At 60.1% G+C, this 127,673-nt stretch overlaps 6 protein-coding genes across 36 annotated transcripts; 1 reads left to right on the plus strand and 5 right to left on the minus strand.

Moving 5' to 3' along the window:
* Positions 1-31,829: 31,829 nt before the first annotated feature.
* EFNA3 (ephrin A3) lies at positions 31,830-40,392 on the minus strand. 4 transcript variants are annotated; one of them, XM_051858615.3, is made up of 5 exons: positions 40,151-40,390; positions 34,126-34,439; positions 33,400-33,465; positions 33,135-33,212; positions 31,830-32,929 (listed from the first exon to the last, which is right to left on the minus strand). In XM_051858615.3, the coding sequence occupies exons 1-5, from the start codon at positions 40,276-40,278 to the stop codon at positions 32,799-32,801; spliced, it is 717 nt and encodes a 238-aa protein (XP_051714575.1). In that variant the 5' UTR covers positions 40,279-40,390; the 3' UTR covers positions 31,830-32,798. The 4 variants fall into 4 exon arrangements, with proteins under 4 accessions (XP_051714575.1, XP_051714573.2, XP_051714576.1 ...); XM_051858613.3 differs by lacking the exon at positions 40,151-40,390 and adding an exon at positions 34,516-34,669; XM_051858616.3 differs by lacking the exon at positions 33,135-33,212 and having other exon boundaries at positions 40,151-40,392.
* Positions 40,393-50,542: 10,150 nt separating this feature from the next.
* On the minus strand, positions 50,543-54,273 carry EFNA4 (ephrin A4). The gene is made up of 4 exons (XM_008264361.5): positions 54,037-54,273; positions 51,911-52,206; positions 51,527-51,595; positions 50,543-51,212 (listed from the first exon to the last, which is right to left on the minus strand). Exons 1-4 carry the CDS (start codon positions 54,147-54,149, stop codon positions 51,076-51,078), a joined length of 615 nt encoding a protein of 204 aa, XP_008262583.1. The 5' UTR covers positions 54,150-54,273; the 3' UTR covers positions 50,543-51,075.
* Positions 54,274-55,264: 991 nt separating this feature from the next.
* On the minus strand, positions 55,265-66,782 carry ADAM15 (ADAM metallopeptidase domain 15). Of its 18 annotated transcripts, none has more exons than XM_070077600.2 (23): positions 66,575-66,782; positions 65,309-65,406; positions 64,618-64,694; positions 64,148-64,226; positions 63,905-63,990; positions 63,628-63,823; positions 61,168-61,233; positions 61,013-61,081; positions 60,737-60,906; positions 60,515-60,596; positions 60,006-60,154; positions 59,737-59,911; positions 59,419-59,511; positions 59,025-59,329; positions 58,745-58,940; positions 58,511-58,588; positions 57,817-57,889; positions 57,540-57,678; positions 57,123-57,192; positions 56,511-56,603; positions 56,066-56,137; positions 55,677-55,801; positions 55,265-55,584 (listed from the first exon to the last, which is right to left on the minus strand). In XM_070077600.2, the coding sequence occupies exons 1-23, from the start codon at positions 66,651-66,653 to the stop codon at positions 55,542-55,544; spliced, it is 2,613 nt and encodes an 870-aa protein (XP_069933701.2). In that variant the 5' UTR covers positions 66,654-66,782; the 3' UTR covers positions 55,265-55,541. The 18 variants fall into 18 exon arrangements, 16 of the variants coding, with proteins under 16 accessions (XP_069933701.2, XP_017201324.4, XP_017201322.4 ...); XM_017345835.4 differs by having other exon boundaries at positions 56,511-56,582; positions 65,246-65,406; XM_017345833.4 differs by having other exon boundaries at positions 65,246-65,406.
* Positions 66,783-67,021: 239 nt separating this feature from the next.
* On the minus strand, positions 67,022-82,695 carry DCST1 (DC-STAMP domain containing 1). Its single transcript, XM_002715335.5, has 16 exons — positions 82,635-82,695; positions 82,264-82,389; positions 82,101-82,175; positions 76,010-76,138; positions 75,578-75,717; positions 74,945-75,161; positions 74,714-74,857; positions 74,098-74,219; positions 73,273-73,430; positions 70,434-70,533; positions 70,240-70,335; positions 70,020-70,146; positions 69,591-69,707; positions 68,979-69,121; positions 68,778-68,891; positions 67,022-67,403 (listed from the first exon to the last, which is right to left on the minus strand). Exons 1-16 carry the CDS (start codon positions 82,693-82,695, stop codon positions 67,152-67,154), a joined length of 2,121 nt encoding a protein of 706 aa, XP_002715381.4. The 3' UTR covers positions 67,022-67,151.
* Positions 82,696-82,954: 259 nt separating this feature from the next.
* On the plus strand, positions 82,955-96,099 carry DCST2 (DC-STAMP domain containing 2). Its single transcript, XM_051858609.3, is given in 16 exon segments — positions 82,955-83,222; positions 83,360-83,530; positions 83,857-83,958; positions 84,161-84,358; positions 84,623-84,688; positions 86,243-86,456; positions 86,529-86,686; positions 87,150-87,314; positions 88,218-88,385; positions 88,472-88,572; positions 89,253-89,383; positions 89,656-89,783; positions 90,043-90,136; positions 90,251-90,379; positions 95,867-96,041; positions 96,043-96,099. Coding segments are annotated over 16 exon segments (2,304 nt in total). The 3' UTR covers positions 96,079-96,099.
* Positions 96,100-96,107: 8 nt separating this feature from the next.
* ZBTB7B (zinc finger and BTB domain containing 7B) lies at positions 96,108-114,406 on the minus strand. 11 transcript variants are annotated; one of them, XM_089299879.1, is made up of 5 exons: positions 113,663-113,823; positions 112,232-112,531; positions 111,711-111,812; positions 98,715-99,913; positions 96,108-98,405 (listed from the first exon to the last, which is right to left on the minus strand). In XM_089299879.1, exons 4-5 carry the CDS (start codon positions 99,905-99,907, stop codon positions 97,940-97,942), a joined length of 1,659 nt encoding a protein of 552 aa, XP_089156005.1. In that variant the 5' UTR covers positions 99,908-99,913; positions 111,711-111,812; positions 112,232-112,531; positions 113,663-113,823; the 3' UTR covers positions 96,108-97,939. The 11 variants fall into 11 exon arrangements, with proteins under 11 accessions (XP_089156005.1, XP_089156006.1, XP_069933708.2 ...); XM_089299880.1 differs by lacking the exon at positions 113,663-113,823 and adding an exon at positions 103,686-103,786 and having other exon boundaries at positions 112,232-112,364; XM_070077607.2 differs by lacking the exons at positions 112,232-112,531; positions 113,663-113,823 and adding exons at positions 103,686-103,786; positions 111,969-112,024.
* Between the last annotated feature and the right edge of the window lie 13,267 nt (positions 114,407-127,673).

A 127,673-nucleotide genomic window follows, 5' to 3' on the forward strand; every position in this document is an offset into this window, starting at 1 on the left:
ACTTTTATATAACTTTCCCCCCTAATTACAGAAACAAATACATGACCGTTACAGAAAATGGAAACACAAGAAAAGAGAAAGGCCCCCGAAGTTCCGCCTCTGGAGCGAGCACCCGCCTTGCCTCTTTCCCATGGCTCTGTAATTTTTTATGGCGAATGTTTTCGAGAGGTTACAGCCCAGCTCGGAATCCTGTACGTTTGTGTAACCTTTTACGATGTTGCCGTGTTTTCAGTGGCGTGTTTTATCACCGGCCCTTTCGTCCTTACAGACCCCCATGTGTTGTGAGGTGGGCAGAGGCGGGTGCTGTGGCACCCACCGAGCAGCTGAGGAGGCCCAGGCTCAGACGGCCCCCAAAGGCGCCCCTTCTGCAGCTCCCTGCCTGGTGGCCCCGCCCCGGGAGAGAGGAAACTTCCCCTCCAGGCAGGGGGCTGTGTGTGCTGTGAGCAAATGGATCCAGCGCCCTGGAGAAGGGAGAGGAAGGGATTGGGAAAGCGGCAGCTCCTTCCAGAACCAGAGCCCCCTGGCAGGGGAGCGGGGGAGGTGGAAGGTCCTGGAGGGGACTGGAGGGAGTCTGTGGTACAAGCTTCGCAATGCAGCCCCCCAGGGCTTGAGCCTGCCCTGGCGTGTCCCTGCAGGAGGTAGCTGTCCAGATACCAGCTCCTTCTGGTTACTACAGGGGATCCCAGATAAGGCAGCTTGTGAAGAGGAGCACTGTGCAGAGAGCTGGGTTTGGGTCCCACCTGTGGAAACTTGGGGATGTGCTTTAACCTTTATGAGCCTTAGTTTTTTCATCTGTAAAATGGGGGCAAGGCTCTCTTTCTTCATGAGATTATTAGAGGAAGCAAATGAAATAACAGATTCAAGGCACCCGGGGTTGAGCCTGGGGAAGTAGCTTGTGTTTCTTATCACATGGTTCCAATGGAGAGGGGTGTCTTCAGGATACAGAGCTGGTGGGGAGGAGGCCCAGGAATGTAAGAACTGGCTGAACCGGGTGGTATGCTGTGCAAGCCATAAGGCATGGCAGCTGAGAGCTCTGAGGTTCAGGGGGAGGGGGCAGAGACATAGGTGGGACATGGCTTTTGGGGGCTCCCTGGTGGGAATGGTAGGCCAAGGGCATCCCACACCCAGAGGAGCCCTGCACCTGCAGGGGTGAGGGGAAGATGTGATAGTGGCTCGGTCCCCCGGGGGCTGTTCTTCCCTCCTGCTGTTCCTCATTCTGCCCCCTGACTCCACTCCACTCTCCCACCCTCTCCTGCACTTGTTCCTCATGGCCTTGGCATCATGGAGTCCGCCAGCCCTGGGCCAGGCTGGGTCCCGGGCCCCTGAGCTGGGTCTTAAGCAGGAATGTGAATTGCTAAATAGCAGTGGTAGGAGGGCACAGAAAACACTGACAGGAGACCAACTTGCAGGTCTGGGTGGGACCGGGAGCCACCCAGAGAGGTGGAGCAGCTGCGAATGCCAGGCGGAGCGTGGCTGGTGCCTCGGAGGGAAGCAAACACACTGACCGCGGCACTTGGACAAGAGACTCCTCTGGACCACAAAGTGTCCGGGGAAGTGTCCGGAGAGACAGACAGACACCCTGCGGGGCATCCTCAGGATGCATTCCAGATAGGGCTGGAGAAAGGCCTCAGGCCAAGCAGGGCTGGCCTCTGATACAAACTGAGGGGTTGCACTTAGCTGGGGAACCCAGGCCGAGGGAAGGGAGAGAGAGAGCAGCAGCTGGAAGAGCGGATAATGGGCGAGGTGTCCCCGGGGACCAGGGGCGCAGCAGCGGCTGGTGTGCCAGCAGCACGCCCTCCCTCCCGAGCATATTCGGAACACTTTGCATGCATTAGTGCACTCAGACTTCACAGGCAGCCTAATGTGCGTCTCCTCACTTCACCCATAAGCGCACTGGCTCGCAGAGACACCGATGCCTTCCCCGAGGTCACACAGCTGGGGGAAGGTGAAGCCAGACAGCACACCTCAGAGAGGCCTCTTTGAACCCCTGAAATGCCCACAGCTGCTCCTAGAGCAGTGCCGCTCTGCTGGCCTCAGGTACAGGCCACTGGGGACACAGGGATGATGCAAGAACGTTCCAGAACATTCTCTCCAGGGAGCTGCAGCTGCAGGGATGTTGAGGGGAGGATGGGGGTGTTGGTTCAATTGGTTCAGCACCAGGAGCCCGGCTGGGTTACAAAATCCTAAACACAAAACACTTCCTCCCCAGGTCCTTTGTGCCATAGCTCAGCCAATCAGATGTGGCCACCCGGGGCTCCTCCTGCGGGGGAGCTGAAAATCCTTTTCCCTCCAGGGCTCCCGAGGTCCTGGTGGCCCCTGCACCTGCCCCTCTCCCAAGGCCGGTTCCCAGCCCTCCCACCCGTTGTCTGAATGACTGAACGTCCTTCCAATAAATTCTTTTTTCTGCTTTAAGTGACCTAGAATCATTTTCTGTGACTGGCAAGAGGGAGTCAGTGATGGTGCCGAAATGTGCCCCCTGGGAGACGGGAGACAGGAAGGGTGGAAAAGTCTGAAGACAGGGCCAGGGCAATCAGGGGCGGGCGCTGGGGGGTGGCGTGGGAGGCAGGAGTCCGATCTCAGCAGTTTAGATTTGAAAGCTTGGGAATTCCCGACGAATGGGTTAAGAAGAAGCTGCGGATTTGGGCTTGGACCTGGAGCGGTGCTTTGATTTAGGTGTTTTGATAATGTTGGGAGCAGAGGCCCTGGAAGGGCCGTACTGGGGGTGGAGAGCCGCGACAGAGAGCTGGCTTGCAAATGCGGTGTCTGCCCGAGCCAGGCAGGCGTCCAAAGGGAGCAAGGGGCCCAGGTGGGCTTCTCACAGAGGCTGGCAGCCCTTCACCTCAGTGAGCCCAGAAGGCAGAAGACACCGCTGTGGGTGCAGCAAAAGCCCACATCTGTCAGGGGCCACACTCGGAGTCTCCACTGGTCCCAGCAGCCGGCTCCGAGCACCTGTGAGACTGGGTGACCCCACCCACACGACATGGCTCCAGATGGAGGGGCTCCCCAAAGGAAACTGGGCAGCCATCCCCAGGAGGGGGAGTGGCACCTGGGCAAGCCAACAAGCAGGTGCTGGGGGCGGGGTGGGGGGAGAGCCGGGGGAGGGCCACAGCAGCTTGAGGAGGCAGCAGAATGCAGGGAAGGATTTTTTTTTAATGAGGAAACGTGGGCCCTGTTGTAGATGAAAAGGAGGAGCGAACCAATGGAGGCAGCCTGGAGATGCAGGGGGAAACTGAGGAAGTCGGCCTCAGGAGGGGCTAAGGCGAGGGCCAAGGGAGCAGGGCTGAGCTGTGGCGCAGCGGGTTAAGCCGTGGCCTGCGGCACCATCATCCCATGTGAGCTGCAGTGAGAGTCCCGGCTGCTGCACTTCCATTTTTTTTTCTAAGACTTTTAAAAATTATTTGAGACCAGCACCGTGGCTCACTAGGCTAATCCTCCACCTAGCGGCGCTGGCACACTGGGTTCTAGTCCCAGTCGGGGCGCCAGATTCTGTCCCGGTTGCTCCTCTTCCAGTCCAGCTCTCTGCTGTGGCCCGGGAAGGCAATGGAGGATGGCCCAGGTGCTTGGGCCCTGCACCCCATGGGAGACCAGGAGAAGCACCTGGCTCCTGCCTTCGGATCAGCGCGATGCGCCGGCCGCAGCGTGCCAGCCGTGGCGGCCATTGGAGGGTGAACCAACGGCAAAAGGAAGACCTTTCTCTCTGACTCTCTCTCTCTCACTATCTACTCTGCCTGTCAAAAAAAAAATTATTTGAAAGACAGTTACAGGGAGAGGGAGAGGGAGAGGGGGAGGAGGAGGGGGAGGGGTCTTCCATCTGCTTGTTCATTCTCCAAATGACTGCAATGGCCAGGGCCAAGCCAGACCAGGCACATTAGCTGGGAGCTGGACCGGAAGTGGAGCAGCCAGGACCTGAACGGCACCCATAGGGGATGCCAGTACTGCAGGTGGAGGCTTTACGCTGCCAATGACCCTGGGAGAAAAGCAGAAGATGGCCCAGGTATTTGGGCCCCTGTACTTACTCAGGAGATCTGGAAGAAGCTCCTGCCTCCTGGTTTCGGCCTGGGCCGGCCCCAGGTACTGTGGCCATTTGGGGAGTGAACAAGCAGATGGAAGACCTCTCTCTCTGTCTCTGTCTCTGTCTCTCTAACTCTGCCTTTCAGTAAATAGAAGCGGATCTTAAAATAAATCAATGAATCCCTTGTGGCAAAGAGGGGAGAGCAGCTGGTTCTCAGGGTGGAGTGGGTTGGGGTGGGGACGGGAGGAGTTGGAAAGAAGCCGAGAGCCAATTCCCAGGTCACCTGCTGTCCCAGGCCTCCCACAGGCAAAGAACCTGGCCTTGGGAGACCGGCTTGTGCCTCACTGGCGAAGCCGAGCCCCTACACAGGGCCCTGGACGTGGGTGCTCGGCGCCACGGGCCCCGAATCCCTCAGCGATGTTCCCTTGCCCTGCTCCACTGACGCAAACTCAGACCCAGCTCGGGCTGAAGCTGACTCGGTGAACGGAGCGGGTGGTGCAAGCCTGCTCACGGGCTCCCAGATCACAAGGCTCCTGGGGTCATTATCTCTTCCTTTATAGATAATATCTTCATGCTTGCCTTTATCTTGAGAGTTTTTCCAGGAAATGAGTAAAAAGTAACTGCCCTTACGTGTACAGCCCCCAGACTGACTAAAGCACGCTCTACCATCCCCAGAATTCCCGGAACACTGGTATCACTGATCCATCAAAGGAAGGCCACAGCACGGCCGACCAGCCAGGGCCAGAGCAGAGCACGTCCTTCTCAATCCCAGTGTCCATCCATGACATTCCTTACCGCGGGGCAGGCATTTGGCGAAGCCATGAAGATGTGGTGCCGCCACTTGCTGCACAGGTATCCCATATGAGATCCTGGGTTGAGCCCCAGCTGCCTTGCTTCCGATCCAGCTTCCTGTTAATACACCTGGGAGGCAACAGGTGATGGCTCAAGTTCCTGAGTCCCAGCCACCCACATGGGAGACCCGGGTGGAGTTCCAGGCTCCTAGCTTTGGCCTGACCCAAACCTGAATTCGACTTGGCTATTGCAGTCATTTGGAAAGTGAACTAGCAGATAGAATAATTCTCTCTCTCTCTCTCTCTCTTGCTTGCTCTGATTTTCAAATAAATAAATAACCCTTAAAAAAAAAGGACACGGCTTGGGATGCCTGTATCCCATATCTCAGTGCCTGGTTGAGTGCTGACTCCCAGAATTCCTTTTTGCTGATGCTCACTCTGGGAGGCAGCAGGTGACGGCTCGAGTCCTTGTGTCCCTGCCACCCATATGGGAGACCCAGATGGAGTTCCTGGATCCTGGCTTTGGCCTGGCTTTGGCAATGGAAGAGAGAGAGAGAGAGATCTTCCGTCTGTTGGTTTACTCCCTAAACAAACACAACAGCCAGGGTTGAGCCAAGGTGAAGCCAGGAGCCAAGAGCTTCTTCCAGATCTCCCATGTGGATATAGGAGCCCAAGGAGTTGGACCATCCTCCGCTGCTTTCCCCGGTGCATTAGCAGAGAGCTGGATTGCAAGTGGAGCAGCAGGGACTCTAACCTGTACCCCTATGGGATACTCAGGCTACAGGCGGTGGCTGTACCCACTACGCCACAGCGCCAGCCCCTAAATAAATAAAAATTTTAAAAAATTTAAATCCCTTGCCCATAACTCCTCAGGGAGCCCAGGAATTAAGCCATGACTGCCTGGACCCTTGCTCTGCACTTTGCAAATCAGCACCTACTTCCTCGCGCTGCCCTGATGTCGATGAGTGGCTTGCGGCTTGAACAGATCCAGGTTTGGCACCTCCACAACACTGGATGCGACCCCGGGCAAATCCCACTGGAGCTTCAGTTTTCTCATTTGTAAAATGAGGAGAGCAGGTGTAGGACCATAGTGAGGATGGCATGAGGTGGCACAGAGAGGGGCTGGCACATTTGTCACCGAGGAGGCCTGGGACCAGCCACTATTAGGGTAACTATTAGGATTTCACAGCACGGGGCACCCGATCCCACCGGCTCCTGCCCTTGCCTGCCGGTGGCCGCCCTCCAGCACCCAGTGAATTTCTTCTCAAGCATGGCTGCTGGTCCCCAGGGGGCATTCCACGGGCTCAGGAATGCACCTGTGCTTGCCAGGGTGCAGCTGCTCTGCTGGGCGCAGCGGCTTCCTGCTGGTGGCGGTGTGACAGTGGGCGTCCATCTGCTATGCTGGGGGTGCCCAGGAAAGGCCACTCTGTGTCCCTGTGTGACGGTTCCGGGCCTCTGCTCCTTGGTTTTCACCCACAGCAGCCTGTGCCCATGGAGCCCGGCCTGCTGCCTGCCGCCCTGCCGTGCTCTGGGAGGGTTTCTCGTTCCCTCCAAGGACGGGGGCCTTTGCCACTGAGCCATTTAGGAGAATCCTTAGTCCCTCTGCAATGCTCAGTCCTGTGCAAGTGGTCCCTGCTGACCCCAGAACACGCACAAGGCATCAAGCTCTGGTGCGTGTCTTGTTATAGTCCCCCCAGCGATGGCAGCCCAGCTCGGGCCTTCTGCAGAAAGCTGGGCAAAGCGAGGGACCTGCCCGGCCGGAGGTGAGGGCAGCCGAAGGGTAGGGGATTGGGGCTGAGAACACAGCTGCGGATCCACCAGCAGCAGGTGTAGTGGGGTCCTGGAGAATCCCGCTCTAACTCTGGGCTACGCTGTCACCAGAGGCCTGGGGCCAGGCCCTGACATCCCAAGGCCCTCATCAGAGCCTGTCACTGCCCTCTTCCAGCCGGAGGACACGCCCAAGACCCTCCTCCTTCTCTGCTTTACCCCTGCCCCCTGCACGCACATGTCAGCTGAACTCACCCCTCCCTCCTTCTTCTGACAAGTGAATGTCCCCATGTGTCCCCTGTACAGTGGCAGGAGGGCAGGACAGGTGCCAGACCCCAGCCAACCACAATGCCCTGCCAGCACAGATGCACTGATTCCAGAACAGGTACAGCTAATCTGCAGTGACAGAAAGCATCTCAGTGGTCAACGGGATGGGAGGTGGGCGGGGGCACCAGCCAGGGGCATCAAGGAGTTTCCCTGGAGGAAGGAGGTGCTCTTTATCCTGATTGGGATGGTGGTTACGGGGGGTAGGCAGTTGTCAAAAGTCATCATCAGGGTGGGTGCAGTGGTCGGGTAGCTTGGGACTCCTGTATCCCGTATGAGAGTGCCCGGTCAGAGTCCAGGCTGCTCCAATTCTGATCCTGCTTCCTGCTAACGCACGTCGAGGAAGGCAGCAGGTGTTGACTCAAGTACTTGAGTTCCTACCACCCATATGGGAGACCCAGGTCTCCTGGCTTTGGCCTGGCTCAGCCTGGGCTGTTGTGAGCATTTGGGGAGTAAACCAATGAATGGAAGATCTTGGTCTGTCTGTCTCTGTCTCTCAAAAAATTTTTGGGTAAAAACTCATCCTCAACCTCTACACAGCCATCCTCCAGCATCTGTGGGATTAGCTCCTTGGACACCAAAATCCTCGGGGACTCAGGTCCCTCTTGCAAAACAGCATTGTATTTGCATATCATTCACGCCCAGTGTTCCGTGCACGTGAAATCCTCTCCAGACACCTGTCACACCTAACATCAGGGAGCTGCTACAGAAGTAACAGCCATACTGTGTCGTCTAGGGAACACTAACAAGGAGAACGTCCGCGCTGCGGGGGAGCAGATGCACCTGTTTCCCCCGCACATTCTGGGTCCTTAGCTGAATTCACGGAGGGGAACCTGCGGGTGCAGAGAGCTGACCGCACTTCAGAGTGGCAGTATCAGCGTATCACTGTCAGAAAATTTCACGTCGAAGAGCTGACCTGGAAACAAACTGGAGACCTGGGTTTTTCCTGGTGAGGGGGCAGGATTGAGGGAGCCAGAGTGAGTCCCAAAGACCTGCTGAGGACCAAGGCTGGGGGCCCTACCCCATCCCGTCCCGGCAGGTGGAGAGGGCCTCTCCTCTGCTCTGAAGCCGGAGTCCTGGGAAGTCTGATTCTCACCCAGGAACCCCTCCCTCAAGACGCTTCCCCTCGGGTCCACCCAGAGCCTGGCCCGCTGGCTGCGTGCCTGCCCCACTGAGGAACCAGGAAGATGGCTCCTCGCCCCCGGCTACCGGGCCGGCCTGTAAAATAAACATGGCCAGAAACACCAGTGGCCGCAGAAGACACAGATGAAGCAAAAAAGAAATTCAAAACACACAAAACCCTGCAACCGCCCCCGCTGCACCCCCACCCCCGAGCCTCGGGCGGCAAGCCAGGCTCCCTGGCTGGGTGGGGGGTGGTGAGCAGGCCTGTTGGGTGATGTTTATAGAAGGGGCCTCCCTCGGGCGAGTGCAGCAAGTTGTAAAATTTGAAGGCACGTTTTAAAATTGTTTAAAATCCTCCCAATGTGTTTCCTGTCTGGCGCTGCGTATGGGGAGCTGGGGATCCGTGCGCCTGTGTGGCCTGGCTCGCGTGTTAATGAGGGAGCCTTGGGGGGGGGGGGGGTCGCGGGGCGAGAAAAGAGCTCTGTTGTGGGTCGGGTGTGTGTTCCAGGGGCAGGAATGTGTGTGAAGGGCCCAGGGATGTGGGAGGCCGCCGAGGCCTGGGAAATTAGCATCTTTTTAAAAACCACTCTATTATAAATCATTCATTAAAGGCCTCAAGGGCTAATAACGCAGGGTGTGATTCTCCCCTCTGGAGCAGGTAGTGTGATGGTGCCTGCCAGAGCTTCGCACAGGCTGACGAGTCGGAGGGCGCATCTCGGCCCCCGTCTTTGCCCCGTGCCAGGGCCGCCGCCGACAGCTGCCGGGCTTTGAGCACCCTCACGCCGCCCGGCTCCGCTCCAACTCCGCTCTACCTCCGCTCTGTGCCAATTAATCACTCCCTGTTCTGGGCCCCTGGCACTGTCTTTGACAACGTTCGCTCATGGCGCTCATTCTCTCTGAAATTCAGCAGAACACATGTCCGTTCCCTGTCATAAGTCCTGCGGGGACCAACACTTGGGCCTGGGGTGGGGGGTGCCGTCTCCTGTCTTCCCTACCTGTGTCTGTGTTTGCTGAACACAGCTGTTTTTTTGCTGTTGTCATAAAAAAAAAAGATTTATTTATTTAGTCAGTTGAAAGGTAGAGTTACAGAGATAGAGAGAGAGAGAGAGAGAGAGAGAATCTTCCATTTGTTGGTTCACCCCCGACATGGACACAACGCTTGGGGCTGGACCAGGCTGAAGCCGAGAGCCTGGAGCTTCTTCCAGGTCTCCCAGGTGGGTGGCAGGGACTCAGGCACTTGGGCCATCTTCTGCTGCTTTTCCAGGCGCAGTAGCAGGGTGGATTGGGAGTGGAGCAGCCCCTGGAACTGGAACTGGCATCTGTATGGGATGCCAGCATTGCAGGTGGCAACTTAACTTGCTACGCCATGACACTGGTCCCATCTTTTTTTTTTTTTAAATATAATCATTTTACTGAATATAAAGACCCAGTCTTGACATGAACAGAACCTGGTAAAAACCATCACACTTGGAGATTTTTTAAAAAAAATTTCCTACTCTGAACTTTGTGTCACTTATAGGACAGATGCAATCACTCTGCATTTAGATTTGGTGGAGTTCAAAACACAATTTGAAGAAAATGCGGTTTTCCTTTAATGTCATGATGTCTGGGTCTCTCATGATAGGACACCGTTGGTTTGGGGAGAGCATCTGGGGGAGGGGGGAGATCCATGAGATTTCTCTGCACGTGGTTGACGAAGGATGGCACCACAGCAATGGCTGGGCACTCCTGCCCGGGGTGGCTTCTCGGATGGGTAGCATGGAACGCAGAGCCGCACTGGATTCATATGGATAATACAAAGGTGCCCCCAGCGCAACCTCATCGAATGGAAATGGGACAGGAAGTGGCCCAGCACGTATGTGCAGCTTGCAAAGTGGAGTAACAACAGCGGAGAGGAGGGCGGAGTCTGGGTGCTGAGCCCTGAGGCTGTGTCAGAACTGGACTGGGTGGCGGGGGGGCCCTCCCGGGAGGTATCTTTGTCCTGTTCCTTTACCTCCCACTGTCCACCGCATGCTGGGCCCGGGAAGCAGCAGGGGCTGAGGGGCCCAGCAGACCTGTGCTCCCTGGCAGTGGGCAGGCCTCAGTTCCCTTCCCTCATCTGTGCAGTATAAGTAGCTCTCGGGATTTGGATGCCCCTGGAAGGTGCCTGGCTCAGCACTGACAGGTGGAGACACACAGCATGCTGGTCTCCCACTTCGCCAGCAGGTGCACCTCCAGCCTCTCCGCACAGCCCACCCCTGCTGCCCTTTCTCTAAGTTTAGGCTGATGGAGGGGCAGGCATGGTGGTGCAGCGGTTTAAGCTGCCACATGGGATGCCCACATCCTCTGTCTGAGTGCTGCTTGGAGTCCTTGGCTGCTCTGCTTCCTGGGCCCCCTGCTAACGTGCCTGGGAGGCAGCAGGCAATGACTCGAGTACTTGGGTGCCTGCCACCTATGTAGGAGACACAGATGGAGCTCCGGCTTTGTCCTGGCCCAGCTCCAGCTGTTGTGGCCATTTGGGGAGTGAATCAGTAGACGGAAGATCTCTCTTTCTGTGTCACTCTTCCTTTCAAATAAATAAATACTTTTTTTTAAAAAAGGGCGGGTTTAGCCAATAAAACTAGGGAAAACCCAGTAAAATGTGAATTTCAGCTGAACAATGAAGAATTTTCTAGTACAAGCATGTCTGGTGCAGTATTTGGGACATAGTTCTATTAGAACAACATTCACTGTTGACCTGAATTCAAATCCAGTGGAGTTCTGTGGTCTGTCTGGCAACAGCATATTAAGTTGCATGTCCTCCACTAAGGACAACTTGGTGACAGCTCCACCCTCTGCAGTCCTGTGCCCTTGAGGGCCTGACACCTGCTGCATGTCCAGGAAGCAGCATCACTCTTACTTATCAGTAACAGCAGCCTTGACCATTTGCCGAGCGTCTACAACGCGCCAGGCACGTAGGAGCCTTGTTCCACCTGCTGTAGCAGCCCCCAAGGCTGGGTCTCCTGTCTTCTTGGTGTCACCGAGGGTCACAGCTGGTACACCGTGGTGGCTATCCTGCCCCAGGCCCTGGCCTGCCCCCTCCTCGCCTCTGCGGGGGTCTGTGGTCACGCAGGGTGCCATTCCACAGCCTCAGAATCGCCTTGGGGACTGATTTCCCAACCCACGTTACGGCAAAAGACCCGAGCGCTCATTCAAGAATGAGAAAGTGTTTAAGCTTCTAGAAATTTCTAGAGTGCTTTAGAGTGGAGAACTCCAGCACTGCTGCCTGGAGCGTTGTGAAACCTGCCCCCCGGGCAAGGTCCTGCCGGGCACTGGCACGGCGGCTCAGGTGTGGCACGGTGTGTGGTGTGTGACGCACAGGGGGTGCGTGAGGACAGGCAGGCAGCTGGGGCCGCCGGCTACAAGGACACCGTATTCCCACGGTTGGTTGGTTTATTTATTTAGTTAGTTTTTGGTTTAAGCTTGGGAATCAACTGAACGAAGCGGCGGTCTTTCTGGAGAGGGCGTCAGGCATGATCAAGCAGCCTCGGAGGCCGGGCTCTGGGGATGTCCCCCGCTCGCTGGGTCCTCACTCCTGGGGCGGGGAGGACGGGTTTAGGGTCGCCAAATGGAAGTGTGACTCCTTTTGTTGTTCAGCCCTCAATTAACAGATGCATGCGACTTCCTTGCTTGCTGCTTCAAAGGTGGACACAGGCAGCAGGGCCAGGCACACGGGGAGCCTGGACAGCAGGAAGTGAGGTGGCCAGCAGGAGGGGGCTCGACCCTCCATCCGCGCTGGCTGGCGCCCCCTTTCCTCTCATCCGGCTCTTGTCTCTCTCTGGTTTCCCACTCTATTCGCATTCTGGGGAGCTGGTTTTACAAAGGGAGCGGCCTGCGGCTGTGACCACGGGGAGCAGCGCCCTCATGCGGGGGTGAGGCCGGGGAGCAGCGCCCTCATGCGGGGCTGAGGCCGTGGGACTCGCACACCTGGCTGGGATTTGAACTTGGGTCTGTGTGCGGTGAGGCTCAAAGCCGTGGGGAACGTGAAGGGTTAATCACACGAGTCTCTACTCGCAAAGCCACTCTGAAGCAATGATGATTCATTCCATTGAGCGCCTGGCTCCCCTGGCGATGGGCGAGGAGCGCCTTCTGGGAGATGGACAGCAGATGGGGAGTGGGAACTGATTTTTTTCGCGAGAGGAAGCAGCTCTGAGCTGGGAGCTTGTAAAGTGAAGTCCAGCCAAAAGCCAGCCTGTTGGCTCCCCCAGCACCAGGGAGGGCTCAGCCCTGGGGAGGAGCAAGTCATCCTGCAAGGCAGAGGTGGCCCAGGACTAGAAACAGCGATGGGGAGGCGGGGGGCAGGGCAGTTAGGCCCCCCCCCACTCTTTCCTGCTGCCCCAGAAGTTAAGCAACAGCACCCCTGCAAGCCCTGCCTGCTCCTTGGGGACCCCACTGAGGACGCAGAAATTCCCATTTCACCCAGACCTTGCTCATACCTGCCAATCACTGACCACACAGCACTTCCGCCAGGGTGTCCAGCTGGCACCTCACATGGATTTTATTATTTTAAAATTTTACTTGAAAAGTGGGGGGGGGCACCTACCATCTGCTGCTTCATTTTCTTCTCTCCCTCTCTTTCTTTCTTTTCTTTTTTTTTTTTTTTTAATATTTTGCTTATTTGAGAGATAGAGTTACAGACAGAGAGAGGGAGAGACAGAGAGAAAGGTCTCCCATCTACTGGTTTACTCCCCAAATGGCCGCAACAGCCAGAGCAGGGCCAATCAATCTGAAGCCAGGAGCCAGAAGCTTCTTTCGGGTCTCCCACGTGGGTGCAGGGGCCCAACCACTTGGGCCATCTTCCACTCTTTCCCAGGCCATGGCAGAGAGCTGGATCAAAGAGGAGCAGCCGGGGCGTGAACCAGCACCCATATGGGATGCCGGCACAGCAGACGGAGGCTTTTCCTTCTACGTCACAGTGTAGATCCCTGCTGCTTCATTTTCTAAATGTCCACAGCAGCCCGGGCTGGGTCAGACTGAAGCTGGGGGTGGGGAAGTCCGTTTGGGCCTCCCGCATGAGAGGCAGGGACCCAGGTACTTGGCCATCACGTGCTGCCTCCCGGGGTGCGTCAGCAGGCAGCTGGACTCGGGAGTGAACTGAGGCCCAGGCATTCCGACGGGGACTACAGTGTCCCAAGTGACGTCGGAACCTCTACACCGAATGCCTGCCCAGCATCGCTGGATTTCCACCCAGCCCAGTCCGCCCTCCCTGTGTTTCCTTCCTCTGAAAGCGGCACTAACTAATCGCCAAACAGACCAGAGCAAGACTTCCTTGCTCCGTCCTCTCTCTAGCCCATCAAGCCGCCCTCAGCACGTCCCATCAGCTCTGCCTGCAGTCCGGGCCAGCTCCGCCTCGTCCACCTGGGCCCTGCGGCCATCATTTTAACCCCAGAGCTGGGCCACAGCCCCCGCCCCCACCTCACCCCTCTGGTCCCATTCTTCACACATAGTCGAGGTCCTGTTCCGTGTCATCACCTATGCTCCCCTGGCCAAACCCTGCAGGGGCTCTAGCACCAGGGAATTCACTTAGAACGTAGGCTGGAGACGACTTCTCAGGGAGTACATTAACTCGTTCAGAGGCGCCTCCTTGATGGTTCCACCATACACCTGCGAGCAAGCTCCCACAGACACCTGACGCACAGACGGGTGTGCCCGATGCTCTCCACACACACACACACACACAGGGGTACAACCACACACACACACACAGTCACATACACAATACATGAATACAGACGGGCGTGCCTGATGCTCTCCACACACACACACACGTATAGTTATAAACATAGACACACACATTCACACACACACACACACAGACTCGGCATGCCTGATGCTCTCTACACACACACATGCACACACGCACACTGACTTGCTTGCCTGATGGTCTCTATAGCAGTCACACACATGATCATCTGCACCTGCGTGGGGGGGGCTCCCTGCTGGCCCAGGTGTGGATGCGGAAGTCGCTTCTGTAAGGTGGCACAGTGTTTGCATATCACCCGTGCTGCCCTGACCTCACTCCTTATCAGACCTAACACCCGGAAAACACTATGCAAACAGCTGGCTTATTGGGTTATTCGGGAGCAGTGCAAGGGGAGAAAGTCCGATACATATGATGCATATGTTTATATTTGATATGTGATATGAGACAGAAGCGATTTTTCCCCCGAATATTTTCAACCCATGCTGGTTGAATCCTTGGATATGGAGCCTATGGGTAGAGAGGGTTAAATGCGTGTGTGTGATGGTGTCTGTGTGTGTGATTATGTATATATCTATGTGTATGGTTGTGTATATGTCTACGTGTGTCTGAGTGTGTATATATCCCTGTGTGTATGATTGTGTCTCTATGTGTGTGTGATTATGTAATATATTCATGTGTGTGTGGCTGTGTCTATATGTGTGTGTGATTTTGTGTTTATGTGTGTGTGCTTTTATGTGTACTCTTCCTTTTAAAGATTTATTTATTTGAAAGGTAAAGTGACAGAGAGAGGGAGAGAGGGTTAGCCAGAGACAGAAAGATCTCCCATCTACTGGTTCACTCACAACAGCCAGAGCAAGGCCACACTGAAGCCAGGAGTCAGGAACCCCGTTTGGGACTCCCACATGTGTAGCAGGGACCTAACTGATCTGCTGCTGCCTCCCAGGCACATTAGCAGGAAGTTGAATTAGAGGCAGAGCAGCTGGGACTCCAAATACCAAGCACTCTGATGCGGGATGTAGGCATTGCAAGCTGCAGCTTAACTGGCTGCACCACAAGGCACACACACACACAGAGACAGAAAGAGAGAGAGAGAGAGAGAGAGAGAGAGAGAGAGAGAGAGAGAGAGAGAGATGCTCTCTGTTCTATCTGTTTCATGTTTCTCTGGGCAGAGACTTGGTTCTCTACTGTAGAGAACAGTGCCCAGGTAGAGGAGGGCACTGGGCATACAGAGGGATTTTAGAACACAGGAAGGGCGTGACTCCAGCCTCGGAACACCAGGCAAAAAGACTTCCAGGAGCACACAGATGAAAACAGCAATCCGGCCCCTTCCCCTACCACTTCCTGAAGACAGAGTCCTACTCCCAGGAGGGAGAGCGGAGGCTTCTTTCCTGGACGCCAGTCCAGAGCGAGGTCCTGACGGAACCAGGCCAGAAGACACGGGGACGCCGCCAGCCAATGTCCTGGGATCCTTTCCTTCCACCCGCACTGCCATTCTCTTCCTGCAAATGTTTTTAAACACATACTAATTGCCAGACATTATCAAGGTGCTAGGACTCTATTTGTAAACAAAACTGCCCTAGATCCTTGCCTTGAGGAGTTTACATTCCAGAGGGCGTGCGGTCACAAAGCCAGCTCACCCATCCTGCCAGCCACCAGCTTTTATGTGGTCAGCTGAGATACATACAGACGGGGCTGGTGCTGTGGCATAGCCAGGAAAGCTGCAGCCTGCGATGCGGGCATCCCTGTGGGCGCCAGTTTGAGTCCCAGCTGCTCTGGACTTGGGCCATCTACTGCTGCTTTCCCAGGCACATTAGCACGGAGTTGGATTGGAAGTGGAGCAGCCGGAACTTGAACCTGTGGCCATATGGGATGCTGGTGCCACAGGCCAGGGCTTTAACCCACTGCACCAGCCCCTCCCCCAACCAACATCTTAACTGCTAGGCTAAATGCAGTCCCAATTTTGAAATTTAAGCTCATTTTTCAATAGGTAATGCATTCACATGGTTCAAAAATCAAAATGATTGGAGCAGGAGCTGACGTTGTGGTATAGCCAGTAAAGCTGCCACCCGCAACACCTGTACTCTATGTGGATGCCAGTTCGAGTCTTGGCTGCTCCACTTCCAACTCTCTGCTAATGGCTGGGGAAAGCAGTAGAAGATGGCCCAAGTACTTGGGCCCCTGCACCCACGTGGGAGACCTGGAAAAATCTCCTGGCTTCAGCCTTGCCCAGCCCTGGCCATTTTGGCCATTGTGGCCATTTGGGGAGTGAGCCAGCAGATGGAGGATCTCTCTCTCTCTCTTGCTCTCACTCTCGCTCTGTCTCTGTAACTCCGTTTTTCAAATAAATAAATAAATAAATATTAGGGAAAAAAAGACTGGCGCAGGTGTTCTGGCTAGTGATGGAGGCGCGGAGTCAGCTTCCTGTGCAGACCTGGACGATGCTTGTGAGTGCCCCTGTGACGGGGCTCTTGGCACCCGGTGGAGGACCTCTGTGAGCCATGGTAGACATTCAGGGGCGAGCACACTCTCTCTGTCCGTGTGACTCTCCACCTTGCAAATAAAAAGAATGATTTTAAGAGCAAAATGACTCCACACACATCCTCTCCCCCTCGAATAGGCTATCATCTATCTATCTATCTATCTATCTATCTATCTATCTATCTATCATCTATCTCTACATATATATGTATTTCATTAGCTTGTCAAGTACACTGCCAGTGGGTTTTCTAAAAGTTTCCTTACAAAATGTATAACATAAAACTTATCAACATTATCATATAAAGGTTTTTATTAGCAGTCATTGTCTCCATTTGTGGGCTATGGTGTGACCTCCTGGTTCAAGTATACCAAGGACACTGATGGAGATGAATGATCAGTGTTTCCCCTTGTGGACACTGCTTCCTGGATGGTTCTTGGAGGTGCTTTCTTCTGTTTGTTCATAGAATACCTGCGGGTCATGGTGAACTCTCCTCTGCCCACTCGCCATTGGCACCAGCATCATCCCCTCGGACTCTGAATGGTCCCCATTGTCTCAACTCCCTCCATCCACTCCCTCCCACTGCTTCCTGCCTCTAGTCATCACCATTCTGTGTTCAGATTGAGTTCCTTATTTTATTTGTCTTGCTTTATTTTATTTACTTGAAAAGCAGAGTTACAGAGAGAGAGAGAGAGAGAGAGATCTTCCATCTGCTGGTTCACTCCCAAAATGGCCACAATGGTCAGGGCTGAGCCAGCCTAAAGCCAGGAGCCAGGAGCTCCATCCAGGTCTCCCACACGGGTTCAGGGGCCCAAGTACTTGGGCCATCTTCCACTGCTTTCCAAGGCCATAGCAGAGAGCTGGATTGGAAGTGGAGCAGCAGGGACTTGGACAGGCACTCATATGGGATGTCAGCTTCACAGGCAGTGACTTAACCTGCTGCGCCACAGTGGGGTGCACAGATGGAGGTTTTTATTTTTAGCTTCTGCATATGAGGGTGAACATGTGGCATTTGTCTTTCTGTGTCTGACTTATTTCACCTAACACGATATCCTTCAGTTCATCCACTTTGCTGCAAATGACAGGACTTCATTCTTTTTTAGGGCTGAATAGTGTTCCACTGCGTACACCACACTTTGTTTTATCTATTCATTTGATGATGGATGCCAGGGCTTTAGGCTAGGGCTTTAATCCATTGCACCACAGCGCCGGCTCCCTTGCATGTGTCTTTTTTTTTTTTTTTTTTTGAAAGTCAGAGTTACACAGAGAGAGGAGAGGCAGAGAGAGGGAGAGAGAGAGAGAGAGAGAGAGAGAGGTCTTCCATCCGCTGGTTCACTCCCCAGATGGCCACAATGGCCGCAGCTGTGCCGTTCCAAAGCCAGGAGCCAGGAGTTTCTTCCTGGTCTCCCACACAGGTGCAGGGACCCAAGGACTTGGGCCATCATCCACTGCATTCCCAGGCCATAGCAAGAGAGCTGGATCAGAAGTGGAGCAGCCGGGTCTCGAACCGGCACCCATATGAGATGCCAGTGCTTCAGGCCAGGACGTTAACCCACTGTGTTACAGTGCTGGCCTGGCAACTTCACCATTTTTTTTTTTTTTTTTGACAGGCAGAGTGGACAGTGAGAGAGAGAGACAGAGAGAGAAAGGGCTTCCTTTGCCGCTGGTTCACCCTCCAATGGCCGCCGCTGCAGCCGGCGCACCGCGCTGATCCTGGCAGGAGCCAGGAGCCAGGTGCTTTTCCTGGTCTCCCATGGGGTGCAGGGCCCAAGCACCTGGGCCATCCTCCACTGCACTCCCTGGCCATAGCAGAGAGCTGGACTGGAAGAGGGGCAACCGGGACAGAATCCGGCGCCCCAACCGGGACTAGAACCCGGTGTGCCGGCGCCGCAAGGTGGAGGATTAGCCTATTGAGCCACGGCGCCGGCAACTTCACCATTTTTAAGTGTGCAGTTCAGCAGTCTTAACTACATTCACGGAGTTATGCTCCGGTGGCTTTGTTGTTGTTGTTGTTGTTGTTTCCCCCGACAAGATACAAGTAAATATGAGTGCATGACCTTATCCTCCTGACCTGCTGTAGGCATTGTTCTTCACTGTGCTGTCCCACTTTATGATAACCCTGGAGGTCTTGCTGGGGAGAGCTCTGCGTGGTTTTGTCTGATGGCTCAGGGTGGCATTGTGTGCATGTGCGGTAGTTTATTTAAGCAACCTTCCATAGGAGGATGCTTGGGTCGGTTCCAGTATTTTACTATTGTGAGTGCCACAATGAATAACTCTACACGTCATTTTTAATGTGCTCAGACATAGCTGCAGGACAAATTCCCAGAAGTGGGATTGCGGGTTAAAGGGTAAACGCATTTGTAATTTTGCTGCTATCACCAACCCCCTTCCGTGTGAGTTACACTTTTTTCCCTTCCCACTGGCACCGTATGAAAACGCCTGTTCCCTGAAGCCACATCAACAGACGCTGTTGTAAACTCTTGGAGTTTTGCCAAGCTGATAAATGAGAAATGCTATCGCAGTGTAGTTTTAATTTTCATTTATCTTCTGTGTGAGATCGAGCATCTTTTTAAAAATTTAAAAGCTATTTGCATTTCCTTCCTGTGTGCTCTCCATGTTCTTTGGCCATTTCTCTCCCGGATTGTTGGTCTTCCCAGTTAATTATTAACTCCAAGGAAAATACAAGGATGGATCACAGTACATTATGTGGTTCAACGGTGAATAATTGTTGCAGTTTCACAATCACCTAATTGCTCAATACCGAACAAAGCAACATTTTGGATTTAACTCTATTGGGAGGGTGGGGTGGAGTTGATGTGTCCGAGCGTTGAGAGGTACAACAGAGAACTGAATCCTCCAGGTCCTGTGAGAAGTCAGTGGAGAAAGCCTAACACTGAACACAGGAGAAAGGGAAAAGACACGACACTCCAACGTCTCCTTCAGAAATCTGAAGGTGGGGCCAGCACTGCGGGGCAGCAAGTTAAGGCGCTGCTTGCACCTCCAGCATCCCATCCTGGAATGCAGGTTCGAGTCCTGGCTATGCCGCTTCCTAGCCAGCTTCTTGCTATTGCACAGGGGAAACCAGTGGAAGATGGACTAAGTGCTTGGCCTCCTTGTCACCCATGTGGGAGACCCGGATGTCTTTGGGGCCATCTCGGGGAGTGAACCAGTGCATGCAAGAGCTCTGTCTCTTTTTCTGATGCTTTGTTTTGCAAATAAGTAAATAATATGTAAGAGATTTTTTAAAAAAATTATTTATTTATTTGCAAATCAGAGTTACACACAGAGAGGAGAGGCAGAGAGAGAAAGAGAGAGAGAGAGAAAGAGAGAGAGAGAGATCTTCCATCCAACTGGCTGCAACAGCCGGAGCTGCACCAATCTGAAGCCAGGAGCCAGGAGCTTTCGTCAGGTCTCCCACGTGGGTGCAGGGGCCCAAGGACTCAGGCCATCTTCTACTGCTTTCCCAGGCCATAGCAGAGAGCTGGATCGGAAGTAGAGCAGCTGGACTCGAACCGTCGCCCATATGGGATGACAGCACTGCAGGTGGCGGCTTTACCCACTATGACACAGTGCCGGTCCCAGTAGATTTTTTTAAAGTAAAAGCTGGAGCCAGCATTGTGGCACAGCAGGGTACGCCACCGTCTGCAATGTCATCACACCATGTGGGCTCTCGGTCCAGTCCGGCTGCTCCACTTCCTACACGGCTTCTTGCTGGTGCACCTGGGAAAGCAGTGAAAGATGGCCCAGGTCTTTGGGCACCTGCACTCACGTGCGAGAACCAGCTGGATGTCCAGGTTCATCACTTCCCATGGCCATCGCAGCCATTTGGGGGAGTGAACCAGCCCGTGGAATCTCATTCTCTCTCTCCCTCTTCTCTCTGTAACACTGCCTTTCAAATTAATTAATTAATTAATTTTAAAAAGCAAAAGCAAAACAATGAAGGGAAGTACAGGAAGAAACCATCAGAAGTGTTTGCTGTGGGGTCGCGACTGTGATTGGCAGCCAGGGAAGGGCGGGGCAGGGGCTGTCCTCCCATCATGGCCCTTCAGTCCCGTTGGACCCTCTATGTAACGGTGCGACTGTGATACAACACCGTTAAAGGCGCACAATTAAAAGAGGTGGTGTGTGCATTACAGGATAGAGCTCCTGCTTTTAAAATAGCGGGGAGTATTACAAGGTGTGCCCGCAGGGATGTGTGCTGGCGGCTGCAGAGGGAAGGGGCCACCGCAAAAGGTCCAGCGCCGTCTTTTGGTAAAGAATGAACTTCACGTGGCGCGAAGTCTCTTCCAACATCACGGGCTGACTCGGGCCGGGCTGCAGTCCCAGGGGCCACCTTCTACCCTGCTGCCTGTTAACCACGGGCAAAGCTGACCGGCTGGGTGACATAAGGGTATGCAGCCAGAGGACAAAAGGCAGATCGGGGTGGTGGTCCCTGAGAGAGAGAGAGAGAGACTCAGAGAGAGAGAGCCTCAGAGAGCGAGCGAGCTCTGGAGATCTGCAGAGTCCCTGTCCAGCCTTGGGGTGCGAGTCTGGGAGCAAATGCCCAGCACGCTGGGGGGACAGCAGCGCAGGAAAGGAGCCGGCCACGCCCAGAGCCCACCAGAGCCCCTCTGGCCAGGGACACTCTGCGCTCGTCCCCAGCCCAGTGCGGAGAACTGACAGTTAGCGCCAAGCCTGTCAGCTCTAAATGGATTCTTTCTTGCCGGCTCTGTGGAAATGGAGCCAAGCCTCTCAGGGTGCTGGGCTGCCAGCTGGCAGGCTGAGTTAGCAGCCGCGGGGGCTGGGGAGACCCAGCAGGAGGAAGGCGCCCTCCCCATGCCTGCTTCCCGGCTGCACCCAGGGAGTGGCTCCTGGGGGACTGTGTCCCGGCCCCGGCCCCCGCAATCCTGGCTGCAGCTTCCATGGACTGTGCCTGCATCTTTTACAGCTGTTTGTTTTTCACTAACCCATCCCTCCTGACTAATGGCTTGTTACAGTTAATAATTCTTTAAACTTTGCCTGTTATACCCCGTCATCTGACTGGGGGTTGGTTGGTAGATGGGGCACAGTCCTTTTTTTTTTTTTTCAAAGATTTATTTATTTATTTGAAAGGCTGAGTTACAGAGAGAGAGAGAGAGAGAGAGAGAGGTTTTCCATCCGCTGGTTCACTCCCCAAGTGGCCACAACAGCTGGAGCTGCACTGATCCGAAGCCAGGAGCCAGGAGCTTCTTCCGGGTCTCCCACACAGGTGCAGGGGCCCAAGGACTTGGGCCATCATCTACTGCTTTCCCAGGCCATAGTAGAGAGCTGGATCGGAAGTGGAGCAGCTGGGACTCGAACCAGCACCCATATGGGATGCCAGCACTGTAGGAGGAGGCTTTACCTGCTACGCCACAGCACTGGCCCCAGTGCAGCCCTTAGAACGTACTGCCTCAAGTGGCCAGACCAAAGCAACTCAGACCAAATGCTGTTCTGGTCTTGCCAGAAGGCAAACCTTACCTCGACTTATGTTCCTCAGTGATACAGCCACGGCCCCAGCAAGGCTCAGAATACTCAAAGGAGAACAAAAAACCCAGCACCAAACACTTAAAACACTCAGTGCCTGGCATCCAATCAAGAATTACCAGGAGTCAGTGCTGTGGCCCAGCAGGTAAAAGCCCTTGCCTGAAGCGCCGGCATCCCCTATGGGCACCGGTTCTAGTCCCAGCTGCTCCTCTTCCAATCTAGCTCCCTGTTAATGGCCTGGAGGATGGCTCAAGTCCTTGGGCCCCTGCACCCATGGTGGGAGACCCAGATGAAGCTATTGGCTCCCGGCTTTGGCCTACCCAGCCCTGGCCGTTGTGGCCATCTGGAGAGTAAACCAGCAGATGGAGAATCTCTCTCTCTCTCTCTCTCCTTTTGAAATAAACAAATAAGCTTTTGGGAAAAAAAAAAAAAAAGAATTACCAGACAGGTGCTGGCACTGTGGCATATTAGGTTAAGCCAGTCCCTATGATGCCAGCATTCCCCCCCCCTTTTTTTTTGGACAGGCAGAGTGGACAGTGAGAGAGAGAGAGAGAAAGGTCTTCCTTTGCCATTGGTTCATCCCCCAATGGCCGCTGCGGCCCACGTGCTGCAGCCGGTGCACCGCGCTGATCTGAAGCCAGGAGCCAGGTGCTTCTCCTGGTCTCCCATGCAGGTGCAGGGCCCAAGTACTTGGGCCATCCTCCTCTGCACTCCCGGGCCACAGCAGAGAGCTGGCCTGGAAGAGGGGCAACCGGGACAGAATCCAGCACCCCGACCGGGACTAGAACCCGGTGTGCCGGCGCCGCAGGCAGAGGATTAGCCTAGTGAGCTGCGGCGCCGGCCACCAGCATCCCATATGGGTGCCAGTTTGAGTCCTGGCTGCTCCACTTCCAATCCAGCTCCCTGCTAATGGACTAGGGGAAGCAGCAGAGAATCTCTTTCTCTCTCTTTCTGTAACTCTGACTTTCAAATAAATAAGTAAATCCTTGAAAACAAAACAAAACCATAAACCTAAAAAATCAGCAAGTTGGGGAATAACCTCGAGCAACCTGTGTGGCTTTTGGGGACCGAGATAGATGGGAGGGGAACAATGGATTAATATGTGAGGAAATAGGGCCAGGAAGTGCCCCTGTTTGGTGAAAGCTAAAAACCCACGTACCTAAGGAGGTCAGCAAACCCTAAACATGAGAAATATGGAGATGCCACATGAAGGCACGTCACCATCTGCCTTCATCCCTGCACAATCCCAGAGAGAGAGAGAGAGAGAGAGAGAGAGAGAGAGAGGTCTTCCCTGCACCCAGTGGTCCACACCCCAAATATCGGCAATAGCTGGGGCTGGGCCAAGCTGAAGTCAGGAGCCCAGAACTGAATCTGGACCTCCCACTGCTGCCCTCACCTGCTGCCTCCCAGGGTGTGCATCAGCAGAAAGCTGAGATTCAACCTAGGCACTTCAACAAGGGATACCAATATCCCAAGCAGTCTCCCTCCCTCTCTCTCTCTCTCTCTCTCTCTCTCTCTCTCTCTCTCTCTCAGATTTGTTTATTTGAAAGTCAGAGTTACAGGGGATGGTGCCGTGGTGCAGTGGGTGAAAAGCCCTGGCCTGCAGTGCTAGCATCCCATATGGGTACCTGTTTGAATCCCAGCTGCTCCACTTCTGATCCAGCTTCCTGCTAATGCACCTGGGAAAGCAGTGGGGGATGATCCAAGTGCTTGGGTCCCTGTACCTATGTGAGAGACCTGAAAGAAGCTCCTGGCTCCTGGCTTCAGATCGGCTCAGCCTGGGCCATTGCAGCCATTTGGGGAATGAACCAGCAGATGGAAGACCTCTCTCTCTATATATATCTACCTCTCTCTGTAACTCTGTCTTTCAAATAAATAAAATATATCTTAAAAAGAAATAAAGAAAGTCAGAGTTACAGCAACAGAGAGAGACACACAGCAAGAGATTGTGCATCTGTTGGTTTACTCCCCAGATGGCTGTTGGGTTGGGCCAGGTGAAGTCAGGAGCCAGGAACTCCATCCGGGTCTCCCACCTGGGTGCAGGGGCCCAAGGGCTTGGGCCATCTTCTACTGCTTTCCCAGGCCATAGCAGAGAGCCGGATCAGAAAAGGAGAGGCCGGGATTCCAATCGGTGCCCATGTGGGATGCTGGCACTGCAGGCAGTGGCTTTACTCACTACGCTACAGCGCCGGCCCCCTCAATGCCTTTAAAGTGCAAAAAGATAAACACTGTCAATCTAGAATTCAGCAGATATAGCTTTCAAATATGATGATGGAATAAAGGTGCTTTCAGACATTTAAAAGCTGAAAGAATTAATCACTGGTAGAGCTGCACTCTCAAGAAATGCTTTTGAAGTCCATCAAACATAAGAAAAATGATACCAGATGGAAGCGGCTGTCTCTGCAGAGGAATGGAAAGCATCAGAAATGGTAAATATGTGGGAAAACATAGAAACTAAAAAAATTTAAATACATTTTAGCAGGGCCAGTCTGTGGCATAGCAGGTAAAGCCACCACCTGCAGAGCCAGCTTCCCATATAGGCACCAGTTCAAGTCCTGGCTGCTCCACTTCTGATCCAGCTCCCTGCTAATGCACCTGGGAAAGCAGCAGAAGATGGCCCAAGTGCTTGGGTCCCTGCACCCGCGTGAGAGACCTGGATGGAGCTCCTGGCTTCTGGCTTTGTTCTGGCCCAGCCCTGGCTGTTGCAGACATTTGGGGGAGTGAACCAGCAGATGGAAGATCTTACTCTATCTCTCCCTCTCTCTCTCTGTAACTCTGCCATTCAAATAAATTTTAAAATAAAAATCTTAAAAATAGAAGAATAAGGCTGGCACCGCGGCTCAATAGGCTAATCCTCCGCCTTGCGGCGCCGACACACCGGGTTCTAGTCCTGGTCGGGGTGCTGGATTCTGTCCCGGTTGCCCCTCTTCCAGTCCAGCTCTCTGCTATGGCCTGGGAGTGCAGTGGAGGATGGCCCAAGTCCTTGGGCCCTGCATCTGCATGGGAGACCAGGAGAAGCACCTGGCTCCTGGCTTCGGATCAGCATGGTGCGCCGACTGCAGCGGTCATTGGAGGGTGAACCAACGGTAAAGGAAGACCTTTCTCTCTGTCTCTCTCTCACTATCCACTCTGCCTGTCAAAAAAAAAAAAAGAAAGAAAGAAAGAAAGAAAGAAAGAAAGAAGAAAGAAAAGAAAAGAAAAAAAGAAATTTTTATCTATTCGAAAGGCAGAGGTGTGGGCGTTAGGTGTGGTGGTTAAGATGCTGCTTGGACTGGGTTCCTGGCTCCTGGCTGTCTCCCAGTCCAGCCCCAGTTGTTACAGGCATTTGGAGAGCTCTCTGCTTGCCTTTCCCTATCTCTCTGCTTCTCAGATAAATAACAATAAAAGAAAGATAGTTGAGGGTTGAAAGCAAAGTTTAGGCATTGTGTGACAACAGCACCAAGCCCACCAAGCCTCGGGGGGTGCTTCTGCTCAGAGCTGTGATGTTGCTGGAGGAAGGCAGGCTGCAGGTTAGAGACGCATTCTGCACTCCTGAAGGAACCACGGAAACAAAATGCAAACCTAGCTTTGAAAGCCACCAAAGCGGATGCAAATGAGTCATGATCACAGGGGGCCGCCAGGGGGCGCATGGGCCACCCGCTGAGCAGACCGAGCCACTGGGTGGGCTCCCCTGGAGCCCCCGCAGGTGTCTGGGATAGAGTAAGTCCTGGCAGAAAAGCACTTCCTCTCCTGCCACCTTCTGGCAGTAAATCCAGCCTATTTTTAACTCAGGTCTCTGTTTAAGTGCTGTTTAAGTGCGGTGGCTTCTGACTCTCTGGCGGCTGCAGTCTCGCTGGCTTCACTCTCTGGGAGCCTCGGAGACTGCTCAAATGCCCCCCACCCCGACCGGCTCCTCAGCCACTTGTTCCAGGACAGGAGGCACACTCACTGCTGCGGGTGCCCACAAGCCAGGACACACGTGGCTGAGAGCACCTCTAGGGGGCGCCACTCATCCGGCGCGGGCCCTGCGGGAATCCTGGGGCGGAGCGGTGCCGGGAATGGACTCTCTGGGGGAGGGGCCTGTGAGGGCCTGGACTCTCGCTTAGTGTGCTTAGGGCCCCTGTGTGAACGCGAAGGGTTCTGCTATGCCTGTGACTTGGCCAATGAGAACAGAAACCGGTCAACCTCTATCTGCCCTTCTGATGGCGCTGCCCCTTGGTCCCCCAGCCCACGGCCGCGCAGAGCCCGGCGGTTCCAGTCAGGTCCTCCTCTCCGCCACAGTCCTCCAGAACGGCCATGGGTCAGGTAGCCAGGGTTTGTTAGCGCGGGGCCTCTGTGGGATTCACCCTCCAGGAGTGAGAGAGGTGCTCACGGCCCATGTCGGGGACCTTTCTGGTGTCCGCTGAGAATAATCCCTTTTCCCAACATCAGACCAGGTCCTGTCGGGCCCCAAGAAGCAGGCCTCGCAGAAGGGTGCCAGGATCCTCCTGCACGCCTGGGGTGCACAGTGGTGTGGAGGCCAGGGCTGGCAGGCGTGGGCATGGCCACGTGTGGTGGGGGCAGCCTCTGTTAGTCCCTCTGTCCTCCTCCCACGCTTCGCCTGTGCATCCTGTGGGTGGCGTGGGCAGGGGGCCTCTCTGTCCAGGACATGGCTGGGACTCTTTGCAGCCAGCTGCCCCCCCCCCCCACGGGGCAGAGACGGGGAGGTGGCACCGTGGGTTGTCTGTGCCTACGCCAGGTGTGAGAGCCAGAAGCCCCCGCCTCTTGCTGTGTCTGTGCCTGGACACCTGGGGGGGGGGTCCTAGTGACAGGAGCTGTGGCTTCCCAGAGGGTGTGAAGTGGCAGTGCTTGCCATGTCCCCACCCACCTGCTCCCCTCCCCCCCACCCCTGGACCTCCCCAGACTTTGGTGGCCTTGGCGCTACCCTTCCCCACAGGGGCCACTGTTTGTTTAGCTGGGCCTGCCTGCAGGTCCGCTTGGGAGGACCCGGCATCTGCCGCTGGATGCCAGCCCTCGAGTGTGTCGCTGAGTGTCCTGGTGTGGGCTCACACTTGCGTGAATGTGTTAGGCGGTGCTACGCTGCTCAGAGTGCACGGGAAAGGTGTGAGTGTGATGTCTATGAAGCAGCATGTGGCCGGGGGTGGGGGGGATTGCCATCGCCGACCGCACATGCAGCAGGTGCAGGTGGCCTGTGTGCCTGCTCCCTCCAGCTGGGGTGAGGCCCCTTGCCCTTCAGCTGTGTAAACAAACCGCCCCCCTACCCCCTCCATGCTGCCGTCCCCCCACTCCCCTCCCCAAGCCGCCAGGTTGATCGACTGCAACTGCGTGGGGTGGAGAGGTTGTGAGGGTGTGAGTGCGTGGGAACCACAGTGTGAGCCCGAGTCCGAAGCCAGCGACTCTCAGGGGCAGGCTGGGGACCCCCAGCCAGTGGAGCCCCACTCTCCCAGGTTCCAGGGCTGGCCCAGCCACCCTTTCAAGGCCAGGCTTGGCAACAGCACTGTAATTACCTGAGGTCAGAGGCTGTGGTGAGCATGGTGCTGACCCCCTGGGGGAGCAGAGACCCAGGCACACGTGGGGTCAGGGGCAGCCACACCTCCAGGCTCTGCCCTGGCCCTGGCACGTCTGAGCTGTCTCTTGTGCCAGCATCACACTTCCCTGGGCTGCTGTGCAGCGGCTGCTGCTGCCCAGCTGTGTTGCCATCAATCACTTCCTCCTGTGGGTGCCTCATCGGCACCCGCGTCCTCTCAGCCCACAGCCCCGCTTCTATCCTTTGGTCCAGTCTAGGTCCTCTCCCGGCCATGTCCCCACCACATCTTCTAGTCCACATCCCAACCGGTGGGCCCTCAGCCTAGCCCATGCCCCAGGCCCCCTGCTTGGCCAGTGGGACAGAACAGAGTGTGGGTAAAACGTGGAGGCTGGGGCCAGCATCCCATGTCAGAGCACAGGTTCAAGTCCTGGCTGCTCCACTTCCTCTCCAGCTCCCTGCTGATACACCTGCGAAGGCAGTAGATGATGGCCAAATTACTCGGGCGCCCCTGCCAGCCATGTGGGAGATCTGGACGGAGTTGCTGACTCTTGGCTTTAGCCTGACCCAGAACCAGCTGTTGTAACTGTTTGGGGAGTGACCCAGCACATGGAAGACCTCTCTCTCATACTTTGCCTTTCAAATAAATAAATCTTAAAAAAAGAAAGAAGGAAAGGAAAGAAAGGAAGAAAGGGAGGGAGGGAGAGGGAGAGAAAGAGAGAGAAAAAGACTTCCCAAGCTCTGCTCACGCACTCTCGGTACTGTGCCACCTGGTGGCCATCTTGCAGACGTGCAGGCTCCCGGGGCAGCCTGGATGGCAACACTCCAACCCCATTCCCACCCAGCTCCCCCTCCTGCGCTTGGCGGGCCGGGCTCTGAGCCTCGCTCCCCACCCCCAAATCTGGGTCCAGTACTTTGTTGCTGCTGCCATTTCACACCCTGGAGAAGACAGGAAGGGGAGGATCGGTGTGAGAGCCTCTGTGGGCAACCGAGGGCTTCCGGGTCGGCTGTGACCGTCCAGTTGCCCTTGCTGGAGGCAGATGAGACCGGCCAAGGAGGAAGAGTAGCCTGCTTGGGGTGCAGGTGCCACCCGACTGGAGCTGGCCTGGCCCGCCTGCAGCCGGCACAGCTCACTAACTTGAACTTCCCTTCCCTGCCCTCTGGGGCGGGAACACCAGGATGGACAGAATGTCCAGGCCCTGGGGCACCATGTGGCAGTCACCGCAGACTAGGTGACCCTAGGTACAGGGTGTTGTGGGGGGGAAGGGAAGGGGCGGCTCGCTCACCGTCCCCTGCTCCGGCCAGGGCCCGAGCATTCTATGCTGTTCTGTCGGTCCCCTCCATCAGTCAAGGCTGAGTCTGGGCTTTGAGTCTCCCTCCTCTGCTCCCCCCAGCCCCACCGCAAGGGCCATCTCAGCAGTGTCTCAGCCAGGACACCCTGGTGTCCCACGGCAGGGGCTGGGGACCTGGCAGGTGGGGAAATCTTTTCTCTGCTAAGGGCCGTGTGGACATTTATAACATCATTGGGGGGGCACACAAATTGATCAGTTGACACCGCAAGGCCGGACCGTATGAGTCCTGCGGGCTGCGCGTGCCCACCCCGGGGTGCTGACGCTTCTCCCCAGCTTCCCACGCTTGGGAAACTAAGGCCTTGTCCCGGGTGAGATCCCAGCAAGCCCCGGCAGCTGCTGGATGCCCCGTGCTGAGCAGTGTGTCTCCCTCTCAGTCACTGCCTGACGGCTGTTAGGAAAACAGTGCACCAACCTACAGCTCCTGCCCACAGGGGCGTCTTCCCTCCTGGGATGTCCTGGGATGAAAGAAGAGACACTGGGCGCTCTGTGGACCTGAGGTCCAGTTGTGCCTCTGCCACAGATGCCTGCGTGGCTGGGGGCCAGTCACCTGCTCTCCCCAAGCCCCAGGCGCCCCATCTGTAAAATCAGGGGTCAGCCCGGACCTGAGATCCTTTGTGTCTTCCTCCAGAGCTCCAAGTGGCATAGGTGGGAGAAGGTGGCAGGTTGTGGGCATGGGGGGGCAGGACTTGTAGGGAAACGTTCCGAGTGGTACAGCAGGTTCCGGTTGTCAGGGGACAGTGACAGACCCACCATGGCTGCCAGCCTAGCACGTGCCAGGCTGCGTGACCCTCGTCGATGGACATGGCTTCCTAGACCCTCACCGGTGCTGATAGACAGTGAGCTTGGGGCAGGCGCTGGGGCACAGGAGAGGAAGCAGCTGGCTGGGACGCGCACACCCAGCATCGGAGTGCCTGGGCGGAGTCCTGCTTCCATTGCTGGAGCTCCCTGCTGAAGCCCCCGGGAGGCAGCAGATGATGGCCCAAGGGCTTGGGTTCCTGCAACTCCTGTGGGAGACCCAGATGGAGCCCCTGACTTCTGGCTTCAGCCTGGCCAGCCCCAGCTCTTGTAGGCATTTGGGAAGTGAATCAGCAGATGAAAAATTCTCTCTCTCTCTCTCTCTCTCATTCAGCCTTTCAAATAAATAAATCTTTAAAAAAAAAATTGTGAGCCCAGGGCCAGCATTGTAGCATAGTGGGTAAAGCTGCAGCTGGCAATGCTGGCATCTCATAGGGTCACTGGTTTCAAGTCCCACCTGTGCCACTTCTGATTCAACTCCCTGCTAATGGCCTGGAAAAGCAGTGGAAGATAGCCCAAGTGCTTTGGCACCCACATGGGAAACCTGGACAAAATGCCAACCCTGGCCATTTTGGTCATGTAGGGAGTGAACCAGCAGATGGAAGATTCTCTCTCTCTCTGCCTTTTTTTAATTAAAAATTTTAAAATATTTTTATTTATTTGAGAGGTAGTTACAGAGAGAGAGACAGAAAGATCTTCCATCCACAGATTCATTCCCTAAATGGCTGCAATGACCAGAGCTGGACCAATCTGAGGCCATGAGCGAGGAGCCTCTATCAGGTCTCCCACCTGGGTGCAGGAGCCCAAGTGCCAACATCCCATATGGGTACCGGTTCAAGTCCCAGCTGCTCCACTTCCAATCCAGCTCTCTGCTATGGCCTGGGAAAGCAGTTGAAGATGGCCTCTCCTCTCTGTGTAACTCTGACTTTCAAATAAATAAATAAAAAATTTTAAAAGTGAGCCTTAAGATGGCACAGTGCGTGCTCAGTGGAGTTGGCATCTCCTGGCCCCTCCCCCCAAATGCATGGCCTTTGCATAGCCTAGATTTGTGAATGCACAAGGCACAGTCCGCAGCCACACATCATGTGTTAGTGATTTGTTATGTCATTATGTGTGTCAGTGATTTCGGCTCACACATCAACACGCACGGAGTTACTAGCTTATTTGAGGCTGGAGGCTGTGTCGTCTTTGTATCCCCAGGATCTGGGTAGAGCCTGGCACTCCCCAGTTGCTCAGCGACTGACCGCATCCATGAGCCTCAGACTGGTCCACTGGCTGCCTCCCGCTCCCACCCCTCCCGCCGCCCCATCGGGAAACCCATCCCCGCTCTCCAGAGCCCGGCTGTGAGGCGCCATCTCCTCCGCTTTATGGGTACAGGAGGGAGAGAATCCAGCGCACTGCCCGGGGCTCACGCTCACAATGCAGCTGGCTGACACAGGTGCACACAGGAGAGGCGGCCCCCGGGGACCGCCTGCACTGGTGCACAGCTCTGCAATATGAGGACGGCCCCCTCCCCGGGCTGGGTCTCTCTGCTCGGCAAGTGAGGCCCCAGGAACCTCCGCGCCCGCCGCGTCGCCGTCGCCGCTCGCTCACGCGCTGCCCACCTGTACCGCCCGACCCCGCCCAGCCCGGGCGCCTGCGCGGCCGCCTCTGCCCGCTCCCCGCGTTCCTCCCGAGCCCTCTGCTCCGCTGCGGGGTGCCGGTGCTGTCCTCCGGTGGTGCAGCGCAGCCAGCTCCTAGCCCTTTGGGCATCGAGTTTTTAAATGAATAAAATTACAAAGAGTTATAAAGGAAACCAATTATATTGAAACACAATTATCAAAGCATTTACATTTTTTGGTATAGTAATATATAGATATATGCTCCTTTATTAACACATTGAGAACACGGAAGAGCTAACAGCTATGATCATTTCAAAGTGATGTGCATCAATGATATTTTGAGATATCGTCAACAATTATTATGCAGTCAGAAAACATCTGTGATTGCTGTTGATTACAAAGTCTCGGGTACCAGGAGTACCGTGGGGGGGGGGGGGCTGCTGCCCAGTTCCACACGAAAATGCTAAATTCCAGTTACAGGCGACAGAAAATTAAAGGCCGAATTGCTTTCCTATCTAGGTTCACAACCCTCCTGGAACCCGTAGACCCCCATCAAGGACTTCTGATTACAGAGCGGAGTGGGAAGGGAAGCCGTCGGGAGCGCGCCTTTGGCCAACCCCGGGAGCTGCGCGTTCTGGGTCAGTTGTTCTCATGGGATACTGGGGCTCAGAGTCGCTAAGGGTCTCGCCCAAAGTCAGCCAGGCCGGCTTGGAAGTCCCCGCGACTGCCCACCCTGAGCGGCCTCTCTCCCAGCAGGGGAGCCTCAGGTCGGAGCGGGGCAGGGAGCTTTTGGCCCCAGAATCCCCTCCCCCTCCCCCACCTGTGGGGTTTAAGCAGCGCAAGAGAAGGCTGGTGGCTCCTGGAAATCACACACACTCCGTTATTTTTATCTCCAGTTTATTTTTTTAGACTAAGAGCAGAGTATGAAAGTCACAGCCAAAGCACTTGAAAAAGGCCCAGGAGGATGGGTGGGGACCACAGAGGGTGGGCAGGGGAGCTCCCGGGAGTTGGTTCCGGCTCAGGGCTGGAAGGGAGGGGGCGTTGTTGTCTCACGGTCTCCAAAAGTGTCGGTGCGTTGCATAGGTCCCGTCTTCACGGAAGACAAAAGGGCCAGGGGGTCCCCCGGGGGCGGGGGCGGGCCTAGCCTGGTGGGGAGGGGTCTGAAGCTGGAAGGGGGAGTCGGGAAAGGTCCGGGTTCTGAGGAGGGGGAGGGACTGTCTGTACATTATATAGAGAGATATAGAGTCTGTACATGCCTGCCTGGCACCCGCTGCCCACCCCTTGCCGTGCCTGCCCGCTGCCTGCCCCCCAGGGGGGGTCTACTTGTAAACCTGGATTCAATCCAAACCACAATCCCGGAGTGCGGGTGGGGGAGGGGGACGTGCTTATTGCTGTAAACCGGGGAAGGGGCGGCGCCGCGGCTGCCCCTCGCCCCTCTAGTCCCCTCCCCGCCGTCTGCCCCTAGAGGACAGGGAACGGGGTGCCTCCCGTGCTTCCATCTGCTCTCTCTGGGGCGCGCTCCTCTCTCTGGGGGACACAGGCCGAGGGCACCAGGGGGCGGGGAAAGGTACCAGGGAGCGGGGACTCCTGAGCCGCTGCCCGCCCTTGATGGCCCCTAAGTTTGGTACCAAACATTTCCAGAGCCACAAGGCCCTGGGGACCCGTGGCTGCCCCTGTGCCAGCTCCACCACAGTGCCCTACCTGGGGGGGAGGGGGGCAGAGAGGGCGGGCACAGATGAATGGTGCAGACCCCGCCTCTAGGCAGGCTCCCCTTGGAGAGGCCCAAGGCTCCCTGCTCCTTCCCAACCCCGCCCTGCCCCATCTCTCCCCGCTGAGCGTGGGGGCAGAGCTAGGAGGCCAAGAGTGTCATGAGGAAGAAGGCGATGCCCACGGCCAAGGGCAGGTGTTCCCGCTTGGGGCTGGTCCCGCTGATGCTCTTCTCAAGCTTGGGCACCTGGGGGTTCTCTCCCTCAAAGTCTTCTGTGGACAGATGAACAGACAGACCGGTGAGCGCGGGGCTGCGCGCCTGGGCAGGGGCACGCGGCAGCGGCAGCAGCAGTGGGCGTGACCACCCAGGGGCAGGAAGGATCGGGGTGCCCAGGAGCAAGCAAGCGAGGTGAGCAAGGCACGGGGGAGGGGGCTGCGGTTCCAGCAGTGGCCACCAGAGGGCGCTGCGCAGACTCACCCAGCACGTTGATCTTCACATTGGGGCCCATGGTGAACTGGGGGAGAGTGGGGACCGGCTTCTCCCCGGAGTGCGATGCTGCGGGGTGGGGTGGGAGTGGGGAGAGAGGAGGGGAGAGTCAGGGCCAGGATCCCCCTCCCTCTGCTACAGCTGGGGAGCAAGCCCCCCTCGCCTGTGCCCTCCACCCCCATCCCCAGGAAGCCAGGGGAGCCCCAAAGCAGGGGAGCCGAGGAAGGGGGCGCGGCCGGGAGCCGACGGTACTCACTGGAGGCGCAGCAGACGAACACCTTCATCCTCAGACACTTCCAGTGCAGGTTGTGGGTGGGCGTGGCTGGGGGCGAGACAGGGTCTGAGCCGCTGCCGCCCTCTGGTGCCCGGCGCCCTCCCTCAGCGCTCGCGCTTGTGGGCCTCCACACTGCTCCCCGGGCCGACCCTCGACGTGGGTCACCGCGGCTAGAAGCCCCTGTTCCTGACCGCTGAGGTCCTGACCCCAACATGCCCCTCACAGGAACAAGTGAGTGCGTACCCACGCTGGGCACGGTCATCAAACCCCTTTCCTGGCTTCGCGACCCCGTCGGTGCGACACCCCAGGCGGCCGTTCCTCCGCCCGCCGCTGGACCCGTACTCTGGCTGTCACTCAGACACCAGCTTTCGGGTCCCGCCCCTCGGCTGTCACTCAGGCACTAGCTTTGGGGTCCTGCCCCTGAGCTGTCACTCAGGCACTAGCTTTCTGGTCCCGCCCCTCGGCTGTCCCTCAGGCTCTAGCTTTGGGGTCCCACCCCGGAGCTGTCACTAAGGCTCTAGCTTTCGGGTCCCGCCCCCGAACTGTCACTCAGGTACTAGCTTTCTGGCCCCGCCCCTCGGCTGTCACTCAGGCACTAGCTTTCTGGCCCCGCCCCTCAGCTGTCACTCAGGCACTAGCTTTCTGGCTCCGCCCCTCGGCTGTCACTCAGACACCAGCTTTCGGGCCCCGTCCCCGGCTGTCACTCACAGATATAGTAATACTCGTGGCCGGCGTGGAATTCGTAGCCCAGCGAGAAGGCGCTGTAGCGCTGGAACTTCTCCGAGAACTTGATGGGGCTGTGGGGCGCGTGCGGTCGGTTGCACTCCCAGCGCTTGAAGCCTTGGCTGGCGTTGCAGGTGCGGTAGCCGCTGCGACTCACCATGTACAGCACGTACTGCTCTGCCCCGCCTCCGGGCCCCGGCCCCGCCCCGGGGCCCACCCCCGAGCTGTTGTAGTGAGGGCAGTAGATGTCCAGGTAATCGTTCACGTTCACCTGCACGGTGTAGCCCTCTCGCCGCAGGCTGTGGGGAAACGGAAGCCGGTCAGAGAGAAGAAACCCCAAGGCCAGCCCGCTTTCCGCGTCACCGCGCCGCAGACCTTCCCCTGGGTCCCCGGAGCGCCCGACTTTTCCTCGGAGCTTCCTCTCGTCTCAGCCCCGCTCTCGCCACCCGGGCCCTAGCGCCGCCAGGCCCCGCACTGCCCTTCCGGCCCGGTCCTCCTCGCCTCCTCGGCCTGCCCTTCTCCGGGAGGCCACCAGAGGGCAGCAGAAGCGCAGGGAAGCCCTCCGGCCTCCTAGGGGAAGGAGACGCGGGGCGGGGCAGAGGCAAGGAGAAACGTGCGCCTCGGTTGCCACAGAAACGGCGCAGGCCTCGGCGACTCCCAGACCCAGGCCCGGATTTCCTCTGTCCATCCCCCATAATTCAGCAGGGATGGCAGGGATGGAAGCGAAGGGTGGAAGTGGGAGGGATCCCTTCCGTGGGGCGCATACCTCCATCTCCTCCCTGCTGCAGTCGTGCCCCCGCAAGGCCCGCGCAACAGGACCTGCCCTCGCACACACGCACGTCGGCGGCGGCTTCATGCACATGCATGCACAAGCTCCGTGGAGCACACACACACACACGCCCGCCGCCCACTCAGGGGCGGCACACAGAGCGGAGCCAGGCTGCGTGTGCGCCCAAAGCGCAGGTCAATGTTGGTTGACTCAGGCGATTGCTTGAGTCAGGCCTCTGTGCCCTGACCCCCACTGACCTGCACTCTGTCGCCATGGACGGCCAGGCCCCCCGGCACAATCAGAGAGTACAGGGCCGCTGCCCGAAGGTCCCATGTGGCATCATGCCAGCCATTCAAAAATGTCTCTTTGTGCACCTTCCTCCTCTGCCTGGGCACCACTGCCACCCATAACGCCAGGAGTAGTGGGAACGGTGCCCAGACAAGGTGGCTCTGCCTCTGACTTCCCTGATCCTCTCTGGGACACAGGGGCAGGTGCCGGGGCTTGGTGTTCCCCACCTGCCTTGACGGCCACCTTTAAAGCGTTAGTCCTGAGCTGGAGGGCGCTACCTCTTGGTGTGGGGAAGGGAGGAATCTCTGAATGAAGAAACTTGGAGTAGTGGGCAGGGGTCTTCCCTGAATTCCTTAGGGTAGGAAAGCACACAGCTTGGCAGCGAGAGGGGAGGGTATGGATGCAGGAAGGCAGGGGTACCAGTCAAACTATCCAACCATGGGGGTCCCTAGTCCCTTGGGAGCTCACCCAGAGTGAGGGGCCTGGCTCTCCGTGCACCAGGCACCACACAGTTCCACAAACAGTGATTAGATCCATTAGGGAAATGAACTGGGGGGCCCTCTACTTGGGTTGGGGCCTTGAAGGTGGGGCCTTGAGGTCCCACCCCCACCTCACCACGTCCTGGGCTTTGCCTGTTCCGCCCTCTCCCCGAGGAGCCCAATCCAAGCTTCACAGCAAAGCAGCCAGCTGAGAGCTGGTGTCCGGGCACCCCAGTAAGAATGGGAACAGCCTCGTTGAGTCATCAGGAATGCCACCAGTCCCACTCGGTTCCCAGGGAGTGATGGGTCACCCGGCCCCTCCCTGGCCCTGGCACTCAGGTGGGCCTGGGGCACTGGGAGCAGGAAAACGGGTTAGACCAGGCCTGCCTCCCAGCCGCCACCTGGGCCTGCCTGTCCATCGTGAGCCACGGGTTCCTGGGAGGGGGCTGCCAGGCCTGGGCGGCTGCACAGTCCTGGTGGGTCTTCTGGCCTCGAACCTTGACCCTATTTCCAGCCCCACTCTGAAGGAGACCCTCCCGGCTGCACCCCACCCCCAACACACCCCATTCCAGCAGTAAGTCAGCTTCTGGGGTATTCCTACAGGTCCCTCGGCAGGGGACTGATCTTACAACAAGGGTGCTGGCCACCACAAGTGAAGAGAAGCCACCTCTTATCTATGCCCACGCTAGTGGCAGGAGGGAGCCTCCGAATGACTCGAAAAGGCGAGCAAGCAGGAGAAGGACCTGCCCAGCTGGTGTCGCGGGCCCTGGGGCAGGAAGGGCTGGGTCCCAGCGATCCCCAGCCACAACACCTGGGAGACCCAACCTGGGTGCTGGGCTTGGGCGCTTTAACTGGATCTGTCAACGTCCCTGGCCTAGCAGTAAAGAGAGGCGCCGCCAGGGCCCCGGGCGCAGCCGCCGCTAACCCCGCCTCCAGGGCCGCGCCCCCGCGGGGACTGGGCTGTGCCCGGCTGCTCTAGACGGTTCTTTATCCTCCACCTCTCCCACGGGAAGGCGAGTGTCCACACGGCTCCTCCGGAGCAGGTGCCCTCTCGCGCCGTTACTTTTGTCTCTCCCGGCTTGCAGCTCCGGGGGCGCGCCGGGGCCCCTCTGCCGCACGTCTTTAGGGCACGCCTTCCGGCATCTGGCCCTCCTCAGCCCTCCGTCCGCGGAGGGCGCAGGACCGGCGGCTAGGGGTCGGGAACGGAGCAGACCTCTCCCACAGGCCAGTTAAGGGCAGGTCAACAGCGCGCCTGACAAGCCCGCGGAGCCAGGAAGGGACCCCAAGAAGCTCCGAACTCGCCGAATCCCTGCCTCTGTCGCTCTCCCGGCCGCCTCTCGGACGCCGGCACCCAGAGTTTAGGGAGTGGAGGACCAATATAAAAGGACCCGACCCGGTTCTTCCTCCCTGTAGCGCGCGCCCCCGAGGCTGCGCGCCGCGCGTTCCAGCAGGCGAGGCCGGACCACGTGTGCACGGCGTGGGGTCCGCGCGCCCAAGCTTGGCGGGGGAGGGCAGGTGGCGGGAACGCTCGCGGGCCGGCGCGTGCACGCCAACACCCCCGCACCCCCCAGGTGTCCAGATCCTGCGGTCCCGGGTCTGGGCCAGGGGGCTTCCCCCGGCCGCGACCGAAGGGGGAGGATCAGCGCGCCCGACGCCCCCGCCCCTCCTCCCTGCGACAGCGGCGGCGGCGGCGGCGGCGAAGGTTTATTGATCTGCAGCGGCGGAGAGGAGCGAGAGACCCGCCGAAAGCGAGACGCAGAGGCCCAGCGAGAGGGGCTCGCAGCCAGAGCACAGACCCGATTCACCGAGAGGGGCAGGGCAAAGGGCGCAGCTGCGCGGGGGCAGACCGGGAACGCGGTACTTAGAAAATCGGAGGGACATAGAGGCCGGAGGATAGCGGAGGCCAGGCAGAGCCCGGGGTGGGGGGAATCAGGGACGCTGAGACCGAGGGCAGAGAGTCGGGAACTGGGAGAAAGCGGAGAGAGACCATCGGGGACATAGTAGAGCCTCAATAAATATTTGTTGAATGAATGTATGAATGAAAGAGCCCAGCAACAGACGCGTTTCATAGATAAAGAGGTAGGGAGCTGGCTAGGGAAGATGTCCCTGAGGCACAACACCCTGGCTCGGCTCTTCAGGGAAATCACGCCCTGGCCAGGGGGCCATACGCCTACCAAGGGGGGAACCCCTCAGATTCAATTTCCGGCTCAGGAGACCCCTGGACCTCACACGATCGTGCGTCCCTCCGCCGGACAGTCGCCATCCTTAGTTTCTGGGCCGGGTTGGGGGCAGGTCTCGCCTCTTCCAAAGGACTAAGCAGAGAGTCTGAGCTGGGGGGCAGAGGGCTAGGTAGCGGCTGCAGTGCCCGGCACGGCCCCCAGGTCTGTCAAAAAAGGCCGCTGCACGTGTCCCACCAGCACCCCACCACGTGACCCCCGGAGGCGGGGTCGCAGGACCCTCCCCACGTGACCCCAAGGGGCAGAGACCCTCAGCACGTGACACGAGGTGGGAGCTAGGAGCCCGGCTCACGTGACGGGGGGGAGGGGGCGCGGGAGCCTGTGGCTCGGCCCGGCCCCGCCCCCAGCTCCCCGGCCCTCTCCACTCCCGGCTCCGGAGCACGTCGCTCTCACGATTTATGGGGCCGCGGCTGCCGCAGTGAGGGAGCCGGGGAGCCCGGGCGCAGCGGCAACAAAGGCCGGGAAAGCGAGGCGGGGGCGGCGGCGGCCTGCTGGCCCGGTGCGCACCCCCCTCCTGCCTCTGCCGGCCCGGGCTCGCACAGGAGTGGAGCGGGCAAAGAAGGCTCCCGGAACCCCGGCTTCCCCGCCCCCTCCCAAGCTTTCACCTGCGCCCAGGTGTATGCGGGGGAGGGGAGCCTTATCAGCACCCCCCTCTGTCAAAACCATTCCCGCACCCACTCGGCTCCGGCTTTCCCTAAGAACGCGGGAGTGCCTCTGGGGTGGCGGGGAACCCGGGCCCCTCACCTGGGAGCTCTCCACTCCCCGTCAGACTCTAGCAGGGCCGGGGGGGGGGGGGCGCCGGCGGACATTTGAGTCAGGGAGGAGAACGAGCCAGATAGGGCAGGGGAATCAGCCCCCAGCTCCCCCCACCCCCCGAGTTCCCGGAGTCCCACTCCAGGGGGGAGGGGCCGCATCCCCACCCCCGAGGTTTCCATGGGAAGCGAGAGGGGGGCGTCGTTGGCTCATCCCCACCCCCAGTCTGACACTCCGGGCGCGAGGAGGGAGAGGGGGAGGCGCGGAGCCCCAAACAACAAAGAGCGGAGCGGCGAGCGGCAGCCCCTCCCCCGGAAGGTTGGGGGTCGCGGCCGCCCAGCCCTCCCGGTCCTCTCCCCTGAGGTCTCGCCATTTGCTCCGGAGTCGCCCTCCCCGGAGTGGGGGGAGTCAGAGGCAGCGCTATCGCCACCGCCCGGGCAGGTGTGACAGTGACCCCCGTGTCCCCAGGGGTCCCCCCCGCCAACACACAGACACACTGAGGCGGCCAGGGTGATCCTCTCGGTGGCTCGGCGGGGAGGAGAGGACAAGGGCAGCCAGGACTGAGCCGAATGAGGACCGGCCCCTCAGCCGGCACCCGACCGCCGCGCCACACACCCGAGGAAACCGCACGGCCGCTCTGACACCCGCCCTGACCGCCGCCGCGCCGGCAGCCACGCCAGCCCAGACGCGTCCCCGGCCACGCGGACACCGACCGCAGCCCCCTCCCCGACCGGCCGCCTGCTCCCACCCCCGGACGGTCGCCGACGCAGACACACAAATCACACACTCTGACACACGCACACTGACAGCGCGCACGCCCGCTCACACTCGCAGCCGTCCGCCGTCTCCAGCCCCGGTGAGGGTGTGCGTGTGTGACACGCCGGCACCCCACCTCCCCAGCCCCGCCGAGCAGCGCTACCGACAGCGCTCTCCATCGCGGCGCCCCAGCCCGGCTCGCCGCGGCCGGCTCCATCCACGCAGCTCGGGCAGCCCAGGCGTCTCGGTGCCAGGGAGGTGCGCGGCCGAGCTCCCAGTCTCGGCTCCGGACCCACTTCTGAAAGCAGGGGATCCTAACTGGAACCCCCTGGAATCCCTCTTGGACGAAAACGGGTCATCTCTGAGTCCCCGAATGCGGCGGCCTATCGCCAGCACGCCGGCACCCCTAAACCCCAGCCCAGTGCAAAGGAGTGAGGATGGGGGGCTGTGGGACAGGGACACTATTCCAGCGGCGCTGTGGCGAGAGGCCAAGATAGGGTGAGGGGTCCCCCCGACAGCTTCCCCCGCGCGGCCCGAGCGCTCCTTACGATAGCCCAGCAGCCTCGCAGACACCCCCGAGTTCACCGACGCTAGCAGTGTGCGTTCCCCTCTCCCTCGCCTCCCAGCCCCCAGCTCCGGTCTCCCAGGACCCCCACCCCGGGCTCCCCCCAGGACCTCCCCCTCTCCCTGACGCGGGAAGCGCGGGCTCCCGGGGCCCCCCGACTCACTGCTGGTTGGAGCTGTTCCAGTACACCGCATGCCGGTTGCCCAGAGCCCCCCCGGGCCCCTGGGCCAGCAGCGGCAGCAGCGGCACGGGCACGAGCAGCAGCAGCAGCAGCAGCGGAGCCGCCGCCATCCCCGGAGCCGCCGCCGCCGCCGCCCCCCGACTGAGCCCCGCGCTCCCGGCTTCTCAGCCAGCTAGCTCCCTGCTGCCGCCGCCGCCGCCGCCGCGGCCCCCAGCCTCAGGCCACGCCCACAGCCCCGTCCCTCCGCCCTCCTGGGCGCGTCCCCGAGGCCCCGCCCCTGGCGCGCTCCCGCCAGGCCCCGCCCCGCTCGGCCCGGGAGCGCGCGGCGCGTGGGAGGTGGCGCCCGTTGGGGCCCCTCGGGAATGACCGGCGCGCGCCTTGCGTCTCTGTCTAGGTTGGGTTTGCTACAGCTGGCTCTGGGCCTTGTGCTCCCCAGGCTGGAGTTCCTAGGAGAAGGTTCTGGGCGTCCAAGGCGGAGATCTGGAGCTGGCGTGAGCCGACTCCTCTGGGAGAGGGAGCAGGGGCCCACCCCTGGATGAGCAGGCTTGCCCCCTGCTTTGCCAACAGTCTGGCCCTCTGTCTGCCCCCCGCCCCTCTTCCCCTTGTGCGTGAGGAGTCAGGTGGGCACAGGAGGGTGGTGGAGAGGCCCTCAGCTGGCACCGTGGACCTGACAGCTGGCGACCCCACGATCCCGGCTGAGCCTGAGGCTTGTTTTTCCTGGAGGTGGAGTAGAGCAGCCCAGCCCCAGGAATGTGGATATGGGTGCTGGAAGGGCCGAGCACCCAGGGCCCAGGGCGCGGGAGGGGGCCAGGGGATGTTTGGCCAGAGCAAGGCAGGCACAAAGGGCTCCTCACTCTCTGGGGGGGGGACCCTCCTGGGGCAGCCAGTGGTGTCACCGGGCGTTCTCACTCCTACTCGTGCAGATGCTGCCCCTCAGGGCAGAGCACCTTGTGTTCCAGCTCTCAGCACAGCCATTGTCCTCAGAGGGACACCGAGCACCCACATCGCACACGACGTTGGGCAAAAACGCAGACACCCAGAGGCGGGGAACAGACACACACACAGACACCCCTGGCAGGCACACAGGGGTCAGGGTGCTGGCAGCCAGCTGGAGCCCGGGAGGAACACAGGCACACAGAGACAGAGACACACACGCAGACACGTGCACGCTCACACAATGCCTCGCACACACTAACCCACATGCGTGCTCATCCTAGGAACTAGAAACCCAGGAGAGACCTAAGGCATGTCCACCCCGTCTCTGCTGGCTCCGGCTAAGAGGCCCAGGCTAAGTGAGAGTGACCAGACAGAACCAGGAGAGACTGGATCCTCAGAACACATGCCAAGCACCTGTGCCCGTGCCCGTGACGCCAAGAGGCGGTTTTCCGACTGTGCTTCAGGCACCCTCTGTTGGCTGATCCTTGGCAGGGCAGGGTCCTGACCACAGTGGGCCTCAGGTGCAGGGTTGGGGGTGGGGCTGTGTGCTTGCCTGGCTGCTACCAGGGAAGGGCAGGCTGAGGCCTCTCTGGGCTCTTCTCCACCCCGGGGGATTTCTTCTCCCTCTTCTGGAGCAAGAAAATAAATTGGGCCCCTTGGGGTAGGAGTCGGGGGACTTTGCAAACAGCTCTCCCTGGCCCCTGGCTCCTCATCCCCAAGCAGAGATAGCATCCCCTGAATGATGCTACCTGCCTGCTCCAGGTGCCCCCACTGCCAGCCCCTTCCCCTCCCGGCCCTCCCTGCTCCACACAGGCGGGCTTGGCTCTGTGGGCCCCGCAGTGGACAGAGCCACTGCTCACACTCCTGGTGAGTGGGAGCCTGTGGTTTTGTCTAGGGCTTGGGATTCCCTTTTAGGAAACCCAAAGTCCTGTGTCTGGAATCTGCTTCCTGCTTAAGGACTGAGGATCCAGCTATTCCTCTTTTTTTTTTTTTTTTTTGACAGGCAGAGTTAGACAGTGAGAGAGAGAGACAGAGAGAGAGAGTTATAGACAGTGAGAGAGAGACAGAGAGAAAGGTCTTCTTTCCATTGGTTCACTCCCCAAATGGCTGCTATGGTCGGCGCTGTGCCGATCTGAAGCCAGGAGCCAGGCACTTCCTCCTGGTCTCCCATGTGGGTGCAGGGCCCAAGCACTTGGGCCCTCCTCCACTGCACTCCCGGGCCACAGCAGAGAGCTGGCCTGGAAGAGGAGCAACCGGGACTAGAACCCAGAGCCCAACCGGGACTAGAACCCAGGGTGCCGGAACCACAGGCATAGGATTAGCCAAGTGAGCCACGGCGCCGGCCACCAGCTATTCCTCTTTAGACCCGGCACCACTGGGGCTGACCTTGTGGTACAGGGGGCGAGGTCACTGCTGGAAACTCCACTTGTCAACCAGCTTCCCGCTAATGAGACTGGGAAGGCAGTGGAGGATCGCTGGAATACTTGGGCTCCTGCACCCATGTGGGGTACCCAGATGGCTTCCTGCCTTGGCTATTGCTGCCATTCAGGGAGTGAACCAGCAGTTGGAAAATTAACTCTCTCTCTCCTCTCTCCTCTCTCATGCTTTGTCTTTCAAATAAATCATTAAAAAAAAAAAAAAAAAAAGAATCCAATACTTTGCCCTCCCTAGAGTCTGGAACTCTCTCTGCAGGATTTAAGCCACTCTCTCTGTGGAGTTTAAGCTGCTGTCTTTTGTTTTTTGCTGCTGCTGTTGTTTTTAAGTTTTATTTATTTTGAAAGGGAGAGTTATAGAGAGACAGGAAGAGACAGAGATCTTCCATTCTATGGTTCACTCCCCAGATGACCGCAAAGGCTCAGGCTGAGCCAGGCCAAAGCCAGGAGTCTGGAACCCCATCCTGGTCACTCACATGGGTCCCAGGGGACCAAGCACTCTGGCCGTCTTCCACTGCTTTCCTGGGCAGGGAGTTGGATCAGAAGCAGAGCAGCCAGGGCTCAAACTGGCTTTGCTCCTAGCAGATGCCAACACTGCAGGCAGCTACTTAACCCAGTGTGCCCCAATGCCGGCCCAGAGGTCTAAGCTTCTGGTTTATCTTTTCCTTTTTTTAAAGATTTGTTTATTTATTTGAAAGGGAGAGAGAGAGAGAGAGAGAGAGAAAGAGAGAGAGGTCTTCCATCTGCTGATTCACTCCCCAGTGGCCGCAATGGGGAGTCCAAAGCCAGGAGCCAGGAGTTTCTTCTGGGTCTCCTTCATGGGTGCAGGGGCCCAAGCACTTGGACCATCCTCTGCTGCTTTCCCAAGTACATTAGCAGGGAGTTGAATTAGAAGCAGAGCAGCTGGGACTTGAACCAGGGCCCAGTGCCAGCCGCTAAGCTTCAGTTTTTTGTGTTTTGTTTTGGTGGTTTTTTTTTTTTTTTTTTTCAGGCAGAGTTAGACAGTGAGAGAAGAGACAGAGAGAAAGGTCTTCTTTCTGTTGGTTCACTCCCCTAATGGCCACCACGGCCGGTGCTGCGCCGATCCGAAGCCAGGAGCCAGGCACTTCTTCCTGGTCTCCCAGGGTACAGGGCCCAAGCACTCAGGCCATCCTCGGGACAGAACCGGCGCCCCAACCGGGACTAGAACCCAGTGTGCCAGCACCGCAGGTGGAGGATTAGCCTAGTGAACCGTGGCGCCGGCCAAACTTCTTTTTTTTTTAAGTTGAGATACTCTCTGCGGGGCCTGGGCCTGTACCCCGGAGGTCCGGTCCTCTGTCCCTGGGCCTCTGTTCACAGGGCTGGTGGCTAATGCGGGCCTTTGTGTGCGTCGGAGCAAGCACCCTGTCACATCCCTAGTCCCCAGAGTGCATCTCCTGGCAGGTGCTGCCCTTGTGCTAAAGCCAGGGTGCTGCTCCCTTCAGTGGAGAGCCCTGGGTCTCTCTCCCTCGCTGGGAGAGGACAACTGGGTTGACATCAGCTTGCCCTTGGTGGCTCCTTTGTGCCATGCACAAGCTGCACGACTCTGTGGCAGCTCCGTGTGTAGTAGACACCTCTGGCCATCCTGCTCGGGCCTATCTACAGCTCTCAGCTTCCCAGAGGCTGGGTCCCTGTGTGTGAGACCTGGGCCACCCTCCCCAGGCCTGGCACCTGCTCAGCAAGCCCGGGCCGCCCTCTGTGGCATCTGGGTCATGAGAGGACCCTGGCATTTATGGATGGGGCCAGGCCTTTATTTATAGCACATGGTCCCTAACCGTGACCCACAGGAGGAGGGAGTTTTCCTTGTTATCCACCACACACACACACACACACACACACACACACGTGAATGAAACAATGTTTCATGAAACAATACCCTCACTAAAGAGGCTGCACTCTGATATTTTTCTTCTATTCTTAAAAAGAAATAAAAAGCTGGTTGAGACCCATAACATTGGTTTCTTGATTTCATGCCCCACAGTGGCCACAGTGGGACTGCGCCTGGACGCTGATCCACCTCTCCCCGGGGCCTCCAACCACCGTCCTCTCCCCAACAGCCTCGCCTTCTTCTCCCAGTGACCCTCGGGCCTGCCAGCACTCTAACTGGCTGCTGTGAGCTCTCCAGGGGCTCCAGGCTCAGGCCTCCTGGGGGCTCTCTGACACTCTGCCGCATTCTCCCCTCCTCCCCCGGGGCCCAAGGAAGCAGGGAGCTGAGCAGGTCTGGGGCCGGGATCTCTCGGGCTGTGTGGCCAATGTGGCTCCCGGGACAGCGGGTGGCAACCACAGAGCTGAGCTGTGTTCAATAAATCATGGAGGCTAGGGCCTGGGGGAGGAGGAGGCCAAGAGGGAAGGGGGAGGGGAGCCTGGATAAATAATTCATTAAACAAATAAACAAGGAGCCTGTGAAAGGGAAGAGCAGGAGAGGCAGCCGCCAGCTTTAGACATGAAATGTTCACAGGTCTTGCACCTTGCGCAGGGCCCACGTGTAGCTCGCACAGGCAGGCTATTGGAGCCGTGGTCACACGGAAACCTGGGTGCTCACAAGGAGGGCAATCCACGTGTCCCGTGACTTCCAAGTGCACGTGTCAGCATGGCTCCATGCTGTTGGAACAGCCACACACGACTGGCAGCAGGGAACACGGTACACAGTGTGTGGTCCGGGACATTGGGAATTAGCAGGCAGCACTGGGTGGGTGGGTGGGCTCAGGATGTCACAGTCTCTGATTCCAACAGTCCCTGTGCCCCCCACCGAGACCAGCAACCAAGAAGCCTGGCCTGGGGAGGTGGCTCCGGGCTGCTCTAGGTGCGCGTGTGTCCGAGATGCAGTCAAGGGGTGCTGAGTGGGAGCAGCACAACTTCGCAGCTGGCAGCGCCGGCCTGGGTTTGAATTCCAGTGCTAGCACTTGCCTGCTGCCTCTCTGTCAAGTGGGCATAATAACACCCCGCTCCGGAGCTGGCCACGGTGCACACCGAGCGCCATGATGTCTGGGAAGCGCTGAGCACCATGGTAGAGAGATGCTTGATTAATGCCGGCTTCACCAACCTTATTATTAAGAGGTTATCTGCTAGGCCGGCGCTGCAGCTCACTAGGCTAATCCTCTGCCTTGCAGCACCGGCACACCGGGTTCTAGTCCCGGTCGGGGCATCGGATTCTGTCCCAGTTGCCCCTCTTCCAGACCAGCTCTCTGCTGTGGCCCGGGAGTGCAGTGGAGGATGGCCCAAGTGCTTGGGCCCTGCACCCCATGGGAGACCAGGATAAGCACCTGGCTCCTGCCTTCGGATCAGCGCGGTGCGTCAGCCACGGTGGCCATTGGAGGGTGAACCAACAGCAAAGGGAGACCTTTCTCTCTGTCTCTCTCTCCCACTGTCCACTCTGCCTGTCAAAAAAAAAAAAAAAAAAAAAAAAAAAAAAAAAAAAAAGGTTATCTGCTGAGGTCTCCTTAACATTTGTTCGCACTCATTCCCAAGCTTCCAGAGAAGCTAGCACAGGAAGGAGGGGGATCCAGGCCTTGGAGAGCAGGGCAGGACTCCAGGGCAATGGGGAGGGGGCAGGTTCTGGCCAAGTGGAGCAAGGGGGTCTGGCCCTTCTCAGGCCCCAGAGGCACTTTTGAATCCCACAACTCTCCTCCCAGGTTTTCCCCAAAGTTTGCTTTCCAGGAATTGGCTGCAGGGAGACAGAGAGACCCCAGGCCGAGGCTCCCCAGCCCTCACTGCCACAGCCCCGGCCCCACATTTTCTACCCAGTGGCCGAGGGGCTTCCCTGGCAGAGCTGGCTACGTCTGTGCAAAAACCTGCAAAGTGGCACCCCGAGTGGGTGAGGGAGAATCCAGGCCGGAGGGAGGAGGGAGCCTTTGAGGGCCGGGGTGGAGCATCTGGCCCCTTCCCAGCAGGCCCCAGCATTCCCCAGCCCTGTGTCCCCTGGAAAGGATCGGCTCCTAGTGGGAGGGAGCCAGCAGACAGGTCTGAGCCGGCCTGCTTCGCTGCAGACACTGGAGGAGCAGGCTGGGGGAGGCGCCTGGGTGCTTGGTGGGGAGTACGGGCTGTAACCCCCAGGCCTCCTCTGAGGAGTCAGAGGCAGAAGTGTCTATGGTCTGGGCACATCCCACCATAGCCAGGCGCCCAGCCCTTGACCGCCCTTGGCCAGCCTGTTGTCACTTAGGAGTCCTGGGGTCTGGGCTCCCAGGGTGAAGATGGTACCTGCCTGCCCCTTCCCGAGGAGCCAACTTCAGCTCTGCACTTCCCTCCCCTGGGCTGGGCAGGTTCAGGCCAATCTACACTAGAGCCTCACAGCAAACATTGATCTGTAATAAAACCACAATGTGTGTTCAGGAGAAGGGGTTCCAGACACAGAGGGAGCTAGACAACACACACACACACACACACACACACACACACAGATGCCAAAGATACAACTCTTGGACAGCAGATACCAGCAGCCCTGGAAACATTTAACTCGGACCCAGGACCATGCCAGACACACCAACATTGTCAGTGCTACTCATCCATAACTCTTTGCCATAAAATTTGCCCTTCAGAAGCAAAACCTCGTCTTGCAGCCCATTTTCCCTGTGTTCCCACAGCACTTCGTACATAGCTCTATATTACATCTGCACTTGGTGTTATAATTATGCACTAGCCAGCCTGTCTCTGGGGGTAATCTGCAGATTCCTTAAGGAGAGTGATCATGTCTGATGCAAGTGTGGATCCCCAGTATCTAACGTGAAGCCTGGTATTTAAGTCAGTAGAAGTAGGTGAGGTGTTTAATAAAAAATTGTTGAATTGACAAACAAAAGAATAAAAGCATTCTGGGGATGGGACACCCGTTCCTAGGACTGTGGTTGAATACCCAGGCCGGTTATGCCTGCCTCCTGGCTTCCTGGTCTCTTGACCTCACCACTTCTCAGTGTCCTCAAAGGTCCTCCTTTCCCCCCTCTTCCTTGGTGTGTGACCATGAATTTGAATTTCACCAGAGGGCTGGCAGGCAAGGTAAGGGTTAATGACACCTCATTAGTGCTTAATTGGAGGAAGGAAGCTGCCCTGGCACCAGAAGGTGGGCAGGCCTGCCCCTTGCTGGAACCGGGCACTCTGAGTTCCAGCACCCTGCCAGGTGTGTGGGTGATCTGGCCCTGGGGACCCTCCACGCAGCGGGGGGCACCTCCCCCTGCCGTGGCTTTGCCAATTCAGTCTCCAGGCAGTAGAGACCAACACTCCCCCATCTGTCACCAAACAGCTAGAGGGACAGGCAGAATCCATATCCTTTCTCCTTTGGCTACGGTTTGCCCCCTCCCACTCCCAAGAGACACTGTCGAGTGGGGGTGGGGTGGGGCGTGGAGCTGGACAGCTGAGGGCGAGATCAGAGAGTGCGTGGAGATAAGATTCCCCGTACAGACAAGGGACAGGAATGGGGATGCGGAGATGTCTGCCCAATTTGACCTTAAATGAAGAGAATGCAAATGAGATGCAGACGATATGCAGATGAACACAAGGATTTCAGAAGTGACATTCCTGGCGGCTGCAGCTCTGCACCCAGGAACCCCACGCTGTAGCCCATAACCTCTTCCTAATCTTTCTGGGTTAAATGGCGTTGACCATTACTTTTATTGAGGGAAAAAAGAAAAAAGAGCGCAAGAGCTTGGTTAGGCTGCAATCGCAGGATTTGGGAGAATGAGCCCCACTCCAGCTGCCCAGCCCACTTCCAAACACCCACCTAAGCCGCCGCGGCAGCTCAGGTTAGGACCACTCCCCAAGTTACTAGCTCGGACGCGCCGTCGGTTGCTATGGGGACCCCCTCTTCGCCTCCAGGCTTGAACCAATGGACATCACAGCTGATGACCTCATGCCCCAGGCCCCGGGATTCTATTGGCTCTTCGGAAACCAGAGTGTACCCTTTCCAACTGCGTCACCGCCGGGGATCCCCCGACGACCCTTAGCTATCATGGAGCGCTGGGAATGCACAAATGCACTGAATGGATGAATACGGACAAAAGGCACAAAAAGGAAGAAGAAATAAAAGACCAGAACTTCAGGGTTTAGTCTCTAAGGGGAAAGGGCGATGTGCAACCCGGCAGGATCTGGGTCTCAGGGATCCGGATTCTGGCTCTCAGCACAGGGAGGCAGGGCGAGGCAGAGACAAGTGGAGTTTTCGCATCTGCTCCGGAGAGACTAGGGCAGGTCCAGCAGAATGAGGGCCCCACCTTCAGCTGTCTAGCGCCTCTGAGTTTAGGGGAGGCCGGTGACGCCCCAAAACTTGCCGGCCTACCCAGCCTCCTGGCACCGCGCCCTAGAACACGCCTCAGGGCTTGGTGCGTGGCCGTCTCAGCCTCAGGAGCGGCCCGGGTCCCAGCTCTTCACGGGGCCGCGCCCCAGACTGAATCAGCCACCTGCGCAGGGCCCAGGCTGCGAGGAGAGTGCACACGGGGAGGGTCCGCTTGGCCTGAGCGCCTGCAGCCAGGCGGGCTCGAGCTGTCGAGCTGTCGACCCCCAGAGCAGCCCCTGGCGGTCACCCAGGCACCGCCCTCGCACCTGCAGAGCGCTGGGCGGCAGGCGAGGGCGGGCGTCTGTGTCGGGCGTGCGCGTCTGGGTAAGGGCGTGTGTCTGGGAGCGGAGAAAGGCCACCGGCCCAGCGTCTCTCTCGCACATGCGTTCTTTATCAGTGGCTGATCTGCGTGCCAGTCTCAGACTCCGGAGCGAGCGCACCCGCCTCGGGCCGCAAGGGAGGGGTGTGTGGGGCCGCGGGAGATGGGGAGAGACCCCCACGGTTCTCATTCCAGGGTCGGGAGTCGCTGCTAACCAATCGCCCCTGGCCTATTCGCTCGCGGTTTCTCTGGTGAGGGGCGGGGGCAGTAGCACAACGGTTTCCATGGCAACACGTAGCCATCTTCCTGGATGATGGTAGAGACAGAATTCGAACCCAGGACCGGAAGACACAGCCCATAGCTCCCCCAGCTCAGACTCCACTCTCACGCCTCCGCACCCCAGCCAAAGACTCGGTTTTGGCGACGGCCCTATAGACTTGGCCTTCACCTGGGAAGGGACTGCCTCAGAGCTTTCTCTGCTCGCCATCCCAGACCTCCGCCAGAGCGTTAGACTCAACGCTAAGGATGACAGCCCAAGTCGGGGCACGGTGGTGGGCGAGTCTCGCCTCCCAGAGCGGGGCGGGGGAGGGGCTCGCAGCCCTGGGCATCTCGGCATCCGCCAGCCTCGGGACCCGTGGCGTCCTCCCTCCCCCCCCCCCCCACCATGTTCACACGCCGCCTCTCGCTGCCGCAGCCAGCCGGCCGAGCTAATCAGCACAACATCCACCTATCGATCGCGGGCTCGGTGCCAGGCCGGCAGGCTCCTTGCCAGGGGAGGCTGCGGGGCACCAGGGCGGACAGAGCACAGCTGCAGGAAAGGGGTGCCCCTTCCCTGGCTCCACAGGGGACACCGTTCAGAAAGCGGACCCCGGCGGGCTTGGTGCCTCGTCGGAGCCTCGCCCGCCGCCGCCGGAGCAGGAGCGTGAGTGCGGGGCAGAGAGCATGGGCCCTCCCTCCTCGGCCCCTCCCCCTCCTCCTTATAAAAGCCAAGAACAAAGAGGCCGCTGGGGAAGCAGGCTTTGATCTGACCCCACCTTCCCAGTTCTAGGCCAGGCACCGCCCAGAGTGCCCTTGGGGAGGGGGAAGGCTGCCCAGCTCAGCTCAGGGACCCGGGCACCCTGAATGGCGGGTGCTGCCTCCTAGCACCCTTTGCTTTAGCCCCAGCAGCTTGGGCAGGGCCCCACGTGGATGCGCTTCCAGGAGCATCTGCCCCTGCCCAGCACGGGAAGGCGGCGGCGAGGTGTGAGAGGGGCCAAACTCCACAGCTGCTGCTGGCACCCACCCGGCCCTGCCCAGAGGGGTGCCCACCGAGGCCTGGCAGGGATGGCCTGTGCACAGCTGGTGTGGAGGTCAGACCCTGCCAGGCTGGGGGCACGGGCAGCAGGGAAGGAGCCAGCGGGCAGTAGGCTGGGGAGGGCAACGAAAAGATGGGTGGTTTATTGAAAGTTTGGTCCGGACACTTATAAAAATACAAACTGGCATGAAATTCAACCTCATGGCAAAGTCCGTCTTCACAGAAGACAAGTGAGTGACCCCCTGGGCAGGGCAGGTGCTGCCCCCGGGCACAGATGCCAGGGCTGCTGCTTCGCGGGGGGCCAGCAGTCCACCTGTCCCCAGGCCTTCAGCCGTGGCTGGCTCAGGGGTCCTATTCCAGCAAATTCCCATCTTCCCAGGGCTGAGATGAGAGCGTGGAGCAGCCGGCGAAGCTCCTAGGTCTGTCCTGCTTCTGCTCTGGGGGCCCGGCTGTCTGCAGCTCCCTCGCGTTCCTCTTCAACCTGAGGCGAGGGGGCGGGGTCCTAGAAGGGTCATCTCAGAGCCCTTGGACCCCCAGAGATGCTCCACCTCGTCTGTCCCCCAGGACCGGTGGTGGCAGGGTTCCTCCTCCTCCTCCAGGGTTTCCGGGGGGCCTCTGGCTCCTTGGGGCGGCAGGGAAGGCCTGCTTGGCTCAGAGGACTCGCAGCAGACGTAGGATTGGGAGCAGCAGCAGCAGTAAGAGACAGAGGGGGCTGGGCGCGTGGCCCCCTCGCCACCCCGATGTGCCGCTCTCTCCGGGGCTTCCGACGGGATGGGCGGACTCAGATTCTGTGAGGGGAGAAGGAGAGCTGGTGGGGCCTCCCGCCCCCCCCTCCAGCCTGCCCAGGAATGCTTCACTCCCATTCTGCGGGGTCTCCTGAGCCAGCCCCTCCCTTCCCAGACAATCTGCAGAGGCCATCAGCTCAGAGGCTTCAGGCCTGCAAGGGGCTCACCCTTCCAAAGCCCAGCTCCACAAAGGGTGCGTGGAGGCTCCCACAAAGCTAGCTGGGGAGGGGGCACGAGTGGAAGCCCCACCTGGAGCCCTGAGCAGATGCTCCCAAGGCCCCCCCTCCCCAGGGCCCCCATGGCCGCCAGCCACTCACTGCTCTCCTTGCAGCAGACGGACACCTGCAGCCTCAGGCACCTGCCAGGAGCCTCCGGAGTGGGCACCGCTGGAGGGAAAACGGGAGGAAGAAGTCAGCACAGGCGCTGGGGCTTTGTACACTGCACCCCGGGAGTGTCTCTGTGCCCCCAGCCTTGCCCCAGCCCCCTCTCCTGTCCTGGCTCCTCTGCCTCCCCCTCCTCTCTACAGACTCCCTCTGGCTATTCCCCTGCCCTGCTCTGGGTGCCGCAGGTCCCCAGAGCTGTGGTGGCCTTGGCCTCTCCTGGCCCCCCTCCCCGCTGCTGTCTGCCTGGCCAGGTGGCCGCATTGGGAGCCTGCTGCTCTCTCCCCTGCTCCCCCCAGAGGTGCCCACCCCGCCACTCACAGATGTAGTAGTAGGTCTCTCCAGGCAAGAACTCAAAACCCAGGGAGAAGGGGGTGAAGCGCTGAATCTTTTCTGAGAAGCGCACAGGGCCAGAGGGGGCGAAGGGCAGCGAGCACACCCAGCGCTTAAAGGCGCCCGCGCCCTCGGCCCGGCAGGCCTGGTAGCCCCGCCAGTCCACCATGTACAGAGCAAAGGTCTCGGGGCCCTCGGGGGGCCCTGGGCCTTCATAGTGCGGGCAGTAGATGTCCAGGTAGTCGTTGAGACCCAGCTCCACCACGGCGTCACCTCGGAGCAGCCTGCAGACAAGGGAGGGGTGGGCTAGGGGGTTCTGGCCCAGCACTGCGGGGCGAGGGTCTCGCACCCCTTCTCAGGGGTCCCCGCCAGCCTCTCTCTCTCCCACCTGCTGGAGCCGGGGCAGCTCAGAAACCCCAGCCTGAAGTCCTGACCCATCCATTCAGAGATTCAATGCGGGGAAGGGGCTGGGACCATGGTGCCCACCGCCACGGGGCTTCGTTGTGAGCCAGCATCACCCACCCCACAGGGGCCCACACTAGCCTGGCACAGCACCTGTATGTGAGCTCATAGGCAAATGGCTGCTGGGACAGACGGGCAGACGGACTGGCCCACCATTCAGGGACAGAGATGGAGGTGGGGCCTGGGAGCACCTCCCACCCCCAGCAGACACTGAGCCCACGGTGGAAGGCAGGCCCTGGGTGCTGGGTGCAAGGTGCCTCCTCTCTTCTCTCCTGCTGGCGCGAGGAGTGCCAGGCACACGCCATCTCTACACACTGCCCAGAGCGCAGCCTCCTGGGAGCTGCAGGGACAGCCAGTACCAGAGGAAAAGCCACCCCCACCCCCACCCCACCAACACAAGGCAAAGTGTGACCTGCGAAAGCCCCCATTGGCCCTCAGTGGATGGCCGGCCAGAAGGCCACCAGCCCCTGGGGTTCAGAAATGAGGGCTCCTGGGCTCAGCCAGGCCTTAGGAAACGCAAGCTAAGCAGGACAGGGCCATCCCGCTTTGTCCCAACTCCAGTGCCTGGAAAAGTACACAGGAGGAAGTGCACGGGCGAACTGGGAACCTGAATTTTTAACAGGTCCTCGCCCAATTCAGAGGCACTGGTCTGGAACAGAGAGGAACTCAGGGTCTGAGGAAAACAATAGGCCTTATCACTTGGTATTGGTATTGTAGTGACAGGTCATTACCCAGCCCCCCCAACCGGGGTCAGTGGGCTCCCAGGGCACAGGGTCCCAGGTCCCCTCTGCTAATCCCCAGCCGCCTAGCACAGGTCTCTGCACACAGTACGTGCTTAATAAATGCTAGCCAGCGAACAAATGAACACAGATTGTATCAAGCAGAAAATCAGCAAGGAAAACAGATGGGGACAGCAGAGAAGCAGGGAGAACTGGGGAGGGGATGAGGCAGTGGAGCTGCGGATTCCAAGGCAGGCAGCAGAGAAAGCCGGATAAATAATGGTCTCTCTGCACACGGAGCCCGCATCTCCCTCACACACGCGGCCTCCGGAGCCGCCTGGCTTCTTAGGCTACCAGGTATTATTAGCCCATTTTGCAGATGACATAACTGAGGTTAGGGAGGTCAAATGACTGGCCTAAAAGGTGGTTCAGCTGGAAGAGGGCAGGGCTGAGACTGGAGGATGGGTAAAGATCGAGATGAAAGCAGAGATACCCAAAGATGTCCCGGGTCGCCGAGCGCCCAAGGGAAGGGCGCAGCGCGCAGGGGAGCCTCTCCGGCTCTACCACCCGAGTGCAGCCCCCGACCTCGCCCTCAGGTCGGCCGGCCCCAGCGCGGGCCGCAGGAGGGATGCGGACCGCCGGGCGAGAGCGAGGGGGGCGGGGCCGGAGCGCGGGCCGAGCCCCCCAAGCCCCACGCGCCGCGCCCCCGCGACCGCCCTCGGGGCTGGGGTCCTCCGCCCACCCCCAACACGTGCGGGCGGGGGGAGACCCGGGACGCGCCTCGCCCCTCCCCCTCCCCCGCCGGCTCAAACAAAGGAGCCCCGGCGCGCGGCCCGGCTCAGGCGGCGCCGCGCCGAGAGCGAGTGGCAGGCGCGCGCACGGCCCGGGAGCGCGCAGGCCCGGCAGGGCGCCCGCCCGGTTCGGCCCGGCTACCTGGGGTTGCTGGAGTTCCAGTAGATGGGGTGGCGGAGGCTGGAGCCTCCCCGCAGAGGGGAGCCGAGGAGCGCGGCCCACAGGACAGTCCACAGCAGGGGCAGCGGCCGCATCGCCCCCGGGGTCGGGTCCGGTCTGGCCCAGCGGGTCCCGGCCCGCTTCGCAGTCGGGGCGAGAAAGGTACAAAGTGGAGAGGTGGGGGTTGCGGAAAGGGGGGTGGGGTGCGGAGACTCCCGAGCCACGCCCCTGGATAACTTTCCACCAATGGGAACGCGTCTCCGCCTCTCCACTCCGAGCCAACTCTCGTTAACCCTTTGTGCGCCGCATCGCGCGCCAAGTTTAGCCTAAGCTGCAACCGAGGCCTCACCACACTGCCCGGGGGTCACCGAGGAGGAACGTACTCCACGGAGTCTTTTTTTTTTTTTTTTAAGGGAGATCATGCATTTTATGCCTGCGTTGTTAGTACAGCATAGAAAGCATTAGAAGTTCGGCACACACCTTTTGCCAAGATGGGGAAAGCGCAGCAGGGCAAGGTCTGAGAGTATCCAGCCACCTGCAGGTATTGCCTGCTTTTCTTTGCGCGTCTAGGGCTAGCACGAGGGGAAGGGACAAAGCTGTTTAGGACGCCACCCCCCACACCCAGCCCCAGAGTCTAACCACAGATGCACCTGGGGGTTGGCGCTCGTCCTTTCTGACCCACACCGCTCTGGGCCGGGGGCCCAAGTGTCCCAAAGGCGAAGCGACCAAGTGGTGACGGCTTGTACAAAGCACCTTTGTTCCCAAGCCCTCAGGTGGGGGCGGGGCGGGGGAGGGGGAAGAGGCAGGTGAGCGGCCTTGAGACCGTGGGAGCCGCCGCCCCGCCCCGCCCTGGCTCCGGGGCTCTGTGAACACGTCAGATCCACTTTTTCCCAGCCACTGGCCAGAGGGTGGGGACAACAGGTCCGACAGCTTGGCCGGCCGTCCACAGCCGCCCCTGGGGGCCACTCAGCGTCGAGGGAGAAGACCTGGAGACCCGGGGTGGCGAAGGGCGTACAATTCCCTGTGTTGCAGAATTGCACGGTGAAGCCCTCCTAGCCAGGATAGGAGGAGGCCCGGGGCCTCGCGCACCGCGGGCGCGTCCTGGGACGCCCGTCCTCGGCTGAGGCGGCAGCGTCTCCTGGCGGCCACACCTGGAACCGCAGCAGGAGCGCCGCGGTTTGCATTAGCAGACAAACACCGAGCCGCGCGCTCAGGATCCCAAGTTTATTGCACGGAGCGGTGACAGGTGGTGCGCCCCTCCCGCAGTCCCGTCCAGCCGCAGCCCCGCCCCGGCCCTCGGGCTGCAGCTCCGTGGGCAGGTCCCCTAAAGTGCTGCTCGGTGGCGTGCTGTCTGAAGACTCCTGTTCCGCCGCGTTCAGGCTCTGGGTCTTTAGGTCATCTTGGTGTGGGGGGAGGGGACTCCAAGGGGTGAGGCTCCTTCTTGGAGTCCTAAGTCCGGGTTAGAGGCAGCGGAACCTCAGGAGAGATCAGAGGTAGAGCGAGGACACTGCTGGGGGCGGCGGTGCTGGCCTGGGGCGCGGGAAGCCGAGAGGAAAAGGTCAGAAGTCCCCTCTCTCCAGACCACCCGCCTCTCCCACCCGTCTTCAGCGCCCACCCTCTACCTGGAGGGTATCACTGGAGGCGGGATCCCGGCTCCTGGGCCGGGCGGGTCACCTGATGGGCGCCGCCCCTGCGGGTCAGCAGGCAGTGGCTTCCTCGGGGGTGGCGGCTTGGCAGGCCCCTGGGACTGGGAGAGAGAGGAGGCAGGAGGGCGGCTTGGGTGGGTGGGGGTGTCACGTTGCTCGCCCCGATGCACCGGTAGGAGGAACACCAGCTTGGGGACAGCAGTACAGCACCATTGGTCACCCTTGTCTCCGAACAAACCTGTCACCAGTAAGGGCGCCACCGGGGTACGTGCCCTCGGGCACAGAGGGGACGTCTCACCACGGCCACCAGCGCCACAGCCCTACGTGGGGGGAGAGGCTGAGCCCTTCTCTCCCCCCACGGTTACCTTCGGGCGCCTCACCACCGGGTCAGCGGGCAGCGGGCGGGTAGGGGGATTGGGCCGGTCAGCCAGTGCAGCCTGAACAGAGAGAGGGGCGGTGGCTGTGAGAGCTTGCAGAGGCTCCCCGGAGCAGCTTGGGTCTGCATGCAAAGTCAGCCTGGGGAGAGTGGGGGCATGCGCAGAGGGCGTGAGTGCATGCGCGCAGTTAGCCGTCTCGGGGAAGGGGAGGGTCGGCCCTCGGAGTCCCGGGCCGGCTGCAATCCCGCCGCTGACCACCAGATGGTGGTAGAATCCAAGGCAGGAGGCTCACCCTTTCTGTTGCTGGGGCTCAGAGTGTCGGAAGGCTGAGGGGGCCCCCGGTGACCTAACTGGCAGGGAGCAGGGATGACAACTGCTGCTGGGCGCCAAGCCTCCCACCTGCCCCCGGGGAGGAGGCCTGGCCCAGGTTTACCTGCAGTCTCTTGGGCACAGGGTCAGGCGGCAGCGGCCTGGAGGGGGCCCCTGGGAGGCCGGGCGTGCTGGCCTGATGAGAGAGCAGGAGGAGCTGACAGCCCAGGGAGGCAGAGGAAGCAGAGAGATCCGCGAGGCAGTGGGGGGTTAGTGGGGGCCATGCATGCAGTGACCGGGTGGCATGCGTGGCTGACGAGCGGGGAGCCAGAGTGCTGCCCACCTCCACACGCGCTACTGGCAGACGCCGGGGGCACAGGGCACGGGCGCTCGGCAGCCCTACCACACGTGGGGGCCTGGGTCTTGTCCTGGCCTAGCACACTGGGCACCACCCCCCGCCACGTGCCCTCCACAGGTCACCCACCTCTCCAAGCCACCAGCTCGGGCAGCTGAAAGAGCCCAGCACGCCCTCCTCTTGGCCACTGCCCCTCCCCACTGAAGGCTGGACTCGGGTTCCGCGCCTGCAGCCAGGGGTTGGGCAGGGCTGGACTGACTGCCTTGGCTGACTCTGGGCAAGGCCAGCTGTTTTCTGAGTTGAAGCCTTCGGTGCCTCCCCGGGGCCCACGCCAGAGGCTGGATCGAGCAGGCCCCCTTCTTCCCTGGCCTCAGGACTCACCTTAGCGCCCGGCACCAGCAGGGCCCTCCGTGGGGGTCCCGGTCGCTCCGGGGGGGCAGATTGGGCCACCCTGCGCATGCGGAAAGGCAAAAGAGGAGGGGGCCCAGCCTCAGACCCTGCTGCCACCTGTGTGCGCCCTTGGACAGGTGAGTCCTTGGGAGCCCCTAGGAGAGGGGCCGCTGTGGGGGAGGTGGTCAGCCTGAGGGGCGCTCCCAGGAGAGGTGGCCTGGCATCTCGGGCAGCCCATGGGGGACCCGTGTGGTGAAGGTTTGGGAGCCTGGGTAGGGAAGGCAGGTGTATGGGTGAGGCAGTCAGCAAGTTCAGGCTTGGGGCTTGGAGCTGCGGGCGTGGCGGGGTGGGGGGAGGCTGCAGACTGTCCCAAGTGGAAGAACAGGGAGCAGAGAGGTGATGCCCCACCTGTATTGGCAGCTGGGTCCCTTGAGCTGGCAGAGTCGCTGGTGCAGGCGGGCCCGGTGCCAGTAGCTGGCACCAAGCAGCAGCAGGACCAGGAGCAGCAGGAGGCTGAGGAGCAGCCCAGTGGTCAGGGAGCTGCTCGCTGTGGGGGCAGGGTCAGGGTCAAAGGCGGGCCGGGCCGAGAAGTCCGCACCCAGCAAGGGGCAGGGGGTAGAGTGAGGTGAAGGGGTCCAGGGTCAGAGTCGAGGAGCGCCCCCCACCCCAGCCCCTCCTGTGCTACCTCGGACCCGGGCGGTGCAGTCGGGGGGTGCCCAGCCGTCCTCACAGTGGCAGCGCTTGTTGCTGTCGCAGACCTAGCAGGGACAGGGCGAGCAACACGGGGCTTGCCCAGCTCTCAGAGGCCCATGGCTGCAAGGTGTGCTGGGGATGACGGGCAGCGTCCCAGCCCTGGAGAGTGTCTGCCCGGGCCCACAGGAAAGCAGCCCTTCGACATGCTGGGCGCCTAGCTGGGGGCCCGGAAGTGGGCACTCTGAGCCCATTCAGCAGGTGAGGGACCGCTCAGGCTAACAACCTGCCTCAGACTCCCCAGGTCAGCGCGCCAGTCTGAGTCCCTGCAGCCCTTCTCCTGACACAGCTCCCTGCTAATGTGCCTGGGAAAGCAGCAGAAGGTGGCCCAAGTCCTGGGCCCCTGCACCCACATGGGAGACCCAGAAGCTCCTGGCTTCTGGCCCAGCCCTGGCTATCATGGCCATTTGGGGAGTGAACCTGCAGGAGGAAGATTCTCTCTTTTTCTGTGTGTGTCTGCTTTTCAGATAAATACATCTTTAAAGAGAAAAAAAAAAAAAAAAGCCACCTGCCTCCACACAGTAGGCAAATGGCAGAGCCAGGATCAGAGCCGCGTGTAGCTGTCCCTGAGACAGTGTTCTTTCCTCCCTGGAGCCCCCTCCCCTCTCCCAGCCCCCACACCTGCTCACCCCATGCCCGTGGCAACTGCTCCGACATTCCTGTGCTCCCAGGAGAGCCTCAGGCTGGCACCGGCGGTCCACGCACACCTGCCCCCCCGGGAGAGAAGAGCAAGGGTCAGGACCTCAGCCTAAGCCTCATGCCCACCGCCTGCCAGCACACAAGAGTGGGATGGCAGGGCCGCGCTCCGTCTGCCGCCGCACACGGCTCCCTTTCTTTACGGTCTGCCCACCCAGGCTGCTCACCATGCCGGGGCCGCAGGCTGTACCGGGCAGAGTCAGGAGAGGCTGGGCCACGTCACTGCCGAGGTCCAGGTGCACCCAGCTGCAGTTCAGCTGGGTCCCGTTGGCTTCCACCATCTCCCAGAGCCTTTCTCGAGCCAAGCCCAGCAGGGGTCGGGCCCCGCCCCCCTGGCACTGGAGCTGCCCACAGATGGCGTCGCTGGGGGATGCGGGAGTGGACACACAGGGTCAGCGGGGGACACACAGGGGACACCCAGGGGAGCAGGCAGGTTTGCTCACTCACCTCGGGGTGCAGGGCACGTAGCTGCCATCCGGGCTGCGCCCGCAGCTCCCAAACACATCCCCCCGCGTGTTGGCTGTGCGGAGGCAAAGCGGCTGGGCAGGCTGGGCTCCGGGCCCCCAGAGCGACTGGCACTGCTGGGCATAAGAGGCACAGCGCCCGTGCACACACACAGCCTGGCCGCCGGCACAGGGCTCGCCGTCTCCCAGGCTGGAATCAGGGGGGCACTGAGAGCTGTCTCCTGAGCACACCTCGGGCAGGTCGCAGTCACCTCTGGGAGGGCGACACTGCCAGCCAGCTGGGCGTAGCTGTGGGGGGGGGGCAGCATCAGTGTGTGCCCCCCTCCACCCTGGCCCACAGCGGGTGAGCTCTGGGGGGGGCCCCCCTCGGTGCCCACCTGGCATTTCTGACAGCAGGGGCCGTCGGATGCACACTGTGCCCCTGGCCTGAGCTGGCAGGTGAAGGCGTCACAGCAGGTGTCAGTGCAGTCCTGGGGGCACAGAGTGCTGAGCGCCAGGGCAGGGCCGAGAGCCTCCCCCACGCCCACCCCGAGACCAGACCCCGAAGGGTGCCCAGAGCTGGAGCCCACCCCAGGAGCCCTGCACCAGCCCCACACACAGAGGGTGCGGAGAGAGGTCTGGGAGGGGCCCCTCCAGAACCAGCCCGGAGCGCAGGAGGCTCAGAGAGGGCTGAAGGTGGGGGGTGGGGGGCTCACGTCTGGGAAGCCGCAGTCACACTGCTCGCCTGGGTCCACAAACATATTCCCACAGAAAGCGGCCATCACGGGCAGGCTGGGCGAGCGCTCCAGGAGGCAGCCGCCCAGCCCGGCCAGGAGGGCTTGCTCCAGGGCCCGGCGGCTGCAGTTGCTGAAGTTCAGGCCTGGAAGGAAGCTGGGGCAGGTGACAAGGATGGTGGGGGCGGCCCTGGCCCTGGCCCCGCCCCTGCTGCCCCCAGCCCCGCCCACTCCCTGCACCCTGCCCTTACTCCGTGGAGGCTTCCATGATGCAGGTCTTGGCTGGGGCTGGGCCGGGGCAGGGGCAGCGGCTCCCAGGGGAATCGTGGTCCAGGCCCAGGCTGTGGCCCAATTCGTGTGCGATGGAGGAGGCCACACCCAGGATGCTTGTGGAGTGGTCCTGTGGTTGGGGGAGGGGACACTGCAGGTGCAGCCGCAGCTTGCCTCCTCCCGTGCCTGGCTCTCCGACCTCTGGGCCCCCCTCGAATGCTTCTGCACCTGGGCTCTGCCAGCTGCGTCCCCTTCCCTCACTGCACGGCCCCTGGAGGTCACCCGTGCCCCTGGGCCTTGGCAGTCTGCACCCTCAGCCTCACGGTGAAGAAGGTGCCCTCTGATGAGCCAGCCCGCTGGCCCAGGCCGTACCCTCCCCGCCCCACCTTCCATATCCACGGCGTGGGCCTCGGGCAGCTTGGTAGGGGCCGGGGGTTCAGAGAATAAGCTGTACCCTGCCGGGGAGGAGGTGACCCGGAAGACGACTCACCATGTTGACGGCTCCTGAGAAGTCAGAGCAGATGGAGTTCTGCATGGTCATGCCCACCACAGGCCCCGAGAACGAGATGCCGCTGTGGGGTCAGAGGTCAAAGGTCAGAGCCCAAGCCATTGAGGTCAGAGCTCTAGGGTCTGAGGCAGGGAGTCGAGGTGGCAGGGGACTGGCTGGGTCAGGGTCCACCAGGGCCCCTCTGGCTGAGCCCCGGGGCCTTACGTCACCAGCTGGGCACTGTCATGGGGCAATCGAGGCAGCAGGTCCGCCTGGCGCCAGTGCAGGAAGTTGTCCAGCGTGACGGCCGCGTCCGGGCTCACGTCCACCAGGTCGTGCTGGGTCCAGGCCTCCAGGCCCACCAGTGCCACGCGGACATTCAGGGGCCGAAAGAACTGAGTGAGAGACTGGGCTCAGCGATGGCTTGCTGGGCTGGGAGCTGGGGGGGTCTGGGTGGGGCTGGAGGGGCCCTGTGGCGCTGTGGCCCAGCCCTGCACTCACCGTGTCCAGCAACAAGGCCACTTCCAGCGTGCGGTTCAGCAGCTGCTGGAAGTCCGGGTACCTCTGCACCTGTGGGGCCGGGGTGGCGGGCGTGAGCGGGGCCTGCGTGGGGGTGGGCAGGGCGGCGCGGGGCCTGCAGGAGCCCACGGGCTCACCTCCGAGTGATCGGCCACAACCACCAGCTCCACAGTCTTGGTCTCGGTGAGCACATCGCGCCTCCGCTGGGACAGGAGGAAGGAGGGGTCAGGGAGTCTACTGCTGGGGACCGACCCCACGTCTCCCGCCCGACCCTGTGTGCTCACAGAGCCCGCCCACTTCACAGATGAGCACACTGAGAGCCAGAAGAGCCGGGGACTTGTCCAAAGTGGACAGAGATTAGCTTATGTAGCTGGCAGCAGAGTCCCACTTCGCTGGCTCCAAATGCAGTGCTTTTTCCAAATTAAAAAAAAAAAATCATCATAGTGAACACGATCAAATCCCCTGTGCCAGCCATAGTTTTAAGCACTTTTCGTACATATTGATCCATTTAATCTTCCCAGCAACCCTGGTAAGTTGGTCCTATTAGCCCCATTTTACACTTCAGGAAGTTGGGTCTTTATGGCTTCGTAAGTGACAACCACGTATAAGGGGGTCTTCAAAATGTTCCTGCAGGGGAGGGCGCTTGACGCAGTGGCTAGGGTGGTGCTGGGGCACCTGCTTCCCATACTCGGGTGCCTGGGTCCAGGTCCCGGCTCCACCCCTATTTCCAGCTTCCTGCAGTCACTGATGGCTCCAGCACTTGGATCCCTGCCACCCCATGGGAGACCCACAGCTCGCTCCTGGTTCTTGGCCCAGCCCCAATTATTATGGGCATTTGGGGAGGGAGCCAGCATGTGGAAGATCTCTGTCTCTCTCTCCTCTTGTTTCTCTGCCTTTCAAATAAATAAAATGAAACAAGAAGTCCATGGAAATGTGTTTTATGAAAAAATTACATGGATTTCAAATTAAGTTTATCTTAAAAAAAAAAAAAAAAGAGTCAGGGGCTGGTGCCGTGGCGCAGTAAGTTATTCCTCTGCCTGTGGCGCGGACATCCCTTATGGACGCCGGTTCTAGTCCCGGCTGCCCCTCTTCCAGTCCAGCTCTCTGCTGTGGCCTGGGAAAGCAGTGGAGGATGGCCCAGGTGCTTGAGCCCCTGCACCCGCGTGGGAGACCAAGATAGATAGAGTTCCAGGCTCCTAGCTTCAGCCTGGCCTAACCCTGGATGTTGTGGCCTTTTGGGGAGTGAACCAGTGGATGGATGATCTCTCTCACTCTGTCTCTCTCTCTCTCTGTAACTCTACCTTTCAAATAAATCAATCATTTTTGAAAAAAGAAAATTATTTAGTTTTTTTTTTTTTTTTTTGACAGGCAGAGTGGATAGTGAGAGAGAGAGACAGAGAGAAAGGTCTTCCTTTGCCGTTGGTTCACCCTCCAATGGCCGCTGCGGCCAGTGTACCGCGCTGATCCAATGGCAGGAGCCAGGAGCCAGGTGCTTTTCCTGGTCTCCCATGGGGTGCAGGGCCCAAGCACCTGGGCCATCCTCCACTGCTTTCCCAGGCCACAGCAGAGAGCTGGCCTGGAAGAGGAGCAACTGGGACAGAATCCGGCGCCCCGACCGGGACTAGAACCCGGTGTGCCGGTGCCACAGGCGGAGGATTAACCTATTGAGCTGCAGCCTAGTTAGCTTATTTCAAAGTCAGAGAGAGAGCTTCCATCTGCTAGTTTTTCGCCTTTGAACTTTGTAACAGCCAAGACTGGACCAGGCAGAAGACAGGATCTGGGAACTCAATCCAGATCTCCCCATGGGTGGCAGGAACCCAACTACTTAGGCCATCCACCTGCTGCCCCCCAGGGTGCACATAGCAGGAGTGGAGCCAGGACTTGAACCCAGGCACTGGGACATGGAATGCAAGCATCCTGAATGGCATCTGTTTTTTTAAAAAAATATTTATTTATTTATTTGAGAGGTAGAGTTACAGACAGAGAGAGGAAGAGACAGAGAGAGAGGTCTTTCATCTGCTGCCTTACTCCCCAAATGGCCATAATGGCCAGAGCTGGGCTGACTTGAAGCCAGGAGCTTCTTCTGGGCCTCCCATGCTGGTGCAGGGGCCCAAGCACTTGGGCCATCTTCTACTGCTTTTCCAGGCCATAGCAGAGAGCTGGATCGGAAGAAGAGTAGCTGGAACTCAAACCAGAACCCGTATGGGATGCTGGTGCCGCAGGCAGAGGCCCAGCCTGCCCTGCCACAGCGCCGGTCCCTGGAGTGGCATCTTAATGGCTGCAGCAAACGTCCACCCAGAGCTCATCTTCCAATTCCATTTGCACGAGCTTTTTGAAGTACCCTCACATTTCCTGTTCCCAAGCGGGAGTGGACTCTGAAGACGCACAAGGGCCTGAGCCAGCCGCCCGGCCCTGGGCAGGTCACCCAGCCCGCAGGGGCAGGCTCCTCGTGTGGGAATGGAGCCATAGCTAGCACCCACCTCCTAGGGCTGCTGGGCCCCGGGGGCGGAGCCCCTGTTCCTGTGAACAAATGGCTTGACGCTCTGGGGTCAGCCCCGGAGACAACTGAAGCCCAGCCCTCTGCAGACCCTCCTCACCCGATGGCTGGGGTGCTGTCCACGGGGGGGCTCTCGCAGAGGCTGGGGGGTGGGCACAGATGTGCGCCAGCTCAAGGCACAGGTGTGACCTGGCAGAAGGAGGTCTTGGATCCGGGAGATAACGGGAGGGCCCTGAGGATCCCCAGGCCCCGGCTCCAGGGCATAGCTTCTTTCTGGGGACAGGACCACCAGCCCCCTAGGGAAAGACAGGAAGTCACAAAACATCCAGCTGCACCCCCGCGGGTGCCCTCAGTCATTCCCCTGTCGCGGAATCCACCTGCTGTACCTGAGCCCAGAGCAGGTGCACAGGGAGGCCCAGGAGCCGGCGTGGCCCTGCACCAGTCCCTCGTAGCAGCAGTCCTCCTAGGGCACAGGGACACTCATGCCAGCACGCCGAGCAGACCAGGACTTGAGCCCAGGAGTCAGGCTTACAGGCCAAGGTGTGCAGCGTCCGCAGGGCTACCACCCCCACCCCCTTCTTCCCTCAGCTAGAAACGAGGCACGGGAGGGCTTGACTCACCAGAGTGTGTCCCTCACTGACCACCCGGGTTCCATCAGGTTGGTACCACACCAGGGCTGGGCGGCCTGTCACCAAATCCCTGTGGGATGAAAAAAGGGAGGGGCAGTGTCCGGCCCACGTGCCACCATGGTGCAGCATCAGGCTGCGGCCTGGAGAGGGCTGAGGGGAGGCGGGAGGCCAGGCCACTGCCCCGAACTTCCCCCTCTCTCTGGAGGCAGCAGCATTTAGTGCTTGGGCCACAGATCCCCTAGGCTGTCCGAATTCCAATCCGGTGTTCACCATATCCTAGCGGTGTGACTTTGGGCAAGTTAATCAACCTCTCTGTGCCTTGACTTGGTCAATTTGCACAATGAGGCCCTTCTGAAGTCGTCAGGGGGTGACAGGAGAGTGGCAAGCACTTAGGACCCGACACCTAGTGAAGGCGACTGGGGCCGCTGGCCACGTGACTGTCACCATCAGCACCAGCTCACCTATTCTGAAGCAGCTCCAGGATGTGACTCTCTCCGTCCAGCTCCAGCTGGATCCTCAGGGCCTCGGGCAGGCTGCTCTGTGGGCACCAAGAAGGCAGGTCACCTCCCTCACCCTGCCCCGGGACCAGAAGCCTCAGGTCCTCAGGAGAGCACCGAGGATTAGATCACTGGTGGAGGGATCCCCAGGGAGAGACCAGGAAGCCCTGCCTGGCCTGGGGCATTGTTCTGGGGGTTGTGTGAGGAGGTCAAGGGAGGTATCTGAGCCGCCCCTTCTCGGCTTCCTGCCCAGAGAGGAAGCACCATGGAGGCCCCGGCACAGGCCCCAGCCCTTCCTCTGACTCAGCTGCAGAATGGGGCTGGGGGCGGGGGGGCTTTGGGGAAGGTTTGACCCTCTCCAAATCCCCGCCACCATCACCACTGAGAAAACGGGCAACACCAGGGGAAGCAAGCAAGTCTGGCCTCAGGATCTCCCCAGTGGAGATGGATGGCTTGGGGGCAGCCAGGCAGACAGATGAGCGTGGACAGAGAGGGGAGAGGGAGCTGAGTGAAGCCAGGTGCTGGGGTGTGGTGGGGGAGGCAGCCAGACCCGGAGAGGACCCGCTCCAGCCATGCCTTGGCCTTGAGATACCTGATTGATGTGGGGTGGGTGTAGGTCCACATGCCAGGGGCGAGGGGAGCTCACATGAAGCACCTCGGCTAGGCTGAGTGGGCGGTCATCCTGAAGGATCTGGGGCTCCAAGGACCCACTCCACAGCTTCTCCGGTCTAGCCTGCGGCTCCTCGGGGCCACCTACAGTCCCGGGCAGCCCAGGAGAGCGCTGAGGCAATCGGCCCCACGCTGGGGTGGCTGATGCCCTCAAGACCCACAGAAGGCTCCCAGAATCAAGGCCTGTCTGCCTGAGTGGGTCCTGCACTGCATGCTGGGACTTAGAGAATATCGGAGCGAGGGGGCTCGCCTCCCACCCACTGGTCCCCAAGTTCCCAGAGAAGGAAGCTCGCTTGTCCAGCCTGCAGCCCCTTCTTGACCTCCCTGGGCCAATCCCAGATTCTCACAGGGACCCTCCCCTCTCCCCCCACCCCCTCCACCCCCTACCCTCAGGAACGCCCTCACTCGGAACTGGGCGAAGCCATGTGGCCGGGTGCCCAGCCGCCCTCCCCTTCCCTCCAATGCAGAGGCGGGAACGCCCATTCTGGGTGAGCAAACACCCCCACCTCCCTAAATACCCCTCGTGTCCAGCCAGGCACACCCACTCCCCACAGCCTCGGTTTCCTCCCGGTACCCACCCCCCAAACAGTGGCCCGCTGTCCTCAGGACATCCACCCCCGCCTGCCCTCTCGGCCCCCGGCCCAAGACGGCAGCGGGAAGTGAAAGTTCCAAGGAGGAGTTAGTGTCCCAGCCTCTTTCCTGGCCAGTTCGCCCTTCTCCTGGCTCCTCCCGGCCCCTCCCGCCCAGCCGGGCTTCTGGTGGCAAGGACATCAGGGCTAGCGGGGGTCTGGCAGGCCGGCCTGACACGGCAGGGGGCGGGGGGCGGGGGCACTACAAGGATCCTCTGCACTGTGTCCCGCGAGCCAGCGTGCCCCTTCGGCGGCCTGGCACCAGCTGGAACAGCCAGCTAGGCCCCAGAGAAGCAAAGGCGTCAGTCCTGGGGAGCAGCGACCCTCCTTCCAGGATCCCGCGGGAGCGCTGGGCAGGAGCCTCGATGCCTTGCACCTAAGCCGGAAACTGTCTGCGGGCACCGCGCAAAGGATCGAGCTGGGAGTGCCGTCATCCCTCCTTCCCTCTCCACTCCATCGCCAAGACACCGGGCCCTAGGCCCAGGACAGCGGGACAGCGCAGGCCGCGCTCTGGCGGGGCCCGACCAGGGTCTCCGGACGGCCCCAAGGACCCCAGTGGCTCCTCACTTCCCTGTCCCCCTTCCGGGTCCGGCCCCCAACCCACTCCCGGGCGGGGGACTCACCTATATCTGGAAGTGGTCGGGAGGGCAGAGGGCTCCCCGCGCCCAGGAGCCCCAGGGCCCAGAGCAGCGCCAGCCGCATGGCAGCGGCGCCCCGGGCCGGGCGAGGGCAGCAGGTGCGGGGCCGCGCGCCGACGAGCCGCGGCGGCCGGGTCTGCCTGAAGTGCCCGGTGGTGCAGCGCAGCCGCCAGGCCCCGCCCCGCCCCCTCCCCCCCGGCCCGGAGCCGGGTACGCCCCGCCCAGGCCCCGCCCAGGCCCTAGGCCCCGCCCAGGCCCCGCCCCCGCCCGGCTTGGTCCGCACCGCTCGGCTCGGTCTGCGCTGCTCCGCTCTGCCACTTTCCCGAGACTGTGAGGGGTGGGGGCGGTGGCCGGATCCCACCAGCCTGGGTGTCGCGCTCCCCAGTGAGCTTCGCTGCCTTTCTGACTCATGTCCGCGGCCCACAGCCTTTTTGGGGGATCAATCGGGGCCCCCTCTCCCGACCCGCTAGGCAGCACCGGCTCTGGCGGCCGGCAACCCCAGGAAGGCGGACAGCAGGCGCGTGCAAGGCGTTTAATGGAACGGAGCGGAGCCAGACGCCCTTCACTCCGCGTAGGCGGTGTCGTCGTTGCTGTCGCTGTAGGCGGAGGAGGAGAGCTCCTCGGGGGGCGTGCAGGCCGGGCAGCACTGCCGCATGTCGTCCCAGCACGTCCGACAGTACACAGCCTCGCAGGCCGCCGTCGGGCACACGTAGGACTCGGGCGTCTCGGGCGCCTGGCACACCACGCAGCGCCGGCGCAGCCAGCGGCGCAGTGGCGGGCAGCGGCGGTGCAGGAGGTCCACAAGGTGGTGGCGCTGTTGGGAGGCGGGGGCGGTTAGAGCCCGCTGGGGAGCGAGGCGGGAGAGACGAAGGGTCCCGCGACGCCCCAGAGCCCCAGGCTGGGGGCTGCAGGGCGAGGGTGCTAGAGAAGCGGGCCCTCGAGAGTCCCTCCCGGGGGGCCGCGAGGGAGCTTGGGAGGACGCAGCCTGCAAGGGTCCCCAAGTGTCGTTTGCCTTCCCGGGTTCTCGCGGCGAGGCTGCGGAGTGACACGCATCGCCATCTTTATCCCCGGAGTCCCAGGAAGGGGAAGTAACTTTCCCGAAGGCACGCAGACCTGGTTACCGCGATTCTAAACCACAAGCAGCATCCGGCTAGCGGCTTTTTGCTCAAGAAGCTGGGGACCGGAGAGGGGCACTGCCTGCTACCCAAAAGCAGAACTCCTGGGTGTGGCAGCGTCCCCTACCCACCCCCGCACCCAAGGGCCGCCCTGTCTGGGCTAGTTCCTCCTGGGCTAGCCCTGGCACTGCACTCCCTTTGGGCTCTGCGTCTTTTCACGTCCTGTTCCCTCAGCTTGGAGGGACGTCCCGCACACTGCCATCTGCCTGTGCAAATTCAGTTTCCCTTGGGCCTGGTCAGGGAACCCCCCAGCTTGTTCACTGTGGCGGCTGGTGGGCTTCGGTGGGGAGAGAAAGCCGCGCAGACGCCAGTCCCACTTCCGTGAGCTCTGTGGGAGCCTCTCCTTACTAGGCGTCTAATGCCAGGCTCGGTGCTAAGAAACTGAGCAAATGAACTCATTCAGAACTTCATCTTCTCAGGCAGACACTGGCACTAGGATCACCTTGTTCAGGTGAGAAAACTGACCCTTCCCAGTGTCACCTCGCGCGACACATGGGGAAGGGACCTGCGGCGTGCCAGCACCACCAGTGACACTCACTCCCTCCCTGCAGGAAGCAGAAGGAAGATTCACCCATCTTCCAGGCGGGAGAACCCACACAGGTCCCGTACCACGAGTGCTCAAGATCCCACGGGGAGGGGGGCGCTCACCAGGGGAGAAGCCAGGGATTATAGAAGGCTCTCGGTCCCCAGAGCCCCACACCTGCCTGGTGGTAGGCCGCCTCCTGGCTAGAACGTGTGGCTCTGCCTGGGGCACCCCCATTTCTGGTAAACCTTGGGCAGACCGTATCACATCTGATTTTTTTTCCTGCCTGCTTGCTTGTGGGACACCAAACATCTCAGGCTGGGCTACATGCTGGACTACAGAGGTGGACACAACCTTGACCTCCAGGAACTGGATGACAAGGGCCTTTAGCGTGCATTGTGTTCACATCGGCCCCAGGGTCAGGGGCGGGTGCCAGGGTGGGGGACGCCCCCCAGCCGAGAGCCAGCCCGAGCGCGCAGCCAGCACTTGCCGGAGCCCTCTGCTGCTGTGCCCGCCTCACGATGGCAGCCCGCCTTAGCTTGGTGAAGGCTGCTCTCTTCCTCAATAGCTCATTGTAGAAGAACAGCACCCGTTTCTTCTCTCGCTGGGGGCAGAGCGGGAGGCAAGAGGACCGTGACAGTGCTGCAGGCAAAGGCGTGCCCAGAGGGTGAGGGAGGTCAGATGGACACACCTTGGGGAAGTAGAAGGCGGCGATGACCCTTCGCAGCCGGTAGGCGAAGGCCTGGGCCAGGCAGAGGCAGGCCAGCAGGCCAGTGGGGAGTGCGGCTCTCCAGTAAGCCCTGGCGTCCAGGCACACGGGCTGCGGCAGGCAGGCTGGGGGAGGTGCAGGGCTGTCGGGCATCTGCTTGGAACCCCACCCCAGGGGGAGCTGCAGGTCGGGCCCCTCGCTCCCCAGGCCTGCCCGCTCCCACCCTGCAGGTCTGCAGTGTCAGTACTGTAGCTGTGTGCTCAGTGGGACACAGATCTGTAAAGTGTCACGGGCGGCACAGAGTTCCGGTAGCTAGCACTGCTCTAGAGAGGACTGGAAGCCCCTGGCCCCAAGTCCCCAGACCCTTCTGGCCCAAGCAAGCCCCTTGCCACCCCTCCAAGCCTGCAGCTGTGAGCGTGTATGTGTGAATATATGTGTGTGTGAGCTTGTGTGTGTGCATATGTGTGTGTGTGTGTTCCTGCCCTGGTTTCTCCAACTCAAGCTGATTCTGATTTCTATGGCAGCAGGGCCCAGACCCCACCTCTCGACCTGGGACCCTCTGGATCCCTGCCCCCCGCCCTTAGTTCCTCTCACGCATGTTGTTTGATTCCACTGCCAGCTCCGAAGAGGTGTTCAGGGCCCCAATGGTTTTCCGAAGCAGCCGGGCCAGCATGGAGTCTCCCCCGACCTTCACCTCCAGTTTGTGACTGCCTGAGACCAGGATGGGGAGTGGGGGCATTGGGAGAGTGTTAGGGGGTGGGCATGGGGCAGGGGCCAAGGCCAGGAAATACCCAGGTGTGCAGGACTTCCCGTGCTGCCGTGGATCCAGCCCCTCCCTGCTGTGAAGGGGAAACTGAGGCCCAGCAGGTGACCGAAAAGCTGAGATTTGACCTGGGGGGGGGGCTGCAGTGCACAGGTGGGGGTCCTGAGTCAGAAAAGGGAGCAGAAGTGGCCCTGGGAGGATCAGGGTGGCTGCCGGGGGTGGAGTTCCCGGGGTGGGGGGCGTCTCTGCGGCCGGCTCACTGCGGAAGGAGTACTGCAGGAAGGAGTGCTGGCGGATGGTGTCGAAGATGGAGTAGAGGGCCCAGTCCAGCCCAAAGAGCAGGAGCAGCAGCAGCAGGACAGGCAGCGTCTCCAGGAGCTCCCTCACCTGCTCGAGGGGCAGCAGGAGGGGTCGGGCTGGGCAGCGGCACCGGGCTGGTAAGCAGTGCGCCCTCCAGCCTCCGGGTCACGCCCTGCGCACCACGTTTTTCATCTCGGAGCTCTGGACGGTGGGCTTGCAGGGGAAGATGACGGTTTTCTCCTCGGCCTTGCGGAGTGGCAGCAGAGTCCGCTTGCCCTGGGGAAATCAGTGTCCGTGCGGGAAGGAGCCTCCTGGAGCCGGCAGCCTGCACAGGGCGCGCAGCAAGGCGTCTCCGGCAGGGCCGTGCCGCTTACCAGCTTCTTCCTGCGTTCGTCGATCTGGCAGAAGTAGGTGCTGATGTAGATGTTGTCGAAACGGATGTCCTGCTCGTAACTGTCTGTGTAGGAGAAGGAGCTGGGGACAGACGGACAGGGATGTCACCTGTCCTCCAGGTCACCCACCTCCAGCCATAGGCTCCCCCCCCCTTTTTTTTTCAGATTATTTTTATTTATTTGAGTTACAGAGGGAGAGGGAAAGACAAAGAGAAATCTTCCATCTTCTGGTTCACTCCCCAGGACCTGTCAAGAGCTTCATCCAGGGGACCGGAGCTGTAGCATAGCGGGTAAAGCCACTGCCTGCAGCGCTGGCATCCCATACTGGGTGCCAGTTCAAGTCCTGGCTGCTCCACTTCCCATCCAGCTCTCTGCTGTGGCCTGGGAAAGCAGTAGAAGATGGCCCAAGTCCTTGGGCCCCTGCACCCGCATGGGAGACCCTGAGGAGACTCATGGCTCCTTGCTTTGGATCAGCGCAGCTCTGCCCGTTGTGGCCAACTGGGGAGTAAACCAGTGGATGGAAGACCTCCCTCTCTCTCTCTCTCTCTCCCTCTCCCTCTCCTTCTTCCTCTCCTTCTCTCTCTGTGTAACTTTGGCTTTCAAGTAAATAAATAAATCTTTTTTTTTTTTTAAAGAGCTTCATCCAAGTCTCCCACCTGGGTGCAGGGGCCCAAACACTTGGGCCATCTTCTGCTGCTTTCCCAGGCACATTAGCAGGGAGCTGGATCAGAAGTGGAGCAGGGACCAGTGCTGTGGTGTAGTGGGCTAATCTTCCTGCGGTATCAGCATCCCATGTGGGGGCGCCGGTTCTAGTCCCAGCTGCTTCTCTTCCCATCCAGCTCTCTGCTATGACCTGGGAAAGCAATAGAAGATGGCCCTGCACTCACATAGGAGACCCGGGAGAAGCTCCTGGCTCCTGGCTCCTGGCTTTGGATCAGCCCAACTCTGGCCTTTGTGGGCCTCTGTCTGTCTGTAACTCTACCTCTCAGGTAAATAAATAAAATGTTAAAAAAAAAAAAAGTGGAGCAGCTAGGTGTCCACATGGGATGCCCACAAAGCCAGTCCCTAGCCATGGACTTCCTTGAGGACCAGGCGTTCAATCCACTGGGCCAGCATCCACCAGTCTACACCCCGGGCCCTGTGCTAGGCACTGGGGATGGTGAGGAGACTGCTTCTCTTCCAGTTGGGTGGTGTAAGGCATCTGCCCTCATAACCCATGTGGCTGAGCAGGTGAGTGGGAGACGAGGTGGGAGCCCGAGCGGGCTCTGCCAGCCTGCCTGGGAGTGTGGTGCGTGTGCATATGTGAGCTGGGGGCAGGCGGGCTTCCTGCAGGATGAGCATCCCGCAGAGGCAGGGAAGTGGGAGGCCACGCAAAGCTGCTGGAGTCCCTGCCTCTGGGCTCTGTCCGCAGTACATCTCCCAGTGCTGACTGCAGGCACAGATCATAACAGCCACTCACCATCTCCCTTCCCGCCTGCCCCTCCCTGGCTGCCCCAGAGCACGCTGTGATGTGTGCACGCACTTGCGCACATGTGTGTGTGCACGTGTGTGTCACACGTGTGTGCACACGTGCACATCGTCCATGTATCCTTCCAAGTCCCACATAATGCTTCAGTTTCCAGAGGAAAACATGTTAATTGTTGAAAATGTTTAAAACTGTAAATGCACATTAGATAAGTGATGTGAAGTCTGAGATTTAAATCCCTAAAAATTCCATCTTTGCCTTTAAGACAGAAATAGCTACAAATACAAAAACAGACTATGAGCGCCCCCTTGTGGAGACACCTCCGTGGTGCTGGGATTCCTGAGCCAGGGCCTTGCCCTCCCACTGGCTGGCTCTGTCCCTTCAGCGAATGACCTCACCCAGGCTGAAAGCCTGGAAGTGGCTTTTGACTCTGTGCCTCCTTCCTTCCCTCCCCAAGCTGGCTCTGAGACCCGCTGCACCTTTCCCCTTCCGCCTCTGTCTCCTGCCATCTTCCTGCCACGCCCCACCCCAGCTGGGCTCCGTCACCTGTGCCTCGGCCTGGCCTCCCTCCTTCCAGTGGGCCCCAGTCCATCCTGCACCCACCCCCAGGGCAGGGCTCTCCAGACTTTTCTGGTCACGTCTACTTGGGCCCAGTCCTCCACGCCAGGCACTGCGCCCCACGCCAGGAGAACGCCCCACCCTTCCGGCCATGGCGCCCCTCCTGTAGCCTTCGGAGCCCAGATGTGGTGCTTTTGGGGGCCACTGCTCTGTTCCCACACATAACCTGATGGCCCTTGAACCATCTGCCTCGTGGGTGCTATCACCACCCAATGAGACCAGGAGCTTCTTAAGGGCGGGCACACGGCTCATTCACCTTCGTCCCCCCCGCTTGCTGGCGGCCACTCTGGGCCCCTCGGACAGGGGCAGGCAGAGCAGGGGCATCTCGGGCGCTAGGGTGGGGGCGGGGACAAGAAACAGGGTGTCCGGAGGTCAGCAGGAGAACGAGAGCCCGGCAGGCCCAGGCGGTGCAGCTGGACGCCAGGCGGGGTGCGGTCAGGGACTTTGTTCTAGATGGAGGGAAGGGAGCTGCCAGTGCAGCAGGCGGGAGAAAATGAAAGCCAAACTGGGCGATAAAAATGGCACAGAGTCGGAGCCGAGGGGACCGAGCAGGGCGAGCCGCAACGGGAGCTCAAAGCCGTATGGGATGAAGGCGGGGAGGAGGCGTGGAGGTGGGGACGGGCACCGTTCCTTCCTCCCGACAAAATGGCCACATTTCCTTCATCTTTGTGTAAACAATGAATCCAGCTAGGCAAAGAGCATTCCGAGTGGGAGCTGGGCGGGGGTCCCGTGACTCACGAGTGCAGGACCAGCAGGAAGGCGCAGGAGAACAGCGTGTGCAGCAGCCCCAGGGCCCACTCCAGCTGGGCCTCCTGGCGCTCCACGTAGTCCCGCACCTCGGCACTCACGTGCTCCCAGCTGGTGTTGAGGCCCAGCACCGCGCTCTGCCTCTCTTCCTGGGGGAAGGCACCGAGCAGCCTCAGCCCGCCGCAGCGCCAGGCCGGCCGCCCCGCGCAGGCGGGGCAGGAGGCGTCCCTTCCTCCCAGACTCAGCCTTGCTGCCCTGACCCTGCTCACCTGGCTGCTTTCCTGCCCCAGCCAGGTTCATCCACACACACACACACCCCGCCGAGGCACCAGCACCACGCCCCTCCTGGTGCCCCCCTCTCATGCCCGGTCCCCTCTTCCCTGGGCCTCCCTCACATGTGCTCTCCTGCTACCCCGCCTGCCGCTCCCCCACCCCGCGCAGGTGCTTCCCACCTTTTTTTTTTTTTTTTTTTTTTTTTTTTTTTGACAGGCAGAGTGGACAGTGAGAGAGAGAGACAGAGAGAAAGGTCTTCCTTTGCCGCTGGTTCACCCTCCAATGGCCGCCGCTGCAGCCGGCGCACCGCGCTGATCCTGGCAGGAGCCAGGAGCCAGGTGCTTTTCCTGGTCTCCCATGGGGTGCAGGGCCCAAGCACCTGGGCCATCCTCCACTGCACTCCCTGGCCATAGCAGAGAGCTGGCCTGGAAGAGGGGCAACCGGGACAGAATCCGGCGCCCCAACCGGGACTAGAACCCGGTGTGCCGGCGCCGCAAGGTGGAGGATTAGCCTATTGAGCCACGGCGCCGGCTTGATTCCCACCTTGATGTCAATGTGAGCTGAGAATTCCCCGTCCAGCCCACGAATAGACTGGTTGAGGGAGTCATAGGTCTGCCCGAAGTTGCCTTCCACTGGGATGCGACGGCGGCACCACACCTCCATCACTGGCAGACAACAGGGCGGGTCAGGGCGCCCCGTCCGTGTGCGGCTGGCCTCCCCTGCAGTTCTCTTCCTGCGGCCCTGTCACCCTGCCTGTGGCTTTCTACTGCACCAGCTCCTCCCCTCGCCTCCCTTCCTGGGGAAGCAGGGCCTGATTTCCATGTTTTCGCCTGTCCATAGCCATATAAACGCTGATAATGGTAGTGAACGCCTACAGAGCCCTTGCTCCGGGTGCCAGCTCTGTTACTGCTTTTCGTGCATTATCCGCTACAATGCTGGGAGAAGCACTAGCGCTTTCATCTGTCAGAGGGAGCGATGGAGCTCAGAGCTTTGCTGTCACCTACCCTGTGTCCCAAGGCCAGTTAGCGGTGGGCGGGGCTCAGAGGGTGGGCACTGTGTCCTCAGAGCCTGAACTCCCCCCACCCAGGGTCAGCCAGCTCTCCCCAAGGACTCAGCTCCCTAGCCCTGGCTCTCCCCACACTCCTGCCCCCATGCTGACCCTTGGCAATGCTGCAGAAGAACTTGAACTTCATAGGCAGGCAGAGCAGGTGGTTGAGGAGTGGGACCTGGATGCGCTGCATGCACTGTTGGTGCTTCTGGGCAAACCAGCGCCGGCAGCTCACTATGGCCTTGTTCACTATGTCTGCGGGGAAGCAGGCAGGGGCGTAGGAGATCCTGCACCCCGCCCTGGAGCCCCGGCCCCAGGCTGCCCAGCCAGGACCCCTCTCACGGGAGCAGCGCAGCTTCGTCTTCAGCTCATACATCTTCTGGGTGGAGAGGTGGAGTCTGGAGCCCAGGGCTGCGCGGGCCCCTACGCCTAGGGCCGTGTCCTCGGAGTCCCCAGCATCCTCAGCGGCATAGCCGGCCTCACCGGTCACCTGGGCGTCCAGCTCCTCGAAGGAGCTGGAGATGTTGTGAGCCTCCGCTTCCAGTGCATTTTTACTGCTCTGGGGGTAGGGAAAGCTTGGGGGTTTGAGAGCTGCCAAGCCTGCAGCCTGCCCTCCTCCCCCAGGGCCAAGCTTACCACTCCTGCCCCAGGCCTGCAGGGAGCTGGGGCTCCCGGACACAGCCGCTGGCGTCAGTGCTCGGCTGCTCCCCATTGGGAGATATCCCCGCCTCCCAGACCGCCCTCCCTTACTCCATTCCTCAATGCCCCGCTCCTCAAGGCTTCTGAAGTGTTCAAGGCCATGGCCCCCAATTTCCTGAAATGTGTCACTCTCCTGCCCGGAACACCACCCACCCGCTGTTGGGAATGAGGGGGAGGGCGCTGCTGGCACTGGCAGTGGGGATGGGAAGGGAGCCCCAGGGCCATGGCTCCCGGCACAGGTCCGCCCGGCCCCCAGCGCGCCCCGCCCCGGCTGACCAGCAGGTCCTTGAACACAGCCCGCAGGGGGGCAGTGGAGACGCGCCAGGCCGAGCGCGTGTTGTTGATCTGCAGCTCCACGGTGCAGCCCAGCGACGCTACCACTTCATTGAGGTTGTGCCGCAGATTGGCCACTGGCCCTGGAGGAAGAGGCCCCAGTGGTCGCATCCCTGAGCAGCCGCTACTTCCCCCAGACACGGGTGACACTGGGACCGAGACACCTGGGAGCACTCCTTCGGCTCCACACTTGATTTCTCTCCACCAGAGAGAGTGAGGAGTTCTCTTGGGGATGCACAGCAGGTCGCAGCAGCTGGGGTTAGATGCCTGGATTTTCCCCTTCCCCAGGCCCAGTGCCCGCGGGGCGTCCCCCGCCTCCCCACTTCCCACCCAAGGTCGCTGCTTCAGCGTCACTGACGAGGAACACATGCTCACCCTCGTAGATGGCAGCCAGGGCGTACCCCAGGACAAAAAGCCTGCCCTCTCTGCCCAGCATCTTAGGTACTAGCAGGAGACTGGCACAGCGGATGTGGGGGGAGGTCCCCCAGCCCATGGCTCCCAGGCCTGTGGGGAGAGCAAAGAGAGGGAGCTGCCTCACCCCCCTGCCCCCCACTAGTGGGACCACCGCCTTCCTGCTCTGGATGCCTTCATCCATTTTGTAGCATTTACAGTTTAGCAGGAGGCCAGCCAGAGGAGGGCTCGGAGAGCGATGGCTGGTGACTGACGTGGGTGAGTGTATGGGTTCTGCGTGTTTGTGTTTGGGGAGGGAGGGGAAGCCGCCACTTCCCATGTCCTGGCTGGATCCCCACTTGCCCCTGGTGCCGAGGGAGCATAGATCGAGGCAGTATGAGAAACCTGCTGGGGGCCGGTGCTGTGGCATAGGGGGCTAAGCCTCTGCCTGTGGCGCCAGCATCCCATAAGATCACTGGTTCGTGTCCCGGCTGCTCCTCTTCTGATCCAGCTCCCAGCTTATGGCCTGGGAGAGCGGTGGAAGATGGCCTACGTGCGTGGGCCCCTGCACCCACGGGGGAGACCCAGAGGAAGCTCCTGCTTCCCGACTTCAGATAGGCCCAGCTCTGGCCGTTGCAGTCATTTGGGGAGTGAACCAGAAGATGGAAGACCCCTCTCTCTCTCTCTCCCTCTCTCTGTCTGTGACTCTGTCTCTCAAATAAATAAATAAACATTTAAAATAAAAAGAGAGAAAACTTCTGGACACAGCACTGGTGCTGAGTGGCCAGGAGACAGGTCAGGGCCGGCCTCCACGTCCCTGGGGACCTGACACCGGCTGTGGCACTGGCACCCTAACTGCAGCCCCTCCCGGTGTCGGCAGGGTCCCCGCAGTTTCGCCTGGGTCTCCCTGTGGTGTCTGCAGGCCGACGGTGAGCTCCTGGAAGCTCATAATCCGGGGAGAGAGACAGCCGAGTAAACAGATGACTCCAGCCGCATGTGCTCAGAGCAAGGCGCTCCCTCCGGGAGCTGTGGGAGCCGGCAGGGTGGGGCTGGAGGGCGGGACCAGGCCTGCGAGATGAGTAAGTGTTGTTAGGAGGCATGGACGACATTCCAGGCCCAAGGAGCAGCAGGCGATCGCTGCTCAGGGACGCTGGGAGATGCCCATGTGGCTGGCGCGTGCGCCCAGCGATGGCCAAAGCCGGCCCTCCGTCGCCGCAGCCTCCTGACGAGTGTCCCAAGGCAGCCTGAGAGGTCTCGGGAACGCCTGAGTCAGACTGAGAGGCTTCCCTGCCTCGGCCCGCTCAGGGACCTTCTACCACCCGAGGGTGGGACCCCAGCGCCCCCACCAGGCGCTCCTCTGAGCCCCGACCTGGCGCCCCGCCTTCCCATGAGCCTCAGCGCCTCGGCCTCGGCCCCGCCCACGCAGACCTGGCCACTGCTCCTTCCGGCTCTCAGGTCTGCCGGAGCCCCTCCCCCGCCCAGGTCTTCACATGGCCGGCTCCACCTCGCCATACAGGTTTGTGGCGAAGCCCGGCAGGCGCCACCCAGCACTCTTCCTGCCTTCTCCCTCGCTAGCACAACTTGGGTTTTGTTCCAGGGCAATAGCCGGGCCCTGCCCCAGGCCCCTGGCAGGGTGGATGTGGGTGTGTCTGAACCCGTCGCGGCCTTCTGGCCAAACACTCCAACTGGGGACAGAAACTGACAAATAGCTGACCTACATTCTAACCAGAGCCCCGCCGGGTGGGTGGCAGGTGCCGTCCGTGGGCTCACCGAGAGCAACACGAGAGTCTCCCAGTCCTCTACCCCAGCCAGTCTATATCATGTAGAGACTGGAAATGTGACTTTTCTGGAAATGGGGGGGAGCGGTCGGAGCAGGCAGGCACTGGGGCAGAGTTGGGCGAGGCTGGTGGCACACATCACATGGGGGCCCCGGGAGCCTCTCTCAGCTCAGCTGCAGGAGCAGGCTGCCACCAGGGCACAGGGACTGGAGGGCCGGGGTGAGCTCAGCTTGGCGTCTCCTGGACTGTGGGGCGGGAATGTGAACATGGAGGCCAACAACACCTGCTTTTCACGGGACAACCCCAAGTGGACGCCCGGGGGCACTGGGCCTGGAGCCATCAGTGAGCTTCTAAAGGAAGAGGTTGGGGGTGGCCTGCGGGCGCTAAAAGGGCTTCAGTTGAGGTCAGCTAAAGAGAAGAGCCCCGTGCAGAAGGCTGGGCACTGCTGAGGTCCACACGGAACCCCCCGAGAGCCCAGCGTCAGCGCCGAGACAGCGGGCCTGAGAGTGTGCCAGCTCGCAAGAGCATGGGGACCTGAGACTTTTGTCCCTTTTCCTCTCATTCTTCTAATCCCCTTTCTGATATCAGAAGAACCAGAAAGGGAAGGAAGTGGAGAAGAAAGTGAGTGCGGGAGCCCAGCCCCCACCTCTCCTGCAGACCCCACGCTGGGATCTGGCCTGGGGGGTTGGGGGGGAAGTTGGCGGGAGAGGGGGAAGGATGAAAGCCAGGCTGGAATTTTAGTGGTGCGACTGCACTTGACCGCTGCCCCCTGAAAATGAGTCACAGTTACGAGTCACAGTTACGGAAGCAGGACGAGGTCTTGTAAAGGCAAATGACCAGAGAGATAAGGTCTGCATAAAAGGCCACTGGTGGAAGAACACGCCTGAGTAGAGCGGCCAGAGAAAAAGTAGCTTCCTGCTGGTATCAAACAGAACTCAGGCCGGCGTCGTGGGGCTGCCGGTTAAGTCAGCAAGCGCCACGCCAGCATCCCATACCAGAGCGCTGGTTGGCGTTCCGACTGCTCTACTTCCAATCCAGCTCCCTGATAATGCATCTGGGAAAGCACCTGGAAGGCGACCCAAGTCCTTGGGCCCCTGCCACCCATGGGGGAGACCTGGATGGAGCTCCAGGCTCCTGGTTTCGGCCTGGCCCAGCCCCAGCTTGTGGCAGCCATTTGGGGAGAGAACCAGCAGATGAAAGATCTCTTTCTATGGCTATCCCTCTCTCTCTAACTCTGCCTATCAGATAAATTAAATAAATAAATAAATCTGGGGCTGGCGCTGTGGCACGGTGGTAAAGCTGCTGCCTGCGGCTCCAGGATCCCATGTAGGTGCAGGATCGAGTCCTGGCTGCTCCACTCCCCATTCAGCTCCCTGCTAATGATGGCCTGGGCAAGCAGCAGAAGATGGCCCAAGTCCTTGGGCCCTGCACCCACATGGGAGACCTGGAAGAAGCTCCTGGCGGCTGGCTTCAAATCAGCAGAGCTCTGGCCATTGCACCCATCTGGGAAGTGAGCCAGTGGATAGACGATCTCTCTCTCTCTCCCTCTCTTTCTGTCTCTCCCTCTCTTCCTGCAAATCTGCCACTCAAATAAAGAAATAAATCTTTTAAAAAAAATCTTAAAAAACAATTCATTCATACTGGGTACAATGCTAATTCCATCCCCTTGCCTGGAATAGGTTCTAGGTCGGCCATGTGTGGCCGTTCTTTTTCTTTCTTTCTTTTTTTCTTTTTATTTTTTAAAGATTTATTTAGTTATGGCTGGCGCCGCGGCTCAACAGGCTAATCCTCCACCTAGCGGCGCCGGCACACCGGGTTCTAGTCCTGGTCGGGGCGCCGGATTCTTTCCCTGTTGCCCCTCTTCCAGGCCAGCTCTCTGCTGTGGCCCGGGAGGGCAGTGGAGGATGGCCCAAGTGCTTGGGCCCTGCACCCCATGGGAGACCAGGAGAAGCATCTGGCTCCTACCTTCGATTCAGCGCGGTGCACCGGCCGCAGCGCACCAGCCGTGGCAGCCATTGGAGGGTGAACCAATGGCAAAAAGGAAGACCTTTCTCTCTCTCTCTCACACTATCCACTCTGCCTGTCCAAAAAAAAAAAAAAATTATTTATTTATTTGAGAGGCAGAGTCACAGACAGAGAGGGAGAGAGACAGAGAGAGAGAGAGATCTTCCATCCAGTGGTTTACTCCCTAAAAACGGCCACAGCGGCCAATCAGGAGCCAGGAGCCTTTTCTGGATCTCTCCCTTGGGTGCAGGGGCCCAAGCACTTGGGCTATCTTTTAGTGCTTCCCCAGGCCATACGCAGAGAGTTGGATCAGAAGAGGAGCAGCGGGGATTTGAACTGGTGCCCATATGGGATGCTGGTGCTGCAGGTGGAGGCTTAACCTACTATACCACAGCACCAACCCCTTGGTGTTTTTTTTTTTTTTTAAAGATTTATTTTTATTTATTTTAAAGGAAGTGTTACACACACACACACACACACACGTATCCTCCATCCACTGATTCACTCCCCAAATGGCCGCAATGGTCAGCACAGGGCCAGGCCAAAGCCAGGGGCCTGGAGCTCCTTCTGGGTCTCCCTGGTGGGTGACAGAAATCCAAGTACTTGAGCCACCATCTGCTTTCCCAAGTGCATCAGCAGGGAGCTGGGTCAGAAGTGGAGCAGCCAGGTCTTGAACCAGTACTCATATAGGATGCTGATGTTACAGGCAGTAGCTAACCTGCTGTGCCACATGTTGGTTCCATGTTGCAGATCTGACCGAAGATATATGAAAGTCTGCTGGGGAGAGTACGGGACGTTTTTCTTGTTCCTGGTCTTTGATATTGTTGTAAGAAGATGAGATATCTGGAGTTGCTTCAGCCATTTTGTGACCTGAAGAGAAGTAGCTGACAGGCCAAAGATGGAAGATAGAAAAGCCAGAAGGAACTTAGGCCCTTGCTGGTTGGAGCTGTTGAGTGATCCAAACTCCAGTGACATCTTACCTTGAACCTTTTTGTTACATGAGATAATAAAGTTTCTCTGTGGTTGAACCACTGTTAGGTGGGTTCTCTGTGTGGGGAGCAACTCGGACTAGACTAAGTTACTGGAATTAAGACTTATTCTATGCATCTGCTCTCCCACAATATGGCGCTGGGAGAGAAGAAAACAGCTTCTACACAGCTGCCTCCAGTTCAGCCAATAAACTGTAGGACTTGCTCCTGATTGGAGGAGAGCAGCGTACTCGGCGTGTGGGCAGCCGAGTTAGGATTGGCAGAGGAGGACTATAAAGGAGGAGAGAGACGGCATGCACCAGGAACATCTAAGGGGAACATCTAAGGGGAACACCTGTGCAGCCCCCGAGAGAGCCGGCCGGCGGTGTGCCGCTCCCCCGCGGAAGTGGGGAAAGTGGCCAGGGGGAACCGCCCTTCCACGGAGGTGGAAGGGACAGTAGCCAACCCGGGAAGAACCAGCAGCAAACCCGGGGAGGGCCGAGCAGACGAAAGAACAGCCCAGGGTTTAGTGTCGTTCCTCCACGAAGAGGGGGAGCGACATAATGGTGCCGTGACTCGGATATGAAGCCTAGGCAGGGCTTAGTGTCGTTCCTCCACGAAGAGGGGGAGCGACACTCTGTTCTCGCAGCCCCACACCTGCTGATACAAATTCTCCATTCAATATCACCTTCTCAGAGCTGGCACTGTGTGCAGCGGGTTAAAGCCCGGCCTGCAGCGCCGGCATCCCCTGTGGGCACCGGTCTGAATCCCGGCTGCTCTACTTCTGATCCAGCTCCCTGCTGGTGCTCCTGGAAAGCAGCAGCAGATGGCTCAAGTCCTTGGGCCCCTGCATCCAGGTGGGAGACCTGGAAGAAGCTCCTGGCTCCTGGCTTCTGATCAGCTTGGGTCTGGCTATTGTGGCCATGTGGGGAGTGAACCAGCAGATGGAAGACCTGTTTCTCTCTGTGTCTCTACCTTTTTCTGTAACTCTTTCAAATAAATCTTTAAAAAACAAAAAACAAATATTACTTTCTCCAAGAAGCCTTCCCTGACTACTCAAGCTACAGAGGCCCAGAGGGGAGAACTGCAAAGGGCCATGGGATTTGGACCACATCACATGTGTGACAGCAGAGCCTTGAGGGTGAGGACTGTGTCTTCTTTCTTAGACTGGGGGCCTCTTCTCTCTGGATGGCCCCCTAAAGCCCAAGAGGAGGCCAAAGCCTCAGGAAAGCCTGGGGACAGAAGGCAGCAGCTCCAGCTCCACCCCAGCCCACCCCAGGCATCCCGGCCTGGGCCGAGCGCCACAGGCCTCTGCCCGGCACTAACCCACCAAGCCGTACAGCATCACCATCTTCTCCTCTTCGTAGATGTTCACGGGGTTCACCAAGAGCTCGAAGAGACCTGGGGGCACGGGGCAAGCCAAAGGTCCAGCGCCTGCCCAGCCCTGGTCCAGCCCCTGCCAGCCCCGACTCTCTGCTTCCATACGCACCTATGGCCAGGAGTCCCCCAGTGCCTGCCCCCAGCAGGAAGGCGGTGACGGGAAACTCGCCGGGCCGGCGCCCCAGGAAGTGGCTGCAGGGGCCTGGCAGCCCCCAGCTCAGGAGCCTGTGCACCGCTGGGAGGTGGGACGCACAACGCTCAGGAGCCCACCCCACAGCTGGCACACGGAGCAGTAGGATTGGGGCTGCCAGGGGAACCCAGGGAGTCCTGGAGGAGGCGGGGCAGGTGTGAGGAAGAGGAGATGAGAGGGCTGGGCTGGGGCCGGGGCACAGGGCAGGACAGATGGAAGATGGGGCTCCCCAAGAAGGGGGCAGTCCCTGGATGAGAGAGGTGGGGAGGGGCCGGGCCCTGGGGACTCACTGGTATGGGGCGGCTTCTTCCTCGGCCCCCATGCTCCCTTCTGAAGGCGCTCAGTGTCCATGCGTGTGTTCCGTGGAGCCCTCTTGTAGCTCAGAAGCCTCCCCAAGGATAGCCTCCGATGTGAGGTGCTGGCCAGAGAAGCAGGGGTGGGGCCTGCGCAGGCTCGGAGGTGGGGGGATGGGGACTAGAGACCTCGGAACTGGCTCAAGGGCGCCGGGACACAGCACAAGCCCTCAGAACCCCTGGAACGCGGCGACACTCCGGGGCCACAGAGCCCGGTGGGCCTCCCGGGAGACGGGTGAACCTTGGCCCCAGCAGCCATGCCCAGAGTCAGGGAGGACGCTGCGCACTCCTGGGTGGCAGAGGAGCCCAGTCTGGCCCGGGCTGTGGTCCGCAGCACTGGGTGCTTCACGCTGGGCCTGATCTTGGCTACTGTCTACGGGCTCCTGGAGCTGCTGGTGGAGGGGCTGAGCCCCTGGGGCTGCCTGGTGGGCACCCTCACTGTGGGTGCCTTCCTCAGCCTGGGCATGGGTTTCTCCCGCCAGGTCCGCGCCACTGTGTTCCTGCTGCTGCCCCAGGCCTTCTCCAGTGAGCCTGGCACCCGGCGGGGCAGGTCCTGGGGCAGGAGGGCTGGGGGTGGGGTGCGGCTCCGGGACTAGGGGACTGTTCCGTAGGCTCCTGTTCCCGGCAGGGGTCCCGGTCACAAAGGCACCTGTGTCCCCTAGGGCAGGGCCGGATGCTGCTGCTGGTGGCCGCTTTTGGCTTGGTGCTGCAGGGGCCTTGTGCCAACACACTGCGGAACTTCACCCAGGCCAGCGAGGCTGTGGCCTGTGGGGCAGAGCTGGCCCTGAACCAGACTGCTGAGATGCTGGAGAGGGCCCGGCAGCCCCTCGTCAGTAAGGACCCCCCGCCTCTCCCGCTGGCCCTTGAGTCCCCTCACCCTGCATGCTCTGGGGTCCTTTGGCCCCACTGCTGTCTGCTGCTCTGGTATCTAACTTCAGAGGGTCCGGGGCAGGAAACGGAGTCTGGGCCTGGCCCGCCCCCACCCCCATCGTGGGTCTCTGGCCTCCTCCTCTGCCGGTGACCACAGCCCCCAAGACCTGAGCACCCAGACTCCCCAGTTCTGGGGAAAGTAGCTGTCTCTGCCCTCCCTGCCCAGGGGAAGTGCTGCCAAGGAGCCCCTAGAGGGGGAGCCTCCCAGAGCCCCTGCCCCCACCCTCAGGTGCCCTGCACAAGATTAAAGCGATTGCCCAGAGGGCCAAAGTGGTGGCCGACCGGGTGCGCAAGTTCTTTCGGGCCATCATGGACGGCGTGAAGCACGTGGGTGAGCATGTGGAGCGGATCCAGGTTGTTCCTTCCTCCTGGGGGGGAGGGTTCCAGGTGCACCCAGCCCCCCAGCCCCTCCTGAGGGGACACAGCCTAGGCAGGCCACACCCACAGGGCTCTGCTGCTGGTTGGCGGTCCTGGCCCCTGGGAAGAGGCTGAGGGGCTTGGGCCCTTGGTGCCAGCACCGTGGCTGTCCACAGCCAGGGCCCTGCGCAATGTGTGGTACTGGCTGCTGCACATCGGCGACGTGTGCAACGCAGAGCTGGGCAACCCGTATTCCAAGTGTGCGCGGGTCTTCGACAACGCCAAGGACAAGTGTGTGACAGTCATTCCCCGCGCCTACCACCTGTGCTACACACTCATGCCGTTCAAGCTCGTGCTCTGCGGACTTGCCAGCCGTGAGCGGGGCGGGGGGTGGGAATGTAGGGGTGGGGCGGGAGGGCAGGCCCGGGGGGCCCAGGGGGTGATGAACAGAGAGCCAGCAAGCACACTGGGCCTAGGACCTCTGGAGACAGCCGGTGGGAGACCAGTGGTGGGGTAGGGCCAAGGTTTCCAGCCAACGTGGAAGCCAATCGGAAGTGGAGAAGGCCCAGGGCCGGGAGGGGTGGGGGGGCGGGCCGCGTGTCCTCCCGGCTCCTGACTGCACTGTCTGTGGTTCTCAGTGGTCCAGGTGTTCTGCGTCATCCCTGAGTACATCCAGCCCTTCTTGCGCAAGACCATCGGCACCCGTGAGCAGCCCCTCCCCCGCCGCAGGCAGTGCCCCTGGGTGGTCTCCTTCCTCAGCCTGCTGCCGCTGCCAGTCTACCCCTACCCTGGGAGAGGGCCTCAGGAGGCCACCAGCCCAACGTCCACGTGGTCCCCACAGGAAAATGGAGGCCAGCAAGGGGAGGCGGCTCAGCAAAGATGGGCTGCAGAGCAGCGACCCTGCCCCCAGCCCAGGTCCCTGAGGTCGCTCATGGGCCAGGTGCACACTCAGGTGTGCAGGCTTGGTCCCCTGCGCAGTCCACCACACACCCACGCTCTGGGGGTTCCGGCTGCTCCCCAGGGACACCTCTGCCCCCCCCCGTCTCTCTCTGGCCCCCGACCCTGCTTCCCCAGGGACACCCCTGCCCCCCATCTGTCTGCTCCCCCTGCCCTGCTCCCCAGGGACACCCCTGCCCCCCATCTGTCTGCTCCCCCCGCCCTGCTCCCTCAGGGACACCCCTGCCCCCCATCTCTCTCTGCTCCCCCCGCCCTGCCCCCCATCTCTCTGCTCCCCCTACCCTGCTCCCCAGAGACACTCCTGCCCCCCCATCTCTCTGCTCTCCCCCTGCTCCCCCAGAGACACTCCTGCCCCCCCATCTCTCTGCTCTCCCCCTGCTCCCCCAGGGACACCCCTGCCCCCCATCTCTCTCTGCTCCCCCTGCCCTGCTCCCTAGGGACACCCCTGCCCCCCATCTCTCTGCTTCCCCCCTGCTCCCCCAGGGACACCCCTGCCCCCATCTCTCTCTGCTCCCCCTGCCCTGCCCCCCATCTCTCTGCTCCCCCTGCCCCCCATCTCTCTGCTCCCCCTGCCCTGCTCCCCAGGGACACCCCTGCCCCCCATCTCTCTCTGCTCCCCCCACCCTGCTCCCACAGGGATACCCCTGCCCCCCATCTCTCTGCTCCCCCTGCCCTGCTCCCCAGGGACACCCCTGCCCCCCATCTCTCTCTGCTCCCCCCACCCTGCTCCCACAGGGATACCCCTGCCCCCCATCTCTCTGCTCCCCCCTGCTCCCCCAGGGACACCCCTGCCCCCATCTCTCTCTGCTCCCCCCACCCTGCTCCCTCAGGGACACCCCTGCCCCCCATCTCTCTGCTCCCCCCTGCTCCCTCAGGGACACCCCTGCCCCCCATCTCTCTGCTTCCCCGGCCCTGTTCCCACAGGGACACCCCTGCCCCCCATCTCTCTGCTCCCCCGGCCCTGTTCCCACAGGGACACCCCTGCCCCCCATCTCTCTGCTCCCCCGCCCTGCTCCCCAGGGAACCCCTGTCCCCCATCTCTCTGCTCCCCCCCTGCTTCCCCAGGGACACCCCTGCCCCCCATCTCTCTCTGCTCCCCCTGCCCTGCTCCCCAGGGAACCCCTGCCCCCCATCTCTCTGCTCCCCCCTGCTCCCCCAGGGACACCCCTGTCCCCCATCTCTCTCTGCTCCCCACTGCTCCTCCAGGGACACCCCTGCCCCCCATCTCTTTCTGCTCCCCCCTGCTCCCCCAGGGACACCCCTGCCCCCTTCCTGACTCTGCTTCCTCCCCGGGGCCCCAGCTGTGATGGAGCTGATTAACCGGGTGCGCAGGGAGTTTGAGTTCAACATGACGGCCACGCACTACTTCTCTGTGGATCTCAATGCCTCGAGGAGCCTGTCGCAGGTGGCCTTGGACTTGCAGGAGGCTGTCAGCCTGAAGCTCTACCACATCCGGGAGGTGCTGGCGCTGATGGGCTACACCATGCCTCTGCTGATCACGCTTCTGTACCTCCAGTGAGCACTGCGGGGCCTGCGGTGCGGACGGGCTGCGGGCGGCGGGCTGCTCAGGGTGCTCTCCACCCCCAGGGCCCTGTTTTACCGGTACTGTTACCTGAACTGGGACGATTTTGACAACGTCTACATCACCAAGCGATTCCTGCGCATGGAGGCCGTCCGCTCCCTGGCGGGGCTGCCCACGGTGTTGCCGCTCAGTGCCCATGAGGCCGGACGCTACATCCAGCCCGGTGTGGGCCCCGAGCATGGGGCGGGAGGCCAGGGCTCCCCCAACTCCAGGCAGGCTTGGTGCAGGGCCAGAGGGAGGTGCCATGACCCAGGCCCTAAGGACATGTCAGGCTAGGGGGAGCCCTCAGGAGTGGGAGGCAGGGAGTGGACAGGGAGCAAAGGAAGGGAAGCAGGGAGGGGGCGGCTCTCTGGGCAGGGAGTGCAAATGAAAGGGAACCTGGATGCAGGGGGAGGGGCAAGAGTGATCCTGGTGCAGGGGAGGAGGAGGGAAGGGAAGGTGTGCCTGCACCTCCAGCGCGTGGGGGTGGGGTGGGGGACGCCCTGCCCGTGGGTCCTCCCAGCTGCCTTCCTCCCCTCTTCCAGATGAGCAAACAGGCCTAGGCAGGGGCAGGTACCCTCCCCAGGGGCTGGGGTCCAAGGGGAGGGGCACGGGGCGCGGCCTTCTGACCAGCGCAGTGCTCGCAGGTTCCATCTTCCTGTCCCGATGGGAGCAGGTGTTCTACATCCTGGACACCTTCAGCCTCATGCGCCACCTCCTCCTGGTCCTGCTCCTGGTCTTCCTGGACTACTCCGTCTTCTGGGTGCTCGACCTGGCCCGGTACCAGCTGCAGGGAGAGGTCGTGGCCCGCAGTGAGTGCCTGCACCTGCACCTCCCAGCCTCCCCTCATCCCGAGGGGTGGCCCGAGTGTCCCCAAGTCACCACCCACGCCCTTCTTCCGACTGCCTGGTAATACCTGTGTGCAGGTCAAGGTCACGGCACGACAGAGCAAAGACAGAAGCTCCGCCGGAGTCCCACCGGCCTGGCTTCGAGTCCCAGCTCTGTCGTCTGTCAGGCGGGTTTCTCCATCTGAGCGCTGGGATCTTCGTAAGAGACAAAGGAAACTGTGTGTCCAGTGGCCGCTAGGGCCACAACGGCAGCGTGCCACCAGCCGGCCGAGGAAGGTCGTTGTCCCAACTCTGCGAGCCAGGGCTCCTGGAGCACAGCAGCAAAACACAGAAACCCCCCAAGAGCAGAGCAGTCCCGGGCCTGCGGCCAGTACTCAGGCCGTGATTCAAAGGAGCTCTTCCTGGGGTGGGCGCTTGGCACAGCACTTAGAATGCTGTCTCCTTTATCAGAGTGCCTAGGTCCCCGGCTCTGCTTATGACCCAGCTTCCTGCTAATGTGCACCCCGGGAGACAACAGGTGATGGCTCAGTTACTTGGGTCCCTGCCACCCGCGTGGGAAGATGAGCTCTGGCTGGTGTGAGCACCTGGGGAGTTAATGGGTGGATAGGAACTCTGTCTCCTCTGTGTCCCTTTGCCTTTCAAATAACTTACAACACACTACTAACACAGTAAGTGTTTCTGGGTGCTCATGGAGGCAGAGGGTGCACTGACAGACTGCTGAGGTCATCTCAGACCTGTGGCCTGGGCGGGTGGACCAGACACCAGTGGGATAGGGCGCGGGAGGGGCAGGGCAGGCTTCCGCCAGCCACCCTCCAGAGGACGTGGGCACCTGCCGCGAGTGTCCCTCACACAGTGTCCCTGTGCCAGGCCCCGTGTTAGTGTCCATAACCGTGGAGGGAGTTGGCTACACCGGCACTATCTACCGTGACCTGGTGTCGGCATTCGATGTCCTACAACAAGGCAACATCAGCATCTTGTCCCGGCGCTGCCTCCTTCATCCCTCGGAGCCCGACACCACTGGTTACATAGTCATCGGTATCAGCCACAGCCCCGAGGGCGAGGGAGCCCAGAATAGTGGGCTGTGGGGGCTGGGCGAGGCTCACAGCCCCGTGTGCTCCCAGGTGCCATGTATGGCCTGTGCTTCTTTGTCACTCTGTGTGGCCACTACGTCAGTCGGCTGCGGCGGCTCATCTGTGCCTCCTACTACCCATCCCGGGAGCAGGTGAGGCCCCCACCACCCGCCCTGCCCCTCCCCAGGGGGCTGAGCTCCCAGCCAGCTGGCTTGGCTTCGAGAGCTTGGAGTTCTTCCGCAACCCCTGTCCTCTCTCCTCTGGTGGCAATCCACAGCAGGTTACCCGGACTGCGGGTCGCTAGGCCCCGGAGCGGGCTGGGAGAAATGGTGCCTCCTGGGGCAGGGCTGCCCAAGCCAGAGCTTGCTCCAGACTTGGGCTAAAACCATGGCAGGGCAGGGGTGGGGCTGCCGGAAGCAGGGTGAGCAGGTGGAGATGTGAATGGAGACTCGCTGTGTGACGGCTCACTTACTGAGCACCTACCAGGCGCCAGGCGCTGTGCTCCTCTCCAAGGACCCCAGGAGGAGCCCGGCAGTCACATCTACAGGCAGGCCCTTGGACAGGCTTTTCACGTGACGTTATGATTTAAATAGTGCTTTTGCTGAGGAATGAATAAAGAGCTGTGGGAACTCAGAGCAGGGAGAGGGTCGCTCTGTCTGGGGAAGTCCCAGGGGCTTCCTGGAGGAAGGGGAGCTGCAGCCAAGCCTCAAAGGAGTCACAGGAGCTGGAGGGAAGGAAAGGACGGGGAGCGGAGATGGGTGCAGAGGGCCTTTCAGGCTGACGTCACGTCCAGGATCAAGTGGGGTGCCATCCCTCACCTCCCCCGTCTCAGGAGAGGATTATCTACCTCTACAACGTACTTCTGAGTCGCCGGACCAGCCTGTTGGATGCGCTGCACCGCACAGTGAGGCGGCGTGCGGCTGACCACAGCCGTGGCAGCGTCCTCCAAGTGCTGGCCAGCTGGTGAGCCCACTGGCCTTCCCTGCAGGCGGAGGTGAGAGGGGACAGGAAAAGAGCCAGGGGTCAGAGCGGACCAGTGTCCTCCCGAAGTGTCAAGGGTTTAGTTGAAGAGTGTCCATGCCACACTGTTCATTCCTGGAGGAGAGGGGATGGGTTTCAGGGTAGGCAGTGCAGGGAGGAAGGGGGATGTGGCAGTCAGAGGGGGAGGCAGGAAGGCCCCCGAGGCCAAGCTGGAGGGCCTGGCCTGCTTAGCAGCTGCAAACCCCTCTCCTCAGGTGCCCCTGCCTGAGCCCGATTGCCAACCACTACCGGCGGCGCCAGGCCTACTGCCTGGGCTGCGGACAGTCCCAGGACGATGGGGACATGGAGGACTTTGTGTCCTGCAGCACCCCCGGCTGCCGCGGTGAGATCCCTGGGCAGGGGCCTCTCCCCACTGGGGCTCACCATCCGGGCACATGATCTTGGCTGCGGCCCCCTCCCTGTGTGGCAGTCCCCAGGGCCCCCAGGGAGTGCCTTTTCTCCCCGCTGTGGACAGGAGCTGTACGCCAGGCCACCACAGCAGCTCCCTGGTGTGCGCACTGTCAGGGATGCTCCCAGCAAGGGTGGCACAGGGCGTGGTGGGGTAGGCTCAGGCTCCCCCTCTCTGTCCTGGCCGCCCTCAGGCCTCTACTGCCATACCTGCTTCCGCCTCCTGGACAACACCTGCTCCGTGTGCACGGCTCCCCTCTCCTACCAGGGGGACCTGGAGCTGGAGCTGTGAGTGCTCAGGCGAGGTGGGGTGGCTGGAGTCTGTGGCAGCATCGAGAGGGGCCGCCCTCCCCCCGCCCTCCCCCGGGGACACCGGGTTCCTGAGACCGGGAACTTGTTCAGGGACTCCAGTGACGAGGAAGGCCCCCGGCTCTGGCTGGCTGCCGCTGGGAGGAAAGACCCCGAGGAGGAGCGGCGGCTGCGGCAGCAGCTCCAGGAAGCCCTTGGCGGGGAGTCCAGCTCCGAGTCCAGGTGAGCGCGAGGCGGAAGGAGCTGCCCCTGGCAGCCCGGAGGGGAGGGGCGTCGTGTGCACGGAGGGCTTCCTGGGTGCCTGGACTGGGGGTGGACAGGAGGGAAGGAGCTGAGGTTTGCAGAGTGCTGGGGTGGGGCGGAGGGAAGGGGGGTGACATCACTTAGGTCACAACAGCATGGGGAACAGCCGGATAAAGGAGCAGAGCACACCCCACGAGGACAGGGGGTGCATTAGAGAGGTGGAAACACACCGGGCTGGGGGCACTCTGCGTCTTGTGGGCTGAGAAGCGGAGGGTAGCATTCCAGGGAAGGCCTGGACAATGTGACACATTCAGGACGGTAAATAAAGGCGGGGGGTGGGGGGGGGCGCCAGGCTGGAGGTCCTGCCTGCCTGGGAGGTGGATTTGGAAGCTGAGCTGGGGGCAGGGAGGGGCAGGTGGGGAGGTGGGCTAGCACCGCGGATTGAAGCTGCCGGGCTGGGAAGAGCCGGTGTCCCGTTTGCCATCAGCAGAGGAGGCAGAACTGAGGCTGGCTGGAGCAGGAAGGGAGAGGACGCTCTCCCAGGCGCGCGGGGGTGGGGGGGGGCAGTCACGCCCGCCCGCCACAGGCCCAGGAGCTGAGAGCCACGGGGATTTCTCTGCTTGGCCAAAGATGGGTTCTGGGAGAGAGGGCGGCCCAATTTGAGATCTTTGAGGAGGTTATCTGTAGGGCAGCCAGCTGGGGATGCCCCGGGGCGGTGGGAAGGGGGCAGGGCTCTGGGCTGGAGGTGTCTTTTGGGCGGCTGTTGACTTAGAGAGAGGAAGAACTAGATCCTCCTGGCGGAGGACGGGGCCAGAGAGAGAAGACGGCCAGGGACAGAACCCTGAGGAGCTCAATCACAAGCAGAGGGTGGGGGTGGGGCTGAGAAAGGGGGGGGGGCAGCCTGGAGCCAGGACGGCTATGAGATGGTCCGGAACCATCGCTGGGTGGCTTTTGGGAATGTTTTAAAAATATTTATTTATTTATTTGAGGAGAGAAAGGGACCACTCTTACCTGCTGGTTTGTTCCTGGCGTGCTTGCAACAGCCGGAGCTAAAGCTGGGAGCTTGGGAACTTCATCCACATGTCCTGGGGTGGGGGTTTCAGTTCGGTGGGTTAAAACACTGCTTGGAGGCCGGCACCGCGGCTCACTAGGCTAATCCTCCGCCTTGCGGCACCGGCACACCGGGTTCTAGTCCCGGTCGGGGCACCAGATTCTGTCTCGGTTGCCCCTCTTCCAGGCCAGCTCTCTGCTGTGGCCACGGAGTGCAGTGGAGGATGGCCCAAGTGCTTGGGCCCTGCACCCCATGGGAGACCAGGATAAGTACCTGGCTCCTGCCATCAGATCGGCGCGGTGCACTGGTTGCAGCGCGCCGGCCGCGGCGGCCATTGGAGGGTGAACCAACGGCAAAAGGAAGACCTTTCTCTCTGTCTCTCTCTCTCACTGTACACTCTGCCTGTCAAAAAACAAAAACAAAAAAACAAACAAAAACAAAACAAAACAAAAAACACTGCTTGGGGTGCCTGTACCCCATGTTGGACTGCCTGGGATAGGGTCCTGCCTCTGCTTCCAATCCAGCTGCCTATGGATGTGCACCCTGGGAGGCCGCAGGTGACAGCTCATATACTTGGGTCCCTGCCACCCACGTGGGAGACCCGGATGGATTTCCTGGGCTCAGCCCCAGCTGCATGTGAGGAGCCAATAAGCTGATGAACAAAATCTCCCTGTTGTTCTGCCTTCCAGATAAATAAATAAATTTAAAAAACTTACACACACAGCCGGCGCCGTGGCTCAATAGGCTAATCCTCCACCTTGCGGCGCCGGCACACCGGGTTCTAGACCCGGTTGGGGCGCCGGATTCTGTCCCGGTTGCCCCTCTTCCAGGCCAGCTCTCTGCTATGGCCAGGGAGTGCAGTGGAGGATGGCCCAGGTGCTTGGGCCCTGCACCCCATGGGAGACCAGGAAAAGCACCTGGATCCTGGCTCCTGCCATCGGATCAGCGCGGTGCGCCGGCTGCAGCGGCGGCCATTGGAGGGTGAACCAACGGCAAAGGAAGACCTTTCTCTCTGTCTCTCTCTCTCACTGTCCACTCTGCCCGTCAAAAATTAAAAAAAAAAAAAAAAAAAAAAAAAAAAAAAAAAAACTTACACACACACACATAGACAAAGGAGGTCTCCTATGTGGGTGGCAGGGACCTAATTCCTGAGCCATCACCACTGCCTCCCAGGGCCCGCACTGGCCAAGCCGGAGTTAGGAAGCTGGTTCCAAACCCAGTTGCTACACGTACCTTACGCACAGGCTAACCACCTCCTCCTGTGGGAAGCTTTCAAGGCCAGCCTCCAGCCATGGTGGGTTGAGGAGCGGGTGGCACAGAGGACTCAGACGTGGGGGCCAGCGTGGCAGCGCGGCAGGTAGGCTGCTGCTGGTGACGCCAGCATCCTGTATAGCAGCATTGCTCTTCCCATCCAGCTCCTTGCTAACGCGCCCTGGGAAGCAGACGACGGCCCCCGTCTTTGTCTCCCTGCCACCCACCTGGGAGACCAGGATGGAGTTGCTGGCTCCTGGCTTTAGCCAGGCCTACCCTTTAGCTGTTGCGGCCATATAGGAAGTGAACCAGTGAATGGGAGATCTCTCCTTGTCTCTACCTCTCTGGCACTCTGCCTTTCCAACACATTAGTCTTTACAAAAAGAAGGAGGAGGAAGAGGAAGAGGAGGAGGAGGAAGAGGAGAAGAAGAAAAGGAAGCTTGGGGGCCAGCACTTTGGCCTAGCCGGTAAAGCCACCACCTGCAGTGCCAGCGTCCCATATGCACGCCGGTTCAAATCTTGGCTGCTCCACTTCCGATCCAGCTCTCTGCTGTGGCCTGGGAAAGCAGTGGAGGATGGCCCAAGTCCTTGGGCCTCTGCGCCTGCATGGGAGACCCTGATGAAGCTCCTGGCTCCTGGCTTCAAATGGGCCCAGCTCCATCCATTGCAGCCATCTGGGAGTGAACCAGCAGATGGAAGACCTTTCTTACTCTCTCTGCTTCTGCCTCTCTGTAACTCTGCCTTTCAACAATCTTTAAAAAGGAAGGAAGGGGATGGCGCTGCGGCTCACTAGGCTAATCCTCTGCCTGCGGTGCCGGCACACCGGGTTCTAGTCCCGGTTGGGGCACCGGATTCTGTCCCGGTTGCCCCCCTTCCAGGCCAGCTCTCTGCTGTGGCCAGGGAGTGCAGTGGAGGATGGCCCAAGTGCTTGGGCCCTGCACCCCATGGGAGACCAGGAGAAGCACCTGGCTCCTGGCTTCGGATCAGCACGATGCACTGGCCACAGCGTGCTGGCCGTGGCGGCCGTTGGAGGATGAACCAACAGCAAAAAAGGAAGACCTTTCTCTCTGTCTCTGTCCACTCTGCCTGTCAATAAATAAATAAATAGGAAGGAAGGAAGGGAAAGCTTGGTGATGAAGAAGAGGAAGGAGTCAGCCTTACACGACAGAGCTTGAAGGGGACCCAGCATTAAAAGACTTTATTTTTACATTTTTATTTATTTTCATGACAGAGTCAGACACAAGAGAGGGAGAAGCATTTCCCACCTGCCGACTCACTGCTCAGATGCCCACAACAGCCAGGGCTGGGCCAGGCCAAAGCTTGGAGACAAGAACTCCATCTGGTCTCCCATGTGGGCAGCAGGGGCCCAAGTACTTGAGCCATCACCTGCCACCTTCCAGGGTGCGCATCTGCAGGAGACTGGAGAGGAAGTAGAGCTGGGGCTCGAACCCAGGCACTCTGGCACGGAACGCGATGTTCCCAGATGGGCTCAACGGCTGCCCCTCCAAGATCTTTCCATATGCAAGCATAGGAAGACTGAGCATTTAAGAAGTGGACGAAAGCGCACTATCAGGGGAGGGCTGGGTCCCAGGGCCAGATGGACAAGATGGCCTTCGAGACCAGCAGGCTGGCCCCAGGCAGGAGGGGAGCTCCAGACTCCTGTGTGCCAAGCTGAGCCTACTGGAGCGGGTGGCCTGGCCTTTCTCAGGGGAGTAGGAGGTGAGGGCACCTGCTGAGACAGCAAAAGGGTGGCTGGGAGTGGAATAAAGGTTTCAAGGAGTGGGTGGCGGAGGCGGAAATACCTGCTTAGGGGAGTGTGCAAATAAGCCAGTGAGGGAGGCCCCAGTGATGTTGGGACCCATAACCTGCTGTCTGTGCCTGGTTACGTGGTTTTCTCGGACAAATGTGGCAGCCACGGACAGGATCTGAATGCTGATGGCTTTTCCTGGGCAGCTCAGGGGAAGGACGAGATGGGGGAGAGAATTGGGCATCTAGGAAGCACCTGAGATGACTGGCCTGGGGCCAGGGGGAGGAGCTGAGGAGCCAGGGCAGTCTGGCCAGGGTCTGTGTGCTGATGAGATGTGAGAGCAGGGCCAGTGGCCAGGAGGGAGAGCCGGCCCCACGAGGGTGGGGGGCTTGAGGACGGCCATGTCACAGCCACGCAGCCAGAGGAGAGAGCCAGTGAGTAGCCAAGCAGAAGAGGACCTGGGCAGTGGGGGGGAGTGGTGCTGTGGCTTAGTGGGTAAAGCCGCCACCTGCAGTGCCGGCATCCCATATGAGCACTGGTTCTAGTCCCAGCTGCTCCACTTCTGATCCAGCTCTCTGCTACGGCCTGGGAAATCAGTAGAAGATGGCTCAAGTCCTTGGGCCCCTGCACCCGCGTGGGAGACCCAGAGAAAACTCCTGGCTCCTGGCATCAGATCAGCACAGCTCCGACCGCTGTGGCCATCTGGGGAGTGAACCAGCAGATGGAAGACCTCTTTCTCTGCTTCTTCTCTGTGTAACTCTGACTTTCATATAAATAAATCTTACAAAAAAGGAAAAAAAAAAAAAGAGAGAGAGAGGAGGACTGGGGGCAGAGGCGACGGTCATTCATCAGAGCCAAGGAGGTTAAGGACGGAAAGGCCAGCGTGGGGTGGGTCCTCCATGGGGAGGCAGCCAGGCCACGCTGGTGGCCAGCAAGCCCAGGGCAGGCACCTTGGGTGGATGCGGCCAAGCGTCGGGGAGGCCTGGTGAGACACGCAACACCAGGGCTGTCACTGCTGTGACAGCGGAGGCTTTGAACAAACACCAGGGGCCAGCTGTGTCTGAGATGGGTAAGCCGCCTCCAACTTGGGAGGATTGCAAAGAAAACTGTCCAGTGGGCACATTCCAGCGTGAACGGGGCCCTAGAGGCCGCACTCTGCAGAGGGGCTCAGGGGAAGCAGCGCTGTCTTCCGGGAGCTTCCAAAGAGCCCTGAGAGTCCCAGGCTGGGTCAGCACAGGGGCAGCTGGAGCCTGAGCAGTTCTGACGGCAGAGCTCACCAGCGGGTCTGCCCTCCCTGGTGCAGCCCTCAGCACCAGCCGAGAACCAGAAGCTCCCAACAGCCACCAGCTGGTGTGCCCAGTGCACCTGTGAAAACAGACGCTTGGTGACTGGGCTGCCTCCTTTCTCTCTCCCCTAGTGACCTGGATGAAGAGCAGGGACCTCGGCAGAGGAGGCACAGGCAGCACCCCCTGACCGAAGGCTACCAGTCTGCCGGTGTCCCCACGGCGCCTGAGCCCCACAGACCACCCCCCAAACCCTCTGCCCTCAAGGCGGCCCCCTCCGCAGCTTCAGAACCCCCAGTCCCTCTAGCTTCCACCTCCCACTCCTCCTGATCCCTCCCACCCCTAAAATAAAAGAACCAAAAGTGGACACAAGTGTGAATCTTAAATTATTATTATTTCGTCCTGTCGCTTACACCCGAGGTGGGGGAGGGGTAGGGCAGGGGGAAGGGAAGGAACAGGAGAGGGGGGACCGCCTGCCCCCCTAAGGCACTGATTGGGAAAGCCGCAAGTAGGGAGAGGGGAGGCCACGCTGTCCCCGGTCTCTGGGGCTAGGCCCCAGGTCTCCCCTGCCTTGGGCTCCCCCTATCACCTGAAATGCTAAGATGAGGCCCAGGGTGACCCGACCTCCCCCCAACCCCAATATATTACATCATCACTTCTTAAATAGATACAGGGACTGGTCCCGCTACCCCCTCCCTGTGACCCCTCCCCACTGTAGGGGGTACCTGGGCAGCTGTGCAAATGGGCATAGGGGTGCACGGGAGGGAGGGAGAGCACCGGGCCCCTGAACCTGCCCCTTTTAGGAGGGGGAGGGACCGCCAGGCCAGGGAGGGGAATAGTGCAAGGCAGAGCCCAGGCCGCAACGGGGGTCCAGCACCCAGCGAGGAAGGGGGAGGGGAGATACTCCCCCACCCCAGCAGAATTGGGTAGTTAAAAATCTGAGACTAGATTTCCACAAGACCAACAGAAGAGGCTATGTACAGAGGGGGTGGATTCGATCCTCAGAGAAGGGGCAGGGCACGGTGCTCCCCTCGCCCGGCAGGCGAGGAAGTGGGAAGGGGCTCTCTCCCCCGCAGGTGCGCAGGCCACTTTCCCAGCGGCCAAGCAAGCGAGGAGGTAAGTGCCCGCTCCGCCGATGGCACAGCTCGGGTGCGCCAAGACGGTTCCCGGTAAGTGGCCGCCGGGGGCGCTCGCCCGCGCAGGGCACGGCCGCCAGAGGGCGCCGGCTCGCCCGCTCTCCGCAAGGCTCCCCCCAACCCCTCACCCGGTCCCACGCCCAGCGCCCCGCCAGCCCGGGGGCGGCGTGAGTCAGGGGCGGCAGCGGTGGCGGTGGCTCCGGCTCGCACCTGGGCGGGGAGGAGGTAGGGAGGAGGAGAAGAGGGTAAGACGCCGCCCGGCCCGCCCTGCCCTCTGGCCCCAGGGAGGGAGCGGCGGGAACAAGACATTCCCTGCCCGGGGACGCGGGAGGGGAGGGGAGGAGAGGGGAGCGGAGCCGAGCGGCTCCCCTAGCTGGGCGGGGCCCCTCCCGTTGCCCCCAGGGGCGGGCGAGCCAATCAGGCCACCCCGCCCCCTTCTCCAGGACCCCATGACTCAGCGCTGGGAGCAGGGCGGAGGGGACTGGGATGGCTCCTTCCTCACAGGCCCGGCCCCCCCAGCCTTCGGCGCTCCCACCTTGCTCTCCCTCACCTACCCTTCCTTTGCCACCTCCCCCTTTGCATAATTCATTGCCAGGAAAAGGGAACAGAAACCAGGAAGGAGGGGTCTTGGAAGGGAGGGGCGGTCCTTCACCCCCTTTCAGCCAAAACCCCCAGGGGGCGTGGGAGCGGGGCAAGGCTTTGGTCCCAAGCCTGCACCCCCTGGAAACCCGCATAGCCGAAGTGGGACCCCACAAATCAGAAATACATTATTGCTTCTACTGCCCAGGAGCAGCTGGGGGACAGGGAGCCCACCGTTATGACAGAGCCGTGAATACATCCGTGCTAGCGTTTGGATCACTCCTCAGGCGAATCCCTCCACCCGGGGAGCCTCTGCCCGCAGACCCTCTCAGTGCGCAATTGGAATGAGGGCTCTGGAGCCCACGGGGCCCATCCTGAGGCCAGCAAGGCTCGTGCCCCTGGCCTCAGCTCTGTCCTGCATGCTCCCATTGCTTGGCATGGGTGTCCCCCACCTTGTGCTGTGCCAGCCTGGCCACTGCCACTTGCCCCTCTTTAAGAGGATTCCATGGCGCCTTCAGCCTGGGGTGTGGTGGGCGCCCCCTCCTCCTCGTCGTCATCGGGGGGCCCCGGGGTGGAGACGGGGGGCCCTGTGGGGGCGGACTGCTCCCAGAATCGAGCCAGAGAGAGGCGGAAGGTGTCCAGGTGGCCGTTGGAGAGGTCGAGGCCCGCGGGGGACGGGGCAGCGGCAGAGGGCGGTGGGTAGTGCGGCGGTGCATCGTCCTTGCGGCGGCGGCGGGTGCGCACCTCCAGGCAGTTCTGGCCCTTGAGGTGGCGCTGCAGGTGGTCCTCCTTGGCGAAAGCCTTGTGGCACAGGTGGCACTCGTAGGGCCGGTCCCCCGTGTGCAGGTGCATGTGGTTCTTGAGGTCGTAGCTGTGCAGGAAGCGGGCTGGGCAGTGCGGGCACGAGTAGGGGCGCTCTCCTGTGTGCTTCCGCATGTGGATCTTCAGCTTGTCATTCCTGCACAGGCAGGTGCCAAGGGGGAGGAGCGGGGCTCAGCATGGGCCTCCGGGGCCTGTCCCACTCCAGCCCTCACCATTTGCCTCCCGGGACGCCCTTGCTGACTTGCCTCCTGCTGCACTGGGCCCCGGGGGGCCTCACTTCTTGGGCAACTCAACCTTCCGGGCCCCAGACCCACTCTGCTTGTCTGGCTTCCTCCTGGTCTCTCTCCTCCTTCCAGTAACCCACACATGGCCCAGTCCCCCTTCACCTACGCCTACCCCCCACCCCCCATCCCTGCAGTGTACCCACAGCCCCTCCCCCACTCACCTGGTGAAGCGGACGCCGCAGACCTCGCAGGCAAAGGGCTTCTCGCCCGTGTGGGTCCTCATGTGGCGTGGCAGCTTGCCTGCCCCGTGGATTATCTTGTGGCACACCGGGCACTCCTGGGGCATCTGGGAGCGGCGTTTGCGCACCAGCTTGTCCTGGCCATCCAGGCCCGGAGCCAGGGCGTCCTGGTGCAGGGAGCTCAGGTACGCCATCAGGTCAGGGTCAATGGCATCCTCATCTGAGCCCAGCTCCTCCGGGGACAGCGGGGGGCCGCCACCTTGCGCCAGCCCATAGGCTGGCGGGTACACCAGCTCCTCCTCTTCTTCCTCACCCTCATAGGCCTCGTAGCTCAGGGGCCCCTCCGGAGGTGAGGCAGTCCCTGCGGGAGGGCTGTAGCTGTCTCCCAGCCCACTGCCCCCGCTGCTGCCCACTCTGCTTACCACCTCCTCCTCCTCATAGGTCAAGGGGTGAGTGGGCACTGCGGGCACCTCGGGCACTAGGTGGTTTGCCCGGGCCCCCTTGGTTTGCAGGAACGCTTTTCGGGGCTTGCGGCTGCGGCGGGCGACAGGCCGAGGTGGCGGGGGCGGCGGTGGAGGGAGGGCCACCTGCGGAGGGCTGTCTTCGCCGCCGTTGGGAACTCCTGAGGCTGAGGCCGAAGCCGTGGCCGTGGCCGTGGCCGTGGCTGTGGCTGTGGCGAAGGCCTCCAGGTACTGGCGGGCTCGCTCACAGTCGTCCTCGTCTGGGCTGGGGGCTTCCAGCCCACTGCCCTGCAGGATCTCCATGCAGGCAGCGATGACGCATGGGATTTCCAGCAGCCGGGCAGCCTGGAGCACGGCCGGCATGTTGGCGCTGCTGGTCGTCAGCGTGGCTGTGTAGGCAAATTCGAGCAGGGCACCCAGTGCCTCCGGCCCTACGAAGTCCAGCTCACACACGCCGGCCCCCACGCCCCCTGCGGCCGTCCCGCTGCCCCCAGCTCCCATGACAGCTCCGCCACCGCCCTCCGTGAAGAGCTTCTTGAAGTAGTGGCTGCAGGCGGCCAGCACGGCCCTGTGGGTGCGGTATTCGAGGCCCTGCGTCCGGATGGTGAGGTCGCAGAGGTGGCCCAGCTGGCGCTGCTCATTGAGGCAGCTGAGGAGCTCACTGCTGTGGTCTGGGAATGGAATTCCGATCAGGTCGTCCTCAGGGCTCCCCATCTTCTCCTGCGGGGTCAAGCCGAGGGGGAGGTTAAGCGCGCTGTGCCTGTAAGTGGGGTCCGGAGCAGGTGTGCCGACCACAGCCGACGCTTCCTGCGGCGTGACCCCAGGCCAGACACTCTCCTGCGTACTCTATACCCACTTCCTCTCCCGAGACACTTGCAACCGTGAGCAGCACCGATTTCAGACAAGGACACCTTCAGACAGGTGAAGCGACCTTGCAGGTTAGGTGAAGAACAGGGGCGCAGACCCAGAGACCGGGGGCCCAGAGTCTGCTCAGCTTGTGTGTTTTGCTGTGACGGCAGGAGCCCTGCCTTGCCGGCTCTTGCTTAGAGTGCCATGTGCTACCTGCCCCAATCCCCACCCCTCCGGGAGAAGCACTGGACTGGCAGAGTTCAGGCTTTGTGCAGTTGACTGAAGAACTCCGGCAGCTGCCCTCAGTCATCTGCAAAGCGGGGTGGGGGCCAGCACTATGGCGCAGAGGGTAAAGCTATTGCCTCCAGTGCTGGCATCCCATATGGGTGCCAGTTTGAGTCCTGGCTGCTCCACTCCCAATCCAGCTCTCTGTTATGGCCTGGAAAAGCAGTGGAAGATGGCCCAAGTGCTTGGGCCCCTGCACCCACGTGGGAGACTCAGAAGAAGCACCTGGCTTCAGGCCATTGTGGCCACCTGGGGAGTGAACCAGCAGATAGAAGACCTCTCTCTCTGCCTCTGCCTCTGTAACTCTGGCTTTCAAATAAATAAATACATCTTTAAAAGAAAAAAAGAAAAGAAAGGTGGGGTGGAAGTGTTTGTGATAGAGCCTCCTACAGCCTGGGAGAGCCAGTGAGAGTCCAGCCCTACCCTGGCCAGGGTCTCCGCAGGCCAGGCACAGCCAGCTGCTCCACCTCAAGCTCCTGTGCCTGGAGTATTAGCATACTGGAAACAGGATGCAAACAGGAGCCCTGAGCGGCAGCTTCCAAGCACCGGCTCGGCCTCCGCGCCCCTCTCCCCCAGGCACCAAAAAATTCATCCGGGCTCCTGGATTCCCCCTCATCTAGAGACCAAATGGGAAACACAGCTCCCAGCATCCCTCCCCCCACATCCTCCCCTCCCCCACGGGGCTAAGGAGCAGCCACCCTTTGCTGGGGTGTCGCTGGCGCGGGTGCTTCCTGCCCCGCACAGATAAGCATCGCCCCTGCCCCCTCCCCCACTGCCAAGAGGCCAAGTTCCAGTCTTACCCTACGCCCTCAGCCCCCTCAGCCCCCACTGCCACCTCTCCCTCCCCATTCCCAGACAGTCCCCTCTCCAGGGGGCGGTGGTCCCCTCCCACTCTGCGCCTGCCCCCATCCCCGCCAAGACCCGGAGCAGCCGGCAGTCTCAAGGTAGGCAGGGGTGGGCAGGGCTGTGGCACCGGCTGGCCTGGAACCCAGTGGGCAGACCTGCTTCCCAGCCTGGCTCTGCGGCTATCTTGCTGCGTGACCTTGGGCAAGCCGTTTCTCTCTGCTTCAGTTTTCTCAGTTGTATAGGAGGGGGTGGGAAGGGAAGCCCCAAGGGTTCAGCCCCTCAGCCCTGACATTTTGTGGGTCTGGAGCAACTGGAGGCAGCATTGGGATGTGGAAAGAGCTGGGCTCTGGAGCCCCCACACCTCCTGCTGCCAAAGAGCTCCAAGACTCCACACACAAGTGACTGCCTCTCTGCACCTCTTTCCTCATCTGGAACCGGGGAGAACTCCAGCAGACTCCCGGGGTCGCAGTGAGGGTACGGCCAGTGCCTGACACACAGTAGGCACGCAATAGATGTTCCGGCCCTGGCCTCACCAAGGGGCATATTCCACTCAGAAAACTGCCGTGGGACAATCTGCCTCCCTCCCTCCAACAGCCCTGAGGGATCCAGATCACCACTGGCTACATGACCTTGGACAAGTCACTTCCTTTCCGGAGGGGGTCTGTTCCTCCTCTGTGCTATTAAAGGGTGGCCCAGATGATCCTTGGGACGGCTCCCACTGACATTTTGTCAGTGTCCTGTTCAGCTCATTGATGGGGACAAGTTCATTGTAGGGGAGGGAGGAATCGGGGCAACCGAGGTCCACAAATTTCCTCCTGAGGATACCGGAACTGCATTGTCTATCTGCCTCTGTGCCTGCCATTTTCATTACAACGCGGGCTCCTGCACAGAAGCCTTGAGTGAAGGGCCCCCACGTGTCTGTCTGTCTGTCTGCTTGTAAGCCATACCCAGGCAGCCTTGGCCCACCCCAAGTCCCCAGACCACTTCTCTGCTCGGAGCCCAAGAAGCCCACGAGCTCTCCCAGCTTCCTTTGGTTCTCCAGCCTATACTCAAGGCCCCAGGACTTAGGAACAAACAAAAACCTGGTGGGCAGCCACTGCAGCCACTCAAGCAGCGGTGGGCACCCTCCTGGGCCCAAGTGGATCCTGTCCCTCCTAAGAGGGATGGGTGGGGCTGTCCTCGGTGTCCATTGGCTGGGAGCTGGGCACCCGCAGGCACGTGGCTCACCCCATCCCTCTCCCTCCTTCCCTACCCACCCCACCCATTCCTGCTGCTAAGCCCGCCTTCTTTCTCCCACCCCAGGGCTGGTCTCCGTGGCAACTTGGTGTGGCGGGGGTGCTGATTGGCTGACCCCACTGTCAGGTCACAGGCTCAGGCTGGTTCACCACGCAACTCACACAGGGCTTGGGCAAGGGTGGGTGTTTAACCCCTTAGGCCCAAATCCAATGCCCATGGCCAAGAGGTAGCAAGGAAGGAGGGAGAAAGGCAGAAGCACATGTGGGAAGGAGAGGGTGTTTATTCGGTTCTCCAGCGTCTGGGAAACTCCCCCAGCCCTTACCTGGGGCTCTGGCTCCCATGCCAACAGAGGTGCCACCTGGAGCTACACTGGTGCCAACCAGGACAAGGGGGCACTCCTAGCCCCATCATCAGGGAGGGGTGGGTGGGGCGGAGGCCTCCCCTTCTTTCTGCCGGGGTGGGGCACTGGTGCCAGGGTGCCCACCCCTACCTTGGGCACCCTTCCCACCTCTGCATCCCAGAGGGCCCAGCCCCCTGATGCCCCATGAAGGCGGCCCATCCCCACCCAGCCTGGCATGCCCCCTCTTGCTAAGACCTTGTGGGCATGGGCGTGTATGGTAGCTGGTGGGGGGGGACTGTGCCAGGGAACCAGACGAGGTCTGTTTGGTCTGTTTGCCTGGTAGGGGGAAGAACCGGGGGCCCCACCCCTTCACTCCCCTCTTTTCCGCCACCCCCCCCCAGGCTCCCCTCACTGTCAGGCCTGCTAGACCGGCCAAGCCGGTGGGCAGCTCTCTTGAAACTGGGCCCTGAGTCAAGCCTGCCCCATCTGTGGCTGGGGGAAGACCTTAGGGTAAGAAAGGCGGGAGGGGGGCAAAGGTGGGAGCCCCTATCACCTACTCCTCTGTGCCCAGCGGCACCTGCCAGGGTGTGTCCACCACCAAGAAATCAAAAGGTAGAGGGCACTGGCCCTGTCTTGGAAAGAAAAAAGGAGGCTAGAACTCTTTCCAGGTGCTGACCTCAGGCAGTGTCCAGCGCAGGGCTGGGGGGCACCAGGGCCAACACTGCTGGCCTGAGCCAGCTGAAGGGCAGGGATAGGAGGCCCCGAACGGGGCAGCTGAGTAAGGCTGGCCCCCTCCCCCCACCCTGGGGATTAGGGGAGTGAGGCTTAGTGTGGGGGGCAGCAGGCGGAACCAGGATTAGCAGAGGAGAAAATAGATATGGGCCTGAGACACAGGCACACAGCGCCCCCCCGCCCCCCAGGCTCCGAGGCCCCTACCTCTAGGCTCTGCCAGGGAGCCTGAGAGGAGCCGGGCCAGGCTTCTCCAGGAGCAGCAGCTCAGGGTGAGGGAGGATGAGGACCAGGCTGACATCTTCCTGCTGGGGGTAACGGAGAGACCTGAGGCTCTTCCCAGTGTTCCTGGCGCCTCGGCTGGCCACCCCTCCCCCTTACTTCTTTCTCCTTTCTCCCCCCAACCCCCACCCCAGCTCCAGCCTCAGGTTCTCTTCCTGTTTTTTTGGAGCCAAGTTTGCACGAAGCCAGGGCTTTGGCCTGCGGCTGGCCCGGGGGAGTAGGGAAGCTGGACAGCCAGTCTCAAGTCCTCAGGGGCCCAGGGATCCTCGCTCCGCTGCTCCCCTCACGCCTTCTCAGGACCCCTGGGGCTCAGGGGTCACAGCCATCTTGACTGCCCGGCTGGGGAGGCAGGGTGACGGGCCACATGTTACCCAAAGACTGGGCGGGCTTCGGAGGGCTGCTCCTCTGCCCAGGGATGCCCTAGGCACTGGTGGAGCCCTCTGTCTCTCCCCCGGCCCCCCCAGGCTTGTGCATGCCTTCCCCATCCCCCTTGTGACGCTTCCCCCCTCCTAACCTCACCACCCCCAGCACTCACACTTCCTGGGGGCCGAGGCGGGGAAGAGAGACCGCAAGCCACGAAGGGGGAAGGAGGCGAGGGGAGTTGGCTGCTTCCCGGTGCTGTGGGGGTTAAGTCTCCCCACCCCCCCGTCCCAGCCATGAGCCCCCCAATTCTGGTGCTGGGGCTCCCGATGAGGGAGACATCACTGCTGCACAACATCCCCCTTCCGAGGCGCCGGCCCCAGCCCATCGAGGGAAAAATGAGGGAGAGGGGAGGAAAGATGGCGGAGGAGGGGAAGGGGTGACTGGCTTTCCGCCTTCGGGTGCCCCCCGCCCGCCAGCCACCTCCTCTGATGGCCCTTCTCTTGGCCTCCTTTCTTGGCCGCTCACTGCTGACCCTCGTCCTCCGGCCACAAGACCCATCCTTTGAGGCCTGTCCTTTGACCCTCCTGGGCCCCTCACCTGCTCGCGGCCCCCTCTCTGCGGCGAGGCTGCCTCCTGGGAACCATCCCTGTCTCTCCTTCCCTGGCTCCTCCAGCCTCTCCCGCTGTCTCCATTCAGCCCCGTCCCAGGCATCCCTCCTCACCGACGCACTAGGCAGGCACGGGAAGAGAGCACGGTGGAACGCACTCGGGGCGTGCGGCCTGCCCTTTGAGGCCTGGTCTTGCCAAGAGATGGTCGTGGTCAGGGCACTCAGGTGCCTGCTTCGGCATGAGGCAAGGGGCCAAACTTTGGGGGCCAACTGTGGAGGATGAGTGGCGGCCGGGGGGTATGCAGTGAGAGCGGATGTGGGGCGGGGTGGGGGGGACGACCGGTGCCTTTCTGCCTGTCAGAGTTTCCAGCCCTGGAGCCGCTGGACTTTCCCCAGACGTTGCCCATCCTGGGCCAGCCAACTGTCCACTTGGACAGCCCCTGGCCATCAGGGCTCCCAGCAGGTTCTGCCCGGGCAGTGCTGTCTCCCCTTGGGGCCTGTGGAGACCGCGGAAGGTGCCAGGGTCTGCCCTGTGCCCACCCCCTCCCCCAGCGTAGTGTCTCGGGCTGGGTAACCGAGCCGGCTGGTAACCCCACACCCGCCAAGCCGCCGGCAGAAACCTGAGCCCCCCAGCCCCAGAGGACACCCCAGCCCGATCCCCGGAGCCCGGCTCCCTGCCAGCCTGTCCGAGCCCCTGGCTGGGCCCAGCAGCCACTCAGCTCTCGCAGGCCCCTTCTGCTGCCCGTTCTGGTCCTTCTGCACCCCCTCAGGCTCCCCGGCCTCCCCACACTCCAGCGCCTCAGCTCCCCAGGAAAGTTTGGGCGCCCTCCGCCTGGCCTGTTTTTCCTCTGACCCGGGGCCTGTTCTAGGCCTCCGAGCCCCCCTACCAAGGCCTGATCTCCCAGGCTAGAGCAGGGCCTACTCACCTGAACGCTGAGGGGCCTTGCCGGCAGCTCCTCCTGGCCCCGGGGGGCAGCAGGTTGGGAGGGGTAGGGGAGGGCCAGGCTGGGGGGAGGTAGGGTGGCTGTTCCCCGCTCCAGCTCCCTCCTTCAAAGGGGCCGCCTACGACCTGGCCCAGCCCCTCCCCCCTAGAGCCTTAACCCTCTGGGTGCTGTCCCCCCTCCCCCCAGCTTGGAGGGAGGGGTTACCAGAGGGCTGGCAGCGTGGGAGAGGGCCCAGTCTCGGCTGTGCTGCCCGAAGCCTTGGCTGTCCCCACCCCCGCCTGTCCTTACTCAGTGCTAAAAGGGGAAAAAGGTGAGGGGTAGGAAAGGTAGGAGCTGGGGCAGTCCAGGAGGACAGAGGTGAGGAGGAGCTGTGGGAGAGGCTGCTGGAGGTGGGACCAGAAGGAAGCCGGGAGGGGAGGGGACAGGAGGCGGAGGTGGCCAGAGGAGGGAGGAGGGGAGCCGGGGACAGTCAGTGCCAGGGGTGACAGGTGCCTGGGTCCTAGACCCTCAGGGCCTGCTCGACAGGCACCACAGGGAGGCCCTCCAGACCCCAGGCTGCCCCCCTCAGCACTCCCCCCTACCCGGAGCTGGCCGAATTCTCCCCACCCTGTACTGCGCTGGGGCCCTCGGGGGCTGGGCAAGGCGGCACCCCGCCCTCCCCATAGCCTCACCCCAAACCCACTCACATACCACAGTTCCTCACCCGGGTGCCAGCCCCTGCCAACCAGGCCAGGGGACAGCACTTGTGCCAGCCCCCAGTGGCCAGGGGGATCAGGGGGACAGAGCCGACCTGAGTGGGGTAGACAGATGGGGGGAGCTGTGGGCACCGAAAGAGGAAGAAGCCGGGAGGGGGCATCTGCTGGGAAGCGCCTAGCCCCACCCCTTGCGCAAGCCTCTGCCACCCTGGCCGGTTGGGTGGGACCCGCCTGGGCCTGAGGGGCAACTCCAGGGCTCCGGGCCCAGAGATGGGTGGGCCACAAAGTTTCTCTTCAACAGTTCCTGGGGTCCCGCATTCCTGAAATGAGGGGTACCCCAGTGTCCACTAGACACTAGGCCATCCCAAGTCCTGCCTGGCTGGGAGTGGGGACAACAGAAATGCCCCCTAAAGTGTCCTCCCCCCTTTCCCCCCAACAGCTGCTGGCTCAATGCCGCTGGCCTGCTGCCCCTCAGCAGCTCCCGGCCCGGTTGGCACCTACCCACCAGGATGCTGGCAGTCCTGCCCTCCTCTCCCTTCTACCCCCCTGCTCCCAGCGCCCTATGCCAACTGTGGGCCCAGGGTGGGGGAGGGTCACCCCGGAGCCTTGGTGCCAGCCAGGCGGGCCCAGGCCCCTAGGCCCTACAGATAAGGCCCAAGACCCTATTCTCAAGGCACCTTCTCGGAAGGCAGCTCACCGGTCAGGGCCTGTCCAAAGAGAGACGGGGAGGTTACGGACAGCCCCATGAGCAGTTATTGAAGGCTCCACGCCCCAGGGTGGGGGCCAGTGTCTCCTTGCCACCAGGCGCCAACCTCCCAGCATTCCCCCTGCCCAAGCAAATGGTTGGGCACCAAAGTCCCTGCCATTCCTGGGAGCCTTAGAGCCTGCAGCCTGCGAGGGGGTGGGGTGGGGCTGCTCTCTGCCCTTTGATCCCCATAAAGGGAGGGAACCAGCCTAGAGGGCAGGGGGCAGGCAGGGAGTTCATGGGGCCCCTCATTCCACCTCTGCCAGGGGCAGCAGGGCAGGGTGTGGGCATCTCTTGGGTGGGGCTGTCAGGTGAGGATGGGCAGCATGTCTCAGCAAGGGAGCTGAATGCCAATCATGGTGTCACATGGGAATGGGATGGCAAGAACAAAGTAGAGGGGGGATGCAGAGGTAAAGAGGGTATCCACGTTCCAACCCATACCAATCCTAGCTTTTACCTTCATCAAGAAATATTTCCAGTCTCCAACAAATTAAGAGCCCTTGGAGGACTACAACTCCCAGTGTGCACCACAATTGCACTGTGTGTATCTTGGGAGTTGTAGTTCCCTTAAGCAGCATTGGGTTCTCTTTCCCAGAGCCTTGCTGCCAGAGTGGGGAGGGCAGAAGACTTAGTCTCCAATCTCCAAGGGTGCCGTGTTTAGGAAGAGGTAAAAGACTTAGAGGTCCATGTCAGGGTGGGGAGAAGACCCCTGATCCTAAGCAAAGGGAGAAGAAAGGAGGAAGGAAGGAGAGGATGTCTGTTGAAAGGGACATATGGGTGGGGAGGAGTTGGGGGGGGGGGTGGAAACAGGAAGGAAACTGAAGCCAGTGACATGAGGTCGAAAGCGAGGGCCTGGGGGAGCCCCACTCAAGGTCTGGCAGGGACTGGAAAGGCATTTCCCCCTGCCATTTTGGTTACCTGGGGAGGCGTTAGAGGAATCGGTGACGGCAAACGGTAGCAAACGGAAGTATCTGTGGGATCACTGGCTCCATCTGCCTGTGGCACCCTCAGCCCCCTGCATCTGGCCAAGGTATCTACTGGCCCGGAGGCTCCGAAGGCTGACCTGTTCAGGGAAGCTGGCAGGCAGCGGAAGGGGTTGGGGGAGCTCAGGGTCAAGGCTGAGGCGAGCAGAGGCCTACGCAGGGCAGGGCCCAGGTGTGAGGTCAAGGCAGGCTACTGGCAAATAAGGATGCTGTCCTCCGGGGCAGAGCCCAGGCCAGCTGAGCGCCAGGGCCAGCTGCCTCCCACCCAGCCAGGGTAGAGGCACGGGATGAAGACGGCGGCCCTCTCCAGCTCCCAGGGGAGTTTGCCAAAGGTAGCTTTCTACCCTGTGCCAGGTAGCCTTGACCATTAATGACAGCCACTCGGGGGCAGACGGCAGCTGCAGGCCTCTCCCTAGCAGGGGTGGAGGTCAGAAGTGGGCAGGGGACTTGCTCTGAGGCCACTGTTTCTGGAATCCCCAGCCTCTGGGACATGCTGAGAGGCCACAGCCAAGACTCTCGCTAAGACCCAAGCCTGGCTGGGTGGGAGGTCGTGCTCCCTGGAGCACTCAGAGTCCTTGAGGGGTGGATGACAGTAGTTCTATCCCCTTCCCCCCAGTTCCCCCAGGCCCGCCTTGGCTCCTGGCCGCTTGTGTGTTGGCAGGACTGGGGGGGGGGGGGGGGGCGAGGCAACTTCAAACTGTCCGGGCAAAACGTCAAGTTTACTCACGAGTTTACTCAGCAGAAGGAGGGGGAAGAGGCCAGGGCGGGCACACCCCATGCCAGGGTCCTATCCGTCTGCCTGTCCCCACCTTCCTCCCCCACCCTCCTCTTCAGCCCTAGGCCAAAACAGGCATAGGCCCCAAGGCCTGGTGGCAGGGAGTCTTAACTCAGGAAGGTCAGGGAGCCAAGCAGGCCGGAGGCAGGAAGCCCCGAAGCAGGCCCAGAGGCTTCTGTCAGAGGGCAGTGCCCTGCCTGGAGCCCATTCGCTCCCCATCTCCGGGCCCCGGCCTGGGGCCATGAGAACTGGGTCTCTCAGCCCTCAAGAAGGGGGCAGTCCTAGGCCAGGTCTCCTCTATCTGAGCAGTCCCCTGGGCAGTGACTTCTGACCCCAATGCCCAGACTGGGCTATGTCTCAGGCAGCAGCATGATGGCTTCGAGACAGCCATAGGATCAGGGGCTGGTGCTCTCAGCCTTGGCCTGGGATGGGGGGCTGGTACCCTATCTGACCTACTTCCCTTTCCTCCCCACCTGCTTTCAGTCTCTGCTCCTCTCCCCTAGCCTGCACTGTCCCCACCCCAGAGGCGCTCCGCCCCCCCATGCCCGCTGGGCCCCCCTCCCCCACCCTTCCCCAGGGTGCCAAGTGCAAGCACACAAAGGGCCCGATGGTGCATTGTTAGCCCAGCCCCCGCTGCCCGCCGCGCCCTCCCAGGGCGGGCACTAGGCCAAGGAGAAGCTGGGGGCCCTGGGTGCCAGGGGGCACCATGGGGAAGGCAGAAGAGGGCAGCACCTGCCTCCCAGACGCTGGAGTCCACACCAGCCAGGACTTGGTAGTGACGAGAGTGCCCCATTAGAGCAGGCCTCTCTCCTTGACACCTGAGCCTAGTGGGCACTGCCTTCTTTCTTCCCCAGAGCCCCTTCCTGGTGGCATTAACCCCTTCCTGACCCCCCTGCACCACAGCTGGGGGGTTGTGGTACCCAAGGGAGAGGACAGTGTCTGGGGGTGCCAGCAGGCTGTGTCGTGCCCACAGCAACCACCTAACAGAGGCACGCTGCGGGAGCTGGGGTCCCGGGGGCCAGGGACAGAGGCACTGACAGAGATTTCGCCTTATTTCATCAGCTGCTCCAGGGGGAGCCCCCTGCCCTTCTCCCCAGTTACCACGAAGGAGGAACACGAACTACCACCCAAGCCTAGTCACAAATACGTCCCTCTCCAGGCCACCACAACACTCCTCGTGCCCACTCTCTCTCCACCTGATGCTCACTCCACGCCACCTCCAGCAGCTGTGTCAGGAGGGTACAGGGGTGACCAAACCAGGTGGGGGGGACAGCCGGAGACAACCCCATAACCCTCCAGGTCTCAGCACCCCCCAACACACACACACACACACACACACACACACACAGACTCCCTCAGGGAACACAGAGTTCCCATCTTGCTTTAACCCCTCTCTGCTCAATCTAAACCCTCCACAGCCCCCTCCTCAGATAAATGGTCTCCCTCCTTCAGGAATAAGTTGGGGGAAGGGGGAATAGCTGCGCTGACTCATTCCTATTCTCAGCTGCAGCTAGGGGTCTCCAAGGCATTCAGGCGGGGGTCAATTCAAGAACGCCCTCCACCTGGCCCGGAAGCCAGGACAGCCTGCCGGTCTCCCCCTCTACCCAGCACCCACTTCCGGTGTCCCAAACTAGGTCAGCAGCGCTCGTTTCCTGTGGGTCAGCTAGCACCGGCGCCTCTGCCCCTCCCCTGCTCCGGACCCAGGCTCCCGGGTCCCCCCCCACCCCCTAGGGCGCCCCGAGGTCTCACCACGTCTCAGCCGCCCTTTGATACATGGGGGTTGTGCGGGGCGGGGGGCAGAGGACCCGCCCTCTCTCCAAACACCAGCAGGGCCGGGGCGCCTGGGCAGGCACGTGTCCGGGCACAACCCGCTGCCCACGCTGCCCCCCCACTCCCGGCCCCCCCTCGCTCTGGCCGGGACACGTCGCTCTCTTACTTGGGGTGGGGTGGGAGGAGGGGAGAGAAAGCTGGAAATTGAAAGCAGCGCCCCCCACCCATTTGAATGGAAACCCTCGCGGACAGAGGCGCACACTAGGTTCCGCACGACATGGTAGCGACCCCCACTCTGGGTAGGGGCAGGTGCGCCGGCGCCGGTGGGGGACGGGTGGTAGGTAGGAAAATTCTTCCTAGTCACCCAGCCTCGCTCTCGGGTTCTGGGGGGGCATGAGCTGGCTTTGAAAAGGTGGCGGCCGGATTGCAGCCTGAAGGCGGGGAGTATGACTGAGGGGCGGGGGCGAGGGGTCGTTCCGTGTCGTTCGGAGGCTGCTTCTGAGCCTCACGGCCGCCAGAGAGAGAACGCGGCGCTGGAAGCGCAAGAAACCGAATAGTCCAGCCGGTAACTTTCCCCCAAGCCCCGGCTCCTCCGCGCCCCCCCCCCCCATGCAACTGGCTCGGGTCCAACCCACCGCGCAAGGGGGCGCGCAAGGGGGGGGGGGCGCTGTCCTAGTTTGAGTCCGTCAGCGTTTCCATTCCCTCCACTCGGTCGGGTCTGGGGTCTCCCTCCAAAGTCACGAAGGAGACTAGGGGAACGCTCAGTGCCTCCTCTACCCCTCTCCATCCTGGAGCCCACGGTCTGATCTCAGAAGTGCAGCGAAAGTTTCTGGAGACCCTCCGCCCAGGGTTGGGGGACCGCCGCAGTTCCTCCTATACCTTTCTTCCCAGTTAAAACCAATTCCAAAGACCCGAGGTGCTGGGAAGACATAGGGAAGGGGAGTGGTGGGAATCCGGTCTGCATGCGTGCGTCTGTGGGGGTCCCACGTACAGGACGGTCGAAGGACACTGCAGTAGTTTCCAGGCTAGTGGACCCCGAGCTAGCAGGCAAAAGTAGGGTACACTCACCTCTCGGCCGTCGGGTCTGCTGGCTGGAGCTGCTGAGGCACAGAGTGTGGGGAGAAGCGCGTCCCCCCGCCAGGCCCGGGGGCTTGGGGCCCTGCTCCAGTCCTGGTCAGAAGGCCGCGGTCAGTCGCTCGCCTCTCGCTGCTGGGGGGCTCCTCCTCCGCCGCCCTCTGCCTCCTCCTGCCGCCCGCCCCCCCTCGGCCGCTGAGAGCCGTACATTCACCTGGCTCCCACCCGCCCCCCCCTCAGGGCCCGCCTCACCTGTCCTGCTGTCTCACCTGTCCTCCTGCTTGCTTTCCCCCCATCCCTCCCCTCCCTCCCCCCGCCCCCTGCCACCCCCCAAACTCCCCCCCCAACCCTTAGCAACACCCTCTGTCACTTCCTGGTTTTTCGCCCGCCCCCCCCAGGCCCCCCTCCCTCCGCCCAATAAGGACATAAACTTCAACCCCTTCGTCCAGCCAGTACCCGCAGGGAACACATGGGTCCCTCCCTCCTTTTCCCGCCCCCTTTCTCAGAGCTCTTACTTCGCTCTCGGAGCTTTTCCCACCCTCCTCCTCTCCCTCTTTCTTTCCTTCTTCCTCTCTCTCCCTTCACCTGCCGCGGTCCCTCTCCCCTCTCTGTCTTCTCCTGCCCCCTATCTCTCCCAGTCCACCTTAACTTGAGCTCCGCCCCCGACCCCCATCCAGCCCTCTGCTGCTGCTCCGCCCCGCCTCCTGCACTCCACCGCCCTGTCAGCCCATTGGTCTGATCACCCGCCTATCCCAAGTGGGTCCCTCCTTGCGTTCGTCCAGAGAGGGGGCGGAGCCAGGGGGCGGGCCTGAAACCTGGAGGGGAGGGGGAGGAAGCCGTGTCCGCAGCGGCCAGGGAACGGAGCACCCCCCCCACCCCCCACCCCCCCACCCCACCCCGGCCTCCGAAGCTCAGTCCCCTTGAAGAGGGGCTTCAGTAGAGCCAGCACCTTGGGAGGAAGGGTATGAGAGGTTAAGGATAGGCTCGGTGGGGGTGAAACGGGGACGTAGGGTCTTGAGGGAAGGGGTCCCGTGAGGGGCTATAATCAGGTCAGGGCCCCAGGAGGGAGGGGGAGGGGGCCAGCAGGCCTTCAGCTCTGCCCCTACGCCCCACCCCCCTCAGCGGGAGCGGAGGAGTTGAGGCTGCGGGCACCCTGCGTCCCTCCCCACGCGTGACGGCGCCCCGCGGGGAGGGAGCGGCGCCCTGGGCAGGCAGCCTCTGCGCCCCAGCCGGTGCCCGCTGCGGCCTTGGCATTGTCAGAGGGGCGGGGCCCGGCCCGCGAAGGGGTGGGGGAGGCGCGCTCACGCTGCTGCTCCCGCCGCCATCCTGCCCGTTCCCCAAGTGGAGAAACTGAGTCTCCACGGAGGAGGGACTTCTTGACACCAGGTGGTGAGGGGACCCTGTGTGTTTTAGGATGCCTGCGCGACAGGGCTTGGGGCGGACGACCAGGCTCCGTACTGAAGTGTCCCCCAACTGGGAAAGTATCCTGTGAGGGTACTTCCAACCGGGCCTGCGGCGCTGCGTACCCCAAAGGGCCCCTCCCGAAAGTGTCAAGCGGAACCAAGTCCGGCTCCCTAGGGCCAGGCTCTGCTCCCTGTCGCCCGCCAGGCCGGACCGGGTCGGACTCGCTTTTCCCTCCCAACCCCCCCCCTCCGCAGGGGGCCTCCCTCCCTTTCCAGCAGGTGGCTCCGCGGGACACCAGCTCAACCTGTTGGACCACAATGGGCGGCGCCAGGGGGGCCCTGGCCCTCACCCGGGCTGACCCGGGATCCCCGCGCAGGGGGAGGGGCGGAGCCCGGGTCCCGCCCTCCCTCTTTCTCTCTCTCCCCGGCCGTGACTCAGCCTCGGGGCCGCTGCCCTGCGCCCCAGCCAGGGGCGGAAAGTGTGAGGCGCCCCTGAGGGCCCAGGCCAAACCAAACAGCCCCCCACCCCAGACATTATCTCACTGGAGAATTAGGGGGGCTATAGGAAGAAGGGGGCCGGCAGCAGGCTGGGGGCGCTCCGGCTCGAATAATCCGCTCCTGGTTTTCCTATCGTCCCGGTCCCCCTTGGGTCCCAAGGCCGATCACCGCTCCGGGTTTTCTTCTTGGCCCCGCTGGACAGATTCTGGTCCTGAGGGCCGAGAGCGGGTGGGGTCCAGGACGGGGTTTTTCCCTTCTATCTCCAGCCGTCGGGGTCGCGCTGGCCTGGGCTAGGGCCGTGCGAGGGGCCCGGCGGCCGTGCCAGAGGCACAAGCGACTTGGAGTAGGGGCTGTTCCGGGGCGGAGGGCGCTTGGCCGAGGACGGGGGTGGGAGGGTGGGGGGAGGTGGCGGGAAAGTGGCCCAGGGCCTCCAGTGGCATTGCAAGGGCGGGAGCCTTGGCACCAGCCCTCAGGTACAGAGTCTCCAAAAGGCGCCCAGATCCCCAGGCTTGCCTTGCCCAGCCCCCACTCTGGGGGTCGTGTCCAGCGTCTGGCGGGACACGACCTGGGTTTTTCGGCGCCTGGATCGCCACTCCCTAGTTAAGTCCCTGGTCCTGGAACCTACTGTTGGTTCCGCAGTGACTCCCCCCCCACCCCATGTTCCTTCTTTTCTGGTGCAAAGAGCTCTCCTCGCTCACGGGTAGGAGGGGGGGATCCCCGACTTGAAATTCCCGCCTACCCCCCCGACTCCCGGCCCTTACCGCGCCAAACCACTGAGACTGCCGCGGCCGAGAAACGCTGGCTGCGGGCCCCGCCCCCTCCCACGAAACCCAGGCCGGGCCCCTGGGGCCTGTGGCCGCCCCCGCCCCGCCGCCACCGGGCGGGACTGGAACCCGGAGCTGGAGGGCAAATGTGGGGCCTGGAGGAGCCTCCTGGGGATAGGGGCGCGTCCCTGAGCTGCACGCTGAGCTAAATCTTTAGGCGACCATCTAGACCTTAATATTTGGGGAGAGAAGCAGAGTGTGTGAATACCCAGGGAGTGAGGTGTTCGCCCTAAGAGAGGCGCGGAAGCCCGGGCTGGGAGGGCTGGATACCTGGGGTTGGGGACAGCGACTCGGCGTGGCGGCCAGGTGCCGGGACTGGCTGGGCCACGTGCGTTGAAGCTAGTTGCTTGCTGAGCCAGGGGTTCAAGAAGGATCTCGGCGGTGAGAGAGGCAAGGAGCGGGTCGGGGGGCCTGTTTCGGAAAGTGGGGGGCTGAACTGCAAGCGGAGCGGCAGCCTGCGCCAGGCGCCCACCTCTTCCCCGCTACCCCCTTCCCCCTTCGGCTGCCTCCGCTTCCCTCGAAAAACCCGCCGCCCAGGAAACCACTGGGGGCGCGGAGACCGCAGCCCCCCCCTGCCCGCCGCCCCCCAGCGCCCCTACAGCGACCGCCCAACCCACCTGAAGGGACCGTGGCTGCCAGGGGTACCCCCTCCCGCCGACTCCCCCCACACCTGCGGGCGGCACTATTTATAACTCCGCGCCTATTCCGGGCCTCCGGGCTGCAGCGGGCTGCCGCGCTGCGATAATCGCCGCCGGGATCTCTGCGCCCCTCAGGACCGGGGGAGGTAAATTTAGCTTCAGGAAGCTCCGGGGAACATTTTCCAAAACTCCACGTCCCAGAGAAGGCGAGACAGAACCCCTGCACCCTCGGCCTCCCCTCCGACCAGCCGCTAGGCGGCGCAGGTCTCTCGACCCCTCAAGCACAGCCGGCCAGACAGGAGTTAGAGTCGCTGCTTTTAAACTGGGGTAGGTTCAGGGCTGGGGGCTATTGATGGAAAAGTACTACAGCAGGGCAAGGTCGGAGACGTCGGAGAACGCTGGAGGGACTGGGCAAGCTTCGAGGCTGTCCCAGACTCCCGAGCTGAGAAACTGAGAGGAGGGGTGGGACTTACGTCTGTGGAGGGGGAAATAACTCACATGCAAACGGCATGCAAATAGGACGCGAATAGATGGCCACTCTCCTCATTTCCACCCAGCCTCTCCGTGCTGCTGGGAAAACAGTGGGACCCTTGCATGATCATTTCTATAATATTCTATAATTTCTATAATAATTGCGCACTTCTTGGCCCCTCTACACCTGCCTGCCACCCGCCATCCGGCTTCCATATCCGACACAGTCCACTTCCTCTTGTCTTACTGGGTGGGTGGGGAGGTCATTTCCAGAGTGGCCACCTTGTCCACTCCATCCCTACCCTAACCGTTTTTGTGGCTACTAGAACTTTCCCCTCCCTCCAGCCCCACTCCCACCCCTGTCCCCTGGGCTTGCATGGGTAGGTGAAGAATTACTCACACCCTCCCCACCCCCTGCACCCCCCCACCCCCATGTGAGTTTCTGAGACATAAGTGTGCACACTCACAATCCAAGTAGCTCTGGTTGGGAAGCCGTGGGCCAGGAAAGATCTCCTGTGTGGTTTAGGTGAGGGGCAGAGAAGCAAGCACAGGGGATTTTTAGAGAAGTGGGGCCCAGTGGAATGGGTGCAGCATGGGTGAACGGTGTTCTCCACACTCGCTTGCCTGGCTCTGCCTCCCAGCGCACTGAGGCCATGGTCGCCGCCAACACCAGCTCAGAAGAGGCAGGCAGGCCAATTAGGAAAAGCCCTGCATTTCAGCTCTGGAAGTCTGGGCGCACTACATGGCGATGTGTTGTGAGCTGGAATCAATCAGTCCTCTCCCGGGCCTGCTTCTTTCACATTACTGTGGGGTACTTGCTCTTGTCCTACACGCTTTCCGAGTGGACATCTGTGAGGCTAAAAGCACTCAGGAATGTGAAAAGGGCTCTCAGAGCGGCACGTGGAGCTCCTGTCACTCTCCTCGCCCCTTTCCTTGTCTTTCCAGCTCTCACACTCTCTTAGGCCACGGTAGTTACCACTCCGTTCCGCCTCCCCAGAGCCCAGCGCCCAGCCCACCACAGGCCACAGCCCTGGGCTCTGAGTCCCTCCACCCATCGCTTCCCCAGTAATCTTGTAACCAGGAGTATAGGATTTGGGCAAAAACTCGGGCCAAGGATCCAAGACCGTTTGTAAGTGCCTGCTCTCTTGAGCTTGTCTTTTGAGAGAATATTCCAGGAAAGTTCATTTTGCAACATTGTACTCAGAGGGAGCCAGACCACCCACCCCAAATGGAACAGATAAAGGCTGTAGGAACCCCTGCAAGTCAGATCTTTGTGACATCAGCTCTCTGCTGCTTACTGGGCATACAGTGAATGAAGATGTACACCGGTTACATTGTACGAGCGGGAGGGCCCTTCATCGCCTGCTCACCTAACCCTGCCGACAGAAGCCCTGGCAAGCTGCGTCTCCCCAAGACAGTTTCTTTTCGGGAACTAAATCCTCTCACAGCCTCCTTACTTGCTTTGCCCTGTCAGCGTGGAACGTTTTGCTCAGGGCCTAGCGATCCTGAGTTGCTGACCTGAAAATCCCAAAGGTAGAGTGGCCACCTGGACCCCTTTCTGCTCAGCACCTTGTGGAATGGAGGGGTGATAAACTTGAGATTGCCACTCTAATAATTAATTGTCTAACCTTTGGCGAATGTGAACACCAGCGGGCAGGCATTGTGGTGCAATGGATTAAGCTACTGTTTGGGATACCTGCATTTCATATCCGGAGAGCCTGGCTGCTCCAAGCTTCCAATCCAGCTTCCTGCTAATGTGCCTGGGAGGCAGCAGATGATGGCTGCAGTGGTTGGGCCCCCGGCACCCACGTGGGAAAACAGGATGGTGCTCCTGGCTCCTGGCTTCAGCCTGGCCCAGCCCTGGCTGTTGTGAAGTGAACCAGCAGACGGATGATCTCTCTCTCTCTCTCTCTCTCTCTCTCTTTCTCTCTCTCCTCTCCCCTATTTTTCTCTCTCTCTGTCACTCTCTATATCATGCTGCTTTTCAAGCACATAAAAATAAATTAATAAACATTAAAAAAAATTGAAAACAAAACAAATAAAACCCAATGCTCCCCCTCCTAAACCCAAAGGGAATTCTAGGGTCTCCTTGAGGAAGGGGGGAGGGTCTCTCAAACCGGTAAGGAGAAGCAGAGCAGGGCCACCTGTACACCGAGCCCTGAGCCTGCGCTTGGCTCCGAGCACTGGGGAGCTCCAAAAACCTCCAGCCTGTTCCTCTGACTACACCTGGCCTTCGCTATGGGGCAGCGTGGTCAGCACCCTGCTCCCAGTGCACAGGCCTGCGCTCAGTGCTCCGCGTGGGAGAGGCGTGTGTGCTCTGCTGTCAGAGGCCAGGTGGGGAAGGAGGTTTTTTTTTTTTTTTTTTTTTTTTTTTTTTTTTTTTGACAGGCAGAGTGGACAGTGAGAGAGAGAGACAGAGAGAAAGGTCTTCCTTTGCCGTTGGTTCACCCTCCAATGGCCGCCGCGGCTGGCGCACTGCGGCCGGCGCACCGTGCTGATCCGGTGGCAGGAGCCAGGAGCCAGGTGCTTTTTCCTGGTCTCCCATGGGGTGCAGGACCCAAGCACTTGGGCCATCCTCCACTGCACTCCCTGGCCACAGCAGAGAGCTGGCCTGGAAGAGGGGCAACCAGGACAGAATCCGGCACCCCAACCGGGACTAGAACCCGGTGTGCCGGCGCCGCGAGGCGGAGGATTAGCCTAGTGAGCCACGGCGCCGGCCATTTTTTTTTTTTTTAAGATTTATTTATTTATTTGAAAATCAGAGTTACACAGAGAGAGGAGAGGCAGAAAAAGAGGTCTTCCATCCGATGGTTCACTCCCCAAATGACCGCAACAGCCGGAGCTGTGCTGATCCGAAGCCAGAAGCCAGGAGCCTCTTCGTGGTCTCCCATGTGGGTGCAGGGGCCCAAAGACTTGGGCCATCTTCTACTGCTTTCCCAAGCCATAGCAGAGAGCTGGACAGGAAGTGGAGCAGCCGGGATTCGAACTGGCACTCATGTGGGATGCCGGCGCTTCAGGCCAGGGCATTAACCCACTGCGCCACTGCGCTGCAGCGCCAGCCATGAAGGAGGGTGATTAACAGTTGTCCATGCCATTCACTGCCTCTGACTTGCATACCTAGAAGGCTCATGTTAAAGGCCTGAGAGCCAACCCTGAGGAACTCCTGTCACCAATAAAGGGCACTTGGAACTTGTACAGCTCATAATCCCACCGGGGCAGATATTCAGACTTTTTTTTTCTCTAAAGTTTTATTTATTTGAAAGGCAGAGGTGCAGAGAAAGAGGGAGAAACAGAGAAACACACACACACACACACAGAGAAAGAGAGAGAGAGAGAGATTCCATCTGTTGGTTCACTCCCCCAAATGGTTTCAGCAGCTAAGGCTAGGCCAGCCAGAAGCCAGGTGCTTGGAACTCCATCCTGGTCTCCATGTGGCAGGGGCCCAAGCACTTGGGCCATCATGCTCTGCTTTCCCAGACACATTAGCAGGGAGCTGGATTGGAAATGGAACAGCTGGGACGCGAACCTGTACTCATGTGGGATGCCAGCACTGCAGCGGGTAGCTTAACCTGCTGTGTCACAATGCTGGACCGGGTATTCAGAGTTTAGTGACCAGCCCCATGACAGCAGAAGCGAAGCTGGGCATGCTAACCAAGGCCAGGGAGGAAGCTGACAAATAGCTGCCAGCCCACCAGAAAGATGAGTTCCAAAGATGGCTCCAACCAAAGGGTCTCCAGAGGTTAGGGCAGTTTAGGAATATTTTACTAGGCATGCAGGAGGTAAGCAGGTCCCCCTCAAAATGGAATAAATCAGTAGGAAACTGTCTGCCCTTCTGGAGGCTGAGTGGGTGCTTGGACAGTCTGCTTGGGACCCTGAAACCCCCGGAAGCCGGGTTGTTCTAAGCATCTGCTTCCTATATAGTGCTCTGGACAACCAGAGAAAGCTTCAGAAATCGGCTGTTGGTCCAGAGACTAATTGCTGAGAACTGACAGAGATTACCTTTAAGGTAAGACAAGCAAGGCAAAGGCAGGCGGCTTTATTGGCCATTGCTCTCCAGCCGGCTCCAGGTAACCCAGGTGGATGAGGGAAGACACCAAGGTGAGAAACAGCAGCCCCCAGTGTGGGACCAATAATAGGCCACCAGCTAAGTGAGGGCCTGGCCAGTGTGCGCAGTACAAGTAGGCAGGAAACCGGAAATGGGGGTGTCCAGGTCATCCCTGGGGAGAGAAGGCTCAGGGCAAAGCTGGTTCCTCTCAGCTCCCAGGAGGCCACTGGGGCTAGGGGCTATCCGATTGGTTCCTCGTAGTAAAATCCAGAGATCCCCTGAGAAGCCTTGAGATACCATAGAAAAAGAAGGGAAGAAACAGGTTTTTGTTTGACACTGGAGCCATGTACTCTGTATTGACTGTCAAGAAGGGCTCTCTTTCTAAATGAGAGTAACATAAAATCAGGGAAAGATTTCTGGAGTTTCTTTTTTCAAAGATTATTTATTTGGAAGGCAGATTGAGAGAGAGAGAGAGAGAGCAAGTGAGTGCGAGAGAGTGCTTCTATCCACTGATTCACTCTCCAAGTGGCTGCAATGGCCAGGGCTGGCTGGGCTGAAGCCAGGAGCCAGGAGCTTCTTCTGGGTCTCCCATGTGGGTGCATGAGCCCAAGGATTTGGGCCATCTTCTCCTGCTTTCCCAGGTACATTAGCAGGGAGCTGGATCTGAAGTGGAGCAGCCAGGACACAAACCAGTGCCCCTAAGGGATGCCGACATCTCAGGTGGCAGCTTAAACTACTATAACACAACACCGGCCCTAGATTTCTGGAGTTTCTGACCTCTAAAGTGGGCCCTGAAGTCCTGACTTCTCATTTCCATACATTCCTGAATCTCTCATTCCATCCTTAGGAAGGGCTGTGGAGCTGGGCTGGGTGCTGCTGGGTATTTAAGTCAAGTCAAGCCCCATGCAAGGCCCCAAGAGCCGGGGAGCAGAATTCTCAGCTCTCCTCCACAAGGTGCCTTGGGATCCTGAAACCATTCCAGAGAGTATTTCAGCTGGGGTCAAAACAGAAGGATGGGCCCAGGGTCAGGTGGCAGGCTGGCAACAGCCAACCTGTAAAACTAACACTAAAGAAGACTGGCCACTGGTCTTGGGTCAAGCAGGCTGCTCAGAGGCCCGAAGCAATCACTGGAATCTTAGTGGCTGTAAGCACTCCTCAGTCGGGGCCTCATCGGCCCTGTAAATCCCTTTGCTTCTCCTGTACTGTCTGCAAGGGCCCGGGGGCTGGTAAGTGTAGGTTTGTACAGGGCTTGAAGGCTGTGAACGAAGCAGTTCAGGACATCCATGCCGTATTACCCAGCCCCTATACCCTGTTGTCCACGTTGCCAGGGGTGGCAGGCATCTACTGTCCTGGACTTGGAGCATGTGTTCTTTTGCATCCCCTAGACCCTGAATCTTAAGTTATTTGCTTTTGAGCAGAAAGACCCCCAGACTCACCAGAAGCTGCAGTGTTGTTGGACTATTCTACTACATAAGGTTCTAAAATTCTACAGTTTTCAGGAAAAGTTTGAGTGAAGACTTGAGGAGACTAGAGTTGGAAAAAGGGACAGTCTTAGAATATGTGGATGACATTCTTATCACAAGCCCCTCAAAGGAGTCTTCCGATTACAGACATCATCCAGACACTGAATCGTCTGGCAGAGAGAGGACATAGGTATCAAAGGCACAGGGGCAGCTGGTGCGGTGCAGGGGTTAAGCTACCACCTGTGATGCTGGCATCCCACAATCCCACATGAATGCCTATTCGAGTCTGGGCTGCTCCACTTCTGATCAAGCTCCCTGCTAATGCACCTGGGAAAGCAGCAGAAAATGGTCCAAGTGCTTGGGCCCCTGCACCCATGTGGGAGACCCAGATGGAGCTCCAGGCTCCTGACTTCAGCCTGGCCCAGCCCCAGCTGTTGTGGCCATTTGGGGAGCGAACTAGCAGATGAAAGATCTCTCTCTCTCTCTCTCTGTAACTCTGCCTTTCAAATAAATAAATAAATAAATAAATAAATCTTAAAAAAAAAAAAAAAAGGTCCCAAGAACTGTGAAGCCTACTGCAAGATGGCAAAATGGAAATTTGTAACTTGGCTCTATCCAAGACCAGAAAACAATAACAGGAACTCTTAGGGATGGCTGATTTCTGTTGGATTTGGATACCCAACTTTGGTCTAACAGCAAAACCACTTTACAGCTTATTAAAAGAAAGGAAGCTGACCCCTTTAACTGGGTAAACAATGTGATCAGGTCTAGAAGAGTTTAAGGAATAAGAGAGCTCTCTTTCTCTTTGTTTTTAAATTAATTACTTTATTTGAAAGGCAGAGAGAGAGAAAGAGAGAGGTCTGAGGTCTTCCATCCACTGGTTCACTCCTCAGACGGCTGCAATGGCCATAGCTGGGCTGATCAGGAGCCAGGAGCTTCTTGTGGATCTCCCACGTGGGTACAGGAGCCCAAGGACTTGGCCCTTCTTCCACTGCTTTCCATAGGGGAGAGCTGGATTGGAAGTGGAGCAGCTGGGACTCGAACCTGTGCCATTTGGGATGCCGACACTGCAGGTGGCAGCTTTACCTGCTATGCCACAGCGCCGGCCCCTAAGATAACTCTTGTTAGAAATCTCTGCTTTGGAATCACGTGATCAAGAGAGCCCTTTGACTTGAATATATGTGAAAGAGAAGGATCTGCGGTGAGAATCCTGACCCAAATGTTGGGACCATTAAGACAAGTGGAAGCTTAATTTTCTCAACCATTAAATACTGCATTCCAGGGATGGTCACCCTGCTTGGCTGGCAGTTACAGCCACCAGTTTGCTGATTAAAGAAGCAGGAAGGGCCGGTGCCATGGCTCACTTGGTTAATCCTCCACCTGAGGCACCGGCATCCCATATGGGTGACAGGTTCTAGTCCCAGTTGCCCCTCTTCCAGTCCAGCTCTCTGCTATGGCCCGGGAGTGCAGTGGAGGATGGCCCAAGTGCTTGGGCCCCTGAACCTGCATGGGAGACCAGGAAGAAGCACCTGGCTCCTGGCTTCGGATCAGCGCAGCGCCGGCCATAGCGGCCATTTGGGGGGTGAACCAAAGGAAGGAAGACCTTTCTCTCTCTCTCTCTCTCTCTCTCTCTCTCTCACGGTCTATAACTCTACCTGTAAAAAAAAAAAAAAAAAAAAAAAGAAGCAGAAAAGCTGGGGGCCGCTACTGTAGTGCAGCAGGTAAAGCTGCCACCTGCAGTACCAACATCCCATATGGGTGCCGGTTAGTCTCAGCTGCTCCACTTCTGATCCAGCTCTCTGCCAATGAGCCTGAAAAAGCAGTGGAAGATGGCCTAGGTGCTTGGGGCTGTGTTACCCATATGGGAGGCCCAGATAGAGTTCAGGCTCCTGGCTTTGGCCTGGCCCAGCCCTGACCATTGTAGCCATTTGGGGGGTGAACCAGTGGATAGAACATCTCTCCCTCTTTAATTCTGCCTTTCAAATAAATAAGGAAGTAAACCTCTGCATAATGTCTGCATAATGTAGAAGAAATATATTTTGTAGATGGTTGCGGGTTTATGGCAAATGGTCAACGGAAAGCGGGGTATGTAATCATGACTTACACAGAACTGTTGAAGCCATGCATCTCCAGAGACATCTGCGCTAAAGACAAAAATACTAACCCTAACTAGAGCACGAGAACTTGGGAAAGACTTTGTTTGTTTGTTTTAAATTTTTTTTTTTTTTTTTTTTACTTACCTGAAAGGCAGAGTTACAGAGAGGCAGAGACAGAGAGAGAGAAAGAGAGGTCTTCCATCCGATGGTTCACTCCCTAGATGGCCGCAACGGCTGGAGCTGCACTGATCTGAAGCCAGGAGCCAGGAACTTCTGGGTCTCCCATGTGGGTACAGGGGCCCAAGGACCCAAGCCATCCTCCACTGTCCTCCCAGGCCACAGCAGAGAGCTGGACCGGAAATAGAGCAGCCAGGACTTGCACAGGTGCCCATATGGGATGCCGGCACTGCAGGCTGCGGTCTCAGTCGCCAAGCCACAGCACCGGCCCCGGGAAAGACTTTAATAGTCGATACTGACTGTAGGTATGCCTTCTCTGTGGCCCATGCTCGCAGAGCCATTTGGCAAGAAAGGGCTCCTAAATGCTGAACGCAGACTGTAACCAAGGGTGCAGGACTGGGTAGGAAGGGGGCACTGGAGCGTGGACAGAGCCTCTGCAGCACTTTGTTTCTCAGAGGATGCTCCGGGGAAGCTGCTCTTACAGCTCCGCATTCACAGGGGCACAGGAAAACTGCAAGAAACCAGCCTGAATCCCGTGTTGGAACAGTGTGTGGAGACGCGTCTTGTTTGAAGAGGAAGGGCCCGCCCCTTCCCTCTTTGCTCCACTCTGGACTGCTCCCCTAACCCTTGCTGAAAAAGCCCTAGCTGCGCGCTCCTCCAGAGAGCGGTTTCTGTAGGAACGCCACTTCCCACTGTCCCCTTGTCACGGGAAGTGCGGCTTTCCTCTGAGCAGCTCCCACGGGAGCCCAGTTACTTGGTGACACCCACGCAAATGGACCCCTTGTGTCAGCTAACAAAATTAAATATGATAAAGGAATTCTCCGGCTGCTCCAAGCTGTGGAAGAAATAGCTGGCGGACACTGCGAGGACATTGCAGAGGAGGCTCTGAGGCCATAAAAGGGACCAACTCTGCTGCTGCTGCTGCTGCATCCCCAGACGGCCGCGACGGGCGGAGCTGCGCCGATCCGAAGCCAGCAGCCAGGAGGTTCTTCCGGGTCTCCCACAGGGTGCAGGAGCCCAAGGACTTGGCCGTCTTCTACTGCTTTCCCAGGCCACATGGGATTCCAGCACTGCAGGCGGCAGCTTTACATACTACGCCATAGCACCAGCCCCAGTCCTTGAATTTTTTAAAATAATCATGTATTATATATTTGGAAGGTGGGGAGAGAGAGAGAGAGAGAGAGAGATCCTCCATCTGCTAGTTCACTCCCCAGATGCTTGCAACAGCCAGGGCTGGACCAGGCTGAATGAAGCCAGGAGCCTGGAAGTCAATTTGGGTCCCTGGCATGGGTGGCAGGGACCCAAGTACTTGAGCCATCACCTGTGTGTTAGCAGGAAGGCAGATTCTGGCGCAGAGCTGGGCTTCAGCCCAGGCACTTTGATGTGTGATGTGGGCATCCCAAGTGGTGTCTCAACCAGTGTGCCAAATGCCCACCAGCGGGCTATTATTAAGTGTGCCTGTGATGTCATCCATTATGATGGAGGTAGGCTTTTGACAAGATGCTACTTGGGATACCTGTATCCCATATTGAAGTGCCTGGGCTCGAGTGCCAGCCTGCCTCCCATTCCAGCTTCCTGCTAATGTGCACCCTGAGAGGCTGCAGGAAAGGTTGAGAAAAGACAAAATGTATGAATGACCACTTAAGGTAATCAAACCCCAGGGATGGAGGACTTGGTGGATAAAATAGAAAACAATGCACCTACGGCCATAAAAATAATGTATAGGGACAGTGTTGTGGTACAGTGGGTAATGCCATATTGGAGTGCCAGTTTGAGTCCCAGCTGCTCTGGTTCTGATCCATATTCCTACTTATGTGCCTAGGAAGGCAGTAGATGATAGCTAAAGTAATGGGAGACCAGGATGGAGCTCTGGGCTCCTGACTTTAGTCTAGAACAGCCCTGACTGTTGTGGGCATTTGGGGAGTTGAATCAGTGGATGGAAGATGCTATGTCTCTCTCTCTCTCTCCATCACTCTTTCAAGTAAATTAATTAATAACTATTTTAAGGGGCCAGCATTGTAGTGCAGCAGGTTATGCCATTGCCTGTGATGCTGGTATCCCACATCAGAGTGCCAGTTTGAGGGGCTGGCATTGTGGTACAGTCTGACTGCTCCACTTCCAATCCAGCTCCCTGCTAATGCGCCTGGGAAGGCAGTGGAAGATGGCCCAAGTCCTTGGGCTCCTGCCATCCACCTGGGAGACCTGGATGGAATTCCTGGCTTTAGCCTGGCCCAGGCCTGGCCGTTGCAGCCATCTGGGGAATGAGCCAGCAAAAGGAAAATTTTTCTGCTTCTCTGTCATTTTGTCTTTCAAATAAATAAATAAATACATAAATAAATAAAAGGCTCTATAGACCAGGCCTTCTAAGCCCTTCACTACCCAAAGTGGTATGGAGGCAGGGCTACCTTGCAGGTTAACTTCATGGTTCTATCTTCAGCTCAGGGGGATTTAAATGCTTCCTAAGGGTTGTAGCACATTTACTGGGTGGATAGAAGCCTCCCTCTGCTGAACTGAAAAGTCATGAAAACCCTACTAAGAGAAATTATCCTGAGATCTGCTCTGCTCAGGACGGTAGAAGGTGGCAACGGATTGTGTCCCAGGCTTCAGGGCTGAGTTAGAAAAGCCAGGCTCCTGGAGGCCCTGGTTGTCTGGGGAGACCAAGAGAAACAATCAAACCGCAAAGAGAACCTTAGCTAAAATTGGCCAGGAAGCTCCTGAAAATTGCCTGAAGCTCTTACCCAGTGCCTTAACCTGCGTTAGAGCAGCCCCCAAAAGAAAACCAGCCTCAGCACGTTGGAGTTGCCCTATGGGAGACCCTTTCCCAGTGTGGCTGGCCCTGGAGCTGCCCACATGTGGAAAAGAGAACAGGAAGACCTATAACACAACTCAGGCAGGTGGTGACTGCTTTTAACTGATGAGCAAACAAGAACCCACCCTCCTCTGTTGAGATAAAGCTCCTCCCATAGGAACCAAGAGATTGGGTTCACATCAAGACTTGGAAATTGGGTTACCTCAAGATCAGCTAAATCCCATCGGGACAGCACTGCACTCGGTTCTGCTAAACACGTCTTTTTTTTTTTTTTTTTTTTTTTTTTTTTTTTTTTTTCCCCTAAAGATTTATTTGTTTATTTGAAAAGCAGAGTCCAGAGTGAAAAAGGTCTTCCATCTGCTGGTTCACTCCCCAGATGGCCACAACAGCCAGGGCTGGGCCAGGCCAAAGCCAGGAACTGGGGCTACTTCCCAGTCTTCCATGTGGCTGCAGAGGCCCAAGCATTTGGGTTCTGTTCTACTGCTTTCCCAGGCACATTAGCAGGGAACTGGATCAGAAGTGGAGCAGCCAGGACACAAGCTGGTACCTGTACGGGATGCTGGCATTGCAGATGGTGGCTTTACCCACTAAGCCACAATGCTGGCCCCAGCACGTTCTTTTAAATTACAAGATGTGACCTGTTGGCTTCACCATACCCAAGTGAAGAAGGCTCCCGAACTTGCGCTGAGCTTTCTGAGAGATACTCTTAGGGGCCCATGTCAACCTAAAACTGTTCTTCCCGGAGAGCAGGCACTGATGACGAGATAAGGGATCTTCTAAACACCTTGTGGTACTGTTGACTTGCTGGTGTCACCGAGAGGTAGGTTTCAGGCAAAAAGGATACACTGGAACAGGGGCAGACAATCTGAGCCAGTTTCTAAGTTCCTGGTCTCTGGGCAGGGTGTGGGGGGTGGGGTTTCACAGAATGTTGCAGGAAAGCTTATCTCGCAACATTGTCCTCAGAGGGTGGAGGGTCTTGCAACAAACAAGGACTAAAGCTGCAAGAAGCCAGGCTGAGTCTTTGAACATCCCTGGATGAGGACTGTCTGTTGCTTTAGGTTCCTGCTGGAGGCAGCAGATGCTGGCTACATCTTGGATACGCCCCTAACCTTTGCTATAAATGCCCTGGCCAACTACTTCTTGAGAAGGCAGTTTCTTTTTGGGAACCAGACCTTCTCACTGTCTCCTTTATTTGTCGCAAGTAAATAAAGCTTTCCTCCGAGCGACTTGGCTGTGGCTGGTTATTTGGCGACACTGCAAGTGAACAGCCCCATTCTGTCCACTAAGCCTTTGCCAGCCACTCCCTCCCCCGGTGAAGGCCCTGGTGCCCAGACCTCCGACTCCAGGATCCACCTCCAGGCACTGCCCCGCTTGGTGGGAGTGGAACATAAGAAAGGGCAGGAAGGCAGGAAGCCAAGGCCTGAGTCACGGAAGGGCTGGACCTGGCCAAGCAGGGTATAGGCTGCAAGGGAGAAGCCCCAGGGTCAGAGGGGAAGGTGAATCCTGCGACTTCTCCCTGATGGGCTTCGTGAC

Source organism: Oryctolagus cuniculus, chromosome 7 (genome assembly GCF_051225735.1).
Source record: "Oryctolagus cuniculus isolate XC-2025 breed Fujian yellow rabbit chromosome 7, ASM5122573v1, whole genome shotgun sequence".
NCBI lineage: Eukaryota > Metazoa > Chordata > Mammalia > Lagomorpha > Leporidae > Oryctolagus > Oryctolagus cuniculus.

Coding starts and splice junctions, on each gene's coding strand:
- EFNA3 (XM_051858615.3), bottom strand. CDS start 40,278: ATGGCGGCGGCTCCGCTGCTGCTGCTGCTGCTGCTCGTGCCCGTGCCG. Junction 34,440..40,150: donor TGGAACAGCTCCAACCAGCA/GTGAGTCGGGGG, acceptor GTTTCCCCACAG/CCTGCGGCGAGAGGGCTACA. Junction 33,213..33,399: donor GTTCGTCTGCTGCGCCTCCA/GTGAGTACCGTC, acceptor CCCACCCCGCAG/CATCGCACTCCGGGGAGAAG.
- EFNA4 (XM_008264361.5), bottom strand. CDS start 54,149: ATGCGGCCGCTGCCCCTGCTGTGGACTGTCCTGTGGGCCGCGCTCCTC. Junction 52,207..54,036: donor TGGAACTCCAGCAACCCCAG/GTAGCCGGGCCG, acceptor CCTTGTCTGCAG/GCTGCTCCGAGGTGACGCCG. Junction 51,213..51,526: donor CGTCTGCTGCAAGGAGAGCA/GTGAGTGGCTGG, acceptor CTCCCCTCACAG/AATCTGAGTCCGCCCATCCC.
- ADAM15 (XM_017345833.4), bottom strand. CDS start 66,653: ATGCGGCTGGCGCTGCTCTGGGCCCTGGGGCTCCTGGGCGCGGGGAGC. Junction 60,907..61,012: donor TGGCCTTGTTGCTGGACACG/GTGAGTGCAGGG, acceptor TCTCTCACTCAG/TTCTTTCGGCCCCTGAATGT. Junction 57,679..57,816: donor CTGCACCGCCCGGGTCCGAG/GTAGCACAGGAG, acceptor CTGCCCCCACAG/CGAGCAGCTCCCTGACCACT.
- DCST1 (XM_002715335.5), bottom strand. CDS start 82,695: ATGGACACTGAGCGCCTTCAGAAGGGAGCATGGGGGCCGAGGAAGAAG. Junction 70,534..73,272: donor TTCCTGCTGGTCCTGCACTC/GTGAGTCACGGG, acceptor GTCTGTCCCCAG/CTCCTTCTCCTACACAGACA. Junction 69,122..69,590: donor AGTGGAATCAAACAACATGC/GTGAGAGGAACT, acceptor CACCTCCCCCAG/CCTGCCTGCCGCAGCCCGTG.
- ZBTB7B (XM_070077603.2), bottom strand. CDS start 112,012: ATGGGGGGAAAGCAAGCAGGAGGACAG. Junction 111,813..111,985: donor GAAAGCAAGCAGGAGGACAG/GTGAGACAGCAG, acceptor CCTTCTGACCAG/GACTGGAGCAGGGCCCCAAG. Junction 99,914..111,710: donor GCAGACCCGACGGCCGAGAG/GTGAGTGTACCC, acceptor TTGACCCCGCAG/GAGAAGATGGGGAGCCCTGA.